A 144,179-nucleotide genomic window follows, 5' to 3' on the forward strand; every position below is an offset into this window, starting at 1 on the left:
TGCCTTGTATTTATTGTGATGAAAAAAAACGCCGCTTCTGTACACCACCCTTGAGGTTCGGTTTGCAAGCCACCATCGACATTTCCAATGTAAGAGACATAATTACTCTTCTTTTAGGACTTCGGAGTCCTCAGGGTCTTTTGGGTTAATTGGATCCTCAGGGTCTTTTGGGTCTTCTGGTTTCACGGCATCTTTTGGGTCATTTGAGTCTTTTGGGTCCTCTGGATCTTTGAGGTCCATGGGTATTTTCGGTCCTCTGGGTCGTTGGGGTATTTTAGGGTCTTTGAGGTATTTTGGGTCATCGGGGTAATTTGGGTATTTGGGGTCCACTGGGACCTCGGGGTCTTTTTGGTGTTTTGGGGTCTTTTTGGTGTTTTGGATTGCTTGGGTCTATGGAGTCGTTAAGGGTCTTTGGGATCTTTTGGATCCTAAGGGTCTTTTGGGTCTTCGGGGTATTTTGGATCTTCAGGGTATTTTGGGTCTTCATGGTGTTTTTTTTAGGGCTTTAGTCTTTTTGGATATTTGGGGTCTTCATGGGGTCTTCGGGGTTTTTTGGTTCTTCGTGGTGTTTTGGGTCACATGAAGAGTTACATGAAGTGTATGAGTCACATGAAGAGTGAAAAGTGTTCGCATTAATTATTTTTAGTGAATGAATCGTGAATGAATAATGAAGGGTGTTTTATTGACAGCATAAGATAAGAAAATCCGATCGTGTTTTTACGTTAACTCGTCAGACCAGCGACGAAAGAATCTCGTTGCAGAGCAGTAACTGAAGTCTCATTCTCAACTACAACGGTACTCTGAGGAAAGCACACCTCCGCCAGGTTGAACAGTTTACGTTTTGTGTAACTGAAGCGTTAGTTCTGGATCCGACATCAACCAAAATCGAATCAGCTTGTTCTCGTCACAAACCCAACTCATCCACAAAGTTTTGTAATAACTCGTCCACAACTTTTTTCAAATTTCATGCTGCACATCGTTTATGGCCCGATCACTCAACGGTGAAGAATCGCTTAAAAATGTTTCAATCCAGGTATCCGTATACGGATCTTCACCAAATTTAAATCAACTCGCAACGGTTCCCGTCCTATGGGCGGGGCTCCAATTGGGAAGCCCAAATGAAAAGGGAAAATATCAGAAATTGAAGGTTTTTTTATTTTAAACGATTCATATAAACATCCGATGAATCATATCACACGTAAATCATCAAAATCTAAACACTATCTTTAGAATTTCAATAAAAGCCACATCACTGTTCATATCGCTAAATATTATTCCATCGTGTTTCAAATCGTGATCGATGCACTATGATCGTGATGATCGTGATGATCGTGATGATCGTGGTCGTGAATCGTGATCGATAATCGTGTTCACAAACGCGATGTCGTATGTACTCCCGATACGTGTACCAAATTCTCGATACGTGTAACTGTACCAAATCAACAGTTAAAAGGATTTTGAGCCGATAGTTGTCACGGCCTTGGCAAGATCGATGGAGACAGCGTTTATTATACTTTTAATGAAGGACACTGTCTCACACCCCAGTCCCCATCACAAATGAAACTAGGATGGGAGTTTCCAGCTGGGTCGGCATTCGTACGCAGGCTATACAATACAGCTTAAAGGTCAGGTGTGCACCTCGAGACCATCCTGCCACGCACCCACACCTGGGCTGGAAATGAACGTTCGGGTTCATCGCGATGCACCAAACGTGCCCGAACCAGAACCATCAAGTTCAGTGAGGTCGAGAAAACTGAGCCTCTTCTGTGGTCCGAAGAAAAGTGTTTTATTTTTATTTTTTTTCAAATCGATATTTTAAAATCGGTTCTCCCCTTTATATATATATATATATATAAAAGAGTTGGCTCGCACCAAGTCCACCTAAAGACTGCGCGGGGTAAGTATTCTCTGAATACCGTCTAGTTCATGGGAAGTAATTGCCATTGAAGGAATGTCATTCAGTGTAGTTTACGAGCTGTAAAGATAAATAAAACAATTATTACCTGACGATCGTTTCTCTTCCATTTTTTCTTCATCCTTGCAAAGCAAGACCACATCTTGCTTTGAATGCCGAAGGTGGATAAAGGGAGCGCAAAAGACTCACACGCGAACTTGAACACTAAAATTCCGAAACGCAACAAAGCTCTGTGAGTCACAATGGAAGGGGGCGGGGCTTAATCTCCATCCACTCAAACACCAAGGTTCGGAAACGCAACAACAAAGCACCGTGAGTCACAATGGATGGGGGCGGGGCTTCATCTCCATCGTTGTCCTCATTAACAATGACGTATGGAATAAACTTAAAACTGGTGACACATCCATACATTTTGGTTTTTAAAATATCGATTTGAAAAAAAAATAAAATAAAACACTTTTCTTCGGACCACAGAAGAGGCTCAGTTTTCTTGACCTCACTGAACTTGATGGTTCTGGTTCGGGCACGTTTTGTGCATCGCGATGAACCCGAACGTTCATTTCCATCCGAGGTGTGGGTGCGTGGCAGGATGGTCTCGAGGTGCACACCTGACCTTTAAGCTGAACTGTATAGCCTGCATACGAATGCCGACCCAGCTGTAAACTCCCAACCTGGTGTTTCACAAACATCTTGCCACCACTGTGCTTCCCTACGAAAAATCACTCCGCGTGCCATTCCTCAATCGTCCTATGATCCTCCCGATACAGTTGGTGTGACTTTTGCAGCAGATGTCCCAAAGCGTGGGCGTCAACTGATCTTGATCTTGCGTGAGTGCATCACTTCCTACACCCGTTCCCCTCTCATTTATGACGAACGCCATGACACACTACGTGACGGCCTGCTCAAACTCATCAGTGAACTTCATCCGATAGAGGAGCTTCCTGCTGTCATCCGGACTGATCAAGCCTCTGCATTCAAGTCTCCCACTAATGACAAGCTCCTGCAAGATCACCGCGTCTCCCTCGAGCTTAGTCGCGTCAAAAACCCTGTCGCCGAGAAAGCCATTCAGGAATTAAAAGCTGAATTATTACACGAAGACCCGTTAGGAGGTCCAGTGTCGCCTCGTCAGCTTTCCACGGCTACTGCCCGATTAAACTCACGTATCAGATCTCGCAGTATGTCTGCATGGGAAATGTGGACACAACGTGACCAGTTCACTAACCACCAGATTCCAATCTTGAATCAGAACCTTGGCCGAGAGCAGCATGCCCAACGCTCCAGGAACCATACTTATAGTGAGAAGTCCAAGTCCCCATCAACAAAACGCTCTGCTACTCCGACAGTTCCTGTTGGAGACCTGGTGTACTTGCACTCAGCTGGATCCAAGTCTCGAGCACGGGATCGTTACCTGGTTTTGTCTGTGGACGGGAACTGGTGCGACATCCGCAAGTTTGCTGTCTCTCAACTCCGACGCTCGTCGTATCATGTACTACAATCGGAATGTTACATGGTACCTACATGGACTACACATACCATCCCACATCCGCACAGAAGTTCCTCTGATGATTCTCTCGGTGATGAAGGCGACTTGGATGGGCCACCTATTGCTCCCCCCCGATCCACCGCACATACCTCCCATTCTCTCAACTCCAGCTGAACGTCTTCTGCGCCCAAGTCCTCCTCCTGTCGTTCTACCCTCTATGCTTGCCCATCCCTGTGATTCCCAGGTCCAACGCCATGGTACTGACAGCACGGCAACCGCATCACCTCCTGTCAGGTCAGGACGTCTTCGTTCACGCCCCCAAACACTTGGATGACTACGTTCTTGATGGATGAGTGGTTGCATACGTGTCAATGGGGCAGTAGAATCCCAAGGCATCTGAGGACAACCTATCCAATGATGGCGCTTTTCCTCTTAACCTGGCATCATCGGTCTACTGCCTTCAGGCACGTGTACAAATACTGTTCTGCTTTTCAGTTTTGCGACCCGACAATGCAGTATTTAATGGTTTGACTGAATTTTTGATGTTTTTATATTCCCATACATGTGTACATGAAAAACCATTCAACGGAGGAAATGTAAACTTTACCACATGTCTCATGACCATTTGATATAGCGCATATTGAGTGTACATGAAAAACCATTCAACGGAGGAAATTTAAACTTTACCACATGTCTCATGACCATTTGATATAGCGCATATTGAGTGTACATGAAAAACCATTCAACGGAGGAAATTTAAACTTTACCACATGTTACATGACCATTTGATAAAGCGCATATTGAGTGGACATGAAAAACCATTCAACGGAGGAAATTTAAACTTTACCACATGTTACATGACCATTTGATAAAGCGCATATTGAGTGGACATGAAAAACCATTCAACGGAGGAAATTTAAACTTTACCACATGTCTCATGACCATTTGATAAAGCGCATATTGAGTGGACATGAAAAACCATTCAACGGAGGAAATTTAAACTTTACCACATGTCTCATGACCATTTGATATAGCGCATATTGAGTGTACATGAAAAACCATTCAACGGAGGAAATTTAAACTTTACCACATGTTACATGCCCACTTGATTTCGCGCATATTGAGTGTACATCGAAAACCGTTCAATGGAGGAAATTTAAACTTTACCATATGTTACATGACGTGACGGCCTGCTCAAGCAGGCCAAAGCCAAAGGCCAAAGATTGCATCTTCTCAGGAAGTTGAATTAATTTGGTGTTCACTCTCGTGTGAACTGAATTGAGAACAATCCAAATGCAGCGTCTTTGATTTCAGCAATCACCTCTTCTTTTATGTCGCTAGACAAGTCAGCAATCCTCCTTTGAACCGTATTATTTGACAGAAGTTTCGTTGAACTTTTTTTCAGCTTCTTCTCCAAGCAGAATGCTAGCCATCTTCAGAGCACATGGCTTGATCAGAGTCTCTCTGACTGTGTGAGGTTTCTTCTGTTGCGCAATGTGGAGGCTGACGGCATGAGAAGCCTCTGTAAAACGCTTGTTTTGCTGAAATAATGTTCCACTTTGATCCAAGCGCTGGCGCTTCACGTTCTCTTCCGTTCACTTGAAGAAGTCCACATCCTTATGTTGATGATGTGGATGAATCTTCTCCAAATTGAGCTTCAACTTCGATGGCCGCAAAGATTGATTTCCGAGAACTTTCTGGCACAGGACGCATTGTCCCTTTAATTCTCCACGACCATCTGAGGATATGAATCCAAACTTTATGTATTGCTCATCATATCCTCGTTTTGTCATTTCAGAAGGGTTTCTTAAAAAAATATAAAAGAACAAGACTAAAAAATATATGCAGGGAATAGTGGGTGGCTACCACTGGCCACCACCAACACACACAGAATTGAACTCTTGTTTTAGGCCTTGTGCGTGAAAATATTATATTATTTTGGGCAAATATTGGGCAGTCTCTGTGGCCCACCTGGAAAAAGTGCTGTGGCCCACCAGTGGGCCATGGCCCACTGATTGGAACCCATGCTCTAGAGTCTAGAGTCTAGAGTCTAGACAGTTGTCTTGGCGACGAAGCCGACAGTAGCTTGAAGTAATGGCCTGCAAGCGCACTGCGCACATTACACGGCTTTACCACGTTACCACCTTGATGCTTGAAAACATTACTCTAATGCATTAATGCAACTAGCATTTCCTTTTAGTGAAGGGAATGTTAAAGCCGAATGAGAAGCAGAGGTTTATATAAAGTGTCTCCAATATAGTGTTAGTGCATCTCGCACTTTTTCACAAAGGTGTCCTAGTACCGATGTTAAGGTCTGAAACAACACTGTCCACCACTGTTTTTTATTCATAATAACACCCATCGTAATACCCATACCCAGGTAATTATTTGCTCGTTATTCTTTTTGGTAAGGGTATATATGTGGTAATTTTTCCTTGAGAACGACATCTCTCCCAACTTTGTTTTCTCTTCATATGCATTTCATATAGGTCATGTCGGAATAGTTGGTAGCATTGGTTTTTTTATTTATTATTTACATATTTATTTATTTTAATAATTTTGTCATTTCGGTCTTGTTTTCAAGGCTGTATAAATTTTATTCAGCTTTTGTTTGTGACTATTAGTAATTACTTGGCATGTTATGGAATCGCCGTTGTGGCGGAAGATAGGTTTTTTTGTTATCGTTTTTTGAGAATGGATCGTGATGTTTGAGGGCCGTTTCCCTTGACTCTTGCATGGGGTTTGGTTTGTTGGTGGCGAACCTCTCACTGTACCTCATATTTTGATGTGTTGGGTGTTGAAGGAATTTTGTACCAACAGATATTGACTTTGCGATGATGTCGGACTGACAACACATGCAGGTTTAAGGCAAAGGAAGAGCAGCAGTGTGGCATGGCCGAGGTTCCTTGCGAGACGTGAGTTCGTCTAGCCCACTCATCCTTGTCTTGGTTCTGTAACTGCTTGCATTTATCCCTTGTTCGCGCCATACACACCCTCCCCCATCCTCCTCCCCCTCAACTCTTCTTCCTCCCCTCAACCCTTCACCCCCCCCCCCCCCCTCAAAATCCCCAACCCCTCAACCCCATCCCTCCTCAACCTCCCAATCCTCCTCAATCCCCCCATCCCCCTCAATCCCTCCCTATCCTCCTCAATCCCTCCCTATCCTCCTCAATCCCTCCCTATCCTCCTCAATCCCTCCCTATCCTCCTCAATCCCTCCCTATCCTCCTCAATCCCTCCCCATCCTCCTCAATCCCTCCCCATCCTCAATCCCTCCCATCCTCCTTAACCCCCCATCCCCCTCAACCCCCAGCCGCCTCAATCCCCCCATCCTCCTCAACCCCCCAACCCCCACCCCCATCAAGCCCACACCCCCATCAACCCCCAACCCCTTCTCATCCCCCCAACCCCTTCTCATCCCCCCAACCCCTTCTCATCCCCCCAACCCCTTCTCATCCCCCCAACCCCTTCTCATCCCCCCAACCCCTTCTCATCCCCCCAACCCCTTCTCATCCCCCCAACCCCTTCTCATCCCCCCAACCCCTTCTCATCCCCCCAACCCCTTCTCATCCCCCCAACCCCTTCTCATCCCCCCAACCCCTTCTCATCCCCCCAACCCCTTCTCATCCCCCCAACCCCTTCTCATTCCCCCCAACCCCTTCTCATTCCCCCCAACCTCTTCTCATCCCCCCAACCCCTTCTCATCCCCCCAACCCCTTCTCATCCCCCCAACCCCTTCTCATCCCCCCAACCCCTTCTCATCCCCCCAACCCCTTCTCATCCCCCTAACCCCTTCTCCTCCCCCTCATCCCCCCCAACCCCCCTCATCCACCCAACTCCCCTCACCCCCCAACCCACCCTCACCCCCCAACCCACCCTCACCCCCCCAACCCACCCTCATTCCCCATCCCCCAACCCCTCCTCATCCCCCAACCCCCTTCATCCCTCAACCCCCCCTCATCCACCCAACTCCCCTCATCCACCCAACCCCCCCCATCATCCCCCCAACCCGCCCTCAACCCCCCAACCACCTCATCCCCCCAATCACCTCATCCCCCCAACTCCTCCTCGCCCCACCCCAACCCCCCTCACCCTCTCAAACCCCCACATCTCCCCAACCCCCCCACATTCCCCCTCACCCCATCCTCCCTCCTCCCCATGCCCCCGTCCTCCCACAATCCCCCCATGACTACCACCTTTCCCCTCTCCTTCTCACCTGTGCTGTCCTTAGCCCCTCACTATTCTCTCTCCCACCATGACTGTCACTAGTCATTTGCTCTCCACCTCATCTCCTTCCGTCACCCTCTCGCCCCCTCCCCCCACTCACCTCCTGTCAGCCTCCCCTCCTCCCCCCAACCACACTTCCCGTCACTCTCCCCCCCCCCCCACACTCCTCCTGTCATCCTCCTTCCCCCACACTCTTCTCGCCACTCTTCTCGCCACTCTTCTCGCCACTCTTCTCGCCACTCTTCTCGCCACTATTCTCGCCACTCTTCTCGCCACTCTTCTCGCCACTCTCTCCCCACTCCCCCGCCACTCTCCCCCGCCACTCTCCCCCACCACTCTCCCCCGCCACTCTCCCCCGCCTCTCTCCCCTGCCTCTCTCCCCCGCCACTCTCCCTCCTCTCCCTCCTCTCTCCCCATTCTCCCCCCCCCCCTGCCGGCTGCCGTCCTCCATTTCTCATGTCTCGCCCTCCCCCCCACATTCCACGTCCCCCCCCACTTCCCCCACCCCCACGTTCTCCCCCACCCCCACGTTTCCCCCTCCCCCACACGTCTCACCTCCCCCCCCACATTCTACCCCCCCCACGTTCCACCCCCCCCCACGTTCCACCCCCCCCCACGTTCCCCACCTCACACGTTCCCCACCCCACATGTTTGCCCTCTACCCCCCACGTCTCCCCCCTCCCCCCATGTTTCCACCCCCCCCCCCCACGTTTCACGTCCCCCACCCCCCACACGTTTCCCCCACCCCCCACTTTCCCCCCTTCCCCCCACGTTTCCCCCTAGCCCCCATGTTTCCCCCTTCCCCCCCACGTTCCACCCCCCTCCCCCGTTCCCCCCACGTTTCACCACCCCCCACGTTCCACCCCCCCCCCCCCCACGTTCCACCCCCCCTCCCCACGTTCCACACCCCCCCCCCCCCACGTTCCCCACCTCACACGGTCCCCACCTCACACGTTCCCCACCCCACATGTTTGCCCTCTACCCCCCACGTCTCCCCCCTCCCCCCATGTTTCCACCCCCCCCCCCCACGTTTCACGTCCCCCACCCCCCACACGTTTCCCCCACCCCCCACTTTCCCCCCTTCCCCCCACGTTTCCCCCTAGCCCCTATGTTTCCCCCTTCCCCCCCACGTTCCACCCCCTCCCCCGTTCCCCCCACGTTTCACCACCCCCCACGTTCCACCCCCACCCCCCCACGTTCCACCCCCCACGTTCCACCCCACCCCACGTTCCACCCCCCACGTTCCACCCTTTCCACCACTCCATCCTTCACCCTCTCTCCTATACAAAAATAAGTTATTGTTATTATTACGATTAATAATTATTGATCGTAGGTATTATTTGTTGGCATCCATTGTAAGGTTCTTCTTCCTCTGTTGGCACTTCTTCCTCCTCCGCCTCCGCTGTTTCTTCTTATTTAACGGGAACAATTATTCCCACATTCGTGTGGAGTTGGTCAGGGGTTAATGGGAGGAGGGGGTGGGGAGATGTGGAGGTAGCTTAGCCCAAGTCTTTCACGAACCGGCTGGCCAGGATTAAGGTTAGGGCAGGAATTTGGCCATGGTGCCGGCGATAGCTCTCCTACTCTTCGTGAAGGACACCTTGTAGTATTTAACATCCACCATTTAAATCCGGTAGACGGGGTACCAGTTTAACGTCCATGGGACGGCACACATTGATGAATCACCCTGCTTGTGAAACACCTGCATGACAGTTTATAGCTGGGTCTGGATTCCCAACCCAGGGTAGACAGCCAAGAGGTGAGTGTGGCAACCAAGGCAAGTTTGATTTTAATATACCAGCATACCTTTTAGCAGTGCTCCACACTACCATTTTTACACAAATGGATATAGACGCATGTTTCACTGTAACAAATGGATAATTATACACCAATAGCTGTAAAATGCATACACATGCCGATTACAAAGAATAAGATAACAAACGCTGATTTATAAAGAGCTTGTAAAACTTATATTTCGAGCTTCAGCTTGGCAAGTAAAATCATGGTAATAAATCGCAGCATACAGAAGTTAAGGTGACGGGTGTTGACAGAAAATGGTATCACTCGTCTCGTCTTTTATTGTGAATTTCACACATTCCTGGATCGGGGAATGGGGGAATGTGACCAGTGGGCACACACACGCATACACATTCTTATTTCTCTTCTTCAATTCTTATTTAAAAATGAATTTAATTAATTGTACAGTATCGGTTTTTTTCTAAATGATGGATTTTTTTCTAAACATTGGTTGTTTCTACAATTATTTTAATATACAGACTTGGCATTTAATATGGAATATATATATTTTTTCTTGACTTGGGTTTACTTTCTCAACTCAGTATATCAATCTGGTGAGTTTCTTTTACCCTTCGGTGATGTCTTTGTTGAAAGAACCATGTCACTGATTGTCTTTCGCAGCAAGAAGTCAATAAAGGATTATATCACAGGTGGCGTGACAAAATGTAAAGACAGGTACATTTGACGATTGGCTTCACAATCGGGTATATAAGGGTTGTTGCGTTCTGTATTAGTGGAAAACAACTGCTGCACATCTACAAAAGTTATTGCCGCTTCCTCTGGAGATGGTCCGTCAACTTGACAATGCTGTTTGTCATGGAGTGGTGGCTTTACGAAATTCTGGCATGAAACGGCGTGCTATTGCTCAGCAGTATGCCATCACTCAAGGTCAGGTGTCAAAGATCCTGAAACGAAATGCTCAGAGGGGTGTCACTACTCTAATACCGAGGCCAGGACGTCCACGCAGAACCACAAGGAGAGATGATCGCCAGCTGCACCGGTTAGTCTGCAATGGCCATACCAAGTCAGCTAATCGGCTGAGGGCTGAGTGGCAGCAACTGACAAATGTGCCTGTATCCAGAAGGCTAGTCAACCAAAGACTGGTTCAAGCAGGCTATCGTGCCAGGCATCCCCTGAGAAAGCCACGCCTGACCAGACAACAGCCAGCGCCGATTGCAGTGGGCCAGAGATCACCGTCAATGGCAGCCAGGACATTGGAATCATGTGACCTTCAGTGACGAGTCTAGATTTTTTTTTTTTTTTTTTTTTTTTTTTTTTTGTATACAAGATCGAGGCTCGTGAAAGAGCGAACATTAATCACACAGAAAGACAAACCGACACATAAAACATAACATAGGGAGCGGTAGACAAGATGGGGAGAGAGGGGGAAGGACACAAACACAACATTTGAGAGCAGGGACCGAGAGACATGGAGACATCGAGAGATCTGAGAGAGGGTGAGGGCTTTGGGGGGGGGGGGCGTGGGAAGGGGGCAGTGGGAGAGGTATAATACATATGGACACTGCCAGGACTTCCAGGAAAGAAGTTGGAATTTCAAACAAGGTGGATCTGGGGTGAATTAGCGGGGGTAGAAAAGATCAAGGTTTTGGATGGGGGAAGATAAGAGATGGTGGTGAACAGCTGTTTTAAAGACCTGGAGGGAGGAGTGGGATTGAAGGGAGTGAGGGAGTTTGTTCCAGAGGCGGGAGAAAAGAGGAATGAAAGAGTGAAGGTGAGCGGAGAGCCGAGATTTCGGCAGTTTAACCATCAGAGGGTTGCTGGCAGATCTTGTGCGACCTGTAGGAATATTTGGGGGACAGAGCACAGAGAGAGCTGGGGGTGCAAGGCCGGAGAGGAGTCGGTAGAAGACAGAAAGACCACCTACCTGCCTGCGGTGAGTGAGTGAAAGGCCCTCAGAGATAGCTTCATCGCGGGAGATTCCAATAATTCTGAAAGCTTTGGTTTCAACAACGTGAAGCCGAGCTAGGTGTGAGGCAGGAGCACCGGCCCATAGGGGAGAACAGTATTCCATTGAGCTGCGGATGAAAGCCTTGTATGTGGTGAGGAGCTCAGGTGTGCCGAGGAAGGACTTCGCACGACGGAGGATGCCCAGTCGGCGACTGGCTTTGGAGGCCAGCTTGGAAATGTGGTTTTCCCAAGAAAGATCATGGCAGATAGTGAGACCCAAAATCTTGAGCGACAGAACTTCTTGGAGAGGATTGTTGAGAAAGTAGATGGGAGGGTTGTCCAGTCGATCTTTTCGGAGAGACATAGTAAGAGTGTGAGATTTGTCAGGATTGAAAGACATGTTCCACTTGTTTGACCAGTCTGTGATTTTGTGCAGGTCTTCAGAGAGCGAGGAGGCAGCAGACTGCCGATCTGAGGGAAGAGGAATGGAGCGGCAGAGAGTGGAGTCATCAGCAAAGAGATAGAGAGGATTTTCGAGAGAGTCAGAGAGATCATTGATGAAGACCAGAAAAAGCACGGGGCCCAGAACACTGCCTTGGGGAACTCCAGCCTGAACAGGAAGAGGAGATGAGAGAAACCCATTCAGGGCCACACGTTGACGACGACTTGAGAGGAAGTCCGCCAGCCATGCGTGGAGATTTCCATGGATACCAAAGGAGGAGAGTTTGGTGAGCAGAGCGGGGTGCCAGACCGTGTCGAAGGCACGTGATATGTCGAGGGAGACAGCTCTAATTTCCTGTTTGGCATTGAGGACCTCCATCCATTGTTGAGACAGCAGAAGCAGCATGTCCAGAGTAGAGTGACCTGGTCTGAAACCAAATTGATGATCAGAGATCAAGCCATTGGAGAAGAGGAAAGATTTCATATCAGAAGCAATGATGGATTCCATGACTTTGCTGATAATTGGGAGAAGGCTGATTGGTCTGTAGTTGCTAGGATCTGTTTTTGCACCTTTTTTGTGCAAAGCGGTGATGTTGGCTGATTTCCAAGCAGATGGCAGTTGACCTTGAGCAAAAGAGAGGGTGAAGAGAACAGAGAGAGGGTGAGATAGAGCAGCAGAGCAGGATTTTAGGACCCGTGGGCTGATGCCGTCGGGTCCAGTTGCAGAATCAGAGTCGAGGGTTGACAGAAACTTTTCCACCTTGTCAGGAGGAAAGGACACGGAGTCCAGAAGCAGCAGGGTACGACTGGGTATGGTGGGTACAGAGAGGGATGGGTTTGGGACACAAGATTTAGAGGCAAACACAGAGTTGAGGCATTCAGCTTTTTCACGTGCGGAGTCAGCTGTGTAGCCGTTTGAGGTAAGGGAGGGGATGGAGGGGGAACAAACACCAGAAACGGATTTGACCAGACGCCACCAGGATTTGGAAGAGGGAGACAGATAAGAGAGTTCGGTCTTGAGAACGGAGAGATATTGTTTCCTGGCTCTCCTGAGGGTGGACACACACTTGTTTCGGGCTTTGTGAAAGGAAATGAGATTTCCTTCCGTTGGATTTGCTTTCCAGGAGACGAAGGCAAGTTGTTTCTGGGCAACAGCCTCACCACAAGATTCCGTGTACCATGGACGGGAGGAAGGGTATGACAACTGAAGACGAGATGGGATAAATCTGTGCATGAGAGAGAGCAATTTACTTTGGAAGAATTCCCAGGATGAGTTGATGTCAGAGGTGGTAGAGATGGGAGACCAGTCCAGATGATTGATGGCTGCTTGAAGACCGTGCCAGTTGGCCTGAGTGAAATGCCAGACTCGTCGACGCTGAGCAGGCTCCCTGAGGATGGTCAGAGAGATGTCCACTTTAACAAGGACATGATCAGATGATCCGATCGGAGCAGAAGAAGAGCAGCAGACATTTTCAGGGAAGTTAGTCATAACCAAGTCCAGAAGAGAAGATGTTCCGTTGACTGAGATCCGGGTCGGGAAATTGACAGATTGTGTCAGTCCCAGTGAGTCGCAGAAGTCCTTTGCTGAGGAGCCATGGCTGGTGAGAGAGGTACCCACACCCAGCCAACTGGCATGATGACAGTTGAAATCACCACATATGAGGAAGAGAGAGTTGGGATGAGTAGATAGAAGTTGGTCCATATCATCAGACAGCGAGATGTAGATGGAGTCATCACTGTTTGGTGGACGGTACAACACACATATGAACAAGAGGTGGGAGCGAAGGGGAAGCCGTAGCCAGAGGTATTCCTGGGGGTGAGGTGGAGAGAGTGCAGTGCAGGGCGAGTGAGGAAGAGAGTTTTTGATAAAGATAGCAACCCCGCCTCCAGGACGAGGCTCAGGTCTATCATACCGGAGGAGGGAGTAGCCCGGGAGAGATACTATGGAATCAGAGACATCATAAAGGAGGAAAGTTTCTGTTAAGCAGATCACGTCTGGTTTGACAGAAGCAACCTGTATGGAGAGATCAGTTAAGTTTGAACGAAGGCCCCGGATGTTTGAGGTCCATACCGTTAATGAAGAGGAAGGGGGAGCATCAGATACAGAACAGGGGGGAGGAGGGGTAGGGTAAGATGTGGAAGAGGTGGAAGAGATAGGGAGAGCTGTTGAAGGTGTGTCAGAGATTTCAGAATAGCTCGGAGAAAGGGAAGGATGGGGCGGACAAAAGGTTTGATGGTGATTGGGTGAGCCACAATGAGGTGTTATTTGAGGAGGGGGAAGAGCGAGGCAGAAGGTTGGGGGAGATGGAGGTGAGAGTTTGAAGGGGGAAGAAGCGGGGAGGACGCTTTGAGGAGGGGGAGTGAGAGGGGGGAAATTGAGAAGCAATGAGGGTGGGGAGATTTGAAGGGGAGGGGTGAGGGGGGAGTTTGGGAGGGAAGGGACAAGGGGAGGGATTTGAAAGGGATGGGATATGGGGGAGATTTGGAGGGGAGGGGTGAGGCAGGAGTCTAGGAGGGGAGGGGCGAGGGGGCGTCTTGGCGGGGAGGGGTGAGGGGGTAGTTTAGGAGGGAGGGGGCAAGGGGGGAGATTTGAAAGGGATGGGTGATGGGGAAGATTTGGAGGGGAGGGGTGATGGGGAAGATTTGGAGGGGAGGGGTTATGGGGAAGATTTGGAGGGGAGGGGTGAGATTGGATTTTTGAAAGTGTACGATTTATGGGAAACGAACATTTATTGCAAAATGAGTTTCTTGTGACCTTCGAGTTAAAAATACGTTTAAGTACGCTGGATGGAGGATGGAGTGCAGGAGAGTTTAGGGAATGTAGAAAAAAGGCACTATAGGAGATGGATATTTTTTTTGGGATGAATTGATTTGGTGAGCAAGTCGAAAGCAGCCTTTTAAAGAAGAAGAAGAAAAAGGTGTTATAAAATATGACGGAATACATAACTTCAGGGGAAAGTGTAAACATTGAAGGTTAATGAGTGAAAACTATCTGGGGAAATGGGGGAGAAACACGTGGTCGAAGAACGAACGAACGAATAAGAATGAATAAACGAATGAGAACAGAGAAGGAAATGTTTTTTTTTTTTTTTTTTTTTTTTTTTTTTTTTTTGAGTTGAGATTTACACAAGGAAGTAGGCTATGGGTGAAAAGACTGGGAATACAGAGAACGAAAGTTATTGGATCACAAACGACGGACCACTGAGAGAAAAACAAAGCCTCAAGGTTGTACAGTGCACACTGTACAAGGCCTTGCTCGCGACACGGCAAACAGACGATCAATTTATGAAAGATAAACACCGAGAAACAACCAAAGTTGCACACAATAACTTCACACACCGAAAGATAAATACAGTTTCGACAAAATACAATTGTGAACAGACTTAACTTCGAAAAACGTGGAGACCGTGTGGAGCTTCGAAAATCCCTGCCGCCGTCTCCAAGATCTCGCGAGATCTCCTCAAATCACTTTCATTTTCACTGATCACTGATCACTTTCAAGGATTTCTGGTCTATCGTCAAGATGGCCGCGTCCGAGTGCGCAGACAAGTGCATGAAGCCCACAACGAAGATTGTATAGTGCCAAGAGTCCAAGATGGAGGTGGTGGGGTGACCGTTTGGGCTGCTTTTCATGCAGGGGGCAAAACTGACCTGGTTGTTCTGAATGGAAGCCTGAACCAGTTCAAGTACAGGGCCATTCTGGAAGAAACATTGCTTCCATTTGCTCGTGCAGCCTTTTGAGGAAACTTTGTCTTCCACGATGACAATGCACGGCCTCATCGTGCTCGCATGATCCAACACTTTCTTGCTTACCGTGGTGTAGAGCATATGGAGTGGCCTGCCATGTCCCCGGATATGAATCCGATAGAGAACTTGTGGGCAGAATTAACGTGTGAAATCGACCACTTGGACCAGCAGCCGACCTCTGTGCGTGAATTGCAGCAGACAATTGTCACTGCATGGCAAGCGATTCCTGTCCAAACCTTGGCAAATCTCGTGAACAGCATGCCTCGACGTGTACGTGCTCTCCTGAATGCTCGTGGGGGTTACACGAAGTACTGAAGTGTAATTTTACTGTCCGTAATCCCAGTCATAATTTCGCTTTTGTTTTTGTTGAAATTTTTTTTGGCTAATGTGCAAAATAAAGAGATACTTCTGGAAAACGTACAGAAGTTTAACACAGTACTGTCAGTGAATTGAGTTCGATATCAGTTTACATCACTTTCAAGGATCAATTTATTTGCTTCGAAATGTCAAATGTGGTTTTTGTTTCTTTTAAAGGTCACATTAACAAAATCTCGAATAATTTCAACATAATTCCAATGAACTTTTGGTTCTAAGTCATCTTGAAGAGTAAGTTCACCCCCACAAAAAAAATATTCCATATTAAATGCCAAGTCTGTAATTTAAAGGATTGCTGTAAATGATGTTAGTTTCACAACATCCCATATTCAGCTTTATTTAAATTGTAAACCTCAAAACATAGGTCTCTTACCTAAAGCAAGAACCTTAACCTGTAAACACACACACACACACACACACACACACACACACACACACACACACACACACACACACACACACACACACCTTTCAGATTACCTGCGCACCTCCGCAAGTGCTCACGCCTAAGATCACGGGCAACAACCACATTACAGATAATCCATCCAGGAGGACGTTTTGTACATCACGAGGTCAAGGTGAATGTTCAAGGCACGATAATGAAGTCACCCGACCTGGACAACCATTAGTTTTGAGTCTTAACTTTTAGTCATTGCTCGATGTTAAGAGTGTAGTTCACGTCGTATGAGACAGGTTGGAAATTTTAAATTAGTAGTTGTTTGCTTGGAGTGCTGTTTGTGCTTCAGCAGATGCTGAATTGAAGCCGCTAAGGTAGCTCAAACTCCCTTCACTGTTGTCGACTTTAGTCCATCTTGGCAACATTATAATCACCAGCTTCACGCTGAAAATAGACAAGGTAGGAAGTGGAAATGATGTAATGTCAATCCAACTGCCCGATGTCCAAGCTGCTGCTACCAAATTGTACCAAATTTAGAGAAAACAAAATTCGTGATCTAATTGGCTTCTAATCCTTTCGCTCTGTCATTTTTTTTTTTTAGGGAGAAGAAAAGAAGGAGAGTTGACGAGCAGCTGGACAAGTTAGTGTTTTTTTTTTTATGCCTCTGTTGCCAAAGGCGCCCGGAAGCATTATGTTTTCGGGTTGTTCGTCCGTCCTGTCCGTGATGACTTTGTTACCGTGATAACTTGTGAACCGCTGAAGGGGTTTTGACCAAACTTGGCCTAATTATAGACTCTAATGCAAAGATGAACTGATTACATTTGGGTTCAAAACACATCAAAGGTCGATATGGTCAAGTGACCTTTGATTACATCCGCCACCGAAGGTGGACCGAGATTATGGTTCCACCCCTGTCTTTTTGTCTGTCTGACTGTGAACAAGATATCTCAAAAAGTTGTGGATGCATTGGAACGAATTTTTGTGAACATCCGAATCCGGCTAGTACTCGTACAACTTTTAAGTGAATATTCACCATTGAGAGGTGGGGCCAAAACCGATACTTAGCACGATATCTCAAAAACTTATTGATGGATTTGGACAAAACTTGGTGCTCTGGTTGGATTTGTGACGAGGATGATTCGATTCGATTTTGGTGAAGATCTGAATATGGATTCGGATATGAGGGTTATTTAATTTTTTAAGTGATTCTTCACCATTGCGAGATAGGGCCAAAAATTATATACAGTGCATTCAGAAAGTATTCAGACCCCTTCACGTTTTTCACATTTTGTTATGTTGCAGCCTTATGCTGAAATCGTTTAAATTCATTTTTTCCCTCATCAATCTACACTCAATACCCCATAATGACAAAGAGAAAACAGGATTTTAGAAAGTTTTGCAAATTTATTAAAAAGAAAAAACGGAAATATCCGTTTATATAAGTATTCAGACCCTTTGCTATGACACTTGAAATTTAGCTCGGGTGCCTCCCATTTCTCTTGATCATCTTTCAGATGTTTCTACACCTTGATTGGAGTCCACCTGTGGTAAATTCAATTGATTGGACATGATTTAGAAAGGCACACACCTGTCTATATGACGTCTCACAGCTGACAATGCATATCAGAGCAAAAACCAAGCCATGAGGTCGAAGGAACTGCCTGCAGAGCTCAGAGACAGGATTGTGTCGAGGCACAGATCTGGGGAAGCCTACAAAAAAAATTCTGCTGCATTGAAGGTTCCCAAGAGCACAGTGGCCTCCATAATTCTTAAATGGAAGAAGTTTGGAACAACCAGGACTCTTCCTGGAGCTGGCCGCCTGGCCAAACTGAGCAATCGGGGGAGAAGGGCCTTGGTAATAGAGGTGACCAAGAGCCCGATGGTCACTCTGGCTGAGCTCCAGAGATCCTGTGTGGAGATGGGACAAACTTCCAGAAGGACAACCATCACTGCAACACTCCACTGATCTGGGCTTTATGGCAGAGTGGCCAGACGGAAGCCTCTCCTCAGTGAAAGACACATGAAAGCCCGCTTGGAGTTTGCAAAAAAGCACCTAAAGGACTCTCAGACTGTGAGAAACAAGATTCTGTGGGCTCTCATGCCACTCTCACTCTCACTGGCCACTCTGCCATAAAGCCCAGATCGGTGGAGTGTTGCAGTGATGGTTGTCCTTCTGGAAGTTTCTCCCATCTCCACACAGGATCTCTGGAGCTCAGCCAGAGTGACCATCGGGCTCTTGGTCACCTCTATTACCAAGGCCCTTCTCCCCCGATTGCTCAGTTTGGCCAGGCGGCCAGCTCCAGGAAGAGTCCTGGTTGTTCCAAACTTCTTCCATTTAAGAATTATGGAGGCCACTGTGCTCTTGGGAACCTTCAATGCAGCAGAATTTTTTTGAAGGCTTCCCCAGATCTGTGCCTCGACACAATCCTGTCTCTGAGCTCTGCAGGCAGCTCCTTCGACCTCATGGCTTGGTTTTTGCTCTGATATGCATTGTCAGCTGGGAGACCTTATATATATACAGGTGTGTGCCTTTCCAAATCATGTCCAATCAATTGAATTTACCACAAGTGGACTCCAATCAAGGTGTAGAAACATCTCAAAGATGATCAAGAGGAATGGGAGGCACCTGAGCTAAATTTCAAGTGTCATAGCAAAGGGGCTGAATACTTAGGTAAATGTGATAGTTCAGTTTTTTCTTTTTAATAAATTTGCAAAACTTTCTAAAATCCTGTTTTCTCTTTGTCATTATGGGGTATTGAATGTAGATTGATGAGGGAAAAAATGAATTTAAACGATTTCAGCATAAGGCTGCAACATAACAAAATGTGAAAAAAGTGAAGGGGTCTGAATACTTTCTGATTGCACTGTGTAGCATGATATTTCAAAAAGTTGTGTACGGATTAAGAGAAGACTTAGTGGATGAGTTGGTTGGGTGACAAGAACAAGCGATTAGATTTTGGTTCAGGTCCAAATCCAGATTGGCAAGTAAAAGTGCCGTTCTAGTTACCTCCGCCACCGAATGTGGATGGAGGTTATCTTTTCACCCCTGTCTGTCTGTTTGTCTGTGAAAAAGATAGCTCAAAAAGTTGTGGACAGATTCGGATGGAAGTTGGCAGAGATGTTGCATAAGTGACAAGGACGAGATGATTAGATTTTGGTGAAGATCCGGATTGGGATACGAGAATTATTTAATTTTAAAGTGATTCTTCACCATTGAGAGAACGGGTAAAAAGCGATATATTGCATGATAATTATTCAAAAAAGTTATGGACGAGTTATGACTAAACTTGGTGGATGAGTTGGTTTGGTGACGAGAACAAGCGATTAAATTTTGGTTCAGGTCCGAATCCAGATCCGTCTCATCACTGGGATACAAAACATAAACTGTTCAGCCTGGCGGAGGTATGTGCTTTTCTGAGCGCCGTTCGAGTTAAAAATCTGTTACTGCACTTTACTTGAAATTTGTATCGTTCGGTTGACATCTAACATGGGTAGAGGCATGTCCATCGACACTGTCACATCAAATTTTACTTTCTAATTTGTTATATGCCAGACAAAGTAGCATTATCGTTACAATGGTTTGAAGTTGGGAGGTCGGCAATTTGACACGAACCCTGGTCAAGTTGTACCAAATACTTTATAAATTGCACTTGCTGCATCCTCGCTTAATGCTCAGTATTTAGAGAACAGAGCATGGATAAACCTTGTGGGGTTTCAATCCTATGGGGATTGCGAAGGGGGTCAGGTTTGGGGTGGGAAGGAAGCTCCACTCATTTTATTCGGGGAAGGTGCTCCTTCCCACCCCAAGGCCTACAGTTAAGTCCTGTGTTGTGTGATGTCACAGCTTTTCCATGATCCTCAGAAACTGTATATATGACCATAAATAAAAACATTCAGAACGTTTCACATTTTGCAGTTTATTTCTCACATCCCCATTCCCCTTTATCTCCACCTCCCTATCCCATTTCTCTCCACCCCCTGTCCCCTTTCTTTCTACCCCCTGTCCCATTTCTCTCCACCCCCTGTCCCATTTCTCTCCACCCCCTGTCCCATTTCTCTCCACCCCCTGTCCCATTTCTCTCCACCCCCTGTCCCATTTCTCTCCACCCCCTGTCCCATTTCTCTCCACCCCCTGTCCCATTTCTCTCCACCCCCTGTCCCATTTCTCTCCACCCCCTGTCCCATTTCTCTCCACCCCCTGTCCCATTTCTCTCCACCCCCTGTCCCATTTCTCTCCACCCCCTGTCCCATTTCTCTCCACCCCCTGTCCCATTTCTCTCCACCCCCTGTCCCATTTCTCTCCACTCCCTGTCCCATTTCTCTCCACTCCCTGTCCCATTTCTCTCCACCCCCTGTCCCATTTCTCTCCACCCCCTGTCCCATTTCTCTCCACCCCCTGTCCCATTTCTCTCCACCCCCTGTCCCATTTCTCTCCACCCCCTGTCCCATTTCTCTCCACCCCCTGTCCCATTTCTCTCCACCCCCAGTCCCATTTCTCTCCACCCCCTGTCCCATTTCTCTCCACCCCCTGTCCCATTTCTCTCCACCCCCTGTCCCATTTCTCTCCACCCCCTGTCCCATTTCTCTCCACCCCCTGTCCCATTTCTCTCCACCCCCTGTCCCATTTCTCTCCACCCCTGTCCCATTTCTCTCCACCCGCTGTCCCATTTCTCTCCACCCCCTGTCCCATTTCTCTCCACCCCTGTCCCATTTCTCTCCACCCCCTGTCCCATTTCTCTCCACCCCCTGTCCCATTTCTCTCCACCCCCTGTCCCATTTCTCTCCACCCCCTGTCCCATTTCTCTCCACCCCCTGTCCCATTTCTCTCCACCCCCTGTCCCATTTCTCTGCACCCCCTGTCCCATTTCTCTCCACCCCCTGTCCCATTTCTCTCCACCCCCTGTCCCATTTCTCTCCACCCCCTGTCCCATTTCTCTCCACCCCCTGTCCCATTTCTCTCCACCCCCTGTCCCATTTCTCTCCACCCCCTGTCCCATTTCTCTCCACCCCCTGTCCCATTTCTCTCCACCCCCTGTCCCATTTCTCTCCACCCCCTGTCCCATTTCTCTCCACCCCCTGTCCCATTTCTCTCCACCCCTGTCCCATTTCTCTTCACCCCCTGTCCCATTTCTCTCCACCCCCTGTCCCATTTCTCTCCACCCCCAGTCCCATTTCTCTCCACCCCCTGTCCCATTTCTCTCCACCCCCTGTCCCATTTCTCTCCACCCCCTGTCCCATTTCTCTCCACCCCCTGTCCCATTTCTCTCCACCCCCTGTCCCATTTCTCTCCACCCCCTGTCCCATTTCTCTCCACCCCCTGTCCCATTTCTCTCCACCCCCTGTCCCATTTCTCTCCACCCCCTGTCCCATTTCTCTCCACCCCTGTCCCATTTCTCTCCACCCCCTGTCCCATTTCTCTCCACCCCCTGTCCCATTTCTCTCCACCCCCTGTCCATTTCTCTCCACCCCCTGTCCCATTTCTCTCCACCCCCTGTCCCATTTCTCTCCACCCCCTGTCCCATTTCTCTCCACCCCCTGTCCCATTTCTCTCCACCCCCTGTCCCATTTCTCTCCACCCCCTGTCCCATTTCTCTCCACCCCCTGTCCCATTTCTCTCCACCCCCTGTCCCATTTCTCTCCACCCCCTGTCCCATTTCTCTCCACCCCCTGTCCCATTTCTCTCCACCCCCTGTCCCATTTCTCTCCACCCCCTGTCCCATTTCTCTCCACCCCCTGTCCCATTTCTCTCCACCCCCTGTCCCATTTCTCTCCACCCCCTGTCCCATTTCTCTCCACCCCCTGTCCCATTTCTCTCCACCCCCTGTCCCATTTCTCTCCACCCCCTGTCCCATTTCTCTCCACCCCCTGTCCCATTTCTCTCCACCCCCTGTCCCATTTCTCTCCACCCCCTGTCCCATTTCTCTCCACCCCCTGTCCCATTTCTCTCCACCCCCTGTCCCATTTCTCTCCACCCCCTGTCCCATTTCTCTCCACCCCCTGTCCCATTTCTCTCCACCCCCTGTCCCATTTCTCTCCACCCCCTGTCCCATTTCTCTCCACCCCCTGTCCCATTTCTCTCCACCCCCTGTCCCATTTCTCTCCACCCCCTGTCCCATTTCTCTCCACCCCCTGTCCCATTTCTCTCCACCCCCTGTCCCATTTCTCTCCACCCCTGTCCCATTTCTCTCCACCCCTGTCCCATTTCTCTCCACCCCCTGTCCCATTTCTCTCCACCCCCTGTCCCATTTCTCTCCACCCCCTGTCCCATTTCTCTCCACCCCCTGTCCCATTTCTCTCCACCCCCTGTCCCATTTCTCTCCACCCCCTGTCCCATTTCTCTCCACCCCCTGTCCCATTTCTCTCCACCCCCTGTCCCATTTCTCTCCACCCCCTGTCCCATTTCTCTCCACCCCCTGTCCCATTTCTCTCCACCCCCTGTCCCATTTCTCTCCACCCCCTGTCCCATTTCTCTCCACCCCCTGTCCCATTTCTCTCCACCCCCTGTCCCATTTCTCTCCACCCCCTGTCCCATTTCTCTCCACCCCCTGTCCCATTTCTCTCCACCCCCTGTCCCATTTCTCTCCACCCCCTGTCCCATTTCTCTCCACCCCCTGTCCCATTTCTCTCCACCCCCTGTCCCATTTCTCTCCACCCCCTGTCCCATTTCTCTCCACCCCCTGTCCCATTTCTCTCCACCCCCTGTCCCATTTCTCTCCACCCCCTGTCCCATTTCTCTCCACCCCCTGTCCCATTTCTCTCCACCCCCTGTCCCATTTCTCTCCACCCCCTGTCCCATTTCTCTCCACCCCCTGTCCCATTTCTCTCCACCCCCTGTCCCATTTCTCTCCACCCCCTGTCCCATTTCTCTCCACCCCCCTGTCCCATTTCTCTCCACCCCCTGTCCCATTTCTCTCCACCCCCTGTCCCATTTCTCTCCACCCCCTGTCCCATTTCTCTCCACCCCCTGTCCCATTTCTCTCCACCCCCTGTCCCATTTCTCTCCACCCCCTGTCCCATTTCTCTCCACCCCCTGTCCCATTTCTCTCCACCCCCTGTCCCATTTCTCTCCACCCCCTGTCCCATTTCTCTCCACCCCCTGTCCCATTTCTCTCCACCCCCTGTCCCATTTCTCTCCACCCCCTGTCCCATTTCTCTCCACCCCCTGTCCCATTTCTCTCCACCCCCTGTCCCATTTCTCTCCACCCCCTGTCCCATTTCTCTCCACCCCCTGTCCCATTTCTCTCCACCCCCTGTCCCATTTCTCTCCACCCCCTGTCCCATTTCTCTCCACCCCCTGTCCCATTTCTCTCCACCCCCTGTCCCATTTCTCTCCACCCCCTGTCCCATTTCTCTCCACCCCCTGTCCCATTTCTCTCCACCCCCTGTCCCATTTCTCTCCACCCCCTGTCCCATTTCTCTCCACCCCCTGTCCCATTTCTCTCCACCCCCTGTCCCATTTCTCTCCACCCCCTGTCCCATTTCTCTCCACCCCCTGTCCCATTTCTCTCCACCCCCTGTCCCATTTCTCTCCACCCCCTGTCCCATTTCTCTCCACCCCCTGTCCCATTTCTCTCCACCCCCTGTCCCATTTCTCTCCACCCCCTGTCCCATTTCTCTCCACCCCCTGTCCCATTTCTCTCCACCCCCTGTCCCATTTCTCTCCACCCCCCTGTCCCATTTCTCTCCACCCCCTGTCCCATTTCTCTCCACCCCCTGTCCCATTTCTCTCCACCCCCTGTCCCATTTCTCTCCACCCCCTGTCCCATTTCTCTCCACCCCCTGTCCCATTTCTCTCCACCCCCTGTCCCATTTCTCTCCACCCCCTGTCCCATTTCTCTCCACCCCCTGTCCCATTTCTCTCCACCCCCTGTCCCATTTCTCTCCACCCCCTGTCCCATTTCTCTCCACCCCCTGTCCCATTTCTCTCCACCCCCTGTCCCATTTCTCTCCACCCCCTGTCCCATTTCTCTCCACCCCCTGTCCCATTTCTCTCCACCCCCTGTCCCATTTCTCTCCACCCCCTGTCCCATTTCTCTCCACCCCCTGTCCCATTTCTCTCCACCCCCTGTCCCATTTCTCTCCACCCCCTGTCCCATTTCTCTCCACCCCCTGTCCCATTTCTCTCCACCCCCTGTCCCATTTCTCTCCACCCCCTGTCCCATTTCTCTCCACCCCCTGTCCCATTTCTCTCCACCCCCTGTCCCATTTCTCTCCACCCCCTGTCCCATTTCTCTCCACCCCCTGTCCCATTTCTCTCCACCCCCTGTCCCATTTCTCTCCACCCCCTGTCCCATTTCTCTCCACCCCCTGTCCCATTTCTCTCCACCCCCTGTCCCATTTCTCTCCACCCCCTGTCCCATTTCTCTCCACCCCCTGTCCCATTTCTCTCCACCCCCTGTCCCATTTCTCTCCACCCCCTGTCCCATTTCTCTCCACCCCCTGTCCCATTTCTCTCCACCCCCTGTCCCATTTCTCTCCACCCCCTGTCCCATTTCTCTCCACCCCCTGTCCCATTTCTCTCCACCCCCTGTCCCATTTCTCTCCACCCCCTGTCCCATTTCTCTCCACCCCCTGTCCCATTTCTCTCCACCCCCTGTCCCATTTCTCTCCACCCCCTGTCCCATTTCTCTCCACCCCCTGTCCCATTTCTCTCCACCCCCTGTCCCATTTCTCTCCACCCCCTGTCCCATTTCTCTCCACCCCCTGTCCCATTTCTCTCCACCCCCTGTCCCATTTCTCTCCACCCCCTGTCCCATTTCTCTCCACCCCCTGTCCCATTTCTCTCCACCCCCCTGTGTCCCATTTCTCTCCACCCCCTGTCCCATTTCTCTCCACCCCCTGTCCCATTTCTCTCCACCCCCTGTCCCATTTCTCTCCACCCCCTGTCCCATTTCTCTCCACCCCCTGTCCCATTTCTCTCCACCCCCTGTCCCATTTCTCTCCACCCCCTGTCCCATTTCTCTCCACCCCCTGTCCCATTTCTCTCCACCCCCTGTCCCATTTCTCTCCACCCCCTGTCCCATTTCTCTCCACCCCCTGTCCCATTTCTCTCCACCCCCTGTCCCATTTCTCTCCACCCCCTGTCCCATTTCTCTCCACCCCCTGTCCCATTTCTCTCCACCCCCTGTCCCATTTCTCTCCACCCCCTGTCCCATTTCTCTCCACCCCCTTGTCCCATTTCTCTCCACCCCCTGTCCCATTTCTCTCCACCCCCTGTCCCATTTCTCTCCACCCCCTGTCCCATTTCTCTCCACCCCCTGTCCCATTTCTCTCCACCCCCTGTCCCATTTCTCTCCACCCCCTGTCCCATTTCTCTCCACCCCCTGTCCCATTTCTCTCCACCCCTGTCCCATTTCTCTCCACCCCCTGTCCCATTTCTCTCCACCCCCTGTCCCATTTCTCTCCACCCCCTGTCCCATTTCTCTCCACCCCCTGTCCCATTTCTCTCCACCCCCTGTCCCATTTCTCTCCACCCCCTGTCCCATTTCTCTCCACCCCCTGTCCCATTTCTCTCCACCCCCTGTCCCATTTCTCTCCACCCCCTGTCCCATTTCTCTCCACCCCCTGTCCCATTTTTCTCCACCCCCTGTCCCATTTCTCTCCACCCCCTGTCCCATTTCTCTCCACCCCCTGTCCCATTTCTCTCCACCCCCTGTCCCATTTCTCTCCACCCCTTGTCCCATTTCTCTCCACCCCCTGTCCCATTTCTCTCCACCCCCTGTCCCATTTCTCTCCACCCCCTGTCCCATTTCTCTCCACCCCCTGTCCCATTTCTCTCCACCCCCTGTCCCATTTCTCTCCACCCCCTGTCCCATTTCTCTCCACCCCCTGTCCCATTTCTCTCCACCCCCTGTCCCATTTCTCTCCACCCCCTGTCCCATTTCTCTCCACCCCCTGTCCCATTTCTCTCCACCCCCTGTCCCATTTCTCTCCACCCCCTGTCCCATTTCTCTCCACCCCCTGTCCCATTTCTCTCCACCCCCTGTCCCATTTCTCTCCACCCCCTGTCCCATTTCTCTCCACCCCCTGTCCCATTTCTCTCCACCCCCTGTCCCATTTCTCTCCACCCCCTGTCCCATTTCTCTCCACCCCCTGTCCCATTTCTCTCCACCCCCTGTCCCATTTCTCTCCACCCCCTGTCCCATTTCTCTCCACCCCCTGTCCCATTTCTCTCCACCCCCTGTCCCATTTCTCTCCACCCCCTGTCCCATTTCTCTCCACCCCCTGTCCCATTTCTCTCCACCCCCTGTCCCATTTCTCTCCACCCCCTGTCCCATTTCTCTCCACCCCCTGTCCCATTTCTCTCCACCCCCTGTCCCATTTCTCTCCACCCCCTGTCCCATTTCTCTCCACCCCCTGTCCCATTTCTCTCCACCCCCTGTCCCATTTCTCTCCACCCCTGTCCCATTTCTCTCCACTCCTCTTTTCACCTTTTTTGCAAGCTCCCCATCCCCCTTTACGCCCTCCTTCCAAGGCCTCCTTCCCCATCACCTCCCTCTTTCTTTGCCTTCTCCCCTCTTTCTTTGCCTTCTCCCCTCTTTCTTTGCCTTCTACCCTCTTTCTTTGCCTTCTTCCCTCTTGCTTTGCCTTCTCCCCCTTTTTCACCCCTGCCCTCCTTATTTCTTCCACATGCCCTTCCCTGCCCCCCTTAAATCCCACTGCCCAACACCTATAGTTTAATGTCAAAGTGAACAGAATATTCAGCACATTACTGAGCATCATCTTGGAACATGTACAGCCTTTACGTGCAACATCTTCCAAAGTTTTGATAGCTTCTGTTGCTGTAGTTCAGAGTAATTAATGACTCTTTGAACTGAACACACAGAGGTGTGGGATGGTAATTTGAATACTTCTGGTTGATGTTGTCCATTGAAACTTTGTGATTGTTTGGAATATCTTTAATTTTTTTTTTATATCCTTTTTTGTGATCATATTCACAATATTCATTTAAGGCTGAATAGCTCGACATGTTTCTATTGCTATGGCTGAGGTTCTCTTAGATGTCTAGTTCCCATTCTGTGCCCATTCCTTGTGGTCTCCAGCATGCAGTCTGCTGATGACCATACAGAGTTGAATTGGCAAGGAAGGTGGGACCACGTCACTTGCTTTCTGAACAGAACGGGACCCTTGGCACACCCTGATTTTGAAGGTGGTCCACAGGTGAACACGTTATCGGTGTACACTTATTTACATCCTGCTGGACAAATATTTCGCTGAGCCCTTTTTCACGTTCCAACCGATCACATACATGGCTAAATCATTTATCGCAAAGCTCAAATTATCCAGAGCGTGGTGGCTGGTGGGGTGCAAAAAAATGCAAACACGTTCACCAGCAGGGCACACGTGGTCCACCAGGAAACCCCCTCTAGTAAAACTCTCAAAATCCAGAATCACTGCTCACCTCCACTTATTTGTTCCTCTTTTTCCCAATTGTGGAACCAACGTCCACATTCTCTTCAATGTCTTTCTTCCCTCCAGGTCTTCAAGACAGCTGTTCACCACCATCTCAGATCCCCCCTAATCCATGATCGTTTCTACACCCGCTAAACCACCCTACACCCCTCGCACCAAAATACATCTTGCTTCTGTATCCATATTGTCCAGCCCTTGCATTTTCCCACTACCCCTCCTTGTTACCCGCATCCCTTGTTTCACCGTCTAATTTCTCCATCGGCCCTGATATTGGCATTTCTCCTTTCTCTTTCTGCTGTTCCTTGTTATGCTGCGTCCAGATCCATCCGCTGTTCAAGATCTTCCACGAGCCTTGATTTTGCATTCAAAAATGAAATACCACTACCACCAGCAACAAAGAGGCTGAAAATAGTTTGATGATTGAATCCCAAAACATATCATCGTTCGCTCATGAGTATATGAGAGATTGACCTCTCACCTTAATGGAGCACGAAGCCACCTGTGGTGATGTCTTATCACATGACAATGGTGTATTAACGTCTCATTGCTCTTGCTTGATTTATAAAAGGTGCATGTATACTTGTGTAGTCAATACACTTATGATTTCTCTTCTTGTGCACATCCCTTCATTCATTGCTTCAGAAAGTATTCACACCCCTTTACTTTTCATATTTTGTTGTGTTACAGCCTTCATTTAAAATGGATTAAATTGAGTTTTTTTTTTGTCACTGATCTACACAAAATACCCCATAATGTCAGTGGAATATATATTTTTAGAAAATTTAACATAACAATTAAAATTGAAATGCAGAAATATCTAATTTACATAAGTATTCAACCCCCTGAGTCAATACTTGGTAGAAGTGCCTTTGGCAGCGATTACAACTTTGGGTCTTCTTGAGTATGTCTGTATCATCTTTGCACATCTGGATTTGCAGATTTGCTCAAGCTCTGTCAAGTTTGATGGGGAGTGTCAGTGAACATCAATCTTCAAGTCTTTCCACAAATTCTCAATGGGGTTCAAGTCTGGACTTTGGCTGGGCCACTCAAGGACTTTACATTCTTGTTCTGAAGCCATTCCAGTGTTGTTTTGGCTGTATGCTTTTGGTCATTGTCCTGGTGAAATGTAAATCTTCACCACAGTATGAGGTCTTTTGCACTTTGAAGCAGGTTCTTCTTAAGGATTCCCCTGTATTTGGCTCCATTCGTTGTTCCTTCTATCCTTACAAGTCACCCAGTCCCTTCCGTTGAAAAGCATCCCCATAGCATGATGCTGCCACCACCATCCTTCACGGTAGGGATGGTGTTCGATGGGTGAGGGCTGTGCTCGATTTCTTCAAGACGTAGTGCATTGCATTCAGGCCAAAGAGTTCAATTTTCATCTCGTCAGACCACAGAATATTTTGCCTCATGCTCTGTCTTTCCTGTGCCTTTTTTCAAACTCCAGGTGTGTTGTCATGTGCTTTTTTTCTCAGGAGTCATTTGCATTTGGCCACTCTCCCATAAAGCCTAGATGTGTGAAGTGCTGCAGTGACTATTATCCTTCTGGCAGGTTCTACCATCTCAGTGAAGGAACTCTGTAGTTCTGTCAGAGTGGTCATTGGGTTCGTTATCACCTCTCTGACCAAGGTCCTTTTACCTGGTTGCTCAGTTTGGTCAGAAGGCCAGATCGATGAAGAGTCTGGGCAGTTCCATATTCTTTGCATCTCCTAACAATGGAGCTCACTGTGGTCTTGGGAACTTTCAACACCAGAAATTGTTTTCTCCCCTACCCCATGCAACGTGCCTCCTCAATTCTATATCGGAGTTCTATGGACAGTTCCTTGGAGTTCATGGTAGAGCATACTCTGACATGTAGTCAACTGTGGAACCTAATATAGGAAGGTGTGTTTCTTTCTAAATATTGTCCAACCAATTGAATTGGCCATAGGTGGACTCCAGTCAAATTATAGAGACATCTCACGGATGATCAAAGGAAATTGGATACACCTGAGCTCAATTTGGAGTGTCATAGCAAAGGGGTTGAATACTTATTCACTCAAGACGTTTCAGCACTTCATTTTTTAAATTATTTTGTAAAAAAATCTCTCAAACAAATATTCCACTTTCACATTAATGGGGTATTATGTGTAGATCAGTGACGAAACATCTTGATTTTATCCATTTTAAATTCAGGTTGTAACATAAAATTTGTAAAGTCAAGGGGTGTGAATACTTTCTGAAGGCACTGTATATCGTATTCTTCAACTATATTCATTCTTTTACCTCTCAGCTGAAGGATACTATGTAAATGTTTGAGGATATCATTGAAAGTCGAGAAAGATTTGACTGAAACCTCCTATTATCAAGTGTTCTGGCTGTGCCTTGTTATAAGCTAATTGAAACATGTTTCTAACCTTTTAGAAAATTTATCCTCTTTGTTCTCCTCTCCCTCTCCTCCCCTCCCCCCACCTTCCCTGAACATTTTCCACACATTTTTTCCATCTTCCTACCCATTCTGCTCCAAAGACGATGAACTTTGTGCAGGAGATTTGCCAAGTCCTCGTGGTTGGTGCTGGAGGCCTGGGATGTGAGCTTCTCAAAGATTTGGCAAGTTTTAATGACCATTACTGAGACTTTATTGTATGAACTGAGCATTCCTGGCTGCAGTAGTGAACCTCGTTGCACATTTATTGTAGAACTTTCGTTGGTGCATTATTGTTGAATGCGAGACTTTCAAAATGTCTCGCACGCCAGTCGATGCCTTTCGCGCATACGTCGTGTGTTCGCTTTCATTGACTCAGTTCTGCTGATTGGGGCACTTTGAGTCTGTCGTTGTTCGGGCAAAATCAAATTGCCTTTTGAACACAATTTGCAGTATTAGAAAGAAAGAGTCAACTGAGGGCAATTCCGAAATGCTTAACCATACCTGCTGTGTTCCTGGAGGCAAATCGGACTCTCAAAGTTATGGGAAATATCCGTGGATGAGAGGTGGCGTGTTCCCACCATTTCATGCTAATACCAATGAACGGCTGCTGTGGATAAGGGGAGTGCTACAGCCGGATCGTTTACTGCTGGCCTGTCCACAACTTGAGGGTTTGCACCCATCACTGGAGGTGGGAGGAAAACTCGGTCTTGGAATCACCAAAATCCTGAACTATTCCTGTGGAATAATTGGAGTCTCATACAGTCACATGAAAAAGTAAGTACACCCCATGTAAAGTTTTGACTTTTTCAACACATTTCAACATACAGCTATTTGATCTTCATTTCAACAATATTGATAGATACAGGTGCTATAATATAACAAATATCATGAAACATTTACATTTTGTAGTCCATTGTATAATTTAAATAAACATAAATGCAAATTTCGCATGTGGAAAAAGTAAGTACACCCCATGAAATGTTTTTTAAAATCTTTTTAACATATGTGGACATCGCAATATTTGATCTTCATTTAAACAGTATCTATAGATGAAGGTGATCTAATTGAACAAAAAACAATGAAAAATTGACTTTGCAATAATTTATTCAACAAAAAATTGTTGCACAGCATGCACAATTGCATGCACAGCTCGTTTCAAATCCCCCCCACAACATCTCGATGGGATTTAGATCCGGGCTTTGACTTGGCCATTCCAGAAGCCTTCATTTCTTTCTTTTCAACCATTCCTTGGTGGATTTACTGGTATGTTTAGGGTCATTGTCATGTTGCAAGGTCCACCTTCGGTTGAGCTTCAACTTTCTGACGGATGGCCTCACATTATCCTCAAGCACCCTCTGGTACAATGAAGAATTCATAGTGGATTATATGATGGTGAGCTGCCCAGGCCCTGATGCAGCAAAGTTGCCCCAAACCATAATATTTCCACCACCATGCTTTACAGTTGGTATCAGGTTCTTGTGGTCAAATGCTGTCTTTGGTTTTTGCCAAACATGTCTTCTGGTACTGTGGCCAAATAGCTCTACCTTTGACTCATCTGTCCAGAGCACATTGTTACAGAAGTGCTGGTCTTTGCCTCGGTGTTCTTTGGCAAACCTTAGTCTTGCCCTGATGTTCTTTCTGGACAGCAAAGGTTTCCTCCTGGCACACCTCCCATGTAGATCAAATTTGTGCAGCCTCTTTCTAATGGTAGACTCGTGCACTTTGACATCAACAGTGGCAAGAGCTACCTGTAGGTCCCATGATGACATTCTGGGGTTCTTAGAGACTTCTTTCAGCATCTTGCGGTCTGCTCTCGGGCTGAACTTGCTGGGGCGGCCTGGCCTGAACAAGTTGGCAGTTGTTTTGAATCTTCTCCACTTGCAGATGATCTGCTGGATAGTCGAATGATAGATTTCAAATTGTTTGGAGATCTTTTAAAATCCCTTCCCAGTCTCGTAGGTATCTATAACCTTCTTTCTGAAGGCCTCAGAGAGCTCTTTTGATCTGGACATGGTGATGCCGCACACGTCAACAACAAACAGCAAGCCAAACTAAATGTCTGAGGTAAATAAGACAGGTTCCTCCAAGATCCTCTCCAATGATGTTCTAATCATTTGCACCTGAGCTGGTGCACCTGATTCTAATTTTAGGTATTTGAAGTAGTGATAAATGTAGGGGTGTACTTACTTTTTCCACATGTGAAATTTGCATTTATGTTTATTTAAATTATACAATGGACTACAAATTGTGAATATTTCATGATATTTGTTATATTATATCACCTTTATCTATCAGTATTGTTGAAATGAAGATCAAATAGCTGTATGTTGAAATATGTTGAAAAAGTCAAAACTTTACATGGGGTGTACTTACTTTTTCACGTGACTGTAGTTGTAAAACCACCGCAAGTTAAACGTGCTCATAATAAATTTCAAACCAGTAAAGAAATGGCTCAAATATCTGGTCAACTTGCTGAAGAAAACCTCCAGACTATTTTTTATCAATCTACGGTAACTTACCTTTGTATAATTAATATGGGCCTATTGTGTTTTAGATTATTTGGGGGGGAGGAGAGGAGAGGGAGGGGATCGTGTCAATATTTTTTTTTCTGATACAAGAGCTGATCACTTAAGGTTTTTCGAAGATAACGTTTTCCTTTTTTTTTTTTTTTTTTTTTTTTCTTTCAGCAGTTCTAAGCTGCATTCTATATCACTCCATCCATTCATGAGACCTGCACTATAATTCTGGCACAATTCACACAATACATTTGATGTGTATACAAGCTCAGTAAAGCCACAGTCACTAAACTAAATTGATGATAAATCACGGCTTTGAATATCGCGAAGACTAATTCTCACATTACATTCAATACGTATCGGCCTATATATCAATCGTTAACTCGTATCCCTTCCCCATTTCCCTTCTCCCATTTACAATCCCGCTCCCATTTACTGTACCTCCCCCATTTACAATCCCTCCCTCATTTCCCTTCTGCCATTTACAATCCCTCCCACGTTTCTCTTCTCCCATTTACAATCACTCCCTCATTTTCCTTCTCCCATTTACAATCCCTCCCACATTTTCCTTCTCCAATTTACAATTCCTCTTCCAGTTACAATCCCTCCCAAACTTTTCTCCCTCCACAGCTTTTCTCCCTCTCCCCACTTTCCTACCTCCCCCATTTACAACACTTCCCATTTATCCTCCTTCCTTGCTTTCATTCCCTTTGTTTTTCCTTACCTTCTCTTTTTTTCCCAATCTCTTCCCCATCCCTCACCCCTCACTCGTATATGATATTTCTATATTTTAGTTTCTTCTTTCTCAAAAATGACGGCTACCTCTACAATCGAGTACAGTTGTGAAATTGCTTTATGCACCTTTTTTTGCTAAAATTGCTTTGCTAACACTGTACTGTGCATGTGATTTTAGGCAATATTCGGAATATTGAAATGATTTAACTTTGTCTGTGTTTATTGTCCAGGCTCTTACTGGATTCAGGCAGATTCATGTCATAGACATGGACACCATCAACATATCCAACCTCAACAGGCAATTCTTGTTTCGGTCAGTTACTTCCCTCCCTCTTCCCCACCTCTAGCCTTTCACCTCCCCCCCCCCCCCTCCCAACCCACAACCCCAAAATATTCATCACCCAAGGCTATATATATATGTTTACTTTACTGTTGGTATCATACTTTATAAATTAACTGGTTTGCGAATTTAAAATATTCAGTGAAGGTATGGACCTTTTTTTTGTTTCTTTCAACACCTGGTCATGAGGTTAGTGCCGTATGAGCGCATGTGCACAAAATACTTGGAAAGGGGCAGAGGGGGAGAGATCGTCCACGTGTGGACGACAAAGCAATGAGGAATGTTCCACGTGTGGCCCATCGAATAACATTGTCACGCAACGTTTGTTTTTGTAATTTTAAGAATTTCTGCATTAAATTGTATATAGTAATGCCACTTTGATGAGAATAGAAATTAACACGTCTAGTTACCCTTGCCAGAGGAGCGGGTATTGCATTTGAGTCCGTTTGCTTGTTACTTGCCGGAAAATATTCCGGCAAGTATGTTGATCTGTTATTACTTGCCGGGAAAAAAATTCCGGCAAGTATGTTGATCTGTTCGTTTGTTACTTGCCGGAAAAAATTCCGGCAAGTATGTTGAACTGTTCGTTACTTGCCGGAAAAATTTTCCGGCAAGTATGTTGATCTGTTCGTTTGTTTGTTACTTGCCGGAAAAATTTTCCGGCAAGTATGTTGATCTGTTCGTTTGTTACTTGCCGGAAAAATTTTCCGGCAAGTATGTTGATCTGTTCGTTTGTTACTTGCCGGAAAAGATTCCGGCAAGTATGTTGATCTGTTCGTTTGTTACTTGCCGGAAAAATTTTCCGGCAAGTATGTTGATCTGTTCGTTTGTTTGTCTGTCTGTCTGTTTGTCTGTCTGTTTGTCTGTCTGTTTGTCTGTTTGCAGCACTGCGTCTACACCGTTGCACGGAGAATCGCCAAACTTTGCACACATAATGGTCTTGCCCTCTAATATACTGTGCCTCAATGATGACGTCATCAGTGACGTGGTTCGGCCGCCATCTTGGATAAACCGAATAAATTTGCACCTCTATATCTCCGAAAGTACTGAACAGAAAAAATTGAGACATGGCTCATTGTAAAGAACTCTCCATGGGGAATAAAATATGTTAATGATGACGTCATATGTCACGTGGTCGGCCGCCATCTTGGAAAAACGGCAAAAATTTGCACCACTATATCTCCAAAAGTGCTGAACAGAAAAAATTGAGACATGGCTCATTGTAAAGAACTCTCCATGGGGAATAAAATATGTAAATGATGACGTCATCAGTCACGTGGTTCGGTCGCCATCTTGGAAAAACGGCAAATCGTTGCGCCACTATATCTCCAAAAGTGCTGAACAGAAAAAATTGAGACATGGCTCATTGGAAAGAACTCTCCATGGGGAATAAAATATGTTAATGATGACGTCATATGTCACGTGGTCGGCCGCCATCTTGGAAAAACGGCAAAACTTTGCACCACTATATCTCCAAAAGTGCTGAACAGAATAATTGAGACATGGCTCATTGTAAAGAACTCTCCATGGGGAATAAAATATGTTAATGATGACGTCATCAGTCACGTGGTCGGCCGCCATCTTGGAAAAACGGCAAAACTTTGCACCACAAAATCTCCAAAAGTGCTGAACAGAAAAAATTGAGACATGGCTCATTGTAAAGAACTCTCCATGGGGAATAAAATATGTTAATGATGACGCCATCGGTCACGTGGTTCGGCCGCCATCTTGGAAAAATGGGAAAACTTTGCACCTCAACATCTCCGAAAGTGCTGAAATGAAAAAATTGAGACATGGCTCATTGTAAAGAACTCTCCATGGGGAATAAAATATGTTAATGATGACGTCATATGTCACGTGGTCGGCCGCCATCTTGGAAAAACGGCAAAACTTTGTTCCACTGTATCTCCAAAAGTGCTGAACAGATAAAATTGAGACATGGCTCATTGTAAAGAACTCTCCATGGGGAATAAAACATGTTAATGATGACGTCATCGGTCAAGTGCTTCTGCCGCCATATTTGTCTTAAATGGCCGATAAAAGAGTACATTCCGGCAAGTCCTCGGTCTCTGACCGATTTTTCATTTGTCTGTTTGTCTGTTTGTCTGTCTGTTTGTCTGTTTGCAGCACTGCGTCTACACCGTTGCACGGAGAATCGCCAAACTTTGCACACATATTGGTCTTGCCCTGGAATAGACTGTGCCCAATTGATGACGTCATCGGTGACGTGGTTCGGCCGCCATCTTGGAAAAACCGAAAAACTTTGCACTTCTATATCTCCGAAAGTACTGAACAGAAAAAATTGAGACATGGCTCATTGTAAAGAACTCTCCATGGGGAATAAAATATGTTAATGATGACATCATCAGTCACGTGGTCGGCCGCCATCTTGGAAAAACCGAAAAACTTTGCACCTCTATATCTCCGAAAGTACTGAACAGAAAAAATTGAGACATGGCTCATTGTAAAGAACTCTCCATGGGGAATAAAATATGTAAATGATGACGTCATCAGTCACGTGGTTCGGTCGCCATCTTGGAAAAACGGCAAAACGTTGCGCCACTATATCTCCAAAAGTGCTGAACAGAAAAAATTGAGACATGGCTCATTGTAAAGAACTCTCCATGGGGAATAAATTTGATAATGATGACGTCATATGTCACGTGGTTCGGCCGCCATCTTGGAAAAACCGAAAAACTTAGCACCTCTATGTGTCCAAAAGTGCTGAATAGAAAAAATTGAGACATGCCTCATTGTAAAGAACTCTCCATGGGGAATAAAATATGTTAATGATGACGTCATCGGTCACGTGGTTCGGCCGCCATATTTGTCCTCAATGGCCAATAAAAAAGTACATTCCGGCAAGTCCTCGGTCTCTGACCGATTTTTCATCTGTCTGTCTGTCTGTTTGTCTGTCTGTCTGTCTGTCTGTTTGCAGCACTGCGTCTACACCGTTGCACGTAGAATCGCCAAACTTTGCACACATATTGGTCTTGCCCTGGAATAGACTGTGCCCAATTGATGACGTCATCGGTGACGTGGTTCGGCCGCCATCTTGGAAAAACCGAAAAACTTTGCACCTCTATATCTCCGAAAGTACTGAACAGAAAAAATTGAGACATGGCTCATTGTAAAGAACTCTCCATGGGGAATAAAATATGTAAATGATGACGTCATCAGTCACGTGGTTCGGTCGCCATCTTGGAAAAACGGCAAAACGTTGCGCCACTATATCTCCAAAAGTGCTGAACAGAAAAAATTGAGACATGGCTCATTGTAAAGAACTCTCCATGGGGAATAAAATTTGTTAATGATGACGTCATATGTCACGTGGTTCGGCGCCATCTTGGAAAAACTTTGCACCTTGATATCTCCGAAAGTGCTGAACAGAAAAAATTGAGACATGGCTCATTGTAAAGAACTCTCCGTGGGGAATAAAATATGTTAATGATGACGTCATATGTCACGTGGTCGGCCGCCATCTTGGAAAAACGGCAAAACTTTGCACCACTATATCTCCAAAAGTGCTGAACAGAAAAAATTGAGACGTGGCTCATTGTAAAGAACTCTCCATGTGGAATAAAATATGTTAATGATGATGCAATCGGTCACGTGGTTCGGCCGCCATCTTGGAAAAACGGGAAAAATTTGCACCACTATATCTCCGAAAGTACTGAACAGAAAAAATTGAGACATGGCTCATTGTAAAGAACTCTCCATGTGGAATAAAATATGTTAATGATGACGTCATCAGTCACGTGGTCGGCCGCCATCTTTGAAAAACGGCAAAGCTTTGCACCACTATATCTCCCAAAGTGCTGAACAGAAAAAATTGAGACATGGCTCATTGTAAAGAACTCTCCATGGGGAATAAAATATGTTAATGATGACGTCATATGTCACGTGGTCGGCCGCCATCTTGGAAAAACCGAAAAACTTTGCACCTCCACATCTCCAAAAGTCCTGAATAGAAAAAATTGAGACATGGCTCATTGTAAAGAACTCTCCACAGGGAATAAAATATGTTAATGATGACCTCATCGGTCACGTGGTTCGGCCGCCATATTTGTCCTAAATGGCCGATAAAAAAGTACATTCCGGCAAGTCCTCGGTCTCTGACCGATTTTTCATTACTTGCCGGAAAAGATTCCGGCAAGTATGTTGATCTGTTCGTTTGTTACTTGCCGGAAAAGGTTCCGGCAAGTATGTTGATCTGTTCGTTTGTTTGTCTGTCTGTCTGTTTGTCTGTCTGTTTGCCTGTCTGTTTGCAGCACTGCGTCTACACCGTTGCACGTAGAATCGCCAAACTTTGCACACGTATTTGTCTTGACCTGGAATAGACTGTGCCCAATTGATGACGTCATCGGTCACGTGGTTCGGCCGCCATCTTGGAAAAACCGAAAAACTTTGCACCTCCATATCTCTGAAAGTGCTGAACAGAAAAAATTGAGACGGCTCATTGTAAAGAACTCTCCATGGGGAATAAAATGTTAATGTTGACGTCATAGGTCACGTGGTTCGGCCGCCATCTTGGAAAAACCGAAAAATTTTGCACCTCCATATCTCCAAAAGTGCTGAATAGAAAAAATTGAGACATGGCTCATTGTGAAGAACTCTCCATGGGGAATAAAATATGTTGATGATGACGTCATCGGTCACGTGGTTTGGCCGCCATCTTGGAAAAACGGCAAAACTTTGCACCTCCATATCTCTGAAAGTACTGAATAGAAAAAATTGAGACATGGCTCATTGTAAAGAACTCTCCATGTGGAATAAAAAATGTTAATGATGGCGTCATCGGTCACGTGGTTCGGCCGCCATCTTGGAAAAGCTTTGCACCTCTATATCTCCGAAAGTGCTGAACAGAAAAAATTGAGACATGGCTCATTGGAAAGAAATGTCCATGGGAAATAAAATATGTTAATGATGACGTCATAGGTCACGTGGTTCGGCCGCCATCTTGGAAAAACCGAAAAATTTTGCACCTCCATATCTCTGAATGTGCTGAATTGAAAAATTTGAGACATGGCTCATTGTAAAGAACTCTCCATGGGGAATAAAATATGTTAATGATGACGTCATTGATCACATGGTTCGGCCGCCATATTTGTCCTAGACGGCCGATAAAAAAGTAAATTCCGGCAAGTCCTCGGTCTCTGACCGATTTTTCATTTGTCTGTTTGTCTGTTTGTCTGTTTGTCTGTCTGTTTGCAGCACTGCGTCTACCCCGTTGCACGGAGAATCGCCAAACTTTGCACACATATTGGTCTTGCCCTGGAATAGACTGTGCCCAATTGATGACGTCATCGGTGACGTGGTTCGGCCGCCATCTTGGAAAAACCGAAAAACTTTGCACCTCTATATCTCCGAAAGTACTGTACAGAAAAAATTGAGACATGGCTCATTGTAAAGAACTCTCCATGGGGAATAAAATATGTTAATGATGACGTCATATGTCACGTGGTCGGCCGCCATCTTGGAAAAACGGCAAAAATTTGCACCACTATATCTCCAAAAGTGCTGAACAGAAAAATTTGAGACATGGGTCATTGTAAAGAACTCTCCATGGGGAATAAAATATGTTAATGATGACGTCATCAGTCACGTGGTCGGCCGCCATCTTGGAAAAACCGAAAAACTTAGCACCTCCATATCTCCGAAAGTGCCGAATAGAAAAAATTGAGACATGGCTCATTGTAAAGAACTCTCCATGGGGAATAAAATATGTTAATGATGATGTCATCGGTCACGTGGTTCGGCCGCCATCTTGGAAAAACAGAAAAACTCTGCACCTCCACATCTCCAAAAGTCCTGAATAGAAAAAATTGAGGTATGGCTCATTGTAAAGAACTCTCCATGGGGAATAAAATATGTTAATGATGACGTCATCGGTCACGTGGTTCGGCCGCCATATTTGTCCTAAATGGCCGATAAAAAAGTACATTCCGGCAAGTCCTCGGTCTCTGACCGATTTTTCATTACTTGCCGGAAAAATTTCCGGCAAGTATGTTGATCTGTTCGTTTGTTTGTCTGTTTGTCTGTCTGTCTGTCTGTTTGCAGCACTGCGTCTACACCGTTGCACGTAGAATCGCCAAACTTTGCACACATATTGGTCTTGCCCTGGAATAGACTGTGCCCAATTGATGACGTCATTGGACACGTGGTTCGGCCGCCATCTTGGAAAAACCGGAAAAAAATTGCCGTGAAAAAAACAAAAATTGACACATGGCTTCTGGTAAAGAACTCTCCATGGGGAATAAAATATGTTAATGTTGACGTCATAGGTCACGTGGTTCGGCCGCCATCTTGGAAAAACGGCAAAACTTTGCACCTCCATATCTCTGAAAGTACTGAATAGAAAAAATTGAGACATGGCTCATTGTAAAGAACTCTCCATGGGGAATAAAATATGTTAATGATGACGTCATCAGTCACGTGGTCGGCCGCCATCTTGGAAAAACGGCAAAACTTTGCACCTCTATATCTCCGAAAGTACTGAACAGAAAAAATTGAGACATGGCTCATTGTAAAGAACTCTCCATGGGGAATAAAATGTGTTAATGACGACGTCATCAGTCACGTGGTCGGCCACCATCTTGGAAAAACGGCAAAACTTTGCACCACTATATCTCCAAAAGTGCTGAACAGAAAAAATGGAGACATGGCTCATTGTAAAGAACTCTCCATGGGGAATAAAATATGTTTATGATGAGGTCATATGTCACGTGGTTCGGCCGCCATCTTGGAAAAACCGAAAATTTTTGCACCTCCATATCTCAAAGTGCTGAATAGAAAAAATTGAGACATGGCTCATTGTAAAGAACTCTCCATGGGGAATAAAATATGTTAATGATGATGTCATCAGTCACGTGGTCGGCCGCCATCTTGGGAAAACGGAAAAACTTTGCACCACTATATCTCCAAAAGTGCTGAACAGAAAAAATTGAGACATGGCTCATTGTAAAGAACTCTCCATGGGGAATAAAATATGTTAATGATGATGTCATATGTCACGTGGTCGGCCGCCATCTTGGAAAAACGGCAAAACTTTGCACCTCTATATCTCCAAAAGTGCTGAGCAGAAAAAATTGAGACATGGCTCATTGTAAACAACTCTCCATGGGGAATAAAATATGTTAATGATGACGTCATCTATCACGTGGTTCAGCCGCCATATTTGTTCTAAATGGCCGATAAAAAAGTACATTCCGGCAAGTCCTCGGTCTCTGACCGATTTTTACTTGCCGGAAAAATTTTTCCGGCAAGTATGTTGATCTGTTCGTTTGTCTGTTTGTCTGTTTGTCTGTTTGTCTGTTTGCAGCACTGCGTCTACACCGTTGCACGTAGAATCGCCAAACTTGGCACACATATTGGTCTTGCCCTCTAATATACTGTGCCCAAATGATGACGTCATCAGTCACGTGGTTCGGCCGCCATCTTGGAAAAACCGAAAAATTTTGCACCTCGATATCTCAAAGTGCTGAACAGAAAAAATTGAGCCATGGCTCATTGTAAAGAACTCTCCATTGGGAATAAAACATGTTAATGATGACGTCATAGGTCACGTGGTTCGGCCGCCATCTTGGAAAAACGGCAAAACTTTGCACCACTATATCTCCAAAAGTGCTGAATAGAAAAAATTGAGGTATGGCTCATTGTAAAGAACTCTCCATGGGGAATAAAATATGTTAATGATGACGTCATCGGTCACGTGGTTCGGCCGCCATATTTGTCCTAAATGGCCGATAAAAAAGTACATTCCGGCAAGTCCTCGGTCTCTGACCGATTTTTCATTACTTGCCGGAAAAGATTCCGGCAAGTATGTTGATCTGTTCGTTTGTTACTTGCCGGAAAAATTTTTCCGGCAAGTATGTTGATCTGTTCGTTTGTCTGTCTGTTTGTCTGTCTGTCTGTCTGTCTGTCTGTCTGTCTGTTTGCAGCACTGCGTCTACACCGTTGCACGTAGAATCGCCAAACTTTGCACACATATTGGTCTTGCCCTGGAATAGACTGTGCCCAATTGATGACGTCATCGGTGACGTGGTTCGGCCGCCATCTTGGAAAAACCGAAAAACTTTGCACCTCTATATCTCCGAAAGTACTGAACAGAAAAAATTGAGACATGGCTCATTGTAAAGAACTCTCCATGGGGAATAAAATATGTTAATGATGACGTCATATGTCACGTGGTCGGCCGCCATCTTGGAAAAACGGCAAAAATTTTCACCACTATAACTCCAAAAGTGCTGAACAGAAAAAATTGAGACATGGCTCATTGTAAAGAACTCTCCATGGGGAATAAAATATGTTAATGATGACGTCATCAGTCACGTGGTCGGCCGCCATCTTGGAAAAACCGAAAAACTCTGCACCTCCACATCTCCAAAAGTCCTGAACAGAAAAAATTGAGGTATGGCTCATTGTAAAGAACTCTCCATGGGGAATAAAATATGTTAATGATGACGTCATGTATCACATAGTTCGGCCGCCATATTTGTTCTAAATGGCCGATAAAAAAGTACATTCCGGCAAGTCCTCGGTCTCTGACCGATTTTTCATTTGTTACTTGCCGGAAAAATTTTTCCGGCAAGTATGTTGATCTGTTCGTTTGTCTGTCTGTTTGTCTGTCTGTCTGTCTGTCTGTCTGTCTGTTTGCAGCACTGCGTCTACACCGTTGCACGGAGAATCGCCAAACTTTGCACACATAATGGTCTTGCCCTCTAATATACTGTGCCTCAATGATGACGTCATCAGTGACGTGGTTCGGCCGCCATCTTGGATAAACCGAATAAATTTGCACCTCTATATCTCCGAAAGTACTGAACAGAAAAAATTGAGACATGGCTCATTGTAAAGAATTCTCCATGGGGAATAAAATATGTTAATGATGACGTCATATGTCACGTGGTCGGCCGCCATCTTGGAAAAACGGCAAAAATTTGCACCACTATATCTCCAAAAGTGCTGAACAGAAAAATTTGAGACATGGGTCATTGTAAAGAACTCTCCATGGGGAATAAAATATGTTAATGATGACGTCATCAGTCACGTGGTCGGCCGCCATCTTGGAAAAACCGAAAAACTTAGCACCTCCATATCTCCGAAAGTGCCGAATAGAAAAAATTGAGACATGGCTCATTGTAAAGAACTCTCCATGGGGAATAAAATATGTTAATGATGATGTCATCGGTCACGTGGTTCGGCCGCCATCTTGGAAAAACAGAAAAACTCTGCACCTCCACATCTCCAAAAGTCCTGAATAGAAAAAATTGAGGTATGGCTCATTGTAAAGAACTCTCCATGGGGAATAAAATATGTTAATGATGACGTCATCGGTCACGTGGTTCGGCCGCCATATTTGTCCTAAATGGCCGATAAAAAAGTACATTCCGGCAAGTCCTCGGTCTCTGACCGATTTTTCATTACTTGCCGGAAAAATTTCCGGCAAGTATGTTGATCTGTTCGTTTGTTTGTCTGTTTGTCTGTCTGTCTGTCTGTTTGCAGCACTGCGTCTACACCGTTGCACGTAGAATCGCCAAACTTTGCACACATATTGGTCTTGCCCTGGAATAGACTGTGCCCAATTGATGACGTCATTGGACACGTGGTTCGGCCGCCATCTTGGAAAAACCGGAAAAAAATTGCCGTGAAAAAAACAAAAATTGACACATGGCTTCTGGTAAAGAACTCTCCATGGGGAATAAAATATGTTAATGTTGACGTCATAGGTCACGTGGTTCGGCCGCCATCTTGGAAAAACGGCAAAACTTTGCACCTCCATATCTCTGAAAGTACTGAATAGAAAAAATTGAGACATGGCTCATTGTAAAGAACTCTCCATGGGGAATAAAATATGTTAATGATGACGTCATCAGTCACGTGGTCGGCCGCCATCTTGGAAAAACGGCAAAACTTTGCACCTCTATATCTCCGAAAGTACTGAACAGAAAAAATTGAGACATGGCTCATTGTAAAGAACTCTCCATGGGGAATAAAATGTGTTAATGACGACGTCATCAGTCACGTGGTCGGCCACCATCTTGGAAAAACGGCAAAACTTTGCACCACTATATCTCCAAAAGTGCTGAACAGAAAAAATGGAGACATGGCTCATTGTAAAGAACTCTCCATGGGGAATAAAATATGTTTATGATGAGGTCATATGTCACGTGGTTCGGCCGCCATCTTGGAAAAACCGAAAATTTTTGCACCTCCATATCTCAAAGTGCTGAATAGAAAAAATTGAGACATGGCTCATTGTAAAGAACTCTCCATGGGGAATAAAATATGTTAATGATGATGTCATCAGTCACGTGGTCGGCCGCCATCTTGGGAAAACGGAAAAACTTTGCACCACTATATCTCCAAAAGTGCTGAACAGAAAAAATTGAGACATGGCTCATTGTAAAGAACTCTCCATGGGGAATAAAATATGTTAATGATGATGTCATATGTCACGTGGTCGGCCGCCATCTTGGAAAAACGGCAAAACTTTGCACCTCTATATCTCCAAAAGTGCTGAGCAGAAAAAATTGAGACATGGCTCATTGTAAACAACTCTCCATGGGGAATAAAATATGTTAATGATGACGTCATCTATCACGTGGTTCAGCCGCCATATTTGTTCTAAATGGCCGATAAAAAAGTACATTCCGGCAAGTCCTCGGTCTCTGACCGATTTTTACTTGCCGGAAAAATTTTTCCGGCAAGTATGTTGATCTGTTCGTTTGTCTGTTTGTCTGTTTGTCTGTTTGTCTGTTTGCAGCACTGCGTCTACACCGTTGCACGTAGAATCGCCAAACTTGGCACACATATTGGTCTTGCCCTCTAATATACTGTGCCCAAATGATGACGTCATCAGTCACGTGGTTCGGCCGCCATCTTGGAAAAACCGAAAAATTTTGCACCTCGATATCTCAAAGTGCTGAACAGAAAAAATTGAGCCATGGCTCATTGTAAAGAACTCTCCATTGGGAATAAAACATGTTAATGATGACGTCATAGGTCACGTGGTTCGGCCGCCATCTTGGAAAAACGGCAAAACTTTGCACCACTATATCTCCAAAAGTGCTGAATAGAAAAAATTGAGGTATGGCTCATTGTAAAGAACTCTCCATGGGGAATAAAATATGTTAATGATGACGTCATCGGTCACGTGGTTCGGCCGCCATATTTGTCCTAAATGGCCGATAAAAAAGTACATTCCGGCAAGTCCTCGGTCTCTGACCGATTTTTCATTACTTGCCGGAAAAGATTCCGGCAAGTATGTTGATCTGTTCGTTTGTTACTTGCCGGAAAAATTTTTCCGGCAAGTATGTTGATCTGTTCGTTTGTCTGTCTGTTTGTCTGTCTGTCTGTCTGTCTGTCTGTCTGTCTGTTTGCAGCACTGCGTCTACACCGTTGCACGTAGAATCGCCAAACTTTGCACACATATTGGTCTTGCCCTGGAATAGACTGTGCCCAATTGATGACGTCATCGGTGACGTGGTTCGGCCGCCATCTTGGAAAAACCGAAAAACTTTGCACCTCTATATCTCCGAAAGTACTGAACAGAAAAAATTGAGACATGGCTCATTGTAAAGAACTCTCCATGGGGAATAAAATATGTTAATGATGACGTCATATGTCACGTGGTCGGCCGCCATCTTGGAAAAACGGCAAAAATTTTCACCACTATAACTCCAAAAGTGCTGAACAGAAAAAATTGAGACATGGCTCATTGTAAAGAACTCTCCATGGGGAATAAAATATGTTAATGATGACGTCATCAGTCACGTGGTCGGCCGCCATCTTGGAAAAACCGAAAAACTCTGCACCTCCACATCTCCAAAAGTCCTGAACAGAAAAAATTGAGGTATGGCTCATTGTAAAGAACTCTCCATGGGGAATAAAATATGTTAATGATGACGTCATGTATCACATAGTTCGGCCGCCATATTTGTTCTAAATGGCCGATAAAAAAGTACATTCCGGCAAGTCCTCGGTCTCTGACCGATTTTTCATTTGTTACTTGCCGGAAAAATTTTTCCGGCAAGTATGTTGATCTGTTCGTTTGTCTGTCTGTTTGTCTGTCTGTCTGTCTGTCTGTCTGTCTGTTTGCAGCACTGCGTCTACACCGTTGCACGGAGAATCGCCAAACTTTGCACACATAATGGTCTTGCCCTCTAATATACTGTGCCTCAATGATGACGTCATCAGTGACGTGGTTCGGCCGCCATCTTGGATAAACCGAATAAATTTGCACCTCTATATCTCCGAAAGTACTGAACAGAAAAAATTGAGACATGGCTCATTGTAAAGAATTCTCCATGGGGAATAAAATATGTTAATGATGACGTCATATGTCACGTGGTCGGCCGCCATCTTGGAAAAACGGCAAAAATTTGCACCACTATATCTCCAAAAGTGCTGAACAGAAAAAATTGAGACATGGCTCATTGTAAAGAACTCTCCATGGGGAATAAAATATGTAAATGATGACGTCATCAGTCACGTGGTTCGGTCGCCATCTTGGAAAAACGGCAAATCGTTGCGCCACTATATCTCCAAAAGTGCTGAACAGAAAAAATTGAGACATGGCTCATTGGAAAGAACTCTCCATGGGGAATAAAATATGTTAATGATGACGTCATATGTCACGTGGTCGGCCGCCATCTTGGAAAAACGGCAAAACTTTGCACCACTATATCTCCAAAAGTGCTGAACAGAATAATTGAGACATGGCTCATTGTAAAGAACTCTCCATGGGGAATAAAATATGTTAATGATGACGTCATCAGTCACGTGGTCGGCCGCCATCTTGGAAAAACGGCAAAACTTTGCACCACAAAATCTCCAAAAGTGCTGAACAGAAAAAATTGAGACATGGCTCATTGTAAAGAACTCTCCATGGGGAATAAAATATGTTAATGATGACGCCATCGGTCACGTGGTTCGGCCGCCATCTTGGAAAAATGGGAAAACTTTGCACCTCAACATCTCCGAAAGTGCTGAAATGAAAAAATTGAGACATGGCTCATTGTAAAGAACTCTCCATGGGGAATAAAATATGTTAATGATGACGTCATATGTCACGTGGTCGGCCGCCATCTTGGAAAAACGGCAAAACTTTGTTCCACTGTATCTCCAAAAGTGCTGAACAGATAAAATTGAGACATGGCTCATTGTAAAGAACTCTCCATGGGGAATAAAACATGTTAATGATGACGTCATCGGTCAAGTGCTTCTGCCGCCAGCTTGGAAAATCCGAAAAACTTTGCACCTCCATATCTCCAAAAGTGCTGAATAGAAAAAATTGAGACATGGCTCCTTGTAAAGAACTCTCCATGGGGAATAAAATATGTTCATGATGACGTCATCGGTCACGTGGTTCAGCCGCCATCTTTGAAAAACCAAAAAACCTTGCACCTCGATATCTCCAAAAGTGCTGAATAGAAAAAATTGAGACATGGCTCATTGTAAAGAACTCTCCATGGGGAATAAAATATGTTAATGATGACGTCATAGGTGCCTCCCTTATGACGTCATAATTGCATTTAACTCTGTCTGCAATATAACAGATGTTCTCAGCTTCATCAGTCGTAATTTCTTTGTAATCGTTGATCCAAACACCACTCATTTTGGTATTTAACTAAAAACAAGTCACATCCAGGAATCAAGATCGACCTGACAAAGAACAATACTAGAGATACTTTCTGACCAGTTTCAGCCATTCTAGAATGTCATTGAACTTTCAACTGAGTCGATTGAATGTTATGAAGGCTGTGTCCACTAGCACTGAGGAGAAAATCAAAGGTTGTGAAGAGTAAGATCACACAAGTGCATTATATGCAAGATGAGATACTATCTTTAATACAGATGCTCAGAACACATGTGCACAACATACTACTCTGTACCAGAAATGTGAACCAAGATATTGAGTGTATGTCAAAACCATATTCTGATTCCCACCGAACTAAAATCACCATGCTGGACGTGTAAAATGTAAATCACATGATATAAAATCACAAATGATGTAAAATCACAAACTCATTTTCAGGTATTTTAACAAAGGGTAGTCAACATTGTACAACACTAATCAAGTCACATACAGTATAGTATCACACCAGAGGTCATTGGTGTTACAAGATTCAGATGACGAGATCATTCACTGGTCATGATTGACACCATTGGGTTTAGCAGTTCTAGAGAATTTGATATAGCTTCTGATGAAGAAGTGTATCCAATTTGAAGTGTTGCTGTTCATGTATTTTGAACTCATCTTTCCAGAGACAACCATTCAACCTTTATTGGTTCACATACAGGTTGATAGACTTGTGACTGTCTCACTGGAGGAAGTTCACATGTATCAATATTTAATTACTGATGTTAATTACAATCAGGTAAATATTTGATAATGTAGCTCTGTCTGGGCTAAGATATGTAATGTACTATTTGAAATCATAGTATGCTGTCATATATGTCATGCTTGCGGAGAATATCTGCTATAACAACTTACAACGACATCAATTATGTCTCATGAACCATTCATGTACACTCTGTGGTGACAAAAGTCATGTCATGATCAGAATAGTACGTATCATGCACGTCCATGTGAACTTGTTCCGGTTCATTTTTATTGAAATATATGTGATCTATCATTGTACCTCTATCTGTTGTTGCCTGGTTAATACATTGTTTGAATCCATAGCATTGCATGAGCTTTGTCAACTCTGTTTGTCTTTGGTTTGTCAAATCATCATTGAAGTCACCAAGTATGATTGTTGGCACATGTAATGGCATCAAATCAAGAAGACTACTTAGTTGTAGCAAGAAGGTTTTCATTGGGAATGATGGTTTCCTATAAACTACAGTAACAACAAAACGTGATTTCTGCGTTTCTAAAACTATCGCTTTTGACTCCAATCCTTTCACAGATATCAGTTCTAGTTCTTTAGGTTGCAGATCAGTCAGAGCACATATCATCACTCCGTGCAAATTACCATGATCATGCATGCTTGGAATATTTTGTCTGAAAACTGTATATCCATATTTCTCAGCAAATTCATCAACATTATGATCATCTGTCAGATAGGTTTCAGTGAAACACATAACATCTGTTTCAGCTAAAATTTGATTTTCTCTATGACTCATCAGGTCTGCTAATTTCTCCAGGAAATAATGGATATTTAAGTGACCCACTGTTATCCAGTCAGGTTTGTGCAAGGTCAAAAGATTTAACTCTTCCATTGATAATGTATTAACACACATTTCATTAATTTCATGTTCCAATTTATCATTAGCTTTTATTCCAGCTGAATCGAAGTCAAGTATATGCAAACCAAGCAGAGTCTTCACTCGACTGAATGCCACATATGCTTGTCCTTTTCCAAATCGTTTTGCACCCTTCATGCTGACAACAATTTCATCCACTGTGAGACCCTGACACTTATGAATTGTTACTGCCCAAGCCAGTGTAAGCGGGAATTGTCTTCTGGAGATTTGCGCTGCCTTCCTGTTTCCTTTTTCAAATTTCCCTTCGTGTCTTTTGATTGGAACTGCATTGGGATATCGGTCTTTCCACTGACTTCCAGAAATAGCACTTGTACCTACATTTTCGTTGTCAAATTTCACCAGAACTATAGCAACTCCTTTGTTTGTATTTTCTATGATACTTTCAACAGTTCCAATTACACCATTAACAAGTCCATCTCCAGTATCCACATTATATGTGAGCATCACTCGTGCACCAATTGCCAAAATGAGAGTCGTATGAAGACCAGCAGTTTCAGAACGTTTCTGTGAAGTTGGTATTCTTTCCAAATTTAGTTGTCCTGTGCTGTCCGTTTTGTCATCTGATGCATGAATGTAAATACGCTGTTTAGGACTTGGTGCAAGTTTCTCCAATTTTGCCATATTCCTGTCATCAACATCACAGTTGAATGCAAATACGTGGAGTACATCGTGTGGGTAATTTGGATCATCTAAACTGATTTCTCTAGATTTCAATACATCCAGATCTCTATTTGTACATTTCCCAACTCTAACACGGCAAAGCAATTCTGCAAATGCACAGTCATCTTTCTGACGCATAACTTCATCCAACTCATGTATTTTGAACTCTTCTTTCCAGAGACAACCATTCAACCTTTCGACTGGATCACGTACAGGTTGATATATTTGTGACTGTCTCACTGGAGGAAGTTGATACAAATCTCCAACTGCAAGAATACACACATTACCAAAATATATTGAATCTCCAGTAACTCCTTTAATTTCCTCTAGACGCTTGTGGATGTTCAACAACATATCTGATCCAACCATGGAAATTTCATCAATGATAACCAAGTGCAGATGTTCCAGCTTGGATCGTAGAGAATTCAGTTTCTCAAATGACAGATGGTCACCTTCTTTCCCATACTTAGTTGTTCGGAGAAGCAGCGCTGAGTGAACGGTCATTCCTCCAATATTAAATGCAGCAACTCCTGTAGGAGCAGTCAACAACACCGTGACATCTGTTGGTTTTATCCCACCTGACAGTGCTAACAACTTTCTAGTGTCTGAATGTATCAGTTTTATCACATGACTTTTTCCAACACCACCAGGACCACTCAAGAAAAGTCTGTATGGTTTTACAGTTTTACCCTGTTTCATTGCTATTACGGCAGCTTTGCACCACTGTCTGTGATAAAAAACGATCTCTGACTGTTTCACATTGAGTCTACGAATCATTTTTCGATATTCTGAGGGTGACATAAGCTCTCGGTCAGCTTCAGCTTGATAACGTGCTACAAGTTCTGATGTCTGGATACATTTTGGCGATTCAATCATGTTGGCATTTGCATCAAGATCTTCCTGGTCAATATCCCTCTCCACATCAATGTCTTCATTTATATCTTGCAAATTGTTATGCTCAGCACCGGGTGCAATGTTTGCCCATGCGTGTTCCGGTGGTCCATATTCTGCATGATCATGCATAGCTTGATCGATTAGTTCCAAATTTTGTGTGAATTTTGCCTCATTTTCACATATGGCATCGGCAACGGCAAAATAATGAGAAGCATAATCAGGAAAGCCTGCAGTCAGATCAACATCCTCATTTCTCCATGGTAAATATAGCATCAGTTTTGCTCGATAGAAGTTACTGGAGTCTTTTTCAAAACTAAACTTTCTAAATCGAATTACTGCTTCACATCGACGTTTATGCATTGTTCCTTTGCCATCTTTCAACTTGATGTACTTCGGGAGTCTATCTCTGTCAGCTAATCCTGCCTGTTCTTGATCCATTTCTAATACCACAGGAACACTGTCATCTATCTCTTCACCTCTGTCACAATGACTAACCGTATAATTGGCAGCAAAATCAGCAAGGCACAGGTTTTCCAATATGTTAGGTCTTGAAGCATATCTTATGATGATGTTACTTTGGAATATATCCTCATCTCCATCATCCAGATCATCAAGCTCTTTTTGTGGTTTCAGCACAGCTGATCGTTCTGTTTTTGCATCAGTATTGACAAACAACACCTGTCTACTGAATTTCTTCATTGGCATTGACAAAATTCGATACACAGCTTCTTGTGCACTTACTTCACGATGGTTCAAGAATACTGATCCCACACGTCTCAACATTGTTTTGATGTCCTGATCTTTGTATTCTTTGCACACTTGTTTCAATAGCTCTCCTACACCTTTTTCATTCTTGGTCATGTAAGCAGCTACATACATAACACATGCATATGCATCAACAATGAACTGGATATCAATGTTTGCTTGCCATGCTTTCAATACAGTAGGATTGTATGGATTAACATTAACTTCAGAAGGGTTTCTCCTCAGCAGTATATGTTTGCCTTTCTCAGAAACTGGCAACGCATTTGCATAAAGTTCTTCTGGTACATTCGCCATATCCAACAGTTTTGTCATACTAACATTCTTTGGGGTACTTTCATCGGACAATACCTCTTTCACTTTGCTGAGAACACACTTGGCACTTTCCTTGACCAGTTTTGAATTTTGTTCATCTGGTTCTCTGGCAATGATAGTTCTTGAACTCGGTGGTTTTGGGTATTTGAATCGACAACAACCCTTTTTTCTACAGTAAGACGAGTGACTATGGACTTGCAACCTTTCAACTAATGTGTGTAGCACAGGATCATCATCTGGCAGAGCACAAGATACATGTTTGTCCATGAAAGATGCAACAGCTTCATCAGATGCAACATCTAATTTTGGTGCATTTTTTACCCAAAGTAATGTGTGAGCATGAGGAGATCCACGAGCTTGAAATTCTATACGGATCACATAGTCAACAATCTCACCTAGCGGATGAGCATTCGATTTCAGTACATCTCTGAACAAAAGCTCTAATCTGTATTGAAACTGGCGTGCAGCAGTGACAGGGTTTGATCTCAACCACATTGATCTATCTGCAAATGACATAATTTTCACATCATCGTCACTCAGTATTGTACCATACTGTCGAGCTATTGGTTGAATTACATCAGGCCATTGCATGTCGGCAGCAGATACTGTGAAAAACCATGTAGGATTACCTACTTGTCGAACCATGGCGAGTACATCATAAAATACAGTTTGAAAGTAGGCCTGTGTCCCTCTAACATTCTTCAGGATTCTATATGCATGGTCAGATTGTATAAGTCTACTCATGTGTTCAACACTTTTCACCATACCAGCTGTGAGTCTTTTGCCACGAAAGTGTTTGCCACTAGCTCTACGAAACATGAAGTGATTGATATCACTCTGAACTTGTTTGCTTTCAGTAGCATATTGTGCACTAAGGAGATATTCAATTGATTTCGCAAATCGTCCATCTACATCAAGTAGTCTTTGGTTGAAGTATTTTCGTGGAGTTAAATGAATTGGTCGATCAGTTGTCAGTGCATTTGATCCATCTGGATATTTATCTGGATGTGACAATTCCTCAAAATTAGGATCACTCAGAAGTGGCATTGGCTTCTCGTTATCTCCTGGTGCAACACTTATCAATTTGTTTACTAATTCTGGATTTTCATTCATCATGCTGGTTTCATATGGCAAGCCGCAAACTTTAGAAGCTTCTTCAAAAGCATGCTCATCTTCAGCAACTAGTTCCTCATCAGAGTCATCACTTTCTGTGTTTTCCTTAGTCACAGTTGTCTTTCCATCACACGTTTCAGTCTCCAAAGATGATGCCACTCTACTCGTGTCAGACATATTAACATGTTTTTCAAGCACTTCGTCATTTGACAAGGATACACTTGTACCATCGCATACAGAGTATGGCTCAAACACAACATAGTGAGATTGACCAATCAATCCAAGATGAAATTCCTTATCACTGTGATATCTGGAACATACAGTGTGCATGGTAGAGCTTGACGTTGCATGAACATAAACAGTGAATGAAAACATATCTGCCAGTGCCTGTAGTGTTACGTGGTCTCCCCATTGATTTCCATATTGAACTTCATCAATGTACCTTATCCATTGCAACTCTCTTTGTGTTTCGATATCCAGTATTTCCCTGATAGCTCTATCATGTTCCGTTGGTTGCTCAGTATCAGCATTAGACAAATTTTCTGTTGCTATCCTGGCTGATATAAAGTCACGATAATTCTCAGCATTTGTGGTCATGAAATCAGCAACTTGTTCACGCAACAAAACTGGGTTACATGTAGTCACTCCTAGCCTGTCAAGGTGGTAACAAACAGAATAGAACATACAATTGCCATCACGTGGAACGTCAACAATATTCATCCTGTTTTTCCTAGCTAAGACATTCAACTTTGCATAGTCTGTCTGACAATGTTGTGGCAGATCTGACATTGATACATCAATCACAAATGTTGGTTGTTTTTCTTCTGAACAGCCCTGTGCTACACTTTCTGAACTATGGTCAGTAGAGCCAGGTGTTGATTGTGTTTCACACGAACTTTGTTTTCGTTTCTTCAAGCTAGGATCATCACAGCTAATTGCTTGCCAAAGCTCAACGTCATCATGTGCAGCATCACAGGCCCAGTTTTCATTGATTTCAATATTTGTGTAATGAGGGTTGTCTAACTTTAACCTGCGCAAAGCATTCAAAACTCTATCAGCATGTACATAATCATACATATAATGAGAGGAATGTTTCAGACTCCGTTTCAACTTCATGGGCACTATCTGTGATTCAGATGGCAATCGTGGGAACAGTTTACAAACAGCATCTAATTTTGATGGCACGTTAACTGCAGGACCATGTATACCATGTTGTTTTCCTCTTGGTAAACCAACCATTTTCATGAATGGGATTCTTTGCGATATCAATCTTAGTTCCAGCGCATTTAGGTCTTTCAGTTCACGTGGCTGTTGTTGTAGCGACAAGTTATTAGCCTTTGATTGTGCAGGCATTTTTCCTGTCTTCAGAGTCAAATCACATGTTCTACATATCCACTCTTGGCCATCATGCGACTTTAATCTATATGAAAGTACATCATTGAACAAACTGCTGGAACACTTCTTGTATCTATCTTCATTCAAGTGTATAACTGTCATTCTGTACATTAAACGGTGACATGAACAACATATATAATTTGCAGAATCCTTAACATTTTTCAAAAACTCTGAAATCACTGTTTCATTTTCTGGGATTATGTTAATCTTCACTTCTCTAATGATTCTCATTGATTTTTTCACATTTTCCTGTCTCAGTTTTCTCTTCTCTGGTGTTTCATTCTCACGAATGTGTTGCATTGAACTTTTCACTGTTCTCTGTCTTTTAACTCTCTTCTCTGTTGTTTCATTTTCCCTTGATTCTGTATGTTTCTCTTGATCTGTGTTCTGCCTCAGTTTTCTCTTCTCTGTTGTTTCGTTTTCCCTTGATTCTGTGTGTTTCTCTTGATCTGTGTTCTGCCTCAGTTTTCTCTTCTCTGTTGTTTCGTTTTCCCTTGATTCTGTGTGTTTCTCTTGATCTGTGTTCTGCCTCAGTTTTCTCTTCTCTGGTGTTTCAACCTCACGAATGTGTTGCATTGAACTTTTCACTGTTCTCTGTCTTTTAACTCTCTTCTCTGTTGTTTCATTTTCCCTTGATTCTGTGTGTTTCTCTTGATCTGTGTTCTGCCTCAGTTTTCTCTTCTCTGTTGTTTCGTTTTCCCTTGATTCTGTGTGTTTCTCTTGATCTGTGTTCTGCCTCAGTTTTCTCTTCTCTGGTGTTTCAACCTCACGAATGTGTTGCATTGAACTTTTCACTGTTCTCTGTCTTTTAACTCTCTTCTCTGTTGTTTCATTTTCCCTTGATTCTGTGTGTTTCTCTTGATCTGTGTTCTGCCTCAGTTTTCTCTTCTCTGTTGTTTCGTTTTCCCTTGATTCTGTGTGTTTCTCTTGATCTGTGTTCTGCCTCAGTTTTCTCTTCTCTGGTGTTTCAACCTCACGAATGTGTTGCATTGAACTTTTCACTGTTCTCTGTCTTTTAACTCTCTTCTCTGTTGTTTCATTTTCCCTTGATTCTGTGTGTTTCTCTTGATCTGTGTTCTGCCTCAGTTTTCTCTTCTCTGGTGTTTCATTCTCACGCGATTTTCTCATTCTTAACTTAGACTCTTCTCTTCTTTGAGCAGTGCTTTTGCCTTTTGGTTTACCCATGATAAACTTCCGAATTTACAAAAAAATTGGAAGATATTTATATCGATGTGTGCTTAAAATGTAATTTGTGCAGTAAATCAACAAAATCAGACTTTATTTAAAGTCGGTTTTTTTCGTAACTTTTCGTTTTTCTTTAAACCTTTTGTTTAGGACAAAGATGATGTGAAATTTGCTATGGATTTTGGTGACTTTTCTCTTTTTGATGAGGTGCGATGGAGTTTGATAATGGCAGGACCACGCGTGATAACGATATGAAGAATGATACCAGGAACAGCACCTGAAAAGAGAAAAAAAACACAAATAAGAATATTTGTAAGTTTATATTAATTTCTGAATTGGTATTTATTTTACGACGTTTGGACGAAGGCAATTCTACCCGTCATCTAACGCCCTTGCATCGGGTGACACAATTGTGAATTCAGAATTCAGTAAACATGGTTCAGTAGGGAAAACCTCAATTTTTCAACCAGGATGAAAAACAAAACTTGCTTCATGCCGGGCCTGGGTTTGAACACACGGCCCTGCAGTTAGTCTGCTGTATCCGGTTTATAGGAAAATCAGATATGATTTCTTTCATTGCCCTATACCACAAACATGTTATACCTAATAATTAAGCCTGCAGAAGTAATGGTAACTTCGCCCCCAAAACTGTCATTTTAGATCATATAAACCGCCCTAAAATTGGCCCTTTGGATCTGTACGAATGTGTAGCATTCGTACCATGTTCTGTCCCTTTGGATGATTCAACAGCACCCATACTGCTTGGGTACCTAGTAAGGTCCTAAACCTGCTACATGCATGATTAGAAAAGATGATCTTCGAGAAATGATAGAGTTTGAAATTCCAATGATAAAGTCCAATTTGAAGTTTCAGAAAATTCAAAAACATACAAATTCCAAAAATTATCTACTACTTTGAGGGGAGGAGCCCATACAATCAGTGTAACAAGTATTGAAAGAATCCACAATGAGCTCTTTGAGAAGATACACTTTGAAAAAAGTTGATAAGACACCGGCAGACAGATGACAGACGATGCCGGACGAATGAGTATCGGAAAAGCTCTGCTGACTATCACCACAGCAGATCTAAAAACTCTCACCAAAGTCAGCAGGTGATGTCAAGCGTTCGGCAAACAACTGTTCGGCAAACAAGTACAAAACTGCACCTGCAAAGAAAAAGTGAATATTCTCATCACCAAAAAACAATATTTTCCATTAAGATCAACATTGAAACAATTGAACTAATCATTCGAGCAGTTCCAACCGCTTGAATATTATTTACACAACTGTATTTATTTGCAAATCGCAGATGTAACTTTTGAGATATTAATTAGCTATTTCATAGGTATATTTATACCACAGGGGAACTAAAAATATAACATACAAGCATAGACACATTCAAAGTACATCGCCCCCACTTCAAATAAATAAATATCCTCCAGCGCGGCATTGCCGGGGCACCTTCGGCCTTCGACGCCCGGCAATACCGCCGTGCAGCTCATAGACACTGTATTGGGAGGGGGCGATGGACAACATATCCTTTGGCGTCCGCTGATGCTGCACCGCGTGCATTGTGTACAAATGCACTTCTGAGGTAAATGTGCACAAATAATACTTCGGATCGAGTGACATCGGCGGGCAATGAGATATCGTGTTATATATCGATTTTAGCCCGACAACTCAATGGTGAAAAATCACTTTAAAATTATCTGATCCGGATCCGGATTCGAAACGTCATCAAAATTGAATCACTTCTTTCTTGTCAGACACCCAACCAGTCCACCAAGTTTCGTCCAAATCTGTCCACAACATTTTGAGATATCCCGCTATGTATCGTTTTTGGCCCTATCTCCCAATGGTGAAGAATCACTTAAAAAATGATAGCAGCCGGGTCCGGATCTTCACCAAAATCGAATCATTTCGTCCTTGTCATATATGACATATGCTACCTCTCCGACAGATTCCGTCCAAATCCGCCCACAACTTTTTGAGATATCTTGTTCACAGACAAACAGACAAACAGACATGGGTAACACAGACACAGACACATAACACATCCTTCACCCACCTTCGATAGCAGGGGTAAATATGATTTATGGGTGAATATAATTTATGGGTAAATATGAATTATGAGTGAATGTTATGCCAGTAAATATGGGTAAATATGGCTAAATATCATGCAAGTGACCAAGCGGCGTGTGGGGGAGGGGGGGGGGGAGAGGGTGGAGGGGTTGTGGGGAGGGTGAGGGAAGATTTGTAATCGCATCTTTTTGAACTTCTGAATGAAGTGAATGTGTATAAAAAAAGCTTTTCTAAGGTGAATGTGTATATAAAATCTCAGTCTCACAATTTCCTCGCGTGCTTTAGTACGGAGCTCCACCAGGGTTAAGACCGAGTGTCTCAGTAACGTCCTTTCCGGCGTCACCATAGCTACGACTGGATGGTGTCAGCAACGTCATTTCCGGCGTCACCATAGCTACGACTGGATGGTGTCAGCAACGTCATTTCCGGCGTCACGGTCACGTGCACCAGCGTTTTGCCTCGTCCGGGGCGGGGTGTAATCGATTTGCTTTTCCATGTATAATGCCAGAGCCCGAGGCTGCGTTATCCAAAATATGATGAACGAGAACGGCACTTGGAACAACGCCCCCGCCAGGCTAAGCAGTTTATGTTTGTATGCACCGATAGACCAGATCTGGATTCGGACCTGAACCAAAATCGAATCGGCTTGTTCCTGTCACCGAACCGACTCATCCACCTAGTTTAGTCATAACTCATCCATAATTTTTTTAATATCATGTTATATATCGCTTTTGGTTTGATCTCTCAATGGTGAAGAATCACTGAGGAAATTAAATAATTCTTGTAGCCGAATCCATGTCCACATCTTCACCAAAATCACATCGATTCTGCCTTGTCACACCCAACCTGTCCACCAAGTTTCGTCCGAATCTGTCCACAACTTTATGAGATATCCTGCTGTGCATCGTTTTTGGCCCCATCTCCCAATGGTGCAGAATATTTTTTTTGCACCCTCCATATCTCCGAAAGTGCTGAATAGAAAAAATTGAGACATGGCTCATTGTAAAGAACTCTCCATGTGGAATAAAATATGTTAATGATGACGTCATACGTTACGTGGTTCGGCCGCCATCTTGGAAAAACCGAAAAACTTTGCATCATCTATCTCCAAAAGTGCTGAACAGAAAAAAATTGCGACATGGCTCAATGTAAAGAACTCTCCATGTGGAATGAAATATGTTAATGATGACGTCATCAGTCACGTGGATCGGCCGCCATCTTGGAAAAACCGAAAAAATTTGCATCTCCAAAAGTGCTGAATAGAAAGAATTGCGACATGGCTCATTGGAAAGAACTCTCCATGGGGAATAAAATATGTTAATGATGACGTCATCAGTCACGTGGTTCAGCCGCCATCTTGGAAAATGGCAAAACTAGCACCTCCATACCTCCGAAAGTGCTGAATAGAAAAAATTGAGACATGGCTCATTCTAAAGAACTCTCCATGGGGAATGAAATATGTTAATGATGACGTCATCGGTCACGTGGTTCGGCCGCCATCTTGGAAAAACCGAAAAACTTTGCACCTCCACATCTCCAAACGTCCTGAATAGAAAAAATTGAGACATGGCTCATTGTAAAGAACTCTCCATGGGGAATAAAATATGTTAATGATGATGTCATAGGTTCCTCCATTATGACGTCATAATTCGCCAAGTACAAAACTTCATCCGATCAAGATGAAATTTCTTGAGCATCATCAAGGAATAAATTAGTTTAGAAAACAAGTAATGATGACTTCATCGGTCACGTGGTTTGGCCGCCATATTTGTCCTAAATGGCCGATAAAAAAGTACATTCCGGCAAGTCCTCGGTCTCTGACCGATTTTTCATTTGTCTGTCTGTCTGTTTGTCTGTCTGTTTGTCTGTCTGTTTGTCTGTTTGCAGCACTGCGTCTACACCGTTGCACGGAGAATCGCCAAACTTTGCACACATAATGGTCTTGCCCTCTAATATACTGTGCCTCAATGATGACGTCATCAGTGACGTGGTTCGGCCGCCATCTTGGATAAACCGAATAAATTTGCACCTCTATATCTCCGAAAGTACTGAACAGAAAAAATTGAGACATGGCTCATTGTAAAGAACTCTCCATGGGGAATAAAATATGTTAATGATGACGTCATATGTCACGTGGTCGGCCGCCATCTTGGAAAAACGGCAAAAATTTGCACCACTATATCTCCAAAAGTGCTGAACAGAAAAAATTGAGACATGGCTCATTGTAAAGAACTCTCCATGGGGAATAAAATATGTAAATGATGACGTCATCAGTCACGTGGTTCGGTCGCCATCTTGGAAAAACGGCAAATCGTTGCGCCACTATATCTCCAAAAGTGCTGAACAGAAAAAATTGAGACATGGCTCATTGGAAAGAACTCTCCATGGGGAATAAAATATGTTAATGATGACGTCATATGTCACGTGGTCGGCCGCCATCTTGGAAAAACGGCAAAACTTTGCACCACTATATCTCCAAAAGTGCTGAACAGAATAATTGAGACATGGCTCATTGTAAAGAACTCTCCATGGGGAATAAAATATGTTAATGATGACGTCATCAGTCACGTGGTCGGCCGCCATCTTGGAAAAACGGCAAAACTTTGCACCACAAAATCTCCAAAAGTGCTGAACAGAAAAAATTGAGACATGGCTCATTGTAAAGAACTCTCCATGGGGAATAAAATATGTTAATGATGACGCCATCGGTCACGTGGTTCGGCCGCCATCTTGGAAAAATGGGAAAACTTTGCACCTCAACATCTCCGAAAGTGCTGAAATGAAAAAATTGAGACATGGCTCATTGTAAAGAACTCTCCATGGGGAATAAAATATGTTAATGATGACGTCATATGTCACGTGGTCGGCCGCCATCTTGGAAAAACGGCAAAACTTTGTTCCACTGTATCTCCAAAAGTGCTGAACAGATAAAATTGAGACATGGCTCATTGTAAAGAACTCTCCATGGGGAATAAAACATGTTAATGATGACGTCATCGGTCAAGTGCTTCTGCCGCCAGCTTGGAAAATCCGAAAAACTTTGCACCTCCATATCTCCAAAAGTGCTGAATAGAAAAAATTGAGACATGGCTCCTTGTAAAGAACTCTCCATGGGGAATAAAATATGTTCATGATGACGTCATCGGTCACGTGGTTCAGCCGCCATCTTTGAAAAACCAAAAAACCTTGCACCTCGATATCTCCAAAAGTGCTGAATAGAAAAAATTGAGACATGGCTCATTGTAAAGAACTCTCCATGGGGAATAAAATATGTTAATGATGACGTCATAGGTGCCTCCCTTATGACGTCATAATTGCATTTAACTCTGTCTGCAATATAACAGATGTTCTCAGCTTCATCAGTCGTAATTTCTTTGTAATCGTTGATCCAAACACCACTCATTTTGGTATTTAACTAAAAACAAGTCACATCCAGGAATCAAGATCGACCTGACAAAGAACAATACTAGAGATACTTTCTGACCAGTTTCAGCCATTCTAGAATGTCATTGAACTTTCAACTGAGTCGATTGAATGTTATGAAGGCTGTGTCCACTAGCACTGAGGAGAAAATCAAAGGTTGTGAAGAGTAAGATCACACAAGTGCATTATATGCAAGATGAGATACTATCTTTAATACAGATGCTCAGAACACATGTGCACAACATACTACTCTGTACCAGAAATGTGAACCAAGATATTGAGTGTATGTCAAAACCATATTCTGATTCCCACCGAACTAAAATCACCATGCTGGACGTGTAAAATGTAAATCACATGATATAAAATCACAAATGATGTAAAATCACAAACTCATTTTCAGGTATTTTAACAAAGGGTAGTCAACATTGTACAACATTAATCAAGTCACATACAGTATAGTATCACACCAGAGGTCATTGGTGTTACAAGATTCAGATGACGAGATCATTCACTGGTCATGATTGACACCATTGGGTTTAGCAGTTCTAGAGAATTTGATATAGCTTCTGATGAAGAAGTGTATCCAATTTGAAGTGTTGCTGTTCATGTATTTTGAACTCATCTTTCCAGAGACAACCATTCAACCTTTATTGGTTCACATACAGGTTGATAGACTTGTGACTGTCTCACTGGAGGAAGTTCACATGTATCAATATTTAATTACTGATGTTAATTACAATCAGGTAAATATTTGATAATGTAGCTCTGTCTGGGCTAAGATATGTAATGTACTATTTGAAATCATAGTATGCTGTCATATATGTCATGCTTGCGGAGAATATCTGCTATAACAACTTACAACGACATCAATTATGTCTCATGAACCATTCATGTACACTCTGTGGTGACAAAAGTCATGTCATGATCAGAATAGTACGTATCATGCACGTCCATGTGAACTTGTTCCGGTTCATTTTTATTGAAATATATGTGATCTATCATTGTACCTCTATCTGTTGTTGCCTGGTTAATACATTGTTTGAATCCATAGCATTGCATGAGCTTTGTCAACTCTGTTTGTCTTTGGTTTGTCAAATCATCATTGAAGTCACCAAGTATGATTGTTGGCACATGTAATGGCATCAAATCAAGAAGACTACTTAGTTGTAGCAAGAAGGTTTTCATTGGGAATGATGGTTTCCTATAAACTACAGTAACAACAAAACGTGATTTCTGCGTTTCTAAAACTATCGCTTTTGACTCCAATCCTTTCACAGATATCAGTTCTAGTTCTTTAGGTTGCAGATCAGTCAGAGCACATATCATCACTCCGTGCAAATTACCATGATCATGCATGCTTGGAATATTTTGTCTGAAAACTGTATATCCATATTTCTCAGCAAATTCATCAACATTATGATCATCTGTCAGATAGGTTTCAGTGAAACACATAACATCTGTTTCAGCTAAAATTTGATTTTCTCTATGACTCATCAGGTCTGCTAATTTCTCCAGGAAATAATGGATATTTAAGTGACCCACTGTTATCCAGTCAGGTTTGTGCAAGGTCAAAAGATTTAACTCTTCCATTGATAATGTATTAACACACATTTCATTAATTTCATGTTCCAATTTATCATTAGCTTTTATTCCAGCTGAATCGAAGTCAAGTATATGCAAACCAAGCAGAGTCTTCACTCGACTGAATGCCACATATGCTTGTCCTTTTCCAAATCGTTTTGCACCCTTCATGCTGACAACAATTTCATCCACTGTGAGACCCTGACACTTATGAATTGTTACTGCCCAAGCCAGTGTAAGCGGGAATTGTCTTCTGGAGATTTGCGCTGCCTTCCTGTTTCCTTTTTCAAATTTCCCTTCGTGTCTTTTGATTGGAACTGCATTGGGATATCGGTCTTTCCACTGACTTCCAGAAATAGCACTTGTACCTACATTTTCGTTGTCAAATTTCACCAGAACTATAGCAACTCCTTTGTTTGTATTTTCTATGATACTTTCAACAGTTCCAATTACACCATTAACAAGTCCATCTCCAGTATCCACATTATATGTGAGCATCACTCGTGCACCAATTGCCAAAATGAGAGTCGTATGAAGACCAGCAGTTTCAGAACGTTTCTGTGAAGTTGGTATTCTTTCCAAATTTAGTTGTCCTGTGCTGTCCGTTTTGTCATCTGATGCATGAATGTAAATACGCTGTTTAGGACTTGGTGCAAGTTTCTCCAATTTTGCCATATTCCTGTCATCAACATCACAGTTGAATGCAAATACGTGGAGTACATCGTGTGGGTAATTTGGATCATCTAAACTGATTTCTCTAGATTTCAATACATCCAGATCTCTATTTGTACATTTCCCAACTCTAACACGGCAAAGCAATTCTGCAAATGCACAGTCATCTTTCTGACGCATAACTTCATCCAACTCATGTATTTTGAACTCTTCTTTCCAGAGACAACCATTCAACCTTTCGACTGGATCACGTACAGGTTGATATATTTGTGACTGTCTCACTGGAGGAAGTTGATACAAATCTCCAACTGCAAGAATACACACATTACCAAAATATATTGAATCTCCAGTAACTCCTTTAATTTCCTCTAGACGCTTGTGGATGTTCAACAACATATCTGATCCAACCATGGAAATTTCATCAATGATAACCAAGTGCAGATGTTCCAGCTTGGATCGTAGAGAATTCAGTTTCTCAAATGACAGATGGTCACCTTCTTTCCCATACTTAGTTGTTCGGAGAAGCAGCGCTGAGTGAATGGTCATTCCTCCAATATTAAATGCAGCAACTCCTGTAGGAGCAGTCAACAACACCGTGACATCTGTTGGTTTTATCCCACCTGACAGTGCTAACAACTTTCTAGTGTCTGAATGTATCAGTTTTATCACATGACTTTTTCCAACACCACCAGGACCACTCAAGAAAAGTCTGTATGGTTTTACAGCTTTACCCTGTTTCATTGCTATTACGGCAGCTTTGCACCACTGTCTGTGATAAAAAACGATCTCTGCCTGTTTCACATTGAGTCTACGAATCATTTTTCGATATTCTGAGGGTGACATAAGCTCTCGGTCAGCTTCAGCTTGATAACGTGCTACAAGTTCTGATGTCTGGATACATTTTGGCCATTCAATCATGTTGGCATTTGCATCAAGATCTTCCTGGTCAATATCCCTCTCCACATCAATGTCTTCATTTATATCTTGCAAATTGTTATGCTCAGCACCGGGTGCAATGTTTGCCCATGCATGTTCCGGTGGTCCATATTCTGCATGATCATGCATAGCTTGATCGATTAGTTCCAAATTTTGTGTGAATTTTGCCTCATTTTCACATATGGCATCGGCAACGGCAAAATAATGAGAAGCATAATCAGGAAAGCCTGCAGTCAGATCAACATCCTCATTTCTCCATGGTAAATATAGCATCAGTTTTGCTCGATAGAAGTTACTGGAGTCTTTTTCAAAACTAAACTTTCTAAATCGAATTACTGCTTCACATCGACGTTTATGCATTGTTCCTTTGCCATCTTTCAACTTGATGTACTTCGGGAGTCTATCTCTGTCAGCTAATCCTGCCTGTTCTTGATCCATTTCTAATACTACAGGAACACTGTCATCTATCTCTTCACCTCTGTCACAATGACTAACCGTATAATTGGCAGCAAAATCAGCAAGGCACAGGTTTTCCAATATGTTAGGCCTTGAAGCATATCTTATGATGATGTTACTTTGGAATATATCCTCATCTCCATCATCCAGATCATCAAGCTCTTTTTGTGGTTTCAGCACAGCTGATCGTTCTGTTTTTGCATCAGTATTGACAAACAACACCTGTCTACTGAATTTCTTCATTGGCATTGACAAAATTCGATACACAGCTTCTTGTGCACTTACTTCACGATGGTTCAAGAATACTGATCCCACACGTCTCAACATTGTTTTGATGTCCTGATCTTTGTATTCTTTGCACACTTGTTTCAATAGCTCTCCTACACCTTTTTCATTCTTGGTCATGTAAGCAGCTACATACATAACACATGCATATGCATCAACAATGAACTGGATATCAATGTTTGCTTGCCATGCTTTCAATACAGTAGGATTGTATGGATTAACATTAACTTCAGAAGGGTTTCTCCTCAGCAGTATATGTTTGCCTTTCTCAGAAACTGGCAACGCATTTGCATAAAGTTCTTCTGGTACATTCGCCATATCCAACAGTTTTTTCATACTAACATTCTTTGGGGTACTTTCATCGGACAATACCTCTTTCACTTTGCTGAGAACACACTTGGCACTTTCCTTGACCAGTTTTGAATTTTGTTCATCTGGTTCTCTGGCAATGATAGTTCTTGAACTCGGTGGTTTTGGGTATTTGAATCGACAACAACCCTTTTTTCTACAGTAAGACGAGTGACTATGGACTTGCAACCTTTCAACTAATGTGTGTAGCACAGGATCATCATCTGGCAGAGCACAAGATACATGTTTGTCCATGAAAGATGCAACAGCTTCATCAGATGCAACATCTAATTTTGGTGCATTTTTTACCCAAAGTAATGTGTGAGCATGAGGAGATCCACGAGCTTGAAATTCTATACGGATCACATAGTCAACAATCTCACCTAGCGGATGAGCATTCGATTTCAGTACATCTCTGAACAAAAGCTCTAATCTGTATTGAAACTGGCGTGCAGCAGTGACAGGGTTTGATCTCAACCACATTGATCTATCTGCAAATGACATAATTTTCACATCATCGTCACTCAGTATTGTACCATACTGTCGAGCTATTGGTTGAATTACATCAGGCCATTGCATGTCGGCAGCAGATACTGTGAAAAACCATGTAGGATTACCTACTTGTCGAACCATGGCGAGTACATCATAAAATACAGTTTGAAAGTAGGCCTGTGTCCCTCTAACATTCTTCAGGATTCTATATGCATGGTCAGATTGTATAAGTCTACTCATGTGTTCAACACTTTTCACCATACCAGCTGTGAGTCTTTTGCCACGAAAGTGTTTGCCACTAGCTCTACGAAACATGAAGTGATTGATATCACTCTGAACTTGTTTGCTTTCAGTAGCATATTGTGCACTAAGGAGATATTCAATTGATTTCGCAAATCGTCCATCTACATCAAGTAGTCTTTGGTTGAAGTATTTTCGTGGAGTTAAATGAATTGGTCGATCAGTTGTCAGTGCATTTGATCCATCTGGATATTTATCTGGATGTGACAATTCCTCAAAATTAGGATCACTCAGAAGTGGCATTGGCTTCTCGTTATCTCCTGGTGCAACACTTATCAATTTGTTTACTAATTCTGGATTTTCATTCATCATGCTGGTTTCATATGGCAAGCCGCAAACTTTAGAAGCTTCTTCAAAAGCATGCTCATCTTCAGCAACTAGTTCCTCATCAGAGTCATCACTTAATGTGTTTTCCTTAGTCACAGTTGTCTTTCCATCACACGTTTCAGTCTCCAAAGATGATGCCACTCTACTCGTGTCAGACATATTAACATGTTTTTCAAGCACTTCGTCATTTGACAAGGATACACTTGTACCATCGCATACAGAGTATGGCTCAAACACAACATAGTGAGATTGACCAATCAATCCAAGATGAAATTCCTTATCACTGTGATATCTGGAACATACAGTGTGCATGGTAGAGCTTGACGTTGCATGAACATAAACAGTGAATGAAAACATATCTGCCAGTGCCTGTAGTGTTACGTGGTCTCCCCATTGATTTCCATATTGAACTTCATCAATGTACCTTATCCATTGCAACTCTCTTTGTGTTTCGATATCCTGTATTTCCCTGATAGCTCTATCATGTTCCGTTGGTTGCTCAGTATCAGCATTAGACAAATTTTCTGTTGCTATCCTGGCTGATATAAAGTCACGATAATTCTCAGCATTTGTGGTCATGAAATCAGCAACTTGTTCACGCAACAAAACTGGGTTACATGTAGTCACTCCTAGCCTGTCAAGGTGGTAACAAACAGAATAGAACATACAATTGCCATCACGTGGAACGTCAACAATATTCATCCTGTTTTTCCTAGCTAAGACATTCAACTTTGCATAGTCTGTCTGACAATGTTGTGGCAGATCTGACATTGATACATCAATCACAAATGTTGGTTGTTTTTCTTCTGAACAGCCCTGTGCTACACTTTCTGAACTATGGTCAGTAGAGCCAGGTGTTGATTGTGTTTCACACGAACTTTGTTTTCGTTTCTTCAAGCTAGGATCATCACAGCTAATTGCTTGCCAAAGCTCAATGTCATCATGTGCAGCATCACAGGCCCAGTTTTCATTGATTTCAATATTTGTGTAATGAGGGTTGTCTAACTTTAACCTGCGCAAAGCATTCAAAACTCTATCAGCATGTACATAATCATACATATAATGAGAGGAATGTTTCAGACTCCGTTTCAACTTCATGGGCACTATCTGTGATTCAGATGGCAATCGTGGGAACAGTTTACAAACAGCATCTAATTTTGATGGCACGTTAACTGCAGGACCATGTATACCATGTTGTTTTCCTCTTGGTAAACCAACCATTTTCATGAATGGGATTCTTTGCGATATCAATCTTAGTTCCAGCGCATTTAGGTCTTTCAGTTCACGTGGCTGTTGTTGTAGCGACAAGTTATTAGCCTTTGATTGTGCAGGCATTTTTCCTGTCTTCAGAGTCAAATCACATGTTCTACATATCCACTCTTGGCCATCATGCGACTTTAATCTATATGAAAGTACATCATTGAACAAACTGCTGGAACACTTCTTGTATCTATCTTCATTCAAGTGTATAACTGTCATTCTGTACATTAAACGGTGACATGAACAACATATATAATTTGCAGAATCCTTAACATTTTTCAAAAACTCTGAAATCACTGTTTCATTTTCTGGGATTATGTTAATCTTCACTTCTCTAATGATTCTCATTGATTTTTTCACATTTTCCTGTCTCAGTTTTCTCTTCTCTGGTGTTTCATTCTCACGAATGTGTTGCATTGAACTTTTCACTGTTCTCTGTCTTTTAACTCTCTTCTCTGTTGTTTCATTTTCCCTTGATTCTGTATGTTTCTCTTGATCTGTGTTCTGCCTCAGTTTTCTCTTCTCTGTTGTTTCGTTTTCCCTTGATTCTGTGTGTTTCTCTTGATCTGTGTTCTGCCTCAGTTTTCTCTTCTCTGTTGTTTCGTTTTCCCTTGATTCTGTGTGTTTCTCTTGATCTGTGTTCTGCCTCAGTTTTCTCTTCTCTGGTGTTTCAACCTCACGAATGTGTTGCATTGAACTTTTCACTGTTCTCTGTCTTTTAACTCTCTTCTCTGTTGTTTCATTTTCCCTTGATTCTGTGTGTTTCTCTTGATCTGTGTTCTGCCTCAGTTTTCTCTTCTCTGTTGTTTCGTTTTCCCTTGATTCTGTGTGTTTCTCTTGATCTGTGTTCTGCCTCAGTTTTCTCTTCTCTGGTGTTTCAACCTCACGAATGTGTTGCATTGAACTTTTCACTGTTCTCTGTCTTTTAACTCTCTTCTCTGTTGTTTCATTTTCCCTTGATTCTGTGTGTTTCTCTTGATCTGTGTTCTGCCTCAGTTTTCTCTTCTCTGTTGTTTCGTTTTCCCTTGATTCTGTGTGTTTCTCTTGATCTGTGTTCTGCCTCAGTTTTCTCTTCTCTGGTGTTTCAACCTCACGAATGTGTTGCATTGAACTTTTCACTGTTCTCTGTCTTTTAACTCTCTTCTCTGTTGTTTCATTTTCCCTTGATTCTGTGTGTTTCTCTTGATCTGTGTTCTGCCTCAGTTTTCTCTTCTCTGGTGTTTCATTCTCACGCGATTTTCTCATTCTTAACTTAGACTCTTCTCTTCTTTGAGCAGTGCTTTTGCCTTTTGGTTTACCCATGATAAACTTCCGAATTTACAAAAAAATTGGAAGATATTTATATCGATGTGTGCTTAAAATGTAATTTGTGCAGTAAATCAACAAAATCAGACTTTATTTAAAGTCGGTTTTTTTCGTAACTTTTCGTTTTTCTTTAAACCTTTTGTTTAGGACAAAGATGATGTGAAATTTGCTATGGATTTTGGTGACTTTTCTCTTTTTGATGAGGTGCGATGGAGTTTGATAATGGCAGGACCACGCGTGATAACGATATGAAGAATGATACCAGGAACAGCACCTGAAAAGAGAAAAAAAACACAAATAAGAATATTTGTAAGTTTATATTAATTTCTGAATTGGTATTTATTTTACGACGTTTGGACGAAGGCAATTCTACCCGTCATCTAACGCCCTTGCATCGGGTGACACAATTGTGAATTCAGAATTCAGTAAACATGGTTCAGTAGGGAAAACCTCAATTTTTCAACCAGGATGAAAAACAAAACTTGCTTCATGCCGGGCCTGGGTTTGAACACACGGCCCTGCAGTTAGTCTGCTGTATCCGGTTTATAGGAAAATCAGATATGATTTCTTTCATTGCCCTATACCACAAACATGTTATACCTAATAATTAAGCCTGCAGAAGTAATGGTAACTTCGCCCCCAAAACTGTCATTTTAGATCATATAAACCGCCCTAAAATTGGCCCTTTGGATCTGTACGAATGTGTAGCATTCGTACCATGTTCTGTCCCTTTGGATGATTCAACAGCACCCATACTGCTTGGGTACCTAGTAAGGTCCTAAACCTGCTACATGCATGATTAGAAAAGATGATCTTCGAGAAATGATAGAGTTTGAAATTCCAATGATAAAGTCCAATTTGAAGTTTCAGAAAATTCAAAAACATACAAATTCCAAAAATTATCTACTACTTTGAGGGGAGGAGCCCATACAATCAGTGTAACAAGTATTGAAAGAATCCACAATGAGCTCTTTGAGAAGATACACTTTGAAAAAAGTTGATAAGACACCGGCAGACAGATGACAGACGATGCCGGACGAATGAGTATCGGAAAAGCTCTGCTGACTATCACCACAGCAGATCTAAAAACTCTCACCAAAGTCAGCAGGTGATGTCAAGCGTTCGGCAAACAACTGTTCGGCAAACAAGTACAAAACTGCACCTGCAAAGAAAAAGTGAATATTCTCATCACCAAAAAACAATATTTTCCATTAAGATCAACATTGAAACAATTGAACTAATCATTCGAGCAGTTCCAACCGCTTGAATATTATTTACACAACTGTATTTATTTGCAAATCGCAGATGTAACTTTTGAGATATTAATTAGCTATTTCATAGGTATATTTATACCACAGGGGAACTAAAAATATAACATACAAGCATAGACACATTCAAAGTACATCGCCCCCACTTCAAATAAATAAATATCCTCCAGCGCGGCATTGCCGGGGCACCTTCGGCCTTCGACGCCCGGCAATACCGCCGTGCAGCTCATAGACACTGTATTGGGAGGGGGCGATGGACAACATATCCTTTGGCGTCCGCTGATGCTGCACCGCGTGCATTGTGTACAAATGCACTTCTGAGGTAAATGTGCACAAATAATACTTCGGATCGAGTGACATCGGCGGGCAATGAGATATCGTGTTATATATCGATTTTAGCCCGACAACTCAATGGTGAAAAATCACTTTAAAATTATCTGATCCGGATCCGGATTCGAAACGTCATCAAAATTGAATCACTTCTTTCTTGTCAGACACCCAACCAGTCCACCAAGTTTCGTCCAAATCTGTCCACAACATTTTGAGATATCCCGCTATGTATCGTTTTTGGCCCTATCTCCCAATGGTGAAGAATCACTTAAAAAATGATAGCAGCCGGGTCCGGATCTTCACCAAAATCGAATCATTTCGTCCTTGTCATATATGACATATGCTACCTCTCCGACAGATTCCGTCCAAATCCGCCCACAACTTTTTGAGATATCTTGTTCACAGACAAACAGACAAACAGACATGGGTAACACAGACACAGACACATAACACATCCTTCACCCACCTTCGATAGCAGGGGTAAATATGATTTATGGGTGAATATAATTTATGGGTAAATATGAATTATGAGTGAATGTTATGCCAGTAAATATGGGTAAATATGGCTAAATATCATGCAAGTGACCAAGCGGCGTGTGGGGGAGGGGGGGGGGGAGAGGGTGGAGGGGTTGTGGGGAGGGTGAGGGAAGATTTGTAATCGCATCTTTTTGAACTTCTGAATGAAGTGAATGTGTATAAAAAAAGCTTTTCTAAGGTGAATGTGTATATAAAATCTCAGTCTCACAATTTCCTCGCGTGCTTTAGTACGGAGCTCCACCAGGGTTAAGACCGAGTGTCTCAGTAACGTCCTTTCCGGCGTCACCATAGCTACGACTGGATGGTGTCAGCAACGTCATTTCCGGCGTCACCATAGCTACGACTGGATGGTGTCAGCAACGTCATTTCCGGCGTCACGGTCACGTGCACCAGCGTTTTGCCTCGTCCGGGGCGGGGTGTAATCGATTTGCTTTTCCATGTATAATGCCAGAGCCCGAGGCTGCGTTATCCAAAATATGATGAACGAGAACGGCACTTGGAACAACGCCCCCGCCAGGCTAAGCAGTTTATGTTTGTATGCACCGATAGACCAGATCTGGATTCGGACCTGAACCAAAATCGAATCGGCTTGTTCCTGTCACCGAACCGACTCATCCACCTAGTTTAGTCATAACTCATCCATAATTTTTTTAATATCATGTTATATATCGCTTTTGGTTTGATCTCTCAATGGTGAAGAATCACTGAGGAAATTAAATAATTCTTGTAGCCGAATCCATGTCCACATCTTCACCAAAATCACATCGATTCTGCCTTGTCACACCCAACCTGTCCACCAAGTTTCGTCCGAATCTGTCCACAACTTTATGAGATATCCTGCTGTGCATCGTTTTTGGCCCCATCTCCCAATGGTGCAGAATATTTTTTTTGCACCCTCCATATCTCCGAAAGTGCTGAATAGAAAAAATTGAGACATGGCTCATTGTAAAGAACTCTCCATGTGGAATAAAATATGTTAATGATGACGTCATACGTTACGTGGTTCGGCCGCCATCTTGGAAAAACCGAAAAACTTTGCATCATCTATCTCCAAAAGTGCTGAACAGAAAAAAATTGCGACATGGCTCAATGTAAAGAACTCTCCATGTGGAATGAAATATGTTAATGATGACGTCATCAGTCACGTGGATCGGCCGCCATCTTGGAAAAACCGAAAAAATTTGCATCTCCAAAAGTGCTGAATAGAAAGAATTGCGACATGGCTCATTGGAAAGAACTCTCCATGGGGAATAAAATATGTTAATGATGACGTCATCAGTCACGTGGTTCAGCCGCCATCTTGGAAAATGGCAAAACTAGCACCTCCATACCTCCGAAAGTGCTGAATAGAAAAAATTGAGACATGGCTCATTCTAAAGAACTCTCCATGGGGAATGAAATATGTTAATGATGACGTCATCGGTCACGTGGTTCGGCCGCCATCTTGGAAAAACCGAAAAACTTTGCACCTCCACATCTCCAAACGTCCTGAATAGAAAAAATTGAGACATGGCTCATTGTAAAGAACTCTCCATGGGGAATAAAATATGTTAATGATGATGTCATAGGTTCCTCCATTATGACGTCATAATTCGCCAAGTACAAAACTTCATCCGATCAAGATGAAATTTCTTGAGCATCATCAAGGAATAAATTAGTTTAGAAAACAAGTAATGATGACTTCATCGGTCACGTGGTTTGGCCGCCATATTTGTCCTAAATGGCCGATAAAAAAGTACATTCCGGCAAGTCCTCGGTCTCTGACCGATTTTTCATTTGTCTGTTTGTCTGTTTGTCTGTTTGTCTGTTTGTCTGTTTGCAGCACTGCGTCTACACCGTTGCACGTAGAATCGCCAAACTTAGCACACATATTGGTCTTGCCCTCTAATATACTGTGCCCAAATGATGACGTCATCGGTCACGTGGTTCGGCCACCATCTTGGAAAAACCGAAAAAATTTGCACCTCGATATCTCAAAGTGCTGAACAGAAAAAATTGAGACATGGCTCATTGTGAAGAACTCTCCATGGGGAATAAAAGATGTTAATGATGACGTCATCAGTCGCGTGGTTCGGCCGCCATCTTGGAAAAACCGAAAAAATTTGCACCTCCATATTTCCAAAAGTACTGAACCAAAAAAATTGAGACATGGCTCATTGTAAAGAACTCTCCATGGGGAATCAAATATGTTAATGATGACGTCATCAGTCACGTGGTTCGGCCGCCATCTTGGAAAAACTTTGCACCTCTATATCTCCGAAAGTGCTGAACAGAAAAAATTGAGACATGGCTCATTGTAAAGAACTCTCCATGGGGAATAAAATATGTAAATGATGATGTCATATGTCACGTGGTCGGCCGCCATCTTGGAAAAACGGCAAAAAATTTGCACCACTATATCTCCAAAAGTGCTGAACAGAAAAAATTGAGACATGGCTCATTGTAAAGAACTCTCCATGGGGAATAAAATTTGTTAATGATGACGTCATATGTCACGTGGTTCGGCCGCCATCTTGGAAAAACCGAAAAACCTAACACCTCCATATCTCTGAAAGTGCTGAATAGAAAAAATTGAGACATGACTCATTGTAAAGAACTCTCCATGGGGAATACAATATGTTAATAATGACGTCATCGGTCACGTGGTTTAGCCGCCATCTTGGAAAAACCTAGCACCTCCATATCTCCGAAAGTGCTGAATAGAAAAAATTGAGACATGGCTCATTGTAATGAACTCTCCATGGGGAATAAAATATGTTAATAATGACGTCATCGGTCACGTGGGTTAGCCGCCATCTTGGAAAAACCTAGCACCTCCATATCTCCGAAAGTGCTGAATAGAAAAAATTGAGACATGACTCATTGTAAAGAACTCTCCATGGGGAATAATATATGTTAATGATGACGTCATCGGTCACATGGTTCGGCCGCCATATTTGGCCTAAATGGCCGATAAAAAAGTACATTCCGGCAAGTCCTCGGTCTCTGACCGATTTTTCATTTGTTTGTTTGTCTGTTTGTCTGTCTGTCTGTTTGCAGCACTGCGTCTACACCGTTGCACGTAGAATCGCCAAACTTTGCACACTTATTGGTCTTGCCCTGGAATAGACTGTGCCCAATTGATGACGTCATCGGTGACGTGGTTCGGCCGCCATCTTGGAAAAACCGAAAACCTTTGCACCTCTATATCTCCGAAAGTACTGAACAGAAAACATTGAGACATGGCTCATTGTAAAGAACTCTCCATGGGGAATAAAATATGTAAATGATGACGTCATCAGTTACGTGGTTCGGTCGCCATCTTGGAAAAACGGCAAAACGTTGCGCCACTATATCTCCAAAAGTGCTGAACAGAAAAAATTGAGACATGGCTCATTGTAAAGAACTCTCCATGGGGAATAAAATATGTTAATGATGACGTCATCAGTCACGTGGTCGGCCGCCATCTTGGAAAAACCGAAAAACCTAGCACCTCCATATCTCCGAAAGTGCTGAATAGAAAAAATTGAGACATGGCTCATTGTAAAGAACTCTACATGGGGAATAAAATATGTTAATGATGATGTCATCGGTCACGTGGTTCGGCCGCCATCTTGGAAAAACCGAAAAACTCTGCACCTCCACATCTCCAAAAGTCCTGAATATAAAAAATTGAGGCATGGCTCATTGTAAAGAACTCTCCATGGGGAATAAAATATGTAAATGATGACGTCATCAGTCACGTGGTTCGACCGCCATCTTGGAAAAACCGAAAAACTTTGCACCTCCATATCTCCAAAAGTGCTGAATAGAAAAAATTGAGACATGGCTCATTGTAAAGAACTCTCCATGGGGAATAAAATATGTTCATGATGACATCATAGGTCACGTGGTTCGGCCGCCATCTTGAAAAAACCGAAAAACTTTGCACCTCCATATCTCTGAAAGTGCTGAATAGAAACAATTGAGACATGGCTCATTGTAAAGAACTCTCCATGGGGAATAATATATGTTAATGATGACGTCATCGGTCACGTGGTTCGGCCGCCATATTTGTCCTAAATGGCCGATAAAAAAGTACATTCCGGCAAGTCCTCGGTCTCTGACCGATTTTTCATCTGTCTGTTTGTCTGTTTGTCTGTCTGTTTGTCTGTTTGCAGCACTACGTCTACACCGTTGCACGTAGAATCGCCAAACTTTGCACACGTATTTGTCTTGCCCTCTAATATATTGTGCCCAAACGATGACGTCATCGGTCACGTGGTTCGGCCGCCATCTTGGAAAAACCGAAAAACGTTGCACCTCTATATCTCCAAAAGTAATTAACAGACAAAATCGAGACATGGCTCATTGTAAATAATTCTCCATGGGGAATAAAATATGTTAATGATGACGTCATCGGTCACGTGGTTCGACCGCCATCTTGGAAAAACGGCAAAACTTTGCACCACTATATCTCCAAAAGTGCTGAACAGAAAAAATTGAGACATGGCTCATTGTAAAGAACTCTCCATGGGGAATAAAATATGTAAATGATGACGTCATCAGTCACGTGGTTCGGGCGCCATCTTGGAAAAACGGCAAAACGTTGCGCCACTATATCTCCAAAAGTGCTGAACAGAAAAAATTGAGACATGGCTCATTGTAAAGAACTCTCCATGGGGAATAAAATATGTTAATGATGACGTCATATGTCACGTGGTCGGCCGCCATCTTGGAAAAACGGCAAAAATTTGCACCACTATATCTCCAAAAGTGCTGAACAGAAAAAATTGAGACATGGCTCATTGTAAAGAACTCTCCATGGGGAATAAAATATGTTAATGATGACGTCATCAGTCACGTGGTCGGCCGCCATCTCGGAAAAACCGAAAAACTTAGCACCTCCATATCTCCGAAAGTGCTGAATAGAAAAAAATTGAGACATGGCTCATTGTAAAGAACTCTCCATGGGGAACAAAATATGTTAATGATGATGTCATCGGTCACGTGGTTCGGCCGCCATCTTGGAAAAACCGAAAAACTCTGCACCTCCACATCTCCAAAAGTCCTGAATAGAAAAAATTGAGGTATGGCTCATTGTAAAGAACTCTCCATGGGGAATAAAATATGTTAATGATGACGTCATCAGTCACGTGGTTCGGCCGCCATCTTGGAAAAACCGAAAAATTTTGCACCTCCATATGTTCGGAAGTGCTGAATAGAAAACATTGAGACATGGCTCATTGTAAAGAACTCTCCACGGGGAATAAAATATGTTAATGATGACATCATCGGTCACGTGGTTCGGCCGCCATATTTGTCCTAAATGGCCGATAATAAAGTAAATTCCGGCAAGTCCTCGGTCTCTGACCGATTTTTATCTGTCTGTCTGTCTGTCTGTCTGTTTGTCTGTTTGTCTGTTTGCAGCACTGCGTCTACACCGTTGCACGTAGAATCGCCAAACTTTGCACACATATGGGTCTTGCCCTGGAATAGACTGTGCCCAATTGATGACGTCATCGGTGACGTGGTTCGGCCGCCATCTTGGAAAAACCGAAAAACTTTGCACCTCTATATCTCCGAAAGTACTGAACAGAAAAAATTGAGACATGGCTCATTGTAAAGAACTCTCCATGGGGAATAAAATATGTAAATGATGATGTCATCAGTCACGTGGTTCGGTCGCCATCTTGGAAAAACGGCAAAACGTTGCGCCACTATATCTCCAAAAGTGCTGAACAGAAAAAATTGAGACATGGCTCATTGTAAAGAACTCTCCATGGGGAATAAAATATGTTAATGATGACGTCATATGTCACGTGGTCGGCCGCCATCTTGGAAAAACCGAAAAATTTAGCACCTCCATATCTCCGAAAGTGCTGAATAGAAAAAATTGAGACATGGCTCATTGTAAAGAACTCTCCATGGGGAATAAAATATGTTAATGATGATGTCATTGGTCACGTGGATCGGCCGCCATCTTGGAAAAACCGAAAACCTCTGCACCTCCACATCTCCAAAAGTGCTGAATAGAAAAAATTGAGACATGGCTCATTGTAAAGAACTCTCCATGGGGAATAAAATATGTTAATGATGACGTCATCGGTCACGTGGTTCGGCCGCCATATTTGTCCTAAATGGCCGATAAAAAAGTACATTCCGGCAAGTCCTCGGTCTCTGACCGATTTTTCATCTGTCTGTCTGTTTGTCTGTCTGTTTGTCTGTTTGCAGCACTGCGTCTACACCGTTGCACGGAGAATCGCCAAACTTTGCACACATAATGGTCTTGCCCTCTAATATACTGTGCCTCAATGATGACGTCATCGGTGACGTGGTTCGGCCGCCATCTTGGAAAAACCGAATAAATTTGCACCTCTATATCTCCGAAAGTACTGAACAGATAAAATTGAGACATGGCTCATTGGAAAGAACTCTCCATGCGGAATAAAATATGTAAATGATGACGTCATCAGTCACGTGGTTCGGTCGCCATCTTGGAAAAACGGCAAAAAGGTTGCGCCACTATATCTCCAAAAGTGCTGAACAGAAAAAATTGAGACATGGCTCATTGGAAAGAACTCTCCATGGGGAATAAAATATGTAAATGATGACGTCATCAGTCACGTGGTTCGGTCGCCATCTTGGAAAAACGGCAAAACGTTGCGCCACTATATCTCCAAAAGTGCTGAACAGAAAAAATTGAGACATGGCTCATTGGAAAGAACTCTCCATGGGGAATAAAATATGTTAATGATGCCATCATATGTCACGTGGTCGGCCGCCATCTTGGAAAAACGGCAAAACTTTGCACCACTATATCCCCAAAAGTGCTGAACAGAAATAATTGAGACATGGCTCATTGTAAAGAACTCTCCATGGGGAATAAAATATGTTAATGATGACGTCATCAGTCACGTGGTCGGCCGCCATCTTGGAAAAACGGCAAAACTTTGCACCACAAAATCTCCAAAAGTGCTGAACAGAAAAAATTGAGACATGGCTCATTGTAAAGAACTCTCCATGGGGAATAAAATATGTTAATGATGATGTCATCAGTCACGTGGTTCGGCCGCCATCTTGGAAAAACGGCAAAACTTTGCACCACTATATCTCCAAAAGTGCTGAACAGAAAAAATTGAGACATGGCTCATTGTAAACAACTCTCCATGGGGAATAAAATGTTAATGATGACGTCATCGGTCACGTGGTTCGGTCGCCATCTTGGAAAAACGGCAAAACGTTGCGCCACTATATCTCCAAAAGTGCTGAACAGAAAAAATTGAGACATGGCTCATTGTAAAGAACTCTCAATGGGGAATAAAATATGTTAATGATGACGTCATATGTCACGTGGTCGGCCGCCATTTTTGAAAAAACGGCAAAACTTTGCACCACTATATCTCCAAAAGTGCTGAACAGAAAAAATTGAGACATGGCTCATTGTAAAGAACTCTCCATGGGGAATAAAATATGTTAATGATGACGTCGTCAGTCACGTGGTCGGCCGCCATCTTGGAAAAACGGCAAAACTTTGCACCACGAAATCTCCAAAAGTGCTGAACAGAAAAAATTGAGACATGGCTCATTGTAAAGAACGCTCCATGGGGAATAAAATATGTTAATGATGATGTCATATGTCACGTGGTCGGCCGCCATCTTGGAAAAAACGGCAAAACTTTGCACCACTATATCTCCAAAAGTGCTGAACAGAAAAAATTGAGACATGGCTCATTGTAAAGAACTCTCCATGGGGAATAAAATATGTAAATGATGACGCCATCGGTCACGTGGTTCGGCCGCCATCTTGGGAAAACCGAAGAAAATTTGCACCTCCATATCTCCGAAAGTACTGAATAGAAAAAATTGAGACATGGCTCATTGTAAAGAACTCTCCATTGGGAATAAAACATGTTAATGATGATGTCATAGGTCACGTGGTTCGGCCGCCATCTTGGAAAAACCGAAAAATGTTGCGCCACTATATCTCCAAAAGTGCTGAACAGAAAAAATTGAGACATGGCTCATTGTAAAGAACTCTCCATGTGGAATAAAATATGTTAATGATGACGTCATAGGTCACGTGGTTCGGCCGCCATCTTGGAAAAACCGAAAAACTTAGCACCTCCATATCTCCAAAAGTGCTGAATAGAAAAAATTGAGACATGGCTCATTGCAAAGAAATCTCCATGGGGAATAAAATATGTTAATGATGATACCATCGGTCACGTGGTTCGGCCGCCATCTTGGAAAAACGGCAAAACGTTGCGCCACTATATCTCCAAAAGTGCTGAACAGAAAAAATTGAGACATGGCTCATTGGAAAGAACTCTCCATGGGGAATAAAATATGTTAATGATGCCATCATATGTCACGTGGTCGGCCGCCATCTTGGAAAAACGGCAAAACTTTGCACCACTATATCTCCAAAAGTGCTGAACAGAAATAATTGAGACATGGCTCATTGTAAAGAACTCTCCATGGGGAATAAAATATGTTAATGATGACGTCATCAGTCACGTGGTCGGCCGCCATCTTGGAAAAACGGCAAAACTTTGCACCACAAAATCTCCAAAAGTGCTGAACAGAAAAAATTGAGACATGGCTCATTGTAAAGAACTCTCCATGGGGAATAAAATATGTTAATGATGATGTCATCAGTCACGTGGTTCGGCCGCCATCTTGGAAAAACGGCAAAACTTTGCACCACTATATCTCCAAAAGTGCTGAACAGAAAAAATTGAGACATGGCTCATTGTAAACAACTCTCCATGGGGAATAAAATGTTAATGATGACGTCATCGGTCACGTGGTTCGGTCGCCATCTTGGAAAAACGGCAAAACGTTGCGCCACTATATCTCCAAAAGTGCTGAACAGAAAAAATGGAGACATGGCTCATTGTAAAGAACTCTCAATGGGGAATAAAATATGTTAATGATGACGTCATATGTCACGTGGTCGGCCGCCATTTTTGAAAAAACGGCAAAACTTTGCACCACTATATCTCCAAAAGTGCTGAACAGAAAAAATTGAGACATGGCTCATTGTAAAGAACTCTCCATGGGGAATAAAATATGTTAATGATGACGTCATCAGTCACGTGGTCGGCCGCCATCTTGGAAAAACGGCAAAACTTTGCACCACGAAATCTCCAAAAGTGCTGAACAGAAAAAATTGAGACATGGCTCATTGTAAAGAACGCTCCATGGGGAATAAAATATGTTAATGATGATGTCATATGTCACGTGGTCGGCCGCCATCTTGGGAAAAACGGCAAAACTTTGCACCACTATATCTCCAAAAGTGCTGAACAGAAAAAATTGAGACATGGCTCATTGTAAAGAACTCTCCATGGGGAATAAAATATGTAAATGATGACGCCATCGGTCACGTGGTTCGGCCGCCATCTTGGAAAAACCGAAGAAAATTTGCACCTCCATATCTCCGAAAGTACTGAATAGAAAAAATTGAGACATGGCTCATTGTAAAGAACTCTCCATTGGGAATAAAACATGTTAATGATGATGTCATAGGTCACGTGGTTCGGCCGCCATCTTGGAAAAACCGAAAAATGTTGCGCCACTATATCTCCAAAAGTGCTGAACAGAAAAAATTGAGACATGGCTCATTGTAAAGAACTCTCCATGTGGAATAAAATATGTTAATGATGACGTCATAGGTCACGTGGTTCGGCCGCCATCTTGGAAAAACCGAAAAACTTAGCACCTCCATATCTCCAAAAGTGCTGAATAGAAAAAATTGAGACATGGCTCATTGCAAAGAAATCTCCATGGGGAATAAAATATGTTAATGATGATACCATCGGTCACGTGGTTCGGCCGCCATCTTGGAAAAACGGGAAAACTTTGCACCACTATATCTCCAAAAGTGCTGAATAGAAAAAATTGAGACATGGCTCATTGCAAAGAAATCTCCATGGGGAATAAAATATGTTAATGATGACCTCATCGGTCACGTGGTTCGGCCGCCATATTTGTCCTAAATGGCCGATTAAAAAAGGACATTCCGGCAAGTCCTCGGTCTCTGACCGATTTTTCGTCTGTCTGTCTGTTTGTCTGTTTGTCTGTTTGCAGCACTGCGTCTCCACCGTTGCACGTAGAATCGCCAAACTTTGCACACATATTGGTCTTGCCCTGGAATAGACTGTGCCCAATTGATGACGTCATCGGTCACGTGGTTCGGCCGCCATCTTGGAAAAACCGAAAAAATTTGCACCGCTATATCTCCGAAAGTACTGAACAGAAAAAATTGAGACATGGCTCATTGTAAAGAACTCTCCATGGGGAATAAAATGTGTTAATGATGACATCAGTCACGTGGTCGGCCGCCATCTTGGAAAAACGGCAAAACTTTGCACCACTATATCTCCAAAAGTGCTGAACAGAAAATATTGAGACATGGCTCATTGTAAAGAACTCCATGGGGAATAAAATATGTTAATGATGATGTCGTATGTCACGTGGTCGGCCGCCATCTTGGAAAAACGGCAAAACTTTGCACCACTATATCTCCAAAAGTGCTGAACAGAAAAAATTGAGACATGGCTCATTGTAAAGAACTCTCCATGGGGAATAAAATATGTTAATGATGACGTCATCTATCACGCGGTTCAGCCGCCATATTTGTTCTAAATGGCCGATAAAAAAGTACATTCCGGCAAGTCCTCGGTCTCTGACCGATTTTTCATCTGTTTGTCTGTCTGTTTGCAGCACTGCGTCTACACCGTTGCACGGAGAATCGCCAAACTTTGCACACATATTCGTCTTGCCCTGGAATAGACTGTGCCCAATTTATGACGTCATCGGTCACGTGGTTCGGCCGCCATCTTGGAAAAACCGAAAATCTTTGCACCTCCATATCTCCGAAAGTGCTGAATAGAAAAAATTGAGACATGGCTCATTGTAAAGAACTCTCCATGGGGAATAAAATATGTTAATGATGACGTCATCTATCACGCGGTTCAGCCGCCATATTTGTCCTAAATGGTCGATAAAAACGTAAAGTCCGGCAAGTCCTCGGTCTCTGACCGATTTTTCATGTCTGTTTGTTTGTCTGTTTGTTTGTCCGCACAGAATAAATATGATTTTCTCTGCAACCGTTGGTCCGATTGACAGGGAATTTTCACCATAGGTGCAACTCCACCTGTATAAATTTTTAATGATAATTATGATGTCATAGGTGACGCGGTTCGGCCGCCATCTTGGAAACATCCAAATATTTTGCACCTCTATATCTCAGAAAGCGCTGAATATAAAAAATTGAGACAGGGCTCATTGGAAAGAACTCTCCATGGGGAATAAAATATGTTAATGATGATGTCATCGGTCCTTCCATTATGACGTCATAATTCGACGAAGTACAAAACTTCATCTGATCAAGATGAAATTTATTGAACGTCATGTAGGCATAAATTGGTGGAGAAAAAAAGTAATAATGATTACGTCATTGGTCACGTGGTTCGGCCGCCATATTTGTTTTAACACAAAGGCTTTAAAACCACTGAAAATACATCCTGGCGAGGGTTTGCAATCTCTGATTGCTCTTTTTCTTGTTGTAGTTGTTTTGTCAAACGTTAATGTCTTGCATCCACAAGCTGGTCACATTCAGGTTTGTGCCAGCTTCGGACAAGAGGCTGAATGATTGAAACTCTTTGTATCAATCAGTATTACAGCCCCAGGCTATTCAATTTTTTTGTGTCAGAGATGTAGAAATCAAGATTTTCGCTACAGTCCAAACACATATAGTACATCCTAGTATTTACTCCAATATTTACAAAAAATATGATAAAATTTGGAGCAAAAAAATTAATACTTCAGCATTTGTTGATCGGATTATTCCATATCCCTTATGTATATATCCCGCTGGATGGTTGGTTCAAACATTGTGACATGTAGGGTAATTCTACTTTGTGAAGGCTCGCCAAAACACATGGGTAACGTTTCGGTTGTCGTGCACGTCGTTGTAAAAACCAGAGTTACAACATTGGCTCAGTTCGTGAATTTAATCGAAATAGATCCCTAGCAATAAAATATAAAAAACCAGCGAACATCATATCAATATTCAGCATTCATCTGGATCAGTAATGGGTGTACAATCGAACACAAGCAAGCCTTGAACAAAGTGGTTATACGTACCATCTAATTATGCACCTACGTAACATACAATAAATGTCACAGGTATGATCGCTGCGCCGGATGTCTGAGATCTTTATAACTGCCGCGCAGTGGACAGAAGTCGCATGACACCTGGGTTCAGACTTAGACACAATTTCACGACACACGTTAACATTTTGAACACAAACCTAGTCTCTACGCTGAATGGTTATGGAGATATACAGTTGGAGATTGATATGAGAATAAAGAATATTCACTGCTCCTGCTTTTGCAAACATCATCATCGCTTCTCAGTTAATATTGAACAAATAAAAATACACTCCCAGGGACCTGGAGGAGTAAACACGATATTGTGTAGTAAGCTATTTTGCACTAATATTGTTTTCATATCCTCTTTGGTTACAAAGTTATATTCCCCCCCCCCCCCCCCTTTTTATTACTTGCAAAATCGAAGATTTTTCAAATATATCGGTCGGTTCCATTTGTGGTTCTGTCTGTCTGTCTGTTTGTCACTGGCCTACAGGTCACAATTCTAAACCGATCGTCACGAAACTTCACCACGTTGTACAAGTCATCCCAATTGTTGATTTTGAGGTCAAAGGTCAAAGGTCATCTGGAGGTCAAATTTCTAAAATCACCATTTTAAATCCGATTGACTTGAAAATTGAATAGCATTTGTATATCAAGTCACTAAATTGGGAAACATACTATTTTTGAGGGGAAAAGGTCAAAGGTCAACTCAAGGTCAAACCTCCAAAATCATCACTTTTTATCTGAAAAACCATCAATTTTCATCCGATTGACTTGAAAATTGAACAGTATTTGCACATTGAGTCACTAAATGGGGAAGCCAACTATTTTTGAGGTCAAAAGGTCAAAGGTCAACCTTCCAAAATCATCATTTTTCATCTGAAAAATCGTCACTTTTCTTCCTATTGACCCGAGCTTTGATCAAGATTGTCAATTTTAATCTTGATGAAATGGACAATTTGCTGTATCAATGGAATTTTTTTTCTTGGGGAGGGGGTGCGTATTTTGCAAGTATCGTGCTCCGCATGACGTCGTCTTGTTTATTTATTTTTGAGAGTGGGGATAGCTTTGTTTTGCCAGCAGGTATGCACATGCAGGTGTGATGGGATATTTTGTGGCTTAGTGCAGTAAGTGGTCTATAAAAGAAGAGTTGGAGTGGGTGATTACAGACAAGTCCATGTTGAGGAAGGGAGGAAGTGAGGAGTAATGTTCTCCTAAAAATTGTACACAAACACTTAAGGATGGTAATTTCATGTTTAGATGGAACATACATGTTTTGCTGAACATTTATTTCTTTTTCATTTTTCACATTAGAATAGAGGATTTCTTTACATATTTAATTCTAATAGTTTGTGATTTGCATTCAGTTTGAATGAAAATTTGTTAATTTTAACCCAGACTGAGGATTCAATGCTATTGTTGTTCCATTTGGAATTGGTCTCGATTATAAGGGGAAACATCAGTTCATGTGCAGCAGAGGTGGGAATCTTGATAAAGCATAATTACATGGGTTTTGACATTTGATGGCGTAGAGTCCAGTGTGTATACTTTTATTTGAAACCTATTCGCTTTTAGTGTTGTACTGCGGATGTATTATATCATGATGTTTTTCTAATCCTGTACGATGCTTCGTCTCAGCCCCAGGGATGTTGGACGTCCAAAAGCCAACGTGGCGGCAGAGTTTATTAACAACCGCGTTCCTGGTTGCAATGTGGTACCGTATCCTTTGACCGATGCAGCAAGGCCAAAAACAATCTTATTTGTGCACGGAGAAGGGGCAAGATGTCGTGCAACACGTTCGCTGCCTCTTGTAGTTTCTTTGCCTCTGCCTGCCGGGGTGAAAGATTATAACGATGCAATGTAACGTTTCCTCTCTCGACAATGCTTTGCATGTCATTATACAGCGGCATTATTTAACATGCTGTGTGTCAAAAGAAGACCCTATTAGTATCTATTTCCATAGATTTATCCTTGATTTTTTCTCTCAGTCACTTTAAGAAGATCCAAGATTATGATGAAAGTTTTTACAGACGTAAGTACATGCAAATATGTTGATTAATCTTAATTTTATTCGAGTTGCATTCTTTCATCTGAAATGCTGTCGAGAATGTTTAGGTGAACTTTCCCACATTTTGTTTGCTTCAATTGTCCAAACATTTTTTTGGCCTTTTTTGCTTGTCCATCAAAAGTAATCCTGAGTCTAACCAGGTGCATTTTAAGTCGGTTTATAACATTGAGGCTTATTGTCATCAGGTTTCCCATGGCCTGCCTGAGCTAAAGCCGAAATATGACGCTGAATTGTTTTGTGTGATGCAGGAAAGGCTTGGGAGAAATTCGAAAATCAGTTTTCTGTAGACTCAGGTTCGAGAAGAGCATTGATTCAATGGATGTGAGTTAAGTATTGAATAAATAGCCCCATGTGGGCTTAAGGTTATCTCTTGAAGTTGTAGTTCAGACCTTTGCTGATTTGGGGGGAACCCATGGGAGCCCCCTGATCCCCTGGAAGGCCCTTTGATCCGAAATAAAAAGACAGCGATCCAGCGGACCATCAAGTAGAAGGGCTGTATCGTGTTTCAGAGCAATCGGTTGGTAAATAAGGGACAAGTAGGAATCCGAAGTTTCATGGGGTAACCACCATGAAACCCCAGTAGCCCCTATGATCCGAAACCGAAGCCTGATCGATTGTGGGGACCATTGAGAAGGGCTGCATCGCGTTTCATAGCAACTGATTGGTAATCAACTGGTGAAAATACAGAGAAAGTACTATCAATTCCTGACGTTCGACTGAAGATGGCACAGGAATGTGGAATTTATCGGTTCATCATTTGAAGTTGACAGTGCACTAGCCTCTCCTGGTAACGGTCCACTTCTCTGTCCTCCAAGCCTTTCCACTTTGGCAAGGCTGCACATTCCCATTCGTAGACCCAAGCGGGGACATCGGTGAGTGACACGGCACAGTGATAAAAGTGTGTGTGTGTGTGTGTTGGTGTGTGTGTGTTGGTGTTGTCGAGGGTTCCTGGCTAATAATGGGGCAGCTTGTTTCACAGGCCTTGCTCATGTATATTATTTTGTAACGCAATACTTTCCAGAAAATGAATAACAATATGGTAGAAATCAACAATCAAAATTGACCTATTGCATACATTAACGGTAGAGCTCATACCTCCGCCTGGCTGAACAATTTATGTTTTGTATACCACTGTTAGGCTGGATCTGGATTCGTACCTGAACCAAAATCGAATCAGCTTCTTCTTGTCACCTAACCAACACAACTTTTTGAAATATCATTCCACATATCGTTTTTGGCAATATCACTCAATGGTGAAGAGTCACAATCGCATCTGATCCGGATTTGAATCTTCACCAAAATCTAATCCTTTTGCCCTTGTCACGCACTAACCTCTCCACCAAATTTTGCCTGAATCCATCCAACTTTTTAACAGACACAACACAACACAACACAACAAACAAAAGTAACAAAACATAAAGGGGTGAAAACAACCTCCACACATCTACAGTGGTGAAAGTAACTAGAGACTCCATTGAACACGTTACGCCGTGCAGTCTTGACAAAAAAGTACATGGGCAGGGTCTGTGAGCAGCAAATCTGATTGGTTGAGATGATTTAAAATGCCGTACTCTTTTGTCCTAGTATTGCTAAAGGAAAGGTTTCTGAAAATGCCAAAAAGGCGATTTGTGTTCTCCAGTATTCAAGTATACAATTCAATGGAAATAAAATAAAGATTTTAAAGGTGATATAAATTCTTTTTGGAAGTTTGCCACAGTTGATGCAGCAACTTATACACCACCTTATTTAAAACGTTACATTCGTTTTTTGTGCCTGCTGTTTGTGTCCTTTACGACGTCCTTAGAAACAGCAAGTTTCCTAAATCGGTGCAGGTTACGATTCATCCAGTAGATTTAAATCAGTTATAGTTTATAATTTAAAAAAAGCTCAACTTACAAGCAGGTAGAGCCGGCGTTTGAGATGAGAATCCACTCGCCTTGGTCACGAAGATGTTGAAGTGAATTCTCGACATCTTCCACTTCAACATCAGTTTTTCAGAGTTATCAGAGCTAACACGTTGAGCCACGTTTTGGCTAGGTTCGGACTACTCATAGACCAGCCATGAGGAGCATTGTGATGATGAGCTTCCATGTGACCAATCTCCTCCCACGTCCTGGGAAAATTTCATCTGTGATTATTCCTTCTTTTTGTTCTTTCATTTCTCATTCTGCCTCTATCAACCCCTACCCCTCCCTTTTTCCTCCCTCACCTTCCTCTACCCACTGCCCTTTTTTACACTGCAGAGTTTCATGTTGTTGTATGCGGCTTGGATTCCATCCTTGCGAGGCGGTGGATTAATGGCATGCTGGTGAGTTTGATTCCCCCACGGTGACATTGCAGTCTGCTAAACAGTGGTTGTATGTTCTCGTTTCGTGATAAATTACCGCAAATTAACAAACGTGTGGACCATAACAAAGATCACGGGTGTTATGATACATTTGTTTCCGTTTTTTTTTCTTTCTTGCTCAACAAATGAGGGTCCACGACATTGCCTTGTTTGTGCAATCCTGATGACATGAATTCTTCTAGACTGGGTGTTTTTATTTTTAATTAGTGGAATTTTAATTTGTGTTTAAACTTTTAAAATCCTTCAAATTGATGACTGCTTACCAATTTGTAAGGTGAAGGGGTTTCCACAACACTATCTCGGTAACATTTTTATGCCTCTGCCGACGCAGTCACCTGAGGCATTATGTTTATGGGTTGTCCGTCTATGCACCCATACGCCCGGCCGTCGGTCCGTTCCATCAAGGTTACAGACGGGTTGGCTCTGCCAGGGTTACGGAAGGGTTGGCTCCGCCAGGGCTACGGATGGGTTGGTTCCGCCAGGGTTACGGACGGGTTGGTTCCGCCAGGGTTACGGACGGGTTGGTTCCGCCAGGGTTACGGACGGGTTGGTTCCGCCAGGGTTACGGACGGGTTGGTTCCGCCAGGGTTACGGACGGGTTGGTTCCGCCAGGGTTATGGACGGGTTGGTTCCGCCAGGGTTACGGACGGGTTGGTTCCGCCAGGGTTACGGACGGGTTGGTTCTCCTAGGGTTACGGACGGGTTGGTTCTCCTAGGGTTACGGACGGGTTGGTTCCGCCAGGGTTACGGACGGGTTGGTTCCGCCAGGGTTACGGACGGGTTGGTTCCGCCAGGGTTACGGACGGGTTGGTTCCGCCAGGGTTACGGACGGGTTGGTTCCGCCAGGGTTACGGACGGGTTGGTTCCGCCAGGGTTACGGACGGGTTGGTTCCGCCAGGGTTACGGACGGGTTGGTTCCGCCAGGGTTACGGACGGGTTGGTTCCGCCAGGGTTACGGACGGGTTGGTTCCGCCAGGGTTATGGACGGGTTGGTTCCGCCAGGGTTACGGACGGGTTGGTTCCGCCAGGGTTCTGGACGGGTTGGTTCCGTCAGGGTTGCGGACGGGTTGGTTCCGCCAGGGTTACGGACGGGTTGGTTCCGCCAGGGTTACGGACGGGTTGGTTCCGCCAGGGTTACGGACGGGTTGGTTCCGCCAGGGTTACGGACGGGTTGGTTCCGCCAGGGTTACGGACGGGTTGGTTCCGCCAGGGTTACGGACGGGTTGGTTCCGCCAGGGTTACGGACGGGTTGGTTCCGCCAGGGTTACGGACGGGTTGGTTCCGCCAGGGTTACGGACGGGTTGTTTCCGCCAGGGTTACGGACGGGTTGGTTCCGCCAGGGTTGCGGACGGGTTGGTTCCGCCAGGGTTACGGATGGGTTGGTTCCGCCAGGATTACGGACGGGTTGGTTCCGCCAGGGTTATGGACGGGTTGGTTCCGCCAGGGTTACGGACGGGTTGGTTCCGCCAGGGTTGCGGACGGGTTGGTTCCGCCAGGGTTACGGATGGGTTGGTTCCGCCAGGATTACGGACGGGTTGGTTCCGCCAGGGTTATGGACGGGTTGGTTCCGCCAGGGTTACGGATGGGTTGGTTCCGCCAGGGTTACGGACGGGTTGGTTCCGCCAGGGTTCTGGACGGGTTGGTTCCGTCAGGGTTGCGGACGGGTTGGTTCCGCCAGGGTTACGGACGGGTTGGTTCCGCCAGGGTTACGGACGGGTTGGTTCCGCCAGGGTTACGGACGGGTTGGTTCCGCCAGGGTTACGGACGGGTTGGTTCCGCCAGGGTTACGGACGGGTTGGTTCCGCCAGGGTTACGGACGGGTTGGTTCCGCCAGGGTTACGGACGGGTTGGTTCCGCCAGGGTTACGGACGGGTTGGTTCCGCCAGGGTTACGGACGGGTTGGTTCCGCCACGGTTACGGACGGGTTGGTTCCGCCAGGGTTACGGACGGGTTGGTTCCGTCAGGGTTACGGACGGGTTGGTTCCGTCAGGGTTACGGACGGGTTGGTTCCGCCAGAATTGGCACATTTTATGATTATTATTTGTAGTACGCCTACACACTGGGAGTCGCGCTGTACTATATACTTTTTTTTTTTTTTTACTGCCTAAAAGCTTCCTGTGCACAACCAGTTTTCGACTCTTTCAATACAGCGGTTTACGAGTCATAACACACGGACATAACATCGTAACACACGTACACACACACACACACACACACACACACACACACACACACACACACACACACACACATACACACACACACATACACACACACACTAAAGCCTAGGTCACACATAGGCGGTTTTGTCGGCGACTACTGGCGACTGAAAAAATCGCCACCACCCGCCGACAATCGTAATGAAACCGTAATGGACGGTCGCCTGTAGTCGTGGTTATCCTCCCCAGGTCGGCTGCAGTCGGCAAGAGCCGCAAAGGGGCAAAATAATTTTTAAAATGTTTAAAAACGGCGCGCTCAGTCGCAATCGAAAAAAATCCGCCATGCTGTCGTGATGGAGCCGCCATGCTGTCGTCGGTATCCGTAATAAGACCGTAAAGCGGCCACAACCCAGTCGCTCATAGTCTTCCGCAATCGCCCCACCAGCTGGCACGGCAGAGATGCGAATGCCATACGGCCTTCCTGCGGCATCTTCCCGACTACGGGCCGACACTGTTGCGGCTGCGTATCGACTACAGAAGAACTGCCACGTCTCCCCTGCGGCTATGGGAGACTGACGACGACAGCAGTAGGACTAGTGGCGGCCGAGTTACGGCCATTGGCGACACAGATACGACTGCCTGGCGACTGCATTACGACATACCACGATTCCATAGCAAGACAGGATGGTGTGAGGGTCTCCGTGGAGTGAGGTCCTGTGGTGCCGACAAGGATATGGCTTTATTGTTTGGACTTGGGACTTTTGGGAACTTTATTTTTGGGACTTTGGTCCTTTGGAAACTTTATTTATGGGACTTGGGACCAGTGGAAATAATTTCTTGGACTTTATTTCCATTCTCTCTCCCTGCAGAAAAGTTTGATTATTACATTACAATGATACATCTTTATTAACTTTCTTATTGTACATCAAACATCTTTATGCTTCATGTCACACATCATTGAAATGAATAAAGTGAAATGTAAAATAGAGAAATAAAGATTTAAAAAGTTGTGTGAATCGTCTCCAATCGCCGGCGGTCTTATTGCAGTCTTTTGCGGACGTCGGAGTAAACCGACACCCGGCCCCAATGCAGTCGCCGCGATCCGCCATCGGTCGTAATCTAGCCGCCAGACTGCCGCCACGCTGCCGCCGTGCATCCGCAATGCAGTCGTCGTCGATCTTCAACAGTCGCCATCCCACTCGGGGCGTCGTCGCAATGCAGTCGCAATGTGGCCGCCTGCAGTCGCCATACTGCCGCCTGACCATATTTGACCACCCGAAATCGCCAGTAGTCGCCGAAAAATCTTGATCGCCGGCAGTCGCCAAAATATCCGCCTATGTGTGACCTAGGCATAAAGGAGGTGGATACTTTGAGACTTGGTCGGTCTCTGTTACATCTCCTGAGGCCCACCCACGTGTGGGGATAGCAGGCAAAAACAACATACATATACACACACACTCACACTCATACACACACACACACACACCTCATATCACATTATAAGTTACTGGAAAATAATGTAAATTTGGGTCAATTTTTGTTGATTCAGATATTTTTGCATATTTTCGGGTGGGTATTGTTTTTGGCAATAGGGATGTTGTAAATCTTTACTTGAGAAAAAAGACCTGAAATCATTTTTCAAAGTGGGAATGGATCTTAAGTTGTGGATGTGAGCAGAAAAATTACAGCACACGTGTGATGCTGCTTGTGCTTGCTCCAGGTGTCGTTGCTCATTTACAAGGATGGACAGCTAGACACCAGTTCCATTGTGCCCATGATTGATGGTGGGACAGAGGGCTTCAAAGGCAATGCACGTGTCTTGCTTCCTGGTGTGTCTGCTTGCATCGACTGTACGCTTGACCTCTACCCTCCCCAGGCAAGGATGCGTTCTGTCTTCTCAAACTCCCTGCTTCCCCAAAATTGTGTTGTCTCGATTGTTGCAAAGCGTCATCAGCCCTTCCACTGCTTCCACTTCACCAGACGACCAAGTTTTTTTTTAATCGCTTCCGTGTTTATTTATTTACTGTTGAGCTTCAGAGTGTCTGTCCAGGCCATAACCTTTTTACCATTTGAGCTTTTGTCATGAAATCTTTAACAAAGATTATTTGAGAATATGAAGAACAGCAATGAATAAAATGATTTTTTTAAGCTGCTGTTTTTTTAGTTTTTAGTTTAGTTTTGAGTGCAGAACGGATATGGACGGGCATTTTTAGATGTTTTCTTGTCTGTTATATAACACATCTCCTTCCCTTGCAGATTAATTTCCCAATGTGCACTATTGCAACGATGCCCCGGCTGCCTGAGCACTGCATAGAGTTCGTACGAGTCCTTCAGTGGCCCAGAGAACAGCCCTTTGGAGGTGTGGCCACATTTTTCTTTTCTATGGCCTAGTGCTAGCCAAAATTTGATGAGGAGCTTGGATCGTATTTCAGGTGCCGAGACCAGAGCTTGAATAGGAAACATATTGCGAGTGCATTCAACAAGTGATTTATTTGATGTGGATTTTAACTCAAAGTAAAGGAGGTAAATCGGCATTGTTCAGAGGTAAAGTACACACTTTTGAGCCGACTTGTAATTGTCATATGTTGTGCCAGTACCCTGGCTAAGTTTACTTTATTCCAGATATGAGGTACATAACATTGGCTTGCAATACCCACCCATTGAAAATGAATGATGTCTGCTGCCTCAATGACTCCCTTTGGTTTATTTTTATTTCTGCATGTTTTATTATCATCGGAGCCCGAATCCTTGTGGAACTTCCCACGTATTGTAGTTGCACCATGTACACCACAAATTACTTTAGTATCTCCAGCACCAATGGTTGATGGAGGTGATGTTTTCACCCCTGTCTGTTTAACAGACTGTGAACAGGATATCTCAAAACGTTGTGGACGGATTCTGACGAAATTTGGTGGAGAGGTTGAATATGTGACAAGGACGAAATGATTAGATTTTGGTAAAGATCCTGATCCGGATGTGGATCTGAGAATTTTTAAAGTGATTCTTCACCATTGAGAGATGGGGCAAAAAACGATACAGTGCCTTCAGAAAGTATTCACACACCTTCATTTTTTTCACATTTTGTTGTGTTACAGCCTGATTTTAAAATGGATTAAATTGAGATTTTTTTTGTCGCTCATTTACACATAATACCCCATAATATTAAAGTGGAAGTTTTTTTTTCTAATTTTTTACAAGGTGATTAAAAATGAAAAGCTGAAATGTCTTGAGTCAATAAGTATTCAACCCCTTTGCTATGATACTCCAAATTGAGCTCAGGTGCATCCAATTTCCTTTGATCATCCTTGAGATGTCTCTAGAACTTGATTGGAGTCACCTGTGGCCAATTCAATTCATTGTACAGGTGGTACATAGTTGTACAGGTGGCCTCTAAAGGTGGTACATAGTTTAGAAAGAAACACCTTTCTATATAAGGTCCCACAGTTGACAGTGCATGTCAGAGTAGAAACTCCACCATGAAGTCCAAGGAACTGTCCGTAGAACTCCGACATAGAATTGTGAGGAGGTATAGATCTAGGGAAGGGTATAAAATAATTTCTCGTGTTGAAAGTTCGCAAGAGCACAGTGAGGTCCATCATTAGGAAATGGAAAGAATATGGAACTATCCAGACTTTTCCTGGAGCTGGCCGTCCGACCAAACTGAGCAACCAGACAAGAAGGGGCTTGGTCAGGGAGGTGACCAAGAACCCAAGGACCACTCTGTAGAACTACAGAGTTCCTTGCCTGAGATGGGAGAACCTGCTGGAAGGACAACAGTCTCTGCAGCACTTCAGAAATCTAGGCTTTATTGGACAGTGGCCAGACTGAAGCCATTCCTGAGAAAAAGTCACATGACAGCACACCTGGAGTTTGCAAAAAGACTCGTGAAAGACTCTGAGACCATGAGGCAAAATATTCTGTGGCCTGATCAGATGGAAATGGAATTATCTGGCCTGAATAAAAAGCACTGTGTCTGCCGGAAACTGAGCACAGCTCATCAGCCATCTAACACCATCCCTGATGGCTGATACAGACATACCCAATAAGACCCAAAGTTGTAATCGCTGCCAAAGGTGCTTCTTCGAAGTATTGACTCAAGGGGTTGAATACTTGTATTAATTAGATATTTCTGTATTTCATTTTTCATTATTTTGTAAAAATTTCTAAAAAAAACAATTCCACTTTAACACTACGGTGTATTATTTGTAAATCGGTTACAAAAAAATCTCAATTTAACCCATTTTAAATTCAGGCTGCAACACAACATGTGAAAAAAAGGTAAGGGGTGTGAATACTATCTGAAGGCACAATGTAGCACTATATCTCAAAAGGTTGTTGACAGATTTGGACGAATCTTGGTCGACAGGTTGTGTGTGTGACGAGGACAAATTAATTCGATTTTGGTGAAGATTTGAGTATGGATCCAGATCAGATAATTATTTAATTCTCAAGTGATTCTTCACAATTGAAAGGGCCAAAACCGATATATAGCAATTTATTTCAAAAAGTTGTGGATGACTTATAGACTAGACGGATTTCTGAGAAATGTGAATGTCAGGTGCATTTTTGGGTAAAAGTTGGCAACCTAACTTTTTAACAATTATGGTGTGCTGAATTCGATTAACCTGGTTCCCAAGCCGAAATTTGAGTTTTTGACCTTCTAATTAGGATAAACAAAATGGCCACCGCATTGCCATTATTGGACAATTTCTTTGAACAAGCATTTCTATATCATGTATATACATGCAGCTCTTTTACTTTAAGTTTACAACTTTTACCCCAAAATGCACCTAGAAGCTTATACATGGCCTTTTTTCATAAATCCGTCGTCGATATCATGGCTGGCGACTTTTTTTTTTTTTTTTTAATACAGAATCGAGGCTCGTGAAAGCTAACATTTATCACACGAACAAATCAAACAGACAAACAAAATATATAAAAAGGGGAGCGGTAGACAAGATGGGGAGAGAAGGGGAAGCACACAAACACAACATTTGAGAGCAGGGACATCGGGAGAGGGCTTGTGGGGAGGAGGCGTGGGAAGGGAGGGGAGGGGGGCGGAGAAGTATAAAACACAAGGACACCAAGGACTTCCAGGAAAGAAGTTGGTATTTCAAAAAGGTGGATTTGGGGTGAAATTAGTAGGGGTAGAAAAGATCAAGGTTTTGGATGGGGGAAGATAAGAGATGGTGGTGAACAGCTGTTTTAATGACCTGGTGGGAGGAGTGGGATTGAAGAGAGTGAGGGAGTTTGTTCCAGAGGTGGGAGAAAAGAGGAATGAAGGAGTGAAGGTGAGCAGAGTGTCTTGATTTTGGCAGTTTAACCATGAGAGGGTTGCAGGCAGATCTTGTGCGACCTGTAGGAATATTTGGGGGACAGCCCGGAGAGAGCTGGGGGAGCAAGGCCGGAGAGGAGTCGGTAGAAGACGGAAAGACCACCAACCTGCCTGCGGTGAGTAAGTGAAAGGCCCTCGGAGATGGGAAATAGTTTTAATAAGACAATGTTTCATATAACCATTTATTCTAAAATTAAGTATACATGGCCATGAAGCACAAACATTCAGGAATGTCACACATGTTGTTTTGCCAAACTATATCAAATTCATACATGGGGTCTGATCATCACTCTGTTGCTGACAGGCACACATTGATGTGCACCTCAACTCTGAATAGCGACATTTGCAGCGTCGAGTCTTGCATTGCTTCTGGCATGCACAACAAATCATTTCGAGGCAACTTTCTGGGATTGGACTCGGTGACATCAGAATAGGCTCTAGTCCTGAATCACCACGTTTCCATCACATTTCCACAGGTGCAGGAAGGTCAGGTATGGCACAATGAGCATTTCTCCATACCATGGCTTGATAGTGTACTCGCATCAAATGGAAATGAAGAACATCACTTGTCGGTGACATTGCTTCTGGTTTACCAGTCTTGGAGAACAACATATGTCGTGCTGAATCGACAGAGGTTGTTCTGTGCACATTATATATTCTGCAGACAAATGCTTCTGCAGATTTGATTGTCTCCTCTGTGAGTTCACCAAGTTCTTCAGCAGTTTATTCAAAATTAAAAAAGAAAAAACTCAAAATCCGGCTTGGGAACCGGGTTAATCAAATTCAGCTTACCCTAGTTATGTTAAAAAGCGAGGTTCCCAACTTTTACCCAAAAATGCACCTAGAAGCTTATACATGGCCTTTTTCCATAAATCCGTCATCTATTATGACAAAACTTGGTGGATGAGTTGGTTTGGTGACAAGAACAAGCCAATCATTAGATTTTGGTTCAGGTCCGAATCCAGATCTGGCCTATCATTGGATACAAAACAAACTGTTCAGCCTGGCGGAGGTATACGTTCTATGGGGTTCCATTCTAGTTTTTGATGTTCTCTCAATAATTACGTTCACGTGGAGTATGCAGACAGACATGTTTGTGCATGTACAGTAGCACGTTGACATCATTGTCGTCGTCTTGTAGAGAATGTGGCGCTGGATGGGGACGATCCGAACCATGTACAATGGGTTCACCAGAAGTCTTTGGAACGTGCTGAACAGTACGGCATCCCTGGAATTACATACAGGTTGACACAGGGTGAGATGGTTTGTTTCATATCGGCGCATTAACTAGCAGGGCATTTTCATTGTTACCTGTGCCACCAAAGGTGGATGGAGGTTATGTTTTCACTCCTGTTTGTCTGTAAGCAAGATATCTAAAGATGATATGGACTGATTTGGACAAAAGTTGGTGGAAAGCTTGCGTGTGTGACGAGGCCAAATGATTTAGATTTTGGTGAAGATCCGGATGCGAATACGAGAGTTTAAAAAAGGTATACTCTCTACCGAGTGCCCTTGTGGTTTTTACTGTTTTTTTGTGGCAGAGATGACCGAGCATGGAGGCGAGTTGGGAACTTTCAGGGGAAATTTTTTGAATGTAAATTTTCATTTACGTTTTTTTCCTCTTTTTTTTGTTAATGTATGGACATTGTTGTCATGTTTATTTCTCAGTCTACAGTTATAGAAATTAAAATTTTCAAATGCTAGATAATTCAAAAATGCTTTGTTTTTTTTTTATGTACGCGTTCAAGTTTTTTTTAATGTAAATCTTCATTTATGGATGCTTTCCAACGGTTCTGTGATTTTTCCTGGTGTACTGGCTCCGATGTCTGTTGGCACGCCTAATTTTAGCTTTCTACAAACCTGAAAGGTACCAAACATTAATGTCAGTCAGTCAGTCAGTGGTTAGTACGAGCTTTGTATAATTAAATATTTTATAGAAAATGTTTTTTTTTTTTACGTGCCTTGTCTATCTCACTGAATTTTCTTTTTGAACTGTAGGGGTTATCAAGAGAATTATCCCTGCTGTGGCATCGACTAATGCAGTCATTGCGGGTGAGTCTTGTCGCCTGAAAAATATAATGTGCTTTTTGTTTCCACAAGCTACAGAAGTAAATGAAATGCAAACAACAAGATTCCTGAAATGCTTTATTAGTATCATCACAAAATTCCAAACTATTATTTTACAAGGCCGAATCTCTGGGCCAGTTGCTCCCTCATCACAGACAGGTTGGTGGCCTGTCTTCTTCCGCCTCCTTTCTGATCTTGCACCGTCTGCCCTTTGTGCTCATTCTCCCCCATCTTTCTCCAGATTACATGGCTTCTGCCAGTAACACCCAAATTCTCAGCTCACTGCTCACCTCATTCATTATTCGTTTCTCTTCCTGGCATAAGAAACTTCAATCTGTTCAATCTCACTCTTCCGTCCAGAACTTGAAGAATGTAGTTTCCCCTCCTCCTTGGGATCATCCCCCATCCATACCCTTTCTATCCATCCATACTCTTTCTACAGATCTTTTCTATTCTCATTAACTCTCCTCTTTCCAAATTATCGTTTCCACCCTTCTCCCTTCACCCACCTTCCTGTTTTCCTTTCCTCTTCTTACTGTATTTGAGCTTGTTCACCCATCATGTGTTCCTTCTCTCCCCCCCCCCCCTCCCTTTTAACCACTCCCCTCCTTTACTCTCTCATTCTTCCTCCCAATGTCTCTCGACCCTGCTGTTGATGTATTTCCTCCTTTTGCACTTTTCTTTCTATCCTGCAGTCTAGCTCTTCAACAAGTGTCGACTTTGTTAGGGTTAGGGTTAGAACGTGTTCAAGAAGGGGGAGGGTTAATGTGGGTAAAATGATTCCATGTGCTTGAATGGGAGATCAAGCGAGGAGGAGATGAACAGCCATTTTGAAACACTGGAGGGACAAATGAGATTCAACAAATTAAGAAAGCTGTCGTCACAGTTGAGTTAAAAGAGGAACAAATGAGCCTTCATTTTGGGAGTTTCACCAGACTGTGTGTGCCCTGCAAAAAAAGTTGGAGGTGGGTGAGGGAGAGGAGACAGAGCATGGAAAGAGCAGGGGGTTCAAAACCAGAAAAGTGGTACGAGAAGGCATGAAGGCATCGATATGTCTGCAATGTCTGAGTAACAGGCCCAGAGATTCAGCTTTTTTTTCATGAGCTTCCAGTGATATAGAGGGCCTTGGTCTCCATGGCATCAAGATGTGAAAAGTGCGAGGCAGGACAACCTCATCCTCAGATAACCAATTTGGTTTCACTCCACCTTGGACATGCTGCTTCTACTCTCCCAACAATGGATGAAGGCCCTCAATGTTGGTCATGAGTTCAGGGCCGTCTCTCGACATATCTCGTCCTTTCGATACAGTCTGACATCCCACTTTGCTCTCCAAACTCTCTGCCTATGGCATCCAAGGCCAACTGCACACATTAATTAGTGACTTCCTCTACTCTTGTAGCCGACGTTTAGCTCTCAATGGAATCCATTCTTCTCCTCTCCTTGTCAAGGCTGGAGTACCCCAAGACAGTGTTCTGGGCCACATCCTATTCCTGATCTTCATCAATGATTTCTCTGACTCTCCAGAAAATCCTTTATCTATTTGCTGATGACTCCACCCTCTGCCGTGACATCCCTCATCGTTCAATCGGGCAGAATGAAGCCTCTTCCTTTTTCTTTTTTTTCTTTTTTTTTTGTATACTGAATCGAGGCTCGTGAAAGAGCTAACATTTATTTCACAAACAAATCAACCAGACAAACGAAATATATAAAAAGAGGGAGCGGAAGACAAGATGGGGAGAGAAGGGGAAGCACACAAACACAACATTTGAGAGCAGGGAGATGTGTGGGAGGGAGAGGGCTTGGGGGGAGGAGGCATGGGAAGGGGGGCGGGGGGGTGGGAGAAGTATAAAATACAAGGACACCAAGGGCTTCCATGACAGAAGTTGGTATTTCAAAAAAGTGGATTTGGGGTGAAATTAGCGGGGGTAGAAAAGATCTAGGTTTTGGATGGGGGAAGATAAGAGATGGTGGTGAACAGCTGTTTTAAAGACCTGGAGGGTGGAGTGGGATTGAAGAGAGTGAGGGAGTTTGTTCCAGAGGTGGGAGAAAAGAGGAATGAAGGAGTGAAGGTGAGCAGAAAGTCTTGATTTTGGCAGTTTAACCATAAGAGGGTTGCAGGCAGATCTTGTGCGACCTGTAGGAATATTTGGGGGACAGAGCCCAGAGAGAGCTGGGGGGGGGGGGGGGGGGGGCAAGGCCAGAGAGGAGTCGGTAGAAGACGGAAAGACCACCAACCTGCCTGCGGTGAGTGAGTGAAAGGCCCTTGGAGTTAGCTTCATCGTGGGAGATTCCAATGATTCTGAACGCTTTGGTTTCAACAGCGTGAAGACGAGCTAGGTGTGAGGCAGGAGCACTAGCCTCTGTGGTGCTGAGGACGTTCTCTGATAACAGCCAGAGAGATGGGAACTCCAAAGAACAAGATCAGATGAACCAATTGGGGCAGTGGAGGAGCAGGAGACATTGGAAGAAAAGTGAGTCATCACCGAGTCCAGAAGCGAAGATTTGCCATCGGTGGAAATCCAGGTTGGAAAGATTTGGCCAAAACAACAGTGGCCCATCTTTAAATATCCTTTGTATTTTTTTAATTAAATTTGTATTTTTGTTCGTTTTTATAATTTTGCTTTTATTTTGTTTAAGTCGTCTCAAAGACTGTGTTAATGAGACTACTGCATTTGTGTCATGATTGCTGCAGCCAATGAGGGACGCACAAAGGAAAGATGTGGCTGCCTGTGTGGGTATTGCTGGCAATTTATCCAAAGCTCCGTTTCTTACTTAGAGGTGCACCTGTTTGAATCTGGGCACGTAAAGAAAGGAATCCATGATAAAAAGATCTTGGATATTTTAGATTATTGAAGAGTGAATTTGGTTTTCCTTCGATGTTATTAATACGGAGAGGTACCCCATTATAACAAGTACAAGTGGCAAATAAATTCAATTGGGTTCGTCACCCGCCCTACAATTTGAGCAATTGTAACCGATTCACCTATCGGAGGTCATGCCGTGTGTACTACCTGTAACTTGTTTTACTGTCGATCACAGTTTCCTCGATGTTTAAATTGTGAGCAATTTATTTATTTATTTTTCTGCCTCCTTATTACAGCTGTTTGCTCATTTGAAGTGTTCAAGATTGCAACAAGGTGAGTAACCCATAAAGGTAAAGTATTTACCCATCATAATTGTTGCTTTTTTATTTTATATAATTATTTTTACCTTCCAGGTTTGGGCAAAAGCTTTATTAGTCTAGTAGGAAGACTAGGTCCCCCTGCACCCCTCGGAGATATACTTCTAATCAGTGTTTCTAGATTGGAAAAAATGTGTAGAAAATGACTAGCTATGGCCCCAAGCTGAAAAAATGTCCCACATACCATTTTTATGCAAATTACTGCTGCCATTATCAAAAAAACGATTTTTGACATATCTCAGCCAATATTGCAGATAATTGAAAAATGAAGGTGTCTAGACCCATGTTTTGAAGGGCATAGATCATGATAGAACTATTCATAACATGATTACATGTGTCTATGGTATACTAGTATGCTAATTAGTGCTTTATTTACAAAATAATCACAGTTTTACGAAATAATAGACTCATATTAAGGTCCGTCTACACAGACGTTAACACAAAGTTTTATTTTTCTAAATATTACAACTGTCAAAATAGTCCTAGCACTCAATGTGACCACTCTTCTCTTGCTTGTTTTAGATAAACATCATTAGCATTAGTGATTCTACACTGAGTCAGTCATCATCATTTTCATCGAAATCGTCAGAGTCAAACTCTTCTTCTCCTTCCTCTTCCTCCTCCTCTTCGTGCTCTCCTGTGTTCAGAAGATCCACCAGTGAGGTTGGTAGGATGGGACCACTGGACCACATTGGTTTCAACAGTCCTTCATCAGTCCTTATCCATCCTTGCTCCTCATAAGGTTTTGGCTTTTCGATGATAGGTTGATCGGCTCTTTTGTACAATGCTACGCGGTGGTTCACACGCTGGATGTGCGGCTTCAGGGCAGACTGGCATGGAGGAAGGCGAGCCAGATCAACCTTGGACTTGGATGTGAGGGTCTTGTCCTCTCCCACCATTTTTCGTAGCAGCTTGGCACGGACAATGTCCACTGATGACTCGCGACTCTGGCCGTACATCACACAGGTGAATTTTTCTAACTGCCTCTCCACCTCAGGGTTGGCATCCCAGTTGTCACCCAGTTCACCGAATGCCCTGTGAAACCTGGGATTCTTCTCCAGCTTTTTCAAGGGCCCGACTTTTCCCTTCCCTTTGAAGGCACTGGTGCAGTCTTCTCCGCTGAACACATAGTACCCCAGGAGAGTGGCACAGTAGTCCTCTCCCAGGGATTCTGCCAGCTCAGAGACGTTGACAAGTTGGCGATGCTTCCCTGACCCTGTATCCAGGTACACCGTCAGCTTGATGTTGTGGGCATGGTGGAGCAGGATCAGGAGGATGTCTGTGTCCGGTGTTCTGACTACAGCGTTCTTGTATCCGATGGTAGCAGCATGATGGAGGTACAGAACCACCCTGGTATCAGTCTCTTCCTGGTTGCTGTAGATCGTGGGGAGTTCACGTACCTCGATTCCTCCAGCACTGTTTACAATGTTGCTGCCGTGCACACTGGTAGTGGTTTTATTCAAGTTGTCCCACTCACAGTGGAATACAAGGTTGCCCTCTCCTGTCACAATTTGTGGTGTACGATAAGTTGAGACTTCATCCAGGACCTTGGCGAGAGCAGTTTCCAACTCCAAGGCGAAATCGTAGCTCTCAGAGTGTCCAAGCCTGTGTAGTATTGTGGTGAGCTGTTTGCTTCGGAACAGGTGCCTTACAGTCACACAGAGGAGAATGTGCTTTGGTAACTTCCATTTTCCATCTGACACTGCACGGCACAGATCTTGTCCAATGGAGAAGACCAGACGCTTCACCTTTTCTGTCTCGATGCCCTCCTTGCCAGTCATTAGCACGCTGAGAAAGCGGACAAGGTCTGGAGGTAGGATGTCTTCAGGATTGAGCTCCATGTCTTCAGCTGTTGGTGGCCATGGTTGGTCTTTACACTCTCTGAAAGCCTGTAGAATACCCTGGCGAAGTTGGAGGGCAACATTTTGGTTCTTGTTTGTGCTTCCGAGTGTGAATGCTCGTGCGAGAGCATTGGAAACTGTTATGTTTGAGCTGTGCACAAGCCAGAAAGAAATGACATCACATTTGTCATGATCAACCTTCGTGAAGTGGATATGCTCCTTGATTGGGTCATTCTGTAGGCGTTTCAGTAGTTTCTCTGACCGATAATTTGAGTTCTCATATCCATTCAGTTTCAGTTCCTCGACATAGAGCAAGCGCAAGGAAGAAAGCTGTAGAACTTTATTCTGCTGGATGACCTGGGTTTGAATGTGTTCCAGTACTGAGTTGAATGCCTTTTCATGGGCGGCTGACATGCAAGCCTGCTCCTTTGGTGCTTCGGCTCTGTGAATCGCACGCTCATAGTTGTAGAATGCTGTGCGGAAAGCTTTAAAACATGACGGATGGTGTTTGGCCTCACATGCAAAGAGGTCTTTGTTTTTCACCTTTCGATGGAGTCGATAGAGACCCATTTTCTCAGCCCGTGTTTCGATTTGCTCCCATGCATTTTCTTTGTTTTTAAAGGATGGGAAGGTTGTAGGCCTCTCAGTATTGCGATGAGCATCTTTGGTCTCAACTTTCTCACAAAATATACACTCTGGCGGGAAGATGGGTTCAGCAGAACCTCCTGGTTTACGAGGAGAGTGATGCCATGATGAGGTTGATGGCCCTGGTTCTGTATCATCTCCCAGACGATGAAAGTGGCGGACAAAGTGCTTATAACACTTGCTGTGATATCCTACTCTTTCTAGGTCATCAGGAAGAGTTGCCGGGATCTGATCACATACTGATTGCATACGACATGGGGAGTCATGCGGTTGGTTGAGACGTCTATCCCGGATCTTTTGAAGCAGTTGCAGGTTTTCTGAAGCAGATCCTTTAATTTTACGGAGGGGCGTGAAATCCCCATGATCAGACATGGATGGTACATGAAGGATGCATGTAGGAGGAGAGCTTTGGGCTGCAGGTTCTACACTCCGTTTTCTTTTGGGCATGCTTGCTGTCGATGTCTACCATCACTGTTAAATGACAAATAAGAAATCACGAATGATGTTAAAAGTGCCTGTGAAAGGAGGCTCTGAGTTTTCAGTGAGGTAACAGAGGTTCTGAGTCATGTTCTACACTAGGGTACTTTTTAGCTGACTAAACCATGTTTAGTGGCATCAAAAGTGCTAATAGCTAAAACATCTAAATTCTTCCACACTAACGTTAGCTATCTAGGCCAATGAAACATTGTGCTAAGTTACTGTAGCTAGCTCAGCTGTCGTGCCTCTTTCTGGTTCAATTCATATACAGAAGTCAACAGATATGTCTCATGTTTGGCATTAACAAAAGTTTAAGTTACACCGACATTAGGAACATACTGTACATAGATGAGGCTAGCTTTAACGTTAGCTAACATGGTGCTAGCTGGCTCAGCTGTTATTCTGCCTGTTTATGATTTCATGCAGAAACTGAAGTCAAGAGTGTGAGTAACATTATAGTTAGCATCTTACCTGGCTAGATTGGAGGATGAATACCAAGAACAACACACAGATGGAATGGAAGACTGAACTTTCAACTGAGGTATTCAATAACATCAACGTTACCAATTGATACGAGCGCGCGACATTACCAATTGATACGAGCGCGCGAGCGCGCATGTTACATGGATGGAAATGTAAAATGGCAGCTATAGCAGCACTAATTTGGATCTCTAGTCTGTCATTTCTGCACTGTGATTGGATAACATAAAAAAATATGTTTGGGAGTTAACAGCAGGAGTTGGTAGATTTTACGTGGGCTGGGTGAGAAACCTTTAAATAAGCAAGTGAAAATCTCTCGCAATACAAAGTCAATGGTGGGAAGAAAAGTTGAGTGGTACCAATGTTACTGCCAATGTCCCGCCCCTATGCAAGACTCAGGAGCATCTTGTTGACATTTAACCTTGAAAATACCTGGGTTTAGACCCCTTATGTACCATGTTAAGTTATCTGCAGTATTAACGTATCCTTATCATTTGTAAAACTGATTATTTTGTAATTACAGCATTAATATGCATACTAGTATACCATAGACACATGTAATCATGTTATGAATAGTTCTATCATGATCTATGCCCTTCAAAACATGGGTCTAGACACCTTCATTTTTCAATTATCTGCAATATTGGCTGAGATATGTCAAAAATCGTTTTTTTGATAATGGCAGCAGTAATTTGCATAAAAATGGTATGTGGGACATTTTTTCAGCTTGGGGCCATAGCTAGTCATTTTCTACACATTTTTTCCAATCTAGAAACACTGATTAGAAGTATATCTCCGGGGGGTGCAGGGGGACCTAGTCTTCCTACTAGACTATATATTTCGACACTGATTTTGCGTTTCAATCTAGGCATGTGTACATCCTGTTCTCTCGTCGGTATGTGCATGTGCGATTTCAGTTGCTTCAAGTCCCTCAATAACTACATGGTGTTCAATGACGTTGACGGACTCTATACTTACACGTATGAAGCCGAGCGAAAGGTACGACTCTCGAATCGACACCAACCGGCCAACAGACTTTGCTTTTGCCCGTTAACTGCCATGTTGAGGGTGTGTCCGACACTCCCATTGGCAAAGCATCAGGCTGGATGATCAATAAGTGTGATTACTTGAGGACAAGCACTGCAGTTGTAAACTGTCAAAGACAGGTTGTTCCATCATGTCGATAGCTCAAAGGTGGGTTTATCTACAAGCTCGTTGCTGTGCATGCAGGAAGACTGCCCCGCGTGCAGCGAGACTACTCAAGATCTGACTTTCCCCTCTTCCGCAAAACTCCAGCACGTTCTCGACCACCTGATGGAGAGTCCTGCCCTGTAAGTAGGCGGCACACGAGGCATTCCGATGAAAGAACACACCATGACATGACGCTTGCTTCCATGAATTGTGCCTGTGTCGATGCGTCTGGAAATGTTACCTATTTTGTCTTTCGTTCAGGCAAATGAGATGTCCTGCAATTACAGCGACGATTCATGGAAAGAACAAAACTTTATACATGCAAGTAAGTTTCATTCCCTCAGCTGTAACTTCCTCCTGGTACCGAAACGTTGAATAAAAGTGACCGCAGGTGAACCTGCCCGTCCCTGCTTTAAACAACTATTGTGTATCGAGGTTGTCAAACGCAGTTTGAATACCAAGATACGAATGAGTCTCCTCTTAAGAGTTGACATACCTATGGAGTTGATTTCCTAGAATAAAGGGAAGTTTACTTATTTACACCGTTTTGGTGTTATTTTATTTCTGTAGAACGTAGCATCGATAGAAGCGATTACACGACCAAACCTCACCAAGACTTTGACAGGTGAGGTTTTCAACAATGAGGAGAATGGGGTCGGGGAGAATGTGGGGGGGAAGGGGGGAGTTGGGGGGGGGGGAGGGGGGAGTGTTGGGGGGGGGGGGGGGGGGGTTGGTGGGGGACAAAAAGGTTCGTTATTGTTTCCAATCAACTTTTCTTTGTGGTTTTGTCTCGTGATTCTAGAGCTCGGCCTTGCGGATGGTATTGAGCTATTAGTGGCTGACATTACATCTCCACAGACACTCCGCTTTCGCCTGCGCCTCAAGTCTTGTGCGTAGGGTCTTCCTGGTTTTGCACGACTCCCATCCGGCATACCTTCTCGATTTTGAACTTGTTGACTTTACTGTTGATTTTGAACTTCCAGAGACTTTACTGTTGTTCATCTTTGGTTCGTTCTGCACAATTTGTTTGGCACTTGCACCAATGTTCTGTAAATGGTTGTACATGCTATGAACATCCAAGAAAGCATTTACTTTGTTGCTTAAAAGGAAATTAATAAAGATGGACATTTTAAACATTTCACTGCCGTGAAGATTGTTCACAAGTGCAATTGAATGAAGAAGGTAAGGAGCAGGGCATACAGACTGCTGTCCAGCTTAAGTTATCCAATTGCATATATCCATGTAGTAAAATATCATAATTTGTATTTTAATTTTAAGTCATTTTGGGCTGGAGCATTCTGGCAGTTTTTTTTTTCCTGTTATCTAGGAATAAGGCCCCACAAATCATATGTGTAGTTTTGACGGCCTTTTGGAGTAATTATGACCGCATCTGAGGAAGGACGTAGTTGGCAGAGGTTTTCATCCGCAGCTCAATGGAATACTGTTCTCCTTGCCTCGCACGTAGCTGAGCTTTACGCTGTTGAAACCAAAACTTTCAGAATCATTGGCATCTCCCTCAATGAAGCTAAATCCGAGGGCCTTTCACTCACTCACCGCAGGCAGTTTGGTGGTCTTTCTGTCTTCTACAGACTCCTCTCCGGCCTTGCTCCCCCAGCTCTGTCTGTGCTCTGTCCCACAAATATTCCTGCAGGTCGCACAAGATCTGCCAGCAACCCTCTTTTGATGAAACTGCCAAAATCAAGACTCTCTGCTCACCTTCACTCTTTCATTCCTCTTTTCTCCCGCCTCTCGAACAAACTCCCTCACTCTCTTCAATCTCACTCTCTCCCTCCAGGTCTTTAAAACAGCTGTTCACCACCATCTCTTATCTTCCCCCATCCAAAACCTTGATATTTTCTACCCCCGTTAATTCACCCCAGATCCACTTTTTTGAAATACCGACTTCGTTCCTGGAAGTCCTAGCAGTGTCCATGTGTTTTATACCTCTCCCAGCCTCCTTTCCTCCCCCCACCCCCTTCCAAGCCCTCTCTCTCACCCACAGATCTCCTGATGTCCCTGTTCTCTACTGTTGTACTTGTGTGCTTCCCTCTCTCTCCCCATCTTGTCTCCTGCTCCCTTTACCATATGTTTTATGTGTCAGTTTGTTCTCATGTGATTAATGTTAGCGCTTACACGAGCCTCGATCTTGTATCCAAAAAAAACAAACAAAAAAAACCTCCGCCTGGTTGGCCATATCACTTCGTGGTGAAGCATCACTTTAAAAATTCTGCTAGCAGGATCTGAATCTGGATCTTCACCAAAATCTGATCATTTAGTTCTTGTCACATACGCTACATCTCTGCCAAATTTCGTCCGAATCCGTCCACAATTATTTGAGATATTTTGTTCACGAACAAACGGACAGACAGACAAACAGACAGGTGTGCGAACATAACCTCCATCCACCTTTGGTGGCGGAGGTGAAGATATTGAGTCCAAGTGCAGTTGGGTATGACAGTGAAGGATGGGAACCGAGAGTGAGGGATTGGAGACACAATATTTGAAAGCAAACACAGAATTGAGGCATTCGGCCTTGTCACGAGCGGAGTCGGCTGTGGTGCCATTTGAAGCAAGAGAAGGGATGGAAGGGGAACATACACCAGAGACAGACTGAACAAGACACCACCAGGTTTTAGAGGAGGAAGACATGTTTGAAAGTTCATTTTCATCACTCATTTCTTAAAACTTTTCAATCATTTCCCTTATTTCACTTTATTTTGTTTTATAACGAAACATTCCCATCTATCAACCCTCGCCCATATTCCCTCTCCCTCTTTTGCTCCGACAAAGAGTTAACACCCAAAACTTCAGCTTTTCCTTCCTTTCCACAGCAGTTAGCGTACCTCAACCAATGTTCTAGCTGTTGATTTCATCCAATGTCCTTCCTAAATCAGCTCCAATCTAATATCACTTCATGGTCAGGTTATGGCCACCGGATCATGAAAGATTTGGACCAAAACCTTTCCCTGTTAATCACACAAAAGGTGGAATCATTGTGGATATTAAATAAGTAATAGTCGTCCGTGTTCTCCTTTTTTGAACGGCCTTCTGGAGGGTATTCAATCCCACTCTCCCCTTCAAGTTGGTGCTACATGTCATGCCATCTTCCCTCCTTACTTGCATTCTTTTCAACCACTAACCCTAACAACCCCCTTCCTTGCAGGTTCCTGTTTTCCCTCCCCCTTCTCTCTCTATTTTTCCTGTTTGTTCATTTCCTTGTTTATTTCAACCTGTTGCCACATTGCCAGTACATTACCTTTTTGCCCTCTAAAATGTCACTCTTACATGAGCCTAAATTATGTAAACATTGGCAAAAAAGTTGAAACATTGAAGTACGAAACCAAATTTCCCCCTTTGGATCTGTACCTTTCATGCTCTGGCAGATTGTCAAAAAGACAAGAATCAATATGCTTATTTTTAGAGAAAATTGTGAGTTATTTGAAAAATGTGGAAGGGTGCCAATATTTTTGGCCAGGACTGTAATTATAGGAACTTTCAATTATTTAAATCTGTAGGAACCTTCACTACCCAAACTGTACAGCAACTTTCAATGCCATATAATTAGAGGAACTTTCCATTATGAATATCTATCGGAACCTTCACTACCGAACTCTACAGGAACTTTTCCTGCCACTTCATTACAGGAACTTCCGTTATGAAAATCTATCGGAACCTTCACTACCGAACTCTGCAGGAACTTTTCCTGCCACTTCATTACAGGAACTTCCGTTATGAAAATCTATCGGAACCTTCACTACCGAACTCTACAGGAACTTTTCCTGCCACATAATTACAGGAACTTTCCATTATGGAAAACTATCGGAACCTTCACTACCGAACGCTGCAGGAACTTTCATTCCCCAAAATCAACAGGAACTTTCACTGTCCTAAATGAGAGAAACTTTTACTCCCCTAAATCTAATGGAACCTTCGTTGCTCTAAATCTATGGGAACTTTTAACATGCAAAATCAACAGGAACTTTCCACTGCTATAAATGAGAGGAACTTTCACTACCCTAAATCTCCAGGGACCTTCACTACACTAAATGTACAGGAACATTGACTACCCTAGATCTGCATAATCTTTCACTGCTCTCAATGTAGAGTATGAAAAGTCCTAAAGCTTCACATGACATGTAACTTTGTGTCAAAATGGATCGTATGGATAGGGAAGATCGTTTGGTCAAATAGGATGAATTTGATGTCGCGGTGAATCGTCTCGTCCTCCGATCATCATTGAAAGAGGTGCCACCCCAATGTTCCGCGCATGTACTTGCACATTGTAAATAAGATACTTTGGGGACATTGCGGCCACACAGATCGAGCCACGGCTCACAAAGGAAAATGAGCCCTCAATCAGGGCAAACAATCGCGTTAGCACACGGGCTCGGGTCAAAGGGTAATTTTTGTTACTGTGTAACGTGCTCAGTGACAGCACAGGAAAGGCTATAGACAGAAGGAATATACTTGCTCCCGTCATTAACATTTACTGGTGAGATACCCGTTCTCCGCACGGGTAGGAGGCCAGAAGCAAACATACAATGCAGATACGGCGAATGCTAAAGCATGTAACCAATTAATTCCACATTCCTGTAGCACCCTCAGTCGCACGCCAGACATGGACAGCAGGTTCGTGAAGGACTTCCATGAAAAACTTACCCTTTCGCAAACAAACTGTTCCGCTGACGTATAGAAGCATCGATCGTGGTTCCGTGGCGAATCTGCATATGGTGATCCGCAAAGTTCACGTTTAGAAAGTAGAAACCATCACGGCATGTCGTCATTTACTTGAACTCGATATCTCGTTTTTTCATTCCAAACAATAACTCCAATCACAAATTAATCACAAAAGAAACTTTTAACAACATTGTTAATGTTTCCTTCATCTTACTATAATTCACCAAATGTCCGTCCGTCCATTCGAAGATACCGCAAAAACGGCTGAACCGATCGCAACGATATTTTGGGTGGGTATTCCTGGGATCCGCTGGAGTAAAATAGGGTGTATTGTTTTTCCATTTTCAGCTTTGGTCTCCAGCATTCTCATGTTTGGAGTCCCGCATAACGTTCACTTCGCATCGCAGTGACGGCTAGCACCAACATGGCGGCTGTAAGATTAACGTGTATGTGCATCTGATTACTTGATAAACGTACCAGAGAAAATAAATCGTTTGGGCAATGGGCTCTCCAATATGCGATGTGTTCACGGTTTGAATTACATAACATAACGTTTGTGACGATGTTTGTGTTTTTTTTTTTTTTTTTTTTTGGAGGCAACATCGAGGCTCGTGAAAGAGCCAACATTAATCACACAAAAAGTCAAACCGACACACAAAACACAAAAGAAGGGGAGTGGTAGACAAGATGGGGAGAGAGGGGGAAGGACACAAACACAACATTTGAGAGCAGGGACATCGAGAGAACTGTGGGAGGGAGAGGGCTTGGGGGGGGGGGAGGTGGGAGAGGGCTTGGGGGGGGGGGGGGAGGTGGGAGAGGTATAAAACATATGGACACTGCAAGGACTTCCAGGAAAGAAGTTGGAATTTCACAAAAGTGTATCTGGGGTGAATTAGCAGGGGTAGAAAAGATCAAGGTTTTGAATGGGGGAAGATAAGAGATGGTGGTGAACACCTGTTTTAAAGACCTGGAGGGAGGAGTGGGATTGAAGAGAGTGAGGGAGTTTGTTCCAGAGGTGGGAGAAAAGAGGAATGAAAGAGTGAAGGTGAGCAGAGAGCCTAGACTTTGGCAGTTTAACCCTAAGAGGGTTGCTGGCAGATCTTGTCCGATCTGTAGGAATATTTGGGGGACAGAGCACAGAGAGAGCTGGGGGAGCAAGGCCAGAGAGGAGTAGGTAGAAGACAGAAAGACCACCAACCTGCCTGCGGTGAGTGAGTGAAAGGCCCTCGGAGTTAGCTTCATCGCAGGAGATTCCAATGATTCTGAATGCTTTGGTTTCAACAGCGTGAAGACGAGCTAGGTGTGAGGCAGGAGCACCAGCCCAGAGGGGAGAGCAGTATTCCATTGAGCTGCGGATGAAAGCCTTGTATGTGGTGAGGAGCTCAGGTGTGCCTAGGAAGGACTTCGCACGACGGAGGATGCCCAGTCGGCGACTGGCTTTGGAGGCCAGCTTGGAAATGTGGTTTTCCCAAGAAAGATCATGGCAGATAGTGAGACCCAAAAGCTTGAGCGACAGAAACAAAAGCTTGTGTTCACGGTAGTGTTTGATGAGACGGTGTGAACGTAATTTCGTAATGTTTTTCCTTTTTATTTTCGTAATCGTTTAATGAACGTAAGAATAATGTTTAATGATCATTATCTGAATGAATGTAATGAATGCACATCGGATTTTTATGTGAAAAAAATAAATAAATTTTTTTTCACATAAAACGGCTTTTTTGCGCGCAAAAAAATTATTTTGCTATTTTCGGAGAAAAAAAATATTTCGCCCTTTTTCGGGAAAAATAAAATAAAATGCCCTTTTTGGTCGAAAATGTCTGGCAACGCTAAAAAAAATTAGGGAATTTTTCGAAATTTGTAACTGCGATCGAAATTTTTAACCGATCGATCTCAAAAACAAAATGTTGCGTCCACTTGCGTGCGTTGCGTCCCCAGCGTGTACAGCAGTGAGGCGGTGTACTGCAGTGAGAGAGTGTACACAAAGTGTGAACAAGTCTCCTATCAAGATGAGTGCTGCTCTTCGTGACAAGTGGCTGAAGGAATTCAACGCTGGCGGCGATGGGGCCACCTTCAAGTACGTGTCGAGTGACACGGCTTTCTGTCGAGCTTGTGAAAAGACTTTCCGGGCGAAGCAGAAGTCTGAGCTGGCCCAACATGTCCGAGGAGACCGCCACAAGAGCAACTTGGCCTTGAAGAAGAAGAGGACGGTCACGCAAGCCACCATGGAGGACTTTGGTGGTGGAAAGAGGCACAAGTGCGACGTCGTGGCTCAGGAGCTGTGCCAGGCCATGCTGGCCGCTGGCATCCCATGGTCGAAATTGGAAAACCCTGCCCTCCAGTCGTTCCTGGAGAAGCACATCACTCTCCAGATCCCCGATGAAAGCTGGATTCGAAAGCACTACCTCGACAAGTGCTATGACGAGGCCTTGGCGGGGATCCGTGCCGACCTCGGACAGCAGCCCATCTGGCTGTCCGTCGACGAGACGACCGATTCGGCAGGTCGTTATGTGGCCAACATCATCGCGGGACGCTTGTCCAAGGAGGGGTACTTTCGTCCCCACCTCGTCCAGTGCATGTTTCTGGAGAAGACCAACTCCGGGGAGATCGTGCGCGCAGTCAATGACACGCTGCGCTATCTTTGGCCTGATTTCAAGCCTGAGTGCCTCAAGGTCCTCGTCAGCGACGCCGCGGCCTATATGATCAAGGCTGGCCATACCCTGAAGGAACTCTTCCCGGACTTGCTGCATGTGACTTGCGTTGCCCACACGCTCCACCGTGTCTGCGAGACAGTCCGAGAAATGTTCAAGGACGTCAACGACCTGATTGCCACGACGAAGAAGGTGTTCGTCAAAGCCCCGTCGCGTGTTGTCCTTTGGAAGGAGCAGCAGCCCAATCTTTCTCTCCCCCCGGAGCTCATTCTGACTCGGCGGGGGACGTGGATCGACGCCGCGGTGTTTTATGCCGAGCACTTCGAGGCCGTCAAGGACATTGTGGACCAGCTGAACGATGACGACGCGATGGCAATCCGGAGTGCCAAGGACCTGTTCGGAAAGGCGGACATCAAGCTCAGTTTGGTCTTCTTAAATGCCCACGTGTCGTTCATCCCGAAGATCCTTAAGCAGCTGGAGGAGGCCGGCATGGAGCTGGCCAAGGCCTTCCAGCTCCTTGATCAGGCCAAGGAGGAGCTCGAAAAGATCCGAGGCTGCCGTAAGGAGATCCTGCTCACCAATTTCAAGGCGGTGCTGCAGCGCAATCCCGACATTGGTGTGCTGAGGACAGTGGCTTTGATCCTGGATGGAGATCAGCACGGATCTGAGGTTGGTGTGCCGGCTGGAGTCAAGCTTGCTGACATCCCCCTCTTGAGGTACTGCCTCATCGTCAGCGTCGACGTGGAAAGGTCCTTCTCCATCTGCAGAAACGTCCTCACCGACCGCCGACACCACCTCACCAAGGAGAACATTACCAAGATAATGATTTCAAACACCTACTTTAACCGTTCCTAAAAGGGTCTTGTCAATTTCTTCTAGTCCTCTACTTATCAAACAATGCGGTTGCAATAAAGGTACCTGAACGTCATTTTTTACCTGTTTACTAGCCCAGAGTGCTTAATGTTGTGCAGGAAAAAGCTTACCATTTTTTGTTCTTTTTTTGACTGATTTCTGAAAAACTTGGTAATAATAAAAAATGAATAAAACGGGGGGAAAAAATATTTCGGGATTTTTTCACATAAAAAAAAAACATTTCCGCTTTTCAAACCATAAAAGGCCTATTTTCTTAACATAAAAATCCGTAGTCTACGTAGTAATATCATTACTAATGAATAATGCCATGGCGTCGCGTTGGCAGCAGCGACAATATAAAAATGTTTGCCAAGAACTTCAAAGAGAGAAAAGGAACTTTTATCAGCAATGTCGTCTATCCTGAAGTTCTAAGCTGAAGAAGAGGTACAAATTCATTCCATTTGTTTTTCTAAAGAAAAGTGTACTAGTCAGGTTTGTTATGTAATTTCGTTCTTTTTTTGTGGAGATTAGCAAAACTATACATTTTTGGAAAGCTGATAGCACCAGGAATCCGAAAAACCATGTTTCCATTTGCGCAAATTTTTCTTTGGCGGCCATATTGGATTTTCAAAATGGCCACCATCGGAAACCTATTTTTCGCGATATCTCAACATCCGAACCACCTAGAGTGCTGATTCCAACACCTATACCCACATTTTTGGGGATGAGGAATCACATGAAGCCATCTAAAATAATCTACACCTACCCTGGGATACCAGGTGGCAGCCTACAGCGGATTTTCAAGATGGCCACTTTCAGGAAACATGTTTTTTTCTGAATATGTATACCACATTGAGTGATGTTTCGCTACATTGTGGCACACGGATCATAATTATGAAACCACATCCCTCATATATCCTAAACAGGTGATTTATGTATTCAAGAGGTAAGTATATAGAGATGAGGCTATACAATCCATAATTATACATGTAATAATTACTTTTATTTGAACATAGAATATTTCCCATAGATGAAATTTTATCTTTGTCAACATTCATCAACATTTTGTCCTCATAGGTTTTCAAATGTCCTCATCACTGTCGTCAGAGCAGAGAACAGGTTGACAGTCATCGTCGTTTTCACATTCGGAGCTGCACAAACACAAGTCTGTGCATGCCAAGTCATTGGCACGGCACGAACACCGTCTCGATGAGCAGTCTCCTTTGCACTGACATCTGACCATCTCAAGTATTGCTTTCGGTGCTGGTGGTACATCTGTCATTAGTGGTTTCAATTCCCCATCGTTGTCCTTGAAGTAGCCATGTTGCTGTGGATCCAGGAACACTTGATGTGCGATAGTAGCCTGAGCCCATACCCTTGCCTGAAGATGTACACGATCAACATGCTGATTTAGAGCCCCTAGCGTTGGAGGTAACTTGTGACTTTCAGTCATGTGTTTACAGAAGAGGTACCAGCGCAACTCCGGAATGCTGTTGATACATATTCCCTTTGGTACGTACACTGCACATACAAATCTTGCCAAGTTGGACATCTGATCTGCGGTCACATCTGCAGCATCACCGAGCATTCTCATGGCCTGTATCACGTCACTATCGGCTCTGACGAAAGCTTCAAACCATGTTGTTTTGCCTATTCGCGAAAACCGTCCAGTATTGTCTGCTCCTGTGAATGTGTGGAATGCTGGCAATGCCTTGGCCTTTTCGACGCCAAGATTGTTCCAGATTGGTTGTACTTGCACAAGGCCCGACACAAGGGAGACAGCAGTGTTTTTTAGCAGAACATCATAGTTAGCTATGACCAAGACCAGGACATCCGTATCAGGAGAGAAGAAGGTAAGCTGTTCTGCGTTGGGATTGCGGCGAGTTGCCAGCACTGCTTGGTGAATCATCAGAGTGTCTGCCTCCTCATGATTATTGTCTTCAAAATGCACGCCTTTGTTACTCTTGGCCTTTCCTGCTGCACATATAATTATCAGCTTGGAGGCATCTCTGTTGTACTCCAACGTTTTCTCAGCCAGATATTCTGCCAAATCTGACTTTGTCTGATCGTGTGACAAGAACCGCTTCATGGTGATGTGTTGGATCTTGGTATTGTCCTTCACTTGGTACTGGACTGGATTGTGCCCCCCTCGTCTTTTTGTCTTGTGCTTTGCTTCAACGAATCGGCCTTGTAAGTATCAAACACGAGGATAACTTCGTCAAAATGTCTTGTCAGTGACATCAATCTGGTATTAAAGCTGACACTGAGATCTTCAACGGTTACTGTTGCAGCTGGTTTTGTCGACAATTTCTGTACAAGAACCATGGCGTCGACTACTGCTATTTTCATAGCTGCAGAGTTATGGACTTGAGCTTGAGGACTTGAGGTCGGAGCTAAGTCACCCGGAGCTAAGTCTCCATGTTTCACAAGGAGATGGATTAACTTTGACTTGTCAAGGCAAGGAAGCAGGTCACCGTTTGGTGCGAACAAGGCGCGAGGTGTAAGGGTGAATTCGTAGTTGCCTATTGCGTCTTTCTGGTCAACATCACGGCTTGATTTTGTCAATATCATCAGCCTTCCATACAAGTCTTTTGTTTCCTTCAAGTCGACTGACTTGTCCCTGAGCATGATCTTGGTCTTCTTCACACCAGACAAGTACATCGTGTTGTTTTCTTTTTTCACGGGTGCAAATAAGCTGACTGTTCCGTTGATTCTTTCATCAACATACTCTTCGTACAAGTGTTGACCAATGTTGTCGATATTCAGGATTTGTGACGTGTGCTCCTCTGGGACATAGGCATGTGTGATCAAGTTGTATATGCTATTTCCTTCTGTGGTAAATGGATTGCCATGACTCATGATAGCAGCCTTGATCTTTTCAACCGCTGTATTGTTCAGATTCACTGCCCTCGGACTAAGTTCGTGGTGTTCTGTCACTTTGTCTGTTTTGGTGTCGAACTGATCTTTGAATTCTCTGGTCAGCCGTGACAATTCTGGAGAGGCCATAAAGAATCTCTGCCTTGCATTGGCATTATTGGAGATGCCTGGAAGTCCAGAATGAACCTTCATTGCTCTGTTTTCCTGTTCACAAGCGAAGCGTGGTCTGCACCGATTGATACAAAGGGGATGCTAGATTTCGTTACTGAGATATTTCCATTCTCGAGTTCCCTGTATGTGGCCGGATGTGTCTTCCTCAGGTCATACATATCTGCTATGTATCGCGGCCAAAGACGTTTGTATTTGATACGATCCATGGAGAAAAATAGCTTGCTGAGTGCCTCACCAGATTCGAGGTGGAGTTTGAGATCTGCGTCCCGAGAAGCTTCCACAAAGAACAGAATTGTCTCCACTCGATGCAGGTAATTCATCAAGGACTTGAACATGGCTTTTTTGGATTGTTCTGTTTCCCAAGTCTTGAATATGTTCACAACATCAGCTGTAGTGATGACATTCAACAGTTTTGTGTTGGCTTCTTTCACACTTGTGGCTTTGGTGAACTTGTCCTTTTCTGAACATGCCTCGTCTATTTCTTCTGACATATCTGAGCAAACGGCTTTCAACTGTGGATAATCTTTGAAGAACAGGTCCAGCGCCATTTCATAAAGTGCTATATATGAATAAATATGAGCACGGAGAGTGCGTTTGTAATGCGAACATCTCAGGATCTGCCTTGTTGTTGAAGGTTCGTAGAGGTCGGCCTCTATCCACGCGTCATCAATACCTGAGTTCTCAATGGAAGTACCCAGGGCTCTCAAAGCAGCCATGACCACATGCAGCTCGCCAAGCCGAGGTACAACGGTACCTTTCAGGTCTGGCCTTGCATCCAGCAGCCTTATCACCTTTTATATAGCATAGAGGCATAGAGGGCCATATCCCAGGAAATGACTGTAGGGTGGCTTGTACCAACAACTAAGTTCTTTAGCTGAGTTGTCTGAGAGATGACGGTCAGAAGAGTCGACCACTCGTGTGCTACTTCAGGTAGAAGGGGTAAGACTCCGACTTGTGTCAAACTGTGACTACCCGACAGCAATGAGTGGTATCCTGCCCAACCAGGTATATATGTGCTGTTTGATTTCTGCATTCTGGTGATCATAGAAGCAACCAACCATCCTAGATGTGTAAGGTGATACGCTGGTGATATACCATCCTTGCTGATGTGGAATGTGTCTGTTCTCTTTATGGTTTTCGGCACCGGCTTGTCACAATGAAGCATAGGAACCTGGTACGGGGTCACTGACAAACTGGTAGTGTCAGCTATGCTCAGTTGTGGCGCCAATGTTTCTCCTTGAGTGTCACGTTTTTGATAAACAGCAATGATTGTTCCATGGGTTGTCCCTTTGCCATCCACGCTGTCTTCAGCAAAGTCTGTGTTATCAGCTGCAAAAAACACAAAAGTTCCCTTCTTCAAAAATGGAGGAACATAAAGTCCTTGGAACTTCAGGGTGTTTTCCACAATGGCATTTGCTAGGGCTGTTTCGAGGTGCATAACACGACTGTACGAGACACAGTAACCTTGAGAGCAGAGACTTTCCAGGAGTTTCTTGTTTCTTGTGTCATGGTGAACTGCCAAGGCTAATCCTAGAGACTGTGGAGTTTCTTGTGATTTGGTTGATCGGAAGGTCGCAGAATCAGTTTTGGGCCTATAGTTCACTTGCTTGTCAGATTTGAATCCACCCAATAGCATCTGACTAACAGTGAGTACTTCTCTGTTAACGTGAGTGGTTCGTTTTTCAGTTTCTAGTGTTTCTGTTGGCCCCACCATAACCCATCTGATCATTGCGTGGAGTGCTGCTGGAACATCATCTGTGCTGCTAGTGACCTGTATAGCATCGGATGAGTTTTCCTGTTGGTGGAAGTTCTTGATAATTCTGCGCAATGCCTTTGCTGCTTTATAGATAATATTCAGATCGTCTACTTCACTTTCTATCATGGCAGACTGAACCATATCGGATTCGCATGCATCTGGGGAGTAAAGAACAGAAGGTTTTCTCCTGTCCTTTTGCCTAACAGACGTTACGTGTGGTAGTTCTAGAAGAATTCTCTCCTTGAGCCAGTGTCTACTATATGCAGGGAAGTGGTGCGCCAATGCATCTGTGCCACCAAGCAAGTTGATGTATGTTGTTTCAATATGTGCCATGGATAAGTATTGTTTATTCTGAGTTTGACAGTCGACAAGGCTAATCAACTCAATCAAACATGATGTTTGAAACGGATGACCTCTCTCTGTTGTTCCCTTGTTATCCTTGGTACGTAACACATGGAATACATTTGTTGTCCAACATGACTTGTGGTATTGAACATCGATTGCATGTGCATCAGTGGGTGAGATGGATGTGTTTAACCTAGTTTGCAGGGTGAGATTTCCAGACAGCTCCACAGCATCGTGTAATGCTTTCCCACCGTTTTCTGTTCTCAATGTGTACAATTTTTGCTCGTTATCTTCCTGGCAGAAAAAGCAATGTTCCTTAATGAATGGAGCTGTTGCAGAACGTGTAAACGGACTGGTGGTGGAAGTTGATGGTTCGTCCAGTTCTGTGCTTTTTCGCTTTTGTCCACGTTTTTTTCTCTGTGTAGGAGCCGGCTGAAATGTGATATTGATGGCGGTCTTTGGCACGTTGTACCTTCTCTTTGTTGGTTGCATTTGAATAACAGATACGATGCCAAACTGCATTATTGAATTGCAGACTTTCACTTGTTTCATCCTTTAAGCGACTGTGAATTTTAACATATTTTCCATCATGGTAGGCTGCTCTATCATTAAGGGTTTGTAGCAAGTGTTCAAACGAGTCCGGTTTGGGCTGCTGGACAAGCGTTCCATATTTTGCTGAAGCGGTTTGACAAATTATGCAGTGCTGCCACTGTGTGGGCTGAGTCGTAACTTCACTCATCTTCTCTCAAGACCTGCAAATATATAAAACGACAACAGGTAAGTAATTGTGAGCTTCATGAGGTTTATTTTAAATGAACTATTAGGTCTGATATAATGACTTTCCATGTACATGAACTGAACATGTTGAAATGATCCCATTTATGACTATGACTGTACTGAGGCGAAACATCACTCAATGTGGTATACATATTCAGAAAAAAACATGTTTCCTGAAAGTGGCCATCTTGAAAATCCGCTGTAGGCTGCCACCTGGTATCCCAGGGTAGGTGTAGATTATTTTAGATGGCTTCATGTGATTCCTCATCCCCAAAAATGTGGGTATAGGTGTTGGAATCAGCACTCTAGGTGGTTCGGATGTTGAGATATCGCGAAAAATAGGTTTCCGATGGTGGCCATTTTGAAAATCCAATATGGCCGCCAAAGAAAAATTTGCGCAAATGGAAACATGGTTTTTCGGATTCCTGGTGCTATAAGCTTTCCAAAAATGTATAGGTTTGCTAATCTCCACAAAAAAAGAACGAAATTATAAATCTGAACATAATGAACCTGACTATACAGTTGATATCACGATTTGAAACACGATGGAATAATATTTACCGATATGAACAGTGATGTGGCTTTTTTAAATTGAAATTCTGAACATACTGTTTTGATTTTGATGATTTGCGTGTGATATTTTATAACGGATGTTTATATGAAACGTTTGCGCCTCCCAATTGAAGTCCCACCCTTAGGGCGTGTACCGTTGCTAGTTGTAAAAACTACCAAGTCAACAGTTAAAAGGATTTTGAGCCGATAGGTGTCACGGCCTGTCATGTATGCAGTGCAAATATTCACCGTTGTATCCCTACACCGGGACCGGGTTGTATCCCTACGCGAGACCTCGGATGGCGCTGCTGTGAATCGGGCCTGATCGGCAGAGTGAATAAACGCGTACGACAATTGATCGCAGTTTGTCGAGATACTTTACATGGCGACGAGGATAAACATCTAGACCATGACTTTTTTTTTTTTTTTTTTGTATACAAGATCGAGGCTCGTGAGAGAGCGAACATTAATCACACAGAAAGACAAACAGACACATAAAACAAATAACATCGGGAGCGGTAGACAAGATGGGGAAAGAGGGGGAAGGGTACAAACACAACATTTGAGAGCAGGGACCGAGAGACATGGAGACTTTCGGCCATATCGGCCATATCAATGAATTCGACCCTCATGAGGGGGATTTTGACACGTATTCTGAGCGGTTGTCTTTCTACTTCGAGGCGAACGGCATCGCGACCGAAGCCCTGATGAAGGCCGTCTTCCTGTCCGTTTGCGGAGGTGAGACGTTCACACTTGTTAAAAACCTGATTCGGCCTCGGACAATCCAGGAGCTCACGAATGCAGAGCTCAAGGCCGCTTTGAAGGAACATTGTAATCCATCTCCTTCAGTCATCCTGTGTCGGTTTAATTTTTACATGTGCAGACAGCAGGCAAGGTCAGTCGATCGCAGACTTCATTGCACACCTCAAAAAACTCACATCTGTGTGAGTTTGGGGACACGATTGACGACATGCTCCGTGATGTGCTGGTGGTTGGCATGACCGATGACCGCACTCGTAGACGCCTGCTTGCTGAGAGAAGACTGACGTTCCAAAATGCCAGAGACACCGCCATTTCCATGGAAAGTGCTGAACGCAACGCTACAAGCATCGGTGCCACTCGCTCGTCTGGTACCAGCCCTGCTGTGAATCGGTTGGATCATGTTCAGCCAAAACGTTGGAACAAGGCTCCTCGTCAGAAGCCAGTGCAGTCTCAAACACACAACAAATGTTTTCGGTGCAATGGAAAGCACCCTCCGGAGACGTGTCGGTTCAAAGATGCCACCTGCCATTTCTGTTCGAAAACTGGCCATATTGCTCCAGCTTGCATCACTCGCAAATCGGGAAAAGGGAAAGCTGCTGACAAGATTCATCAGTTTATCGGTTCGGAGGAACCTGAGCTTGACCAGGTGAGCTCTGTTTCCGACAACTCAGAATCGTGTGACCTGTTTCATATTGATTCTCACCATAGGCGGGACCCTCTTCTTGCCACTGTTGTAGTCAACAATCGACCATTGCAAATGGAGGTCGACACTGGTGCGGCCGTCTCGCTCATCAGCCATGCTGTTTTCACAAACCTGTGGAGTGATGCTGACCGACCCCATCTGAAACCTACTACCTATGGACTCTCCACCTATGCAGGTGAGAAGATTGTTCCCTGTGAGGTCACGGTGGGCTACGATAACCGTGAGTTTCACCTACCCCTGATCATCATTCCTGGAAAGGGCCCTTCCTTACTCTGCAGGGACTGGTTGAGCATAATTCAACTAAAGTGGAAAAGCATTCATCAACTCCGGGCAGCCAACGTTTCTCTTACCGCAGCATACACACTCAAAAATGTGCTGGATACGTACCCGGATGTCTTCAAGAATGAGCTTGGAACCTTGAAAGGACATACGGCTAAACTCAGTGTTGACCGGGATGCCAATCCTATATTTTGCAGAGCTCGCCCAGTCCCTTTCGCCCTGCGGGAGCGGATTGACAAGGAACTGGATCATCTTGAAAATCTGGGCATCATCGAGCAAATCCAGTATGCCGAATGGGTGGCGCCCATCGTTCCGGTCATAAAATCGGACCAGTCCATCCGCATATGTGGAGATTATAAAATGACCGTGAACAAGTGTTATTCATTGGATAAATATCCAATCCCGAGGATCGAAGACCTCTATGCTCGTCTCATGGGAGGCAAGACTTTTACGAAACTCGATCTCAAATCCGCCTATCTACAGCTCCGCTTGGATGAGAATTCGAAACAGTATCTTACCATCAACACACATCGTGGGTTGTACAGGTACCACCGACTCAGTTTTGGAGTGAAATCTGCACCTGGAATTTATCAGCGTGTCATGGACAGTTTGTTTGCCGCCAAACGCAATGTCGTTTGTTACCAGGATGATATTCTGGTTACTGGTCGTAGAGACGCAGAACATCTACAAAACCTGGATAGAGTTCTGAAGAAGATTTCGGACTCCGGCCTACGTTTGCATCGAGACAAGTGCAAGTTTATGGTGCCATCAGTCACGTACCTGGGTCATACGATTGATGCCGAGGGTCTACACCCGACATGAGAAAGTCCGAGCTATCAAGGATGCTCCGGCTCCACGAGACGTAACCGACTTGAAGTCATACCTCTGTTTGCTTCAGTTCTATGGTCGTTACATCCCGAATGTGACCGACGTTTTGGGCCCCCTTTATCGGCTTTTGAGGAAAGGAGTCTCCTGGAGCTGGGGGTCCACTGAACAATCAGCTTTCCAGACCTCTAAGGATCTGCTCAAATTGTCCAATGTTCTCGTTCATTTTGATCCAGAGAAGGATCATGTGCTGACATGCGCAAGCTGCAAATATTCACCGTTGTATCCCTACACCGTGACCGCGGGTTTATTTCCGTTTTTCCGGAATTTACGGCCCAGCTCGGATGGCGCTGCTGTGAATCGGGCCTGTATCGGGAGAGTCAATAAACGTGTGCTACAATCGATCGTAGTCTGTCGAGATACCTAACACCCACCTCCAAAGTCCAAGCGAAATGCTGTTCAAGCGGCCAGCACGCACCAACACACCAAGCCGTCTGTTGCTTCCTGCACAACAAAGACGTCAGGAAATTCAGGAACGATTGAAGGAACGTGGAGACCGGATGGCGAAGCAACACAAGAGAACGGATGGGCCGGAATTACCTGAATTGGCTATTGGACATCAGGTTCGGATTGTGAACAAGGACACGGACCAATTGTACCCCGGGAAAGTTGTGGTGTGCTGCAACGAACCCCACTCTGCGCGCTGCAACGAACCCCGCTCTGCGCGCTGCAATGAACCCCGCTCTGCGCGCTGCAACGAACCCCGCTCTGTGCGCTGCAACGAACCCCGCTCTGCGCGCTGCAACGAACCCTGCTCTGCACGGGTTGTGCAGAGCACAGCAAAGAGAAAGAGTTCAGGCTCTTTATCTCTTTGGTGTGTGTGTGTGTGTGTGTGTGTGTGTGTGTGTGTGTGTGTGTGTGTGTGTGTGTGTGTGTGTGTGTGTGTGTGTGTGTGTGTGTGTGTGTAGGAGGAGGCATGGGAAAGGGGGGGGGGGGGAGTGGGAAAGGTAGAAAACATGGACACTGCTAGAACTTCCAGGAACGAAGTCGGTATTTCAAAAAAGTGGATCTGGGGTGAATTAACGGGGGTAGAAAAGATCAAGGTTTGGGATGGGTGAAGATAAGAGATGGTGGTGAACAGCTGTTTTAAAGACCTGGAGGGAGGAGTGGGATTGAAGAGAGTGAGGGAGTTTGTTCCAGAGGCGGGAGAAAAGAGGAATGAAAGAGTGAAGGTGAATTGAGAGTCTTGATTTTGGCAGTTTAACCATAAGAGGGTTGCAGGCAGATATTGTGTGACCTTTAGGAATATTTGGGGGGCAGAGCACAGAGAGAACTGAGGGAGCAAGGCCGGAGAGGAGTCGGTAGAAGACAGAAAGACCACCAACCTGCCTGCGGTGAGTAAGTGAAAGGCCCTCAGAATCAACTTCATTGCAGGAGATTGCAATTATTCTGAAAGCTTTGGTTTCAACAGCGTGAAGCCGAGCTAGGTGTGAGACAGGAGCACCGGCCCAGAGGGGGGAGCAGTATTCCATTGAGCTGCAGATGAAAAAGTGTTTAACAAGACAACCTCACGACTTTAAATGCAGTAATATTTGTCAAATACCCATATTGGGAATAACACGTACTTCATTTCTCAATGATGTCGCTTCTTCATTATTGTGATTGTACATTACAACGTATGTAAGACAAAACAAAAAGACTTCCCCAAGATCAGTTTTGGCAGCGGGGTTCTTCATCCCAACTGCATTGTATTATCACGTGGTTATATGCATATCGTTTGCAGAAGAAACGGCCACATCTTATCAGCCAACCTGTCATTCCGTAGCTCAATACCATAGACCTTGCAAATACCATATAATCTCAGCAAGGATCACCAGGAAAGTATGCATGTAGCTCATAAATAAGGAAGTTGCATTTGCCGGTGGAGGGAAAGGGAGGAGTGGTCAGCAATTAAAATTAGGGTATAGACCCCCATTGGTTTCAGTGTCATTTTAGGAGTTTCTTCCCGGTATCAAGTCCAAGTGAATAGGGACACAAGTCATCCTGTTTGTTCGTGTGCCACTGGGAGATGGCGTTGTGGCATTTATTACTTAGGGAGGTTAAGGATGTTTTTTCACACGTCTGTCATGTCAAACTGGGTGAAACTGGATGTGGCATGTTTCCTTCCCACTATTGAAGGGAGAAGGCTGCAGTTGTCCGTCAGTTTGGGGGAGGCGGGCTTCAGACCGCTCCCTGTCTGTGATCTGCGGGGTGTCGGGGCTGGTTGTTGGCCCATTGTGGCCTGGGCGGAGACATCAAGACTCCCTTTTAGGGCTGTAACGCTGAGGCTGGGTGTTATTGGCTCTCTCTGGCCATGGCCTCTGAATGATTTATCCACACTTGGACATAATCCTCCTGGAAGTTTTGCCTCGCAGGCCTTCGTGCATGCTCCTGCTTTTGCTCTCCTGCCCCTCTTTCCAGAGACAACCCTGCAACCAATGGCCTGGCCGGTTTCATCCCATGTTTTTACCCCTCATTCACCCGCTTTCTATCTGCAAGGTCAATGTGTGTGAAATCCTAAGGGATTTAGTTGCTTTCCCTGTTTACATATCCTGATCATTTTGTTTTCGTATTGCGGGATTTCATTATTGTTTTGTCGTGTGCTTCTGTTAAATAATATATCTCCTAAGTCCCGTGTGCATATCCGTTTCTGCCACATTTCCCACCCAAACCGTTTTGGCTTCATGGAGTATCCCTGGAGTGGAAATGAGTAAAATGGGAAATGACGAGCGCGTTTTGACACGCTCGTTAAATCGCAAAGCATCTACAACCACTTGGGTGCTTCATGCTGAATTTGGCCCAAAGCTGGCCGGTGGGGGAAAAGCGACCATGGCGTGGGCATGTGCAATTCCCGTCCAGCGTCGCTTAAGGTTTTTGGGTGGCCGAAGTGCACACGACAATATATTGCAGCCTTTGCAAGTCTGAGGTATCTTGTAAAATTAATACAACATTGTAAATAGATTACACTCAATTGCATCATCATCATGGTTTTTTTAGCAACTTAGCCTCATGTTAGAGTTCAAGTAAGATGGCTGTGTAACTCAGAAGGGAAGGAGAAGAAGATTGGATTTTCTTTAAACTGAAGAGTTGATTACAACTCGTCATGTTCGTGCCTGTCCTGCCAGGTGGGATGGCTCTGCACCTGCTCCACAGCCAACAACACAAGACGCATAAACTCTGACACATCGAAAGCGTAGTTTGTAAACTTTGGGTGGTTGCCCAGTGTAGGGTGGTGCCCCTGTAGGTACAGAGATGGAAAAGGTGGGGGGTAGAGAGGATGGAATTGTGTTAAGAATTATTGTACAGTATTGCAAACCACTAAAGTGTTTTCATATAAACTTCTTGAATTTTGAAGTGTCATCAAATCTACACTGTAATACCAAAAGTATTGGGACAGCACACCGAAACTTTAAATGAAACATCCTATTCTGCATGGCACATTTTTAACCTGCGTTCACGAAGCGGAAAGTGGGGTTAAGCGATCGGTCGCAGCCGTGCTTTTGGCGTACGTATATACGTACATGTCTGCATTTTTAAAATTAATTTTCTCAGCAAGCGTTGGCTTGATTGACACAAAATTTTGCAACATAGGAGTGCTTCCTCCTGTAGAATTATTTAGTGATAATTATGACGTCATAGGTCACGTGGTATTGGCGCCATCTTGAAAACTGAAAAACTTTTCACCTCTATATCTCTGAAACCGCTCGATAGAAAAAACTGAAACGTGGATCGTTGTCAAGTACTCCCCATGGGGAATAAGTGTTGTTAACAATGACATCATTGGTGCCTTATTATGACGTCATAATTCGACAAATACAACAAATTTGTATTTGTTCTGTCAAACATTATCGGATGTTCCTTTATCGGAACAACGAGGGTTCTGTCAACCCTCGACTCTGATTCTGCAACTGGTCCTGACGGCATCAGCCCACGGGTCCTAAAATCATGTTCTTCCGCTCTTTCACTCCCTCTTTCTGTTCTCTTCACCCTCTCTTTTGCTCAAGGTCATCTGCCATCTGCTTGGAAATCAGCCAACATCACCGCTTTGCACAAAAAAGGTGCAAAAACAGATCCCAGCAACTACAGACCAATCAGCCTTCTCCCAATTATCAGCAAAGTCATGGAATCCATCATTGCTTCAGATATGAAATCTTTCCTCTGCTCCAATGGCTTGATGATCTCTGATCATCAATTTGGTTTCAGACCTGGTCACTCTACTCTGGACATGCTGCTTCTGCTGTCTCAACAATGGATGGAGGTCTTCAACGCCAAACAGGAAATTAGAGCTGTCTCCCTTGACATTTCACGTGCCTTCGATACGGTCTGGCACCCTGCTCTGCTCACCAAACTCTCCTCCTTTGGTATCCATGGAAATCTCCACGCATGGCTGGCGGACTTCCTCTCTGGTCGTAGTCAACGTGTGGCCCTGAATGGGTTTCTCTCATCTCCTCTTCCTGTTCAGGCTGGAGTTCCCCAAGGTAGTGTTCTGGGCCCTGTGCTTTTTCTGGTCTTCATTAACGATCTCTCTGACTCTCTTGAAAATCCTCTCTATCTCTTTGCTGACGACTCTACTCTCTGTCGCTCCATTCCTCATCCCTCAGATCGGCAGTCTGCAGCCTTCTCACTCTCTACAGACCTGGACAAAATCACAGACTGGGCAAACAAATGGAACATGTCTTTCAATCCTGATAAATCTCACACTCTTACGATGTCTCTCCGAAAAGACCGACTGGAAAACCCTCCCATCCACTTTCTGAATAATCCTCTCCAAGAAGTTCTGTCACTCAAGCTTTTGGGTCTCACTATTTGCCATGATCTTTCCTCAGAAAACCACATTTCAAATGTGGCCTCCAAAGCCAGTCGCCGACTGGGCATCATCCGTCGTGCGAAGTCCTTCCTTGGCACACCTGAGCTCCTCACCACATACAAGGCTTTCATCCGCAGCTCTATGGAATACTGCTCTCCCCTCTGGTCTGGTGCTCCTGCCTCACACCTAGCCCGTCTTCACGCTGTTGAAACCAAAGCGTTCAGAATCATTGGAATCTCCCGCGATGAAGCTAACTCCAAGGGCCTTTCACTCACTCACCGCAGGCAGGTTGGTGGTCTTTCCGTCTTCTACCGACTCCTCTCTGGCCTTGCCCCCCCCCCCAGCCCTCTCTGGGCTCTGTCCCCCAAATATTCCTACAGGTCGCACAAGATCTGCCTGCAACCCTCTTATGGTTAAACTGCCAAAATCAAGACTTTCTGCTCACCTTCACTCCTTTATTCCTCTTTTCTCCCGCCTCTGGAACAAACTCCCTCACTGTCTTCAATCCCACTCCACCCTCCAGGTCTTTAAAACAGCTGTTCACCACCATCTCTTATGCTCCACCATCCAAAACCTTGATCTTTTCTACCCCCGCTAATTTCGGTCCCCTTGTGTTTTATACCTCCCCCCCCCCCCTCCCCTTCCCACACCTCCTGCCCCCAAGCCCTCTCCCTCCCACACTTCTCCCTGCTCTCAGATGTTGTGGTTGTGTGCTTCCCCTTCTCTCCCCATCTTGTCTTCCGCTCCCTCTTTGTGTATATTTTGTTTGTCTGGTTGATTTGTTTGTGAAATAAATGTTAGCTCTTTCACGAGCCTCGATTAAGTATACCAAAAAAAAAAAAAAAAAAAAAAAAAAAATGCTTAATACGATCAGTTTGAAATGTATTGTGTGATCTACACAACAATTATATTGGAGAATGTAAATTGATGATGTCATCAGTTACGTGGTCTGGCAGCCATATTGGATCAAAGAAAAAAAAAAAAACCTTAAAAAAAACAGTTGGCTCGCACCAAGTTGACTGCACGGGGTAAGTATTCGATGAATACCATCTAGTTCCCACAACGAAAAACAAGGTGTGCAGCAGTTATTGTGACTGTTTGTAACCAAGAAGCCATGAGGTAAGTAGCTCGATCACCTAATTTTTAATGCTTTATCGGATATCAGAAGTTCACAACATCTTCACATTAGGCTTTTCTAAGTCGCCTGGATAAATGAATGGAATGTTGGAATGGAGTATGCTAACCACCATGGGCAAAAAGGAGATCAATGTCCTATTAATTTCATCCGTCGTTCTGCCTGTCTGCCTAGGCAGATCGACATGAGTCTTCATGAGCAAGACCGCTTCTTCATTCGACTGTAGATATTCAGAGAAAATGGAAGACACCAATGTTGAAAATAGCACAGGCAGCCCAAATTATTGGCAATAGGAAAGTAGATCCTTCAAATTATATGGCACAATATTACTCTTGATATCGGCCTAAATTTAGTACAAAATGAACGGTGATCTGAGGTGTACCTCTGCACAGTATAAAAAGAGCCGTGCTTGCGTCTGTGCGTCCGGGCTCCACCCATTGGTTGGACAGTTCACTTAATTCCACCCACAATTTCTGTATTTTACCCTTTAGAACCACTTAGAACTTTACATAGGTGTGAGGGGGAGGCTGAGGCTTTTTTTGTTGTCAGAATTGCATGTGTAAGTTTACATGTAGTAAAAGTGTGTGAGAGTGTGAGAGTGTGAGAGTGTGAGAGTGTGAGAGTGTGTGAGAGAGAGAGAGAGAGAGAGAGAGAGAGAGAGAGAGAGAGAGAGAGAGAGAGAGAGAGAGAGAGAGAGAGAGAATGAATGAATGAGAATGAATGAATGAATGAATGAGAATGAATGAATGAGAGACTGAAGGAGGGTAATGTGCTAATGTTACCAAAAATGTACCAACACCCCCATCATAAATCAAACCAACATTTGTGAATAAACCTTGTGCATCCTTTAGGTCCAAATACTTTTGCTAATACACTGCACATCATTTTGGCCAACAAAGGCTGAATTTACAGAAAGGTTTTTGCGAGCGTCATTCTAACACACACCAAACGCTTAAATGGCGACAAAAACATCATTGGTTGCACGGGCACAGCTAATCACCCATCTAAATAGCTATTTACGAATGGAGATAAACAGCCGATTAGCTTGTGAAACATCTCCAACATCCAATTGAAATGATGCGCTTGCATGGAATAAAAGCGATACAGACTAAATTGTTGGAGGGGATTCAGCGCATTGCTCTTCTTCGTAGGTTGCTCCAGATCATGTTAAATTCGATTCAGCACCCAGATAAATGATTCTTTCGAGAGTCTTTAACTCCGGACAAATTTGATATTGTCATACTTCTCCAGAGGATTGCATCTATCCTCAAAGATTCTCAATGCACGTGGCAAACTGTCCTATTCCTATCCTCTTCAACCTCCTCATGAGCTCAATCAAGCACTCTAAACACATCCATATTCACCCTCCCATGTAAAATACCAATGATAAGCCATGCAATGCTTGCTTCAAGGCCTTAAACACAATCTTAAATATGCCCTCGCCCACATGTAAAAGTTTTTGTTATTTAAACGCTAGTGATTGGGTTTTGATTGCGCATTAGATAAATACTCTTCAGAGTTTGGCGATAAACTTATTTGACTTTGAACGGGTGATCATCCCACTACGTGTGTCTAACCATGAAACGCCTCTCGTAAATTCGAGCCGAAAATATTATTCTTTATATCCATGATATTCCAAATGTGTCGATGTAGAGACGTTTTTCAACGAGCATAATCAACTTGCCAGCCACTACCACGAACCAAGTGTAAGTGGGATGCCTTGGTTTTATTAGACATCCAGGATTTCCCCCTTTTTTTTGTATACAAGATCGAGGCTCATGTAAGAGCTAACATTCATGACAAAAAAAAACAAACGGACACATAATACATAATAAAGGGAGTGGGAGACAAGATGGGGAGAGGGGGGGAAGCACGCAAGCACAACAACAGTAGAGAACAGGGACATCAGGAGATATGTGGGAGGGAGAGGGCTGGGTGGGGGGAGGGGAGGAGGCATGGTAAGCGAGTTGGGGGTGGGAGAGGTTAAAAAAAAAACACATGTAGTCTAGTAGGAAGACTAGGTCCCCCTGCACCCCCCGGAGATATACTTCTAATCAGTGTTTCTAGATTGGAAAAAATGTGTAGAAAATGACTAGCTATGGCCCCAAGCTGAAAAAATGTCCCACATACCATTTTTATGCAAATTACTGCTGCCATTATCAAAAAAACGATTTTTGACATATCTCAGCCAATATTGCAGATAATTGAAAAATGAAGGTGTCTAGACCCATGTTTTGAAGGGCATAGATCATGATAGAACTATTCATAACATGATTACATGTGTCTATGGTATACTAGTATGCATATTAATGCTGTAATTACAAAATAATCAGTTTTACAAATGATAAGGATACGTTAATACTGCAGATAACTTAACATGGTACATAAGGGGTCTAAACCCAGGTATTTTCAAGGTTAAATGTCAACAAGATGCTCCTGAGTCTTGCATAGGGGCGGGACATTGGCAGTAACATTGGTACCACTCAACTTTTCTTCCCACCATTGACTTTGTATTGCGAGAGATTTTCACTTGCTTATTTAAAGGTTTCTCACCCAGCCCACGTAAAATCTACCAACTCCTGCTGTTAACTCCCAAACATATTTTTTTATGTTATCCAATCACAGTGCAGAAATGACAGACTAGAGATCCAAATTAGTGCTGCTATAGCTGCCATTTTACATTTCCATCCATGTAACATGCGCGCTCGCGCGCTCGTATCAATTGGTAATGTCGCGCGCTCGTATCAATTGGTAACGTTGATGTTATTGAATACCTCAGTTGAAAGTTCAGTCTTCCATTCCATCTGTGTGTTGTTCTTGGTATTCATCCTCCAATCTAGCCAGGTAAGATGCTAACTATAATGTTACTCACACTCTTGACTTCAGTTTCTGCATGAAATCATAAACAGGCAGAATAACAGCTGAGCCAGCTAGCACCATGTTAGCTAACGTTAAAGCTAGCCTCATCTATGTACAGTATGTTCCTAATGTCGGTGTAACTTAAACTTTTGTTAATGCCAAACATGAGACATATCTGTTGACTTCTGTATATGAATTGAACCAGAAAGAGGCACGACAGCTGAGCTAGCTACAGTAACTTAGCACAATGTTTCATTGGCCTAGATAGCTAACGTTAGTGTGGAAGAATTTAGATGTTTTAGCTATTAGCACTTTTGATGCCACTAAACATGGTTTAGTCAGCTAAAAAGTACCCTAGTGTAGAACATGACTCAGAACCTCTGTTACCTCACTGAAAACTCAGAGCCTCCTTTCACAGGCACTTTTAACATCATTCGTGATTTCTTATTTGTCATTTAACAGTGATGGTAGACATCGACAGCAAGCATGCCCAAAAGAAAACGGAGTGTAGAACCTGCAGCCCAAAGCTCTCCTCCTACATGCATCCTTCATGTACCATCCATGTCTGATCATGGGGATTTCACGCCCCTCCGTAAAATTAAAGGATCTGCTTCAGAAAAACTGCAACTGCTTCAAAAGATCCGGGATAGACGTCTCAACCAACCGCATGACTCCCCATGTCGTATGCAATCAGTATGTGATCAGATCCCGGCAACTCTTCCTGATGACCTAGAAAGAGTAGGATATCACAGCAAGTGTTATAAGCACTTTGTCCGCCACTTTCATCGTCTGGGAGATGATACAGAACCAGGGCCATCAACCTCATCATGGCATCACTCTCCTCGTAAACCAGGAGGTTCTGCTGAACCCATCTTCCCGCCAGAGTGTATATTTTGTGAGAAAGTTGAGACCAAAGATGCTCATCGCAATACTGAGAGGCCTACAACCTTCCCATCCTTTAAAAACAAAGAAAATGCATGGGAGCAAATCGAAACACGGGCTGAGAAAATGGGTCTCTATCGACTCCATCGAAAGGTGAAAAACAAAGACCTCTTTGCATGTGAGGCCAAACACCATCCGTCATGTTTTAAAGCTTTCCGCACAGCATTCTACAACTATGAGCGTGCGATTCACAGAGCCGAAGCACCAAAGGAGCAGGCTTGCATGTCAGCCGCCCATGAAAAGGCATTCAACTCAGTACTGGAACACATTCAAACCCAGGTCATCCAGCAGAATAAAGTTCTACAGCTTTCTTCCTTGCGCTTGCTCTATGTCGAGGAACTGAAACTGAATGGATATGAGAACTCAAATTATCGGTCAGAGAAACTACTGAAACGCCTACAGAATGACCCAATCAAGGAGCATATCCACTTCACGAAGGTTGATCATGACAAATGTGATGTCATTTCTTTCTGGCTTGTGCACAGCTCAAACATAACAGTTTCCAATGCTCTCGCACGAGCATTCACACTCGGAAGCACAAACAAGAACCAAAATGTTGCCCTCCAACTTCGCCAGGGTATTCTACAGGCTTTCAGAGAGTGTAAAGACCAACCATGGCCACCAACAGCTGAAGACATGGAGCTCAATCCTGAAGACATCCTACCTCCAGACCTTGTCCGCTTTCTCAGCGTGCTAATGACTGGCAAGGAGGGCATCGAGACAGAAAAGGTGAAGCGTCTGGTCTTCTCCATTGGACAAGATCTGTGCCGTGCAGTGTCAGATGGAAAATGGAAGTTACCAAAGCACATTCTCCTCTGTGTGACTGTAAGGCACCTGTTCCGAAGCAAACAGCTCACCACAATACTACACAGGCTTGGACACTCTGAGAGCTACGATTTCGCCTTGGAGTTGGAAACTGCTCTCGCCAAGGTCCTGGATGAAGTCTCAACTTATCGTACACCACAAATTGTGACAGGAGAGGGCAACCTTGTATTCCACTGTGAGTGGGACAACTTGAATAAAACCACTACCAGTGTGCACGGCAGCAACATTGTAAACAGTGCTGGAGGAATCATGGTGCAGGAGGTCAAGCCCGGGTTCGAGAGCAGCAAGGACCGAATGCTACCTACCATCAATAGGTCACAACAGCGTAGCCTGAAGGTCGACACACCAAAAACTCTCCCACCCTTGCACTTTACTCGCGTTGGCCCGAAGTTCCCTGAAGGCTCATCATTCACACCGCCAGCAGAGAATGACACAGTCTATGCCACTACGATGCAAGAGTACTACATCTGGCTCTTCATCAGATACATCGGAAGCTGTGGCCTGCAGCCTGTGCCTGGGCTAGGGGGTTTCACCTCTGCAACTGGTTCTCCCCCACCCAGCAAATCAACAGTCGACTACTGCACGCCTATCCACCAACCGATCACAGACAACGCAGTTGTTCGTGAGCTACTGAAGCGTTCCGAGGCAGCAACTGCTGAGGTGGGTCAGAGATGGGTCCTGAATACATTTGATCTGGGTGTCTGCATGAAAGCCCTTCCCATCATCTGGCGCTGGCCAAATGAATTTGCTAGTCATGTAGTAACGATTGGACCCTTCCACACATCCATGAACTACATCGGGATGCTCACTGGACACAAGATGCGTGGTTCTGGATATGCAGGGATTCTCTTTGAGGCACAACTAGTAACAAGTGGATCTCTCAAAGGTGTTCTCAGTGGAAAGGCCTACGCAAAGTCCCTCTTTTGCCTCAAAACAGTGTGTGAGGCAATGGAGAGGCTGTTGATGGAGAGATTCACTGAGGAGGAGAACATCATGATCTCTGACCCTGCTGTGCTTCTCAGAATGACCCAGTCTTGCAACCGAGAGCACCTCGATGAAGCCCTCAAAGACCCCTCAACTCTACTCCTCATCAAAAAGTACCATGCCTTTGAGGAAAAGGTGCGCAAGGGCCACCTGGGGAAGACAGCTGCCTTCTGGATGTCGTTCATTACCCACTGCCATCTTGTCTTCATGCTCCTCCACTCTGTGAAGACCAACAACCTCCAGCTGTTTCACAAGTGTAACGGAGAGATGGCAGATATCTTCTTCGCCTTTGACGGACACAACTACTCCAGGTTTGTGTAGCATACATGGTAAAATGTATAACCATCACTGAGTAGATTTTAATTGATACTTGGGTTCATGTATTATGAGAGGAGCTATTCCAATAAATGTCTACAGTATTTCCCTCTCTGTACTTTACAGATATCTGACTTGGCTGGAAGTCCACCTGACAAATCTGGAAAGCACGCACCCAGGGGCCAAGGACCTGCTTACTATGGGTGCAATCGCAGTGGCTCGCTCGATGATACCAGGGGCACTCAGTGCTGTCGACAAGACAATGGAAGAAACGTTCATGCGCTTTGCTAAATCATCAGGTACATCATTTTCTTTCAGTACATTATACATTTGAAACTGTAGAAACCAGCTTTATATGATGTAAACTGCTCTTACAAAACATTTCCCTTTTAATGATTGGGTTATGCAATTAAAATATGTTCACTTTTCAGGTGGCTTTGCTGGCCTGTACAGTCAGTTTGGGGCATACCAGAGATGGTGCCGAACAACCACAGCACGGGCACAGTTCTATGAAAAGACCCTTGAGATGGTGGATCTCATCGATGACCCAGACTGCCCAAGAGCAGGGAGACATCGTGAACTAGAGAAGGCAGAGATCAGAAAAGGCGAGGAGGCCGTTCAGCGAACCCTAACTACTATCAAGAACTTCACCAATCCGTTCACCATCATTGATAAGGACAAACTCTACTGCCTGGCCTCTGGTGCTCCCGTCCCCATGGATGTTGAGATGGATGTGTTACAAGCAGAAGCTGTGGGGAAAGCTGCGAAAGCTGACTTCATCAGGCGCCTGGAAAGCGGAGAACCTGAGAGCTTCTTCAACCCAATCAAGAGAAAGAAACTCAAGACCATGGAGGCTAGTAACAAGAAGATCACACTAACATCCTCACAGGGCAAGGTAAGGATGTAATCCAATACCCAAGTGCTTTTGTATTTTATGTTGTATTTTTAAATGGCGTCCTGTACATGCTATATTGAGATACAAGATTGAACTCCAAATTTGTTTATTAAAGACAGTGCACATCAATGAACAATGTAAAGATTGTAAATATGCCAATTTATAGCACATGAATAATTTTCACCTGTAGTCCTTCCTGTAGTACATATCAACCAATCACCATTTATCATTCCAGGTCATCCAGTATCAGGAGCAAAGCAACCTTGCATTCCTGCTCCTTGTCAAGTCTCAGAGTCAAGATGAGCCATTAGACCTGGGAGAACTCATGAAGTACTGCCTGATGCCAGTGCCTCCTAGCCTTGGGACACCAGATGGGTTCTTCTGCAAAACCAACAAAGCCTCCATTCTGCACTACCTTTTAGAGGACACCACACCACAAGATCTGCAATACCCCAAGGATGCCCTGTTCATCCAGGATGGAATGGCGCTGCTGCATACCCTTGCCAACCTTCCCCCAACATGTGGTGAGATATGCTTGCAGGTGCTTGATCAGATGGTGGCCAAGCAGCACTTTCTGTTCTCCACTGACAGTTACCATCCTGAGTCAATCAAAGCGCAGGAAAGGCTGAGGCGGGGCAGCTCAGAGAAGATCATTCTGGCTGGACCAGCAACCAGGAAGCCATATGACTTCAAAATGTTCCTTGCAAATGACGACAACAAAAAGCAGATGTGCCAGCTTCTTCTGAAAGTGTGGAGTGGACAAGAGGCAGCTACCAGGCTGGAGAGAACAGAGATGGCTGTGCTGATCGTGGAGGGGAAGGCCCACCAACTTGCCTCAACGAATGGCAAGGTAAAATTGAAAGCCCTTCGTGAATGGCGATTCAATTTGTAATTTTTCCTGAAAAAAAGGTGATTACCTGTGATGTTTGTCTAGATCTGAAACTGGCAGTGACTGGTGATTGAAATGCGGTGCCTTTTTGTGTTTCAGGTCGAGGTACGTGAACTCCCCACGATCTACAGCAACCAGGAAGAGACTGATACCAGGGTGGTTCTGTACCTCCATCATGCTGCTACCATCGGATACAAGAACGCTGTAGTCAGAACACCGGACACAGACATCCTCCTGATCCTGCTCCACCATGCCCACAACATCAAGCTGACGGTGTACCTGGATACAGGGTCAGGGAAGCATCGCCAACTTGTCAACGTCTCTGAGCTGGCAGAATCCCTGGGAGAGGACTACTGTGCCACTCTCCTGGGGTACTATGTGTTCAGCAGAGAAGACTGCACCAGTGCCTTCAAAGGGAAGGGAAAAGTCGGGCCCTTGAAAAAGCTGGAGAAGAATCCCAGGTTTCACAGGGCATTCGGTGAACTGGGTGACAACTGGGATGCCAACCCTGAGGTGGAGAGGCAGTTAGAAAAATTCACCTGTGTGATGTACGGCCAGAGTCGCGAGTCATCAGTGGACATTGTCCGTGCCAAGCTGCTACGAAAAATGGTGGGAGAGGACAAGACCCTCACATCCAAGTCCAAGGTTGATCTGGCTCGCCTTCCTCCATGCCAGTCTGCCCTGAAGCCGCACATCCAGCGTGTGAACCACCGCGTAGCATTGTACAAAAGAGCCGATCAACCTATCATCGAAAAGCCAAAACCTTATGAGGAGCAAGGATGGATAAGGACTGATGAAGGACTGTTGAAACCAATGTGGTCCAGTGGTCCCATCCTACCAACCTCACTGGTGGATCTTCTGAACACAGGAGAGCACGAAGAGGAGGAGGAAGAGGAAGGAGAAGAAGAGTTTGACTCTGACGATTTCGATGAAAATGATGATGACTGACTCAGTGTAGAATCACTAATGCTAATGATGTTTATCTAAAACAAGCAAGAGAAGAGTGGTCACATTGAGTGCTAGGACTATTTTGACAGTTGTAATATTTAGAAAAATAAAACTTTGTGTTAACGTCTGTGTAGACGGACCTTAATATGAGTCTATTATTTCGTAAAACTGTGATTATTTTGTAAATAAAGCACTAATTAGCATACTAGTATACCATAGACACATGTAATCATGTTATGAATAGTTCTATCATGATCTATGCCCTTCAAAACATGGGTCTAGACACCTTCATTTTTCAATTATCTGCAATATTGGCTGAGATATGTCAAAAATCGTTTTTTTGATAATGGCAGCAGTAATTTGCATAAAAATGGTATGTGGGACATTTTTTCAGCTTGGGGCCATAGCTAGTCATTTTCTACACATTTTTTCCAATCTAGAAACACTGATTAGAAGTATATCTCCGGGGGGTGCAGGGGGACCTAGTCTTCCTACTAGACTAATGGACATAGCTAGGACTTCCAGGAAAGAAGTCGGTATTTCAAAAAGTGGATCTGGGGTGAATTAACGGGGGTAGAAAAGATCAAGGTTTTGGATGGGGGAAGATAAGTGATGGTGGTGAACAGCTGTTTTAAAGACCTGGAGGGAGGAGTGGGATTGAAGAGAGTGAGGGAGTTTGTTCCAGAGGCGGGAGAAAAGAGGAATGAAAGACTGAAGGTGAGCAGAAAGTCTTGATTTTGGCAGTTTAACCATAAGAGATTAACCATAATCCTCTCCAAGAAGTTCTGTCACTCAAGCTTTTGGGTCTCACTATCTGCCATGATCTTTCCTGGGAAAACCACATTTCCAAGCTGGCCTCCAAAGCCAGTCGCCGACTGGGCATCCTCCGTCGTGCGAAGTCCTTCCTTGGCACACCTAAGCTCCTCACCACATACAAGGCTTTCATCCGCAGCTCAATGGAATACTGCTCTCCCCTCTGGGCTGGTGCTCCTGCCTCACACCTGGCTCGTCTTCACGCTGTTGAAACCAAAGCGTTCAGAATCATTGGAATCTCCCGCGATGACGCTATCTCCGAGGGCCTTTCACTTACTCACCGCAGGCAGGTTGGTGCTCTTTCCGTCTTCTACCGACCTCTCCGGCCTTGCTCCCCCAGCTCTCTCTGGGCTCTGTCCCCCAAATATTCCTGCAGGTCGCACAAGATCTGCCAGCAACCCTCTTATGGTTAAACTGCCAAAATCAAGACTCTCTGCTCACCTTCACTCCTTCATTCCTCTTTTCTCCCGCCTCTGGAACAAACTCCCTCACTCTCTTCAATCCCACTCCTCCCTCCAGGTCTTTCAAACGGATGTTCACCACCATCTCTTATCTTCCCCCATCCAAAACCTTGATCTTTTCTTCCCCTGCTAATTTCACCCCAAAATCACTTTTTTGAGGTGACTTTTGACTTCTTTCCTGGAAGTCCTTGGTGTCCTTGCGTTTTATACCTATCCTGCCTCCCCCCAGGCCCTCTGCCTCCCACACATCTCCCGATGTCCCTGCCCTCAAATGTTGTGTTTGTGTGCTTCCTCCTCTTCTCTCCCCATCTTGTCGACCGCTCCCTTTTTTATATACTTTGTTTGCTTGTTTGTTTGATTTGTTTGTTTGATAAATGTTAGCTCTTTCACGAGCTTCGACTCTGTATACAAAAAAAAAGAAAAAGAAAAAAAAGGAGGGTTTCTGGCAGATCTTGTGCGACCTGAAGGAATATTGGGGGGACAGAGCACAGAGAGAGCTGGGGGAGCAAGGCCGGAGAGGAGTCGGTCGAAGACAGAAAGACCACCAACCTGCCTGCGGTGAGTGAGTGAAAGGCCCTTGGAGTTGGCTTCATTGCGGGAGATTCCAATGATTCTGAAAGCTTTGGTTAAGCTTCTCCCTTGAAAGGAAGGACTGAAGATTTGAAGCAAGGTGAAGGCCTAAATTACACACTGCATATACGATACTGTATTGAAATGACCAAATGTTCAATGTAGGAATACATGAGCAAGGCCTGATATCAATGTGACCGATCGTTCCTGATCCCCAGTTCGAATGATGTAGGAGGAAGTATAGTTGTTCTGGCTGCACGATGTTGCTGGCCAAGGGTGGTGTGTGCTCTTTATTTATATCTTATTATCTTTATACTTACGTGTGCTCATGGTGATAAAGTTATTTTCGAGAGTCACATGCTCTTTCTTTAAGATGCGTCACTCCAACCGAAATAGGGAAGCCATAACGTGACAATTCGGCAATCGGAGCCAACATGGCTGCCATCAGAAAACGGCTCAATTTGAGGATACAAAGTTTTGACATTTGAGAGGAAGACGATGACGCTTTGGCATTACATCATGATGGTCCAACGGACTTGCAAGGCTGATTTAGAAGGTTCTAGCATGAGTGAGAGACTGAATGGAGAAGCCGATAGGAATGTCGAGGCCTGCTGCTGTACTGATAGGGCGATGCACTAGTATATCAATCATAAAGAGTTTGTATCAATTAATAAAATCACCACATTTTAAATGATAAACCGTCAGTTTCTCGTTGATGCAGTTGTATATTAAAACAAATGGATCGTCGATACACACCTCATCCTCTGGGTACACTGCACTCTTTCTCCGCCACGTCATATACTTCACCCCACGCAACTTTGCCAGGTCCCAGTAGCACAATTCATCCCCACAGTTGTGGCTGCAAAAAGGAAAGAAATTGTCCTTTATTTTAGGAGTTATTGCATCACATCAATTAAACGATTTTCACTTTTTGTTGTTGGGTCATCTTGACACAATAAATAATAGTAATATTGGTAATTGAATGAAGAACAACAATTTACAGAGTCTAGCTATGTCACAACTATTCAACATGTGTTTCTCTGCTACAATCAATATTGGACGGGTCGCCACTCCGACTGGACTGGAGGTGGCAGGAATTTTTAATTTGTTCGGGGTTCCGGAGATAACGAGTACACTCCACGAAAGACACTGAGATCTTTAAAGTCCACTAACTACGAGAACTGGCAGACGGGTCCTTCCACTTATCGTTCCTCTGATGGATGACGCACACATTGATGGGTGTGAAGTACCAGAATGACAGTTGTATAAAGATTCCAACCCTTAGAGCATGCAGTACAGATACCTCTGGTCTAGGCTATCCTGCCAGCCCATCTTCATACAGTACCAACTACTCCATCTCGGTTACAAGGCTGTTCATGGTGGGATGAGCAGTTGAATCCAGATCAGCCCATTGGTGGAATATACGTGTGTTCAAAAAGTATGCGACCTTAATTTGTCGTGCGTAAACAAATGAAGCTAGGGAGGCGTTGATTGGTGCACGTATGTAGGTGATCCTAATGCACACGCGTGAATTTTTTCCCACCTGCAGAAGCTGTCATTCGACGGCAGACCGCCGATGAGTGAGGAAGTGTAAGTGAGCGCCGTCGGATTTTCGTTTTTGACAAAATGACGGAAAAACTTGAACAACGCTACTGCATCAAATTTTGTGTAAAGCTTGGCGATTCCCAAGTGGAAACGATCCGCAAGATTCAACAGGCCTTCGGGGACGAAGCAATGAGCACCACACAGATAAAGGAGTGGTACAACCGCTTCAAAGATGGCCGCACATCAGTGGAGAGTGAAGCACGTTCGGGTAGGCCCTCAACATCCCGAAATGAGATCGTCATTGACCAATTGAGGACCCTGGTGATGCAGGATCGTCGAATCAGAGAACTTGCAGACGAGGTGGGCGTCAGCATTGGATCCGTTCATTCCATTATGAAGGAGGATGTGGGCTTCAGGAGAATCTCAGCGAAGTTCGTACCAAAGCTGCTAACGATTGAGCAGAAGCAACTCCGTTTGGAGATCGCACAGGACATGCTGGAGACTGAACAGCGATCCCAGCTTCCTCAACACAGTGATCACTGGCGATGAGTCCTGGGTTTATGGGTACGACCCAGAAACCAAGTTGCAGTCATCACAATGGAAGCATCCAACATCCCCGAGGCCAAAAAAAGCAAGGCAGGTCCGCAGCAATGTCAAAGTCATGCTGACCGTCTTCTTCGACTCCAGTGGCGTGGTTCATCATGAGTACGCACCACACGGCACAACCATCACCAAGGAGTATTACCAAGAGGTTCTGCGTCGCCTTCGTGACGCTGTGCGACGCAAACGGCCGGACCTGTGGGCAGCGGGCAATTGGCAGCTCCATCACGATAACGCACCCGCCCATTCTTCACATTTGATACAGAGTTTCTTGGCCAAACACAACACACCTGTGCTTCGTCAGGCTCCCTACTCTCCCGACATGGCTCCGTGTGACTTCTGGCTTTTCTCCAAGCTGAAAATGCCCTGAAAGGGACCAGATTTCAGTCCAGAGAAGACATCATGCGGAATGCGACAGACCAGCTGCGCGCCATCCCAAAAGAGGCGTTCCAGCGCTGCTTCCGACAGTGGCAGAACCGTTGGGAGAAGTGTGTGGCAGCCCAAGGGGACTACTTTGAAGGAGATTAGTGTAAGTTTGTTCTATCTGGATACGAGTATTTTTTATGAACAAAGGTCGGATACTTTTTGAACACACCTCGTATTTAATAATAGAAAACAGGTCACACCGAGGAAGGCCCTTTTAACTGCACGAACAAGAAACGTACATAGTGTTTGGTGGTGGTGACTCGCGCTCTGTTATACATGATGTTGCACACACATGAGATCGATTCAGCGATCCATGAAACAGAGACGACGTAACCGTGCTCACAGTTCAAAGATGACTGCCCAGTCGGGAAGGAAGAGCAGGTGGGTGAGGCCAGCTCCATGTATACCGATGAAAACGTCCGAGTTGTGCGTGATTCGCAGCTGCTCTGTGAAGTCTATCTCCCTGCAGGGACAGCCAAAGTGGAAGTGTGTGTGTGTGTGTGTGTGTGTGTGTGTGTGTGTGTGTGTGTGTGTGTGTGTGTGTGTGTGTGTGTGTGTGTCGGTGTGTGTTTGTCTGTGTCTGTGTCTGTCTCTAGACCTATGAAACGAACAACCCAATAATCATTCACAAAGAGCCAATGGGGCAGCAGATTAAAATGATAGTGAAATAAGGAATGTCTCTCATGGAAGGGAGAAGAATACAACCACATATGGGCCAATAAACACGTACTTGAACTTGTAATCAACAACCCTAACATCCAATAAGGACACAGTTTTCATGGCTCTCTCCAACTGCAAGATAAAGCAACAAAAAGGTATGAGCAGGTGTCTCTGGAGACAGAGAAGCTATATTATGCATATATATATATTGTTGCGGTTTTAGAACCCACACTTGTGTAAATATGACATTGTTAAATGGTTAAAGGTTGCACCCCATAGTTAGGCCACAAGCAACACGTAGGTCATCATAGGACTTCAGTTATTTCATTAGTATGTGTTTAGATAAGGCCGTGTTTCCAATAGTTGAATCTGCGTTGTGTCAATCAAATAAGAAGTAGGCCCATTCTGTTCATTTTGCAAAGCCTCCCTCTCCAAGCGACGCCATTATGCGCCCTCCAGTCTGCCCTATGGCTCTCACAATTTGTTACGCGCCTTTGTTAGCAGCGTTCGCTGCCTTAGCGCTCGCTCAACGCCGCCATAAGCCACGAGGTGAGGCTTGAGAAAGGGGGCAGAACACCAGGAAGAAGGTGTGGCCATGTCATCCAGCCGTCAAAGGCGGAGCCGGTAAGCCCTCACCAGCCAACCAGGGCTGAAGTGACATCGCCGACAGGCGTGGCTTTGGGGCTCGCGGAGTGATCGCTTGGTGAGTTACATAAGCGTGAACGCAAAGCCCTTTTACAGGACTGCGCGTAGGACTGTCGTGATTGCAAGAACACTTACTGCGTGAGAGAGCTCGCCTTCACTTACTTACTGGGAGAACGCGGTTGCATTGAAAGAACTGACTGATGGGAGAGAGCACTGATGGTGACAGAACTTACCAGAGATTGATGCAGTGGCGCTGATGAAAGGAGGACCTTATCAAAGGAGTACATTGGAGAGGTGGCATTTGGCGCCTTTGTATAGTGCACATATTAAGTACGCAGTGTACCAGCTTCCCCCCGTTATATAAATTGTCCGGTCGCGTTCCACTATACGCGGAGCTGCCTGCCGGGTTTCGCCCGCTGGACCGGAGCCTGGATTGGAGCCGACTGGAGCCTGGACGAGCCGGTGACCATCACCCATCTACAATCCCCGTGTGAGTGTGTACGTTTGTCCTGGGTATTAAGAATAAGACTGTTTAAGGCTGCCCTGTGTTCTTCTTCTTCCTCTTCCTATCCTGTACATTTCTTTCGTTTCCTCTTCTTTCTGTACATTTGTAATAAATTGCCTTGTTCTTTCCTGGTTTCCTTTTATCCGATCGCATCCGTCTTTTCTCTCATTGGGTAAACGTGGCACGATTAGAAACCGCTCAGAATTGGGTTTAGTCCTTGCTAACGGCCCGAATCGCGGCTCGCTTCACTCGGCGTATCCACTGACGCCGTGGTTCGGGCGGGAGTTATCTCCCTGCTTCACGGTCGGGGTTAGTAATCAGGTAATCGGACTAAATTGACCAATAACCCAACCTAATACCGACCGGAAGGAGCGTATAACTTCCAGGACTCGGGTCGGCCAGATAAAAAGACAAGGGGATTGTGATAAATGTCGGGGTGTACTTACTTTTTCCACATGCGAAATTTGCATTTATGTTTATTTGAATTATACAATGGACTCCAAAATGGAAATGTTTCATGATATTTGTTATATTATACCACCTTTATCTATCAATATTGTTGAAATGAAGATCAAATAGCTGTACGTTGAAATATGTTGAAAAAGTCAAAACTTTACATGGGGTGTACTTACTTTTTCACGTGACTATGTATATATATATACCTAATTTTTTAATCAATTGAGAAGATCTGTCCAGAGCACATTGTTCCAGAAGTGCTGGTCTTTGCCTTGGTGTTCATTGGCAAACTTTAGTCTTGTCCTGATGTTCTTTCTGGACAGCAAAGGTTTCCTCCTGGCACACCTCCCATGTAGATCAAATTTGTGCAGCCTCTTTCTAATGGTAGACTCGTGCACTTTGACATCAACAGTGGCAAGAGCTACCTGTAGGTCCCGTGATGACATTCTGGTGTTCTTCGAGACTTCTTTCAGCATCTTGCGGTCTGCTATCGGGCTGAACTTGCTGGGGCGGCCTGGCCTGAACAAGTTGGCAGTTGTTTGGAATCTTCTCCACTTGTAGATGATCTTCCGGACAGTCGAATGATTGATTTCAAATTGTTTGGAGATCTTTTTAAATTCCTTCCCAGACTCGTTGGCATCTATCACCTTCTTTCTGAAGGCCTCAGAGAGCGCCTTTGATCTAGGCATGGTGACGCTGCACACTTCAACAACAAAGAGCAAACCAAACTAAATGTCTGAGGTTTAAATAAGACAGGTTCCTCCAAGATCCTCTCTGACGATGTTCTAATCATTTGCACCTGAGCTGGTTCACCTGATTCTAATT

The 144,179-nt window shown here is 44.3% G+C and overlaps 3 protein-coding genes across 7 annotated transcripts in view; 2 read left to right on the forward strand and 1 right to left on the reverse strand.

Moving 5' to 3' along the window:
* The first annotated feature begins 5,933 nt into the window (after positions 1-5,933).
* On the forward strand, positions 5,934-105,949 carry UBA3 (ubiquitin like modifier activating enzyme 3). Of its 5 annotated transcripts, none has more exons than XM_078768608.1 (19): positions 5,934-6,143; positions 6,260-6,313; positions 16,891-16,929; positions 27,332-27,449; positions 30,210-30,290; positions 33,590-33,672; positions 84,659-84,739; positions 85,009-85,052; positions 87,332-87,396; positions 91,315-91,470; positions 91,851-91,953; positions 96,071-96,184; positions 96,928-96,981; positions 100,097-100,133; positions 104,538-104,619; positions 104,851-104,951; positions 105,073-105,136; positions 105,382-105,436; positions 105,614-105,949. In XM_078768608.1, the coding sequence occupies exons 2-19, from the start codon at positions 6,291-6,293 to the stop codon at positions 105,706-105,708; spliced, it is 1,395 nt and encodes a 464-aa protein (XP_078624734.1). In that variant the 5' UTR covers positions 5,934-6,143; positions 6,260-6,290; the 3' UTR covers positions 105,709-105,949. The 5 variants fall into 5 exon arrangements, with proteins under 5 accessions (XP_078624734.1, XP_078624736.1, XP_078624738.1 ...); XM_078768612.1 differs by having other exon boundaries at positions 6,033-6,067; XM_078768610.1 differs by lacking the exon at positions 16,891-16,929 and having other exon boundaries at positions 6,014-6,067.
* Positions 105,950-123,745: 17,796 nt separating this feature from the next.
* Positions 123,746-144,179, reverse strand: part of LOC137437809 (dol-P-Man:Man(7)GlcNAc(2)-PP-Dol alpha-1,6-mannosyltransferase) — a 74,786-nt gene continuing 54,352 nt past the window's right edge. The window contains exons 9-12 of the mRNA XM_078768641.1: positions 141,819-141,880; positions 141,432-141,551; positions 139,274-139,376; positions 123,746-125,312 (exon numbers count right to left, since the gene is read on the reverse strand). Of these exons, the coding sequence (XP_078624767.1) occupies positions 125,166-125,312; positions 139,274-139,376; positions 141,432-141,551; positions 141,819-141,880 (432 nt within the window). The 3' untranslated portion in view covers positions 123,746-125,165. The remainder of the gene's footprint in view (positions 125,313-139,273; positions 139,377-141,431; positions 141,552-141,818; positions 141,881-144,179) is intronic.
* LOC137424059 (uncharacterized) lies at positions 133,990-136,800 on the forward strand. Its single transcript, XM_068111528.2, has 4 exons — positions 133,990-134,240; positions 134,373-134,836; positions 135,072-135,686; positions 135,825-136,800. The coding sequence occupies exons 1-4, from the start codon at positions 134,012-134,014 to the stop codon at positions 136,671-136,673; spliced, it is 2,157 nt and encodes a 718-aa protein (XP_067967629.2). The 5' UTR covers positions 133,990-134,011; the 3' UTR covers positions 136,674-136,800.

The sequence above is a fragment of the Myxine glutinosa genome (genome assembly GCF_964187855.1).
Source record: "Myxine glutinosa chromosome 12 unlocalized genomic scaffold, kmMyxGlut1.1 SUPER_12_unloc_1, whole genome shotgun sequence".
Taxonomy (NCBI): Eukaryota; Metazoa; Chordata; class Myxini; order Myxiniformes; family Myxinidae; genus Myxine; species Myxine glutinosa.

What these genes read in the sequence shown, in the direction of transcription:
- UBA3 (XM_078768608.1), top strand. Translation starts at nt 6,291, where the DNA reads ATGGCCGAGGTTCCTTGCGAGAC. An exon ending in GTTGACGAGCAGCTGGACAA is followed by an intron (nt 16,930 to 27,331) that starts GTTAGTGTTTTT and finishes TGTGGTCTCCAG; the next exon opens with CATGCAGTCTGCTGATGACC. An exon ending in GACTAATGCAGTCATTGCGG is followed by an intron (nt 96,982 to 100,096) that starts GTGAGTCTTGTC and finishes TCCTTATTACAG; the next exon opens with CTGTTTGCTCATTTGAAGTG.
- LOC137424059 (XM_068111528.2), top strand. Translation starts at nt 134,012, where the DNA reads ATGAGAGGAGCTATTCCAATAAATGTCTACAGTATTTCCCTCTCTGTA. An exon ending in GCGCTTTGCTAAATCATCAG is followed by an intron (nt 134,241 to 134,372) that starts GTACATCATTTT and finishes TTCACTTTTCAG; the next exon opens with GTGGCTTTGCTGGCCTGTAC. An exon ending in TTGCCTCAACGAATGGCAAG is followed by an intron (nt 135,687 to 135,824) that starts GTAAAATTGAAA and finishes TTTGTGTTTCAG; the next exon opens with GTCGAGGTACGTGAACTCCC.